Here is a 144179-nt window from a genome sequence, read left to right as displayed (position 1 = left end):
AATGTGAATTTTTGTAAATGCAAATGAAAATATTAAAGGTGCTCAATATATTCCCAGAGCAGATTGACATTTTTTCATGCAATAATGTTAATGTGCTATACCCTCTACAGCAGTACCATAATTAAACCTGTTGGCATTTCCATTTGAAACCTAGTCATAAAAATCCCTCTGAGCAATAATGTGCCATTCCAAGACTCAAACCAGTAGTTTCCACTGTTTAGGAACAATATTTGACAAAGTTTTAGCAGGGGGTCAAGTTCTAATGAGGTAAAACATTTAGCAGAATTCTTTTTTTAAATTTCACTCTTGATGCTTGTTTGCCTTCTGAAAACTAATTTCAATCTAATGTGTGATGTTTATAAATAGGACAGACACGTATCATGAAAACTGCATTCAATCTACAGTTCAATCAGAAAGTAGAGTTAATAATAAAGTGGTGCATCTAGTTTTGTTGGACTTAGAACTTAAATAATTTAGGAGGGTGATGTTTAAGAAAAAGACAAAACTACAAATACAAAATTAGATATGAAAGTGAATATTTAGAATGAGAAAAGTTTGAAAGGGTGTATAAATATTACAAATATAAATTATAAAATGATAACAAGTTATGCTTATGAAATTAGCTGTTTCAATACTGCCATATCCTTTGTCTTACATATTTTGGCTGACACTCATTAGTCACCTCTTTATATAACAAAGTGGTTTTTTTGGTGTGTTTTTGTTTGTTTGTTTGTTTTTGGAGACAGAGTCTTACTCTGTTGCCCAGGCTGCAGTGCAGTAGCCCGATCTCAGCTCACTGCAACCTCTGCCTCCTGGGTTCAAGTGCTTCTCGTGCCTCAGCCTCCCCAGTAACTGGGACTACAAGCATGCGCCACCACACCTGGCTAACTGTATTTTTAGTAGAGACAGGGTTTTGCCATATTGCCCAGGCTGGTCTCGAACTCCTGAACTCAGGCAACCCACCCACCTCAGCCTCCCAAAGAGCTAGGTTTACAGGCATGAGCCACCATGCCCGGTCTGCAACAAACATTTTGATAATACCATTTATTATGGAGAAAATTCAGTCTTTGCTCTACCATCAGAGTCTGGCCAACTTGTTCTATAAGGGGTTATACAGTCGCTGTTGTAGCTACTTAATCTCTGTCATCGCAACACAAAAGCAGCAATAGACAAAACGTAAATGAATGAGCATGGCTGTGTTCCAATAAAACTTATTTATGGAGCCTGAATTTTGAATTGTATATAATTTGCACATGTCATATATCTCTTTCCCCCCCAGTAATCTAAAAATGAAGATCATTCTTGGCACGTGAACCATACAAAAATGTAGACTATCGTTTCACGACATTTGTTCTACCTTGGTTGATAAAAGTTTTGTATTATCGACACTTTATAAAAGTTAACTTTAAACTTCTCAAATCATTGTTAATAAGTATATTTCATAATAGACATCACATTTGAAAAATAAATCTTTTTATTTTTAAGCATTGTGATTGTCTTTTTCACTGTGACTAAATGTTTTTACATTAATGATATTGGTTAACCAGTTTGTCATTGATAACCTCAATATAAAGGAATAATATGTATCTTATTATTGTAGCTATATTATTAGTATTTTACATTAAATCATCAAGAAATTTTAGTATTTGCCCAATGTGCTTATATCATTCAGTCATATGGTTCAATCCAGGAACTTATACACTACTTCCATTAGAAATTGATCACTCCCTCTCAACTATTGCTTGTGCGATGCTCTGAAAAATTCTGGTTATAATTATATGTCAATGTTAGCATAATTTCTGTTGATTTCATCACTTTGATGACTTGTTTCAGTTTTATGCATTTTTAATCTAAAATTTCTCTCAGTTCTTTAAAGAAGGGACCTATCATATACATCAAACTTGAGTCTAATAATTTTTTATTTTATTAAAACATTCCAAAACCCCTTTTCAAATCACCTGACACCTTTCGGTCAAGGTGCCCGGTCAGTTGGCACAAAGGACAGTGAGAGTATCCAGGAAGTCATTGCTGTGCCAGGAGAGTTAGCACTCGTGTACTTCTATATGGAAGTGACTAAAAACCATATAAATATGTCCCATCAAACCCAACACATGCATTCTCAGCTCAGTTATGCCTTAGCCAGATACCAAAAATAACTCATAACCACCCAATACCACCCAATGTGAGAAGAGGTCTTGGGAGGAAAGCCCAATTGGAAAGAGACAGGAAATTTCACTGACTCTGTAACTATGCTAAGCCCATGGTGGGACCCTCCCCCAGGATTGAAGGTGTTCGCACATCTTGAGTTTGCCTTCATTAATATCCTGATAAATCTATCCCTTATTATTCCCCAGGAAGCCTATCACACAGCTGAGCTGTCACTTGCAGTGCCATCCACCATATTCTTTTGACCATTCTACTCTACAAATGGCCAGAGCTGAACATTCACCATGTAGAATTCCAGAGGGAGCCAATGAGAACACATGCAACTCACTTACAAATTACATACAAGGTCATTTCTTTGAAACACAGGAAGTATAGCAATCATTCAATTGTTTTCAAAAAGAACAAATTGGAGAAGTCAGCTATTGAGATTTTGAACGTAATGTATATGCTTGGGACAACCCATTTGACAAAGCTTAATAGAAAGTTATGTGTCACAATAACATCATAATTGCAGATTCTAATTTAATTACATGATTGTACATATTTATTTACTTTAGGTTCTATAGCAAATACACAGTAATTAAACAGCATAGTAAACAGGCTAAAGTTGGGGAGGAAAACAAGAAATTCGTGAAGCCTCTCACACAGTAAAAGAATATTAAAAAGGTCAATTACAAGCTTAGGGAAGCAGAGTCTATTCTGATTTAAAAGATAATTACAGTCAGCTCATTGCCTTTTTCCGTCATACCAGGCATTCCTTTCAAGAGTGTCAAGTGAAGGAGAAAGTTACAGGAGGAGATTTTCAGGTTTGAGTATCTTCATAGCTTAGAAAGCAACCACCAAGTCCCTAATGATTTCCACAAAATTCCCTTTGTGTAAATAGAGTCATTCGAGAATTAATTAATCTGTAGCTCAAACTCTGTCCTATCCTCCTGTGCTTCTTTTAGCCTTCGGGTCCTCATAATACATTTCTGGTCCTAAACTCACAAGCTTTTGAGTATCTATTGTTTTCCTAATATAAGCTTAATAGCTTTTTTTTCAGTATAATGATTATCAATGTAAAGGATAATTAACTCCAAGAAATTACCATTTTTTAAAGACTTGGACACCATGGCAACAGTACAGGTATACTAAAGAGTATTTTGCATCCTATTAAGCTAAATACTATATTGAACTTTAAGATACATGCCCACAAATATGCTGGGCTTTGAAAAGAACTCAAATACAAGACGTAAGAATACCAAAAAATAAAAAAAAAATAGAAAATCACAGACAATTTAGAATAATAGAAATGGTAGTCATATTATACAGAAAAATATTTCACTATATTCTTTGATTTTTAGTTTCTTTAAATTATAAGCTAGTCTATGGCATTTAAAATATGGTTTACTGTTAAAACTTCAAAATACACACAGTATAATAATGAAACTATTGACCTTTCCCTTCCTCATGTGTTTATTCAGTATTCTTTTCAAGGTATACTTTTGCCTTGCAGCAGTTAATATTTGCATTAGGAACGCGACTTCATTGAGAAACTAAAATAATGATATTTTTATAATTATATCCCCCATATTTATTTATCATAATTATGTTAAAGGTTAATTTCTATGTGTTCTCCTATTAATATGTAACAGACAATTTACAAACACTGTAGAGCTTTGGGGAATATGTTTGGAGAAAATGCATAATTAGGCAATGGTGTGAATTTTGATATCTTTCTTCATGGTTCAGGGAATATTCTCTTGCTGACACATATCTTCAACAGTTTGATGAACAAAGTCTTATTTTTCCAATACGAAAAACAGTATTACAGGGTCACAATATGGTGAGAAATGAAAAAAAATGTGGTTTTTTTAAATAAATGACATATTGCTAAGTAAGCCAAAATTATCTAATAGCATTGAAAAACAAAATTTGCAATAAAATATACCATCCACAACATATGATAGATATAGGATAGATAAAATTGACTCTGAATCCAAGAAGTCCCCACTTTAGTTGGGAATAAGTTTGTGCGTAAACATCATGCTTCAAGAAGTCTGAAGTATTTTACCCATTGTTCCACTGATATTGTTAACATTGGCACTTGGGCTGTAACTTTTTTGGCCAGAGAATGTACTAAGATTCTTGAATCATTAGGTAGTTCCCCAAAAGGCCATCAAATATGACTTAAGCTAAATAACTGAATTCTTTTTTCTATACTTATATAAGCCACACAATTCTAACAATGAAGACATTAGTGGAAATCATTGATTTCCATTCATCTATTAATCTGATTTCCACTAATCTGATGTGGAAGCATCAGATTTCTCATTTCTAATTGGTAGGATACTAAATTCTAAAATGATACTAACTTAGAGTATTGACCCACTGTATACCCCAGTGGTTCAACTCTATAACAATTTTTAGGTCCTTCTTTATATTCTGCTATTCAATGATTTCACGTTTTCAGGCATGTACATACATGTGTGGTTCATTTCTGTGTTCTCAATACCACTACAACAGTGTAGTGAAAGCTCTGATTAGTGTTCTTAGACAACCATATTGGCCAAGAGATCTTGTTATCATCAGATCTAAACATAGTATGCTGCAAATCAATCTCAAAACTTACATTCTCACAAACAAATTCCTCACTAACAGACAATTATATGTTTGAAAAGGAGAGAGACTTCTGTGATTCATAAATTTAACTTTGTCTCAGAGAAAAAAAAAAAAAAAAAAAAAAAACTATTCAGGAATGAGTAAATCCCCGTGAAATAAAAATCCTCACTCCATGAAATGACTTAATCATTCCACTCAAAGGAGCAGATGGAACAGTTGCTTCTCTGAACATCCCACGGTGAGGGTCTTCTCAACAATTTCAAGAACCCCCATTGGCAGGACATTTTGTTAATACATACTCAAACCAAAAGATGTAGGAAACGTTGTGGAAACAAGACCCACGTGCCACATTGAGAAAGATATCAAATGATGGCTCTTTTTATTTTGCCTATAGTTCCCCAAACAAAGAAAGGTGAGGATCATACACTAGTCCCTATGCCAGACACCATCTCCTAGTTCCCTTCTGCCAATGACAGTATCTGGTTCTACCAGAAAGCACCAACCATTGGCATGTCAACTAATATTTACTAAGTTAAGTAATGTAGGTATGTTTTTGCTCTGATTTGTTTCAGTAGTTTTCAACAGGAATCACATAAACAAATTGTGATTTATAAGGTTCTAGCTCCCTGTAATCTCCATAGGCCAGCCTCCACCACCCTTGGTGATTTAGCTCTTTGATATGGATTGACAGTTCGTGTTTTCTCAATCTTATATAAGATGTGGATAACACCATCTTTGAAAAACTTTATACTTTTGATTGTCTATTAACATATATACTAAGTAAAAAACACGTATTTGCTATTTAAATGCAGTTTTAGGACAGTTCTCCCTCCTTTTCAATCATAGCACTGCTCCTTAACCCCTCCAGAAAGGAATACTGAAGCTATCCTTACTTGGGGGTCATAACCTTTTTAAAATTTTAATCATAGGGCATAGGAATAAAGAAAAGAAATCCACAAAATTCGTGGGTTCATTCTTATGTTCAGCTAACAAAACACCATACATATATCCATTCCTTTCAGATCAAATTATTAGAATTCATTGTCAGAGGATCCAAATACCTCAGGGAATTAGGTAGGGACTCCCACAAGACTGTGACAGATAAAAGAATTTATCAATCACTATCATATACAGCTGAGTTTGAATTGATGATGAAAAGAGAAAATGATAGGCTATATTTCATGAATTTGAAATAAGAAGGTTTTAAGTGCATGGTTTAGATTCCATTCTGGAAGCGTATAACAAGCACAGTGCTTCTGATATAGGTGAGTGGAAAGGACTGTGAAAATGTTACCCTGGCTTAATATATTTAGCAAAAGTGTAAAAGCAATTCAATCTTTCACTTCTCAGAATACATTCTTTTATTAGAAATTACTCAAATAACACATATGAACTTAAACTCATTCTTGGAAAAGCAGTTTATTGTTTTCAACAATCTTATTTTATTTCATCATCAAAAAACGGAATCCACGGTAGTTGTGACTATAAGTCTTGCTTGGAACTATGGATTTTAACGACCTTAGCTGAGGCCTTTACTCACCTAGGTAACTCCTGGTAAGTTTTAGTAAATTAAAATATCAAGTTGCAATTTGACAATACCCTTCCTTCTTATGTTTCATTCACACAATGAAAAGTTTTTGAACTCTAAGTCCTAGGGAAAAGTAGAAATTAATAATGTTAATTCTTTTCTATCATTAAAATGAAATGCATTTTACAAGTCAATCATGTTGGGTTCCAGGAGTCATAAGGAGTCAGACTCTATTATATTTTGTGAATTAAATAAAATTCTGCACATTTGGATAATTTATACATTTAAAACCATACTGTTCTGCATTCTTCTTTGAAATGAAGAACTTCACACGTGGATCTATGCTTATGAGATGAAACTAGAAGCATAATCAAGCTGAATTTGGCAAAAATAAAAGTTTCTAATCTTCCATCATGACCCTTTGCCTCTTTCATGCTAGACAAACCTAGTTAAAGGTCTACTATCTATTTTTTTTAACAGTGAACCAGAATACATACACACCCCACACCCCAACCATCTGAATCTGCTCAAAGTATTAAAATACCTGATCTCATGTTTAGGTGGAGGTTTAGCATTTTTATTTTGATTTAGCCAGTACCTGTGTGTTCAATCAATCTATGCATCTTAGATGATAGCTGGTACAACGATTTGTGATTTGTCTTGGTCCAACATCTGGCGCCCTGGACCATTTACTGGACACTCAGTAGATGCCTCTGACAGATGGTGACATGGGCTGCTGCTACTGTTGATGATGATGATGATGCAAATGCTCTAACAAGAGCAATTCACAAAGCATGGCTACAAAGTAGTTCTCCAACAGAGAATGAGGCTTGAATCCTGGGTATCTATACTTAAAAATGCATCCCAGATTATTCTGATGCTGGTGATTGGGAGCCAGGCATCCAGGACCATTGCTGTAGAGAAGCAACGTCATCATCATAACTTCATATGCAAGATTTGTACATTGTTTTTGATACTGTAAGCTTGATATTATTTTTTCCTTCTAAAAGGGATTTAGCAACTTGTCCTTTGGGAGATTCTCACAGAGTAATGTCCTGGAATCTCAAGTTGACTTGTGTAGCTGCTGAATGGCATCAAAAGAAAAGCTCCCTATGATTCAAAATGCATAAGGAGAAATACAAAGGTACTCTGCTAAATGATTTACATATATTTTCCGGCTTAATCGGAGGGCTAAATGCTTTACTTGACATATATCCTCACAATAACAATTTTGTGCTAAACAATGCACTAGTTGACAAGGATACAACAGTGAACAAAATACACAAAAGCCCTATTATCATGGAATTTATCATCTAGTGAGGGTGTGTGAGTCCATTCAGGCTGCTGTTTCAAAATATAATTAACTAAGTAGCCTGTAAACAACAACAGGAATTTATGCTAATAGTTCTAGAGGCTGAGAACTCCAAGATCAAGGTGCTGGCAGACTCAGTGTCTGGTGAGGACCTGCGTCCTTGACTGTCATCTTTCAACCCTAACCTCAGATGACAGAAGGTTGGACAATCTCCCGTGGACTTCTTTTATAAGGGCACTGATCTCATTCAAGAGGGCAGAGCCTCCTAATACCCAACCTCGCTTTGGGGGTTAAGATTTTTACCATATATATTTGGGGCCACACAAACATTCAGACTATAACAGGGAGACAGAAAACAGAAATATACATTACATTGAATGGAAAAAAAGTTCAATGAACAATACAACCTGGGAGAAAGGGAAAGACAGGTGGACATAATACACAGTGGCCAGAACAGGCCATACAGAAAAGACACCCTATGAACACAAGGACGTGAGGAACGTGGTTGGGTTTGGACTCTTCATTTATTTTGAAGGTAGAGTCAACAGGAGATGTTGATAGCCAGGTTGGAGTAGGACAGAAAAAAAGAAATTATGGGTGACACCAAAGCTTTTGGCCTAAGTAAAAGAAAAAGTGAAGCTGGACATTATTTATTGAGTTGAGCATTATTATGTGAGATGGTTATTCTTTGCATTCCATTTTAAAAATTAGACTACACAGGATCCCATTAATTATGGGCTTGCTGCAGGTAGCACAGCGTGTACATGGTGGAGAGTAGTTTTGAACGAAGTCAGTAGACTGAAGCCCCTACACTCAATCATAAAGGCAGCTAAGGGCCCCTCAGTACCTGCCAAACTTGCTTTGGACCTAGCCCTTAGAAGCCTGCACACCTCAGGATGAACATAGATGAGAAGAGAAGGACTGGAGCCCCTCCATCTGTGCTTAGGGATTTAAAAGCACTTCCATGCCAATCGATCGCTATCACTCTGCACACTCCCCAACAGAGCGAAGAGACCTGCCTGTTCCTTTGGCTTGACATTTCAGAGATTCCTACTGCACATTTCTATCTATATATAGGCAGGTCCGGCCCCAGGCAGGTGCAGGATGCAGAACAAATCTCAGTGCCTCTCCTCTATACCAACACCCTCCAGCATATGGTATGTGGGTGGAATGAGGTTAAAAAGAACATCAAGGACAACCTTGGAGGAGAAATGAAATCATTATCAAAAGGAAACATGTGGTGGAATAAAGGGGGGATGCCAGCTGAGAAAGGTGTTGGAGTGCTGAGTATTTGTACAAGGAATCTGCCACTGACCATCTGTCTATTGTTTTTCAAAAGTTTCTACATAGACTATCAAGTTTCAGTCTCAGCAGGGAGGAAGAGGAAAAGAAAAAGAAAACATTTACTGATTGTTTGCTATGAGCCAGGCACTGGACTAGATGCTTTTTATACATTTGTGCACCACCATGTGGCATTGTCATTATTGGGCCAGTTTTATATAGATTAAGTCACTAAAGCTGAGACTCCAGCTTAACTCTTCTGCACAAAAGCCATCTGTAAGCTCCCTGAGGGCAAGGACTGTCTTTGCCAAGTTTACTCTGTGTCCCCAGTGCTTGACACAGCACCTGGAACTCTGATGGGGGATGTCATTGACTCTTTTTCCTTTTTTTAGAGACAGGGTCTCACTCTGTCACCCAGGCTGGAGCGCAATGGCTAGACCATAGCTCACAGCAGCCTTGAACTCCTGAGTTCAAGCGGTCCTCCTGCCTCATGCCTGGCTAATCAAACAGTGACTATTTTGCACGTGTGTGCGTGCGTACGTGTGTGTGTATGTTTGAGACAGGGTCTCACTCTGTCACTTAAGCTGGTGTGCAACAGCTGGACCATAGCTCACAGTAGCCTTGAACTCCTGAGTTCAAGCGATCCTCCTGCCTGGCTAATCAAACAGTGACTATTTTGTGCATGCATGTGTGTGTGTGTGTGTGTGTGTGTGTGTGCGTGCTTGAGACAGGGTCTCACTCTGTCACCCAGGCTGGAGTGCAGTGGTACAATCACAGCTCAATGCAGCCTCGACCTCCTGGGCTCCAGGATCCTCCTTCCTCAGCCTCCTGGAACTACAGGTGTGCACCACCACCATGGCTAATGTTTTGTATTTTTTGAAGAGACAGGGTTTCACCCTGTTGCTCAGGCCAGTCCAAACTCCTGTGCTCAAGTAATCTGCCTGCGTCAGCCTCCCAGAGTGTTGAGATTACAGACATGAGCCACCACTCCTGGCCATCATTGACTCTTCAGTGAATCATGCTTCTCTCTGTCCAATTCTAGTTCCAGATCAAGAATCACATCTCTCTCCTCAACCCATCTCCCACCTCCCTCCCTCCCTCCCTTTCTCCTCACCATGACAGAGAAAGGTCTTAGATTCCCAGGGCTGCTTCTGCTATGCACAAAGCAATGGCAGTGACTGTGGACTGGGGACAGCAGGACAAGCTAACGGGGCATCCTCCAGCAGTATAATTACTACCAAAAAGGGAGCTAAGGTTGGAAAAAATAGAAGAGGCAGGCAGGCTTTCCTGGGTATCTGTAGCTTTCCCACTCTCAAAATTTGCACAAGACAAAGGAGCCTTCCTTTATAAGCACAGTTGTGTCTGCCTGCATAGAAGGAAGTCCTGCATGTCCGTCCCCTGTGGTTCTGCTTTGGAGTTTAGCTCTGGATAGACGCCTCCACCACCCACTTCTCATACAGCCAGTGAGGCTACTTCCTGTTCTCTGCCACCTGCTTCTCTGAGTCACTGGTCTTTAAGTTTCTCAAGTAAACCCAGACCACCTAACAGCCTTCATTCTTCATTCAATTACCATTTATTCTTAGCAGAAGCACTAAGAATGCAAAATGGTAGCAGGTACATGGCACTAGTTAAGGAATGTGCAAAAATCTATGCCTGTACATAATGCTTTAAGTAGAACAGGAATTTTTTTGTTTTTATGCTGTACTTATAATCTCAACCAAACAACTAAGATGAGATAGGATTTTATTTTAGTTTTTAACAAAAAAAAGTTAGAGGACCAACGTCAGCCTATATTAATGTGAACCTGTCCTTTATTGTTGACTAAAAATAAACACACACAAATCCAGCAGCAATTTTAACCAGGTGCTTCCTAGTTAGAATCAGTTCCTGTAATTTTCAGCTTTACAACAACAGTTCAGAACACCAAAACTTAGCATTTTCTGAGTATTCAAAACTCAGCAAAGCAATTACTTCTTTTTCCCTCTTTTGAACCTTCTATTAGGCAATCGAGTCTCTCTTTTACCTAAGAAAGAACTATGATCTAAAAAAAAAATTAATTTTGAATTAGGACTTAAAATAATCAAGTTTAAAACATGTCCTTTTATATTTGTGAGTTATTTCTCCTTGATATATTTGTGACTCTCCAGCGCAGCAAGAAGATACTTTCTATTCCAGAGCACCTTGCCAGTGTCTACTTTTCATAGCTCCTTCTCTCCTCATTGGATTGTGCCCTGGTTTTTATTTATTTGTTTTATTGGACCAGGGTGGGAGCAACATTTTCAAACCTCAAATATGAGAAAGCCGTAGAGGGCAATATGTTTAACATGTATATGATTAGACTGCAGGGAAGAGCAAAATGCACTTGGATGGGAGAAATTACCCTTACCATTTCCTTATTTTATTTCTCCATCCTTACAAAAGAGAGGTCTTGTTCTACACAACGGACTTCAATAGCCTTCACATTCCACATCGGGAGATGATAAAGTAGCAGTCACACTTACCTGCCAAGACTTGGTAGAAAATTAATCACCTCCCAATTATACCCAAAGCACTTGCATGTTGGAACCCTTAACCCCGTTTAGATCTGCTTGCATATTTATAATTTATAATGTTTGCAATTTGTATTGTTATTTTTTAATAAAAAATTACTTCTATGCATGCAAAGTAAAAAAAAAAACACATCTAATAATTAGATAATTCAACCAAATAAAGCCACTGTGTCTTCAGAAATATGCATAAAACTTAAGGCTTTTGGTTTCCTTTTGACTTTGTTTTGTTTGGGAGTTGAAATATTTTCTTTGCATTCGTAAACACAGAAAGGAAGTCCAGTGTTTGCAGGATTTCATAGAATCACCTCTGATGCTGTTTTTGGTATATGCCCAAGGAAAGGTTAGTAAACGGACCTTCTACAGAATGATGGGGAGAATTGGTACCTCTCAGGGCTGAGTCCCTTCCCTCTGGCATCCTGCTGCCATAGAGCGGAGTTTCTTTAACCTTACGTCCCATCAGAGTCCAGATGGGAAGAACTTTTCTAACTTTTATAAATACAAGTTCTTGAGCATCTACATAGACCCCCCCAAAATTTTGAGGTTTACAGCCCCCAAAATTTTAAAGCTCTCCTTCTTGGGTGATTGTGATATGCAGGCAGGTTTGAGAGTAACTGTCCTTATTTAGGACAGTGACCCCATGTTTCCTAATGAGTCTCCTCAGTTATATCCTTTATTCCTATGGTGGATAATAGCTATCATTTATTCATTTGTTAATACGCATATGATTTATTTAGTTAAGAGAAACTAGAGATCTCAGGCTTTTTGAGGATTTTCTTGCCATTATTCCTGATTTGCTTAATGCTGATCTCTTAGGGTTAATTCTTTATTATTTGAGAAAGTGATATCCTGCGTTGGTCAGCTCTGCTGTAGCTACTGTGATGTCCACATACCACCAACTCAAGAATATGTCAAGGCTGGCATCTCCAGGAGGAACTACCCTTCTTTCTTCCTGACAAGTTGTCCCTTGCTTCCCAATCTGAAATATTTCCACTAAATCTTGTATGTTATTTGACTCCTCCCTCATGAAAGAACAGAAGCCTCAAATGTCACATTTTCTTCTGTGCTATACAACAGAGAGAAGAGAAAGCAAGTGTTGTGTTGCATTTATTGTTAATCCTTTTATAATTATTCATTTTAGAATATGTCATATTATTTGACCAGGACTGGACTTTTTATAATTGTAGAAAATCATGGGAAACACGCCATGTTCAGAAGACTTTTCAGGAACCCGTTTTATTCATAGCCTTCTTTACTGCTGAGTGTATACATTACAACTCCCGTCAGAACTTCACAGGCACTAGCAGGAATACCAGAGAGTGCTACACAGCTACATTAGGTGACCCCGAATTTTCTCACTTTGGCAACATACCACACTGTCATACCACAAAAATGTAACACTGATGCCCCCAGTAAGTGTAACACTAACTGTTTCTGGATAAAAAGAAGGAAAAAAGTAACATGTTCAAAAGCACCTGCATGCAACAAATGCTTTCTGGGAGAAAATGTGAAAATTAGATATGGAGAATCCTTGAGCTACGTTTTCACAACAATTAAATGTGAGATGGTAAAGAAAAAGCATCAGTTCACATAGAAGAAACGTATAAAATAGTTTTATTTATCAGAAAAAAAGAATCATTTCCCTATTAGAATCATAGACTGTGACCATGAAGGGCTGGTGGCGCACCCTTCATTCAGAATGGTGCCAGGGATGTTACATTTTGGCAGCATGCAGAGACTGATGGCATGCAAGAAACACTCCTAACTACTCTTCCTTAACAGATGTGGATTGTTCCCTATTAAACTGGCCAAGGGCATCTCTTTTTACTTCTTGGGGAATTAAGCAGAATAACAAATAGCACATTGTGTTCACAGCCAGCTAAAGAGGAGAAAGTTCAACAACGTGTGTCTGTGTTAGAATAGGAAATGCTGTGGGCTTAATGCTAGGGCCCAAATTCTTCTCTCATTTTTCAGCATTTTTACCCGCCTTGGAGGAAATGTGGTCATAAAAAGTGCTTCAGAGTGGTCATGGTGGCGATAGCATGTGTATGCACCCACACCACATATAATGATGTTTGCATGTGCACCCACACTTGGAGAAGCCCAGTGCATGTTATTTCACACCAGAAACAAACATGTGTGTTGCACCTCTGCTTTTTAATATAATTTTATATATTCCCCATTCTTTTTTTAATGAAGAATAATAAAGAAAGAGACAACTTTCTCCCTTTACTTTACCTGTTCCTAGGAGTGAAAGCACAGATCTGAGTCTGTATGAACTTTGATTTGCATTCTAAACAATTAGTGGAGTTAACGCATTGATCAACTTATTTAATTAAATGTATTGCAATAACCTTTACATCTGTTTCAGTATCACTTGATCATCAGGAATCAGGTTCTGTGCTCAAGATTTATGAAACACCTGCAGATTACTTTTCAGTATCCAGACAGTATAGAAGTTGATTGATTTATTGGGACTAATAAGAAACAAGTATCCATAAACTGAGATGAAGATGGGATTGGATGAATATAATAAAGAAAAAGAGGAAATAAGTTTTAACATATCTCTCTCTTCTCCTCCATCCCCCTTTTTCACTCTCAAATAAGAATATAGCCTCTCACGATATTTAACTTCTCTATCTCATACCATTTCTTCATGCCTTGGCACAAATTATAAAAGTGAATATCTTTAGGAAATTTAATCTTAATATTTGTTCCATATCAGGAATAGCCTGCGTGGCAAATGATGTTTAAGCAAATATCCCATAAAATTGAGCAGGCTGAAAGAAAACATCATTGAAAGAAATACTCTTACCTTTCATGTCTGGGAGAGACACATACATGTTCTATGACTGTTTTTTCTTTCTAAGTCTCTAGATTAGAAGATTATATAAAGTTTCCCTGGAACTAATGTTGGTGGCAATTTCTGGATAAAGTTTCTGGCTAAAATGAGGTTATTTCAACTTAAAGAAGAAATCAACATCTAAAAAGGCGTTAGCACTAAGTCTTTCTTCAAAGATGTTCCTGAAATGTTACAAGGCTTAAAATCACATACTGTAAGTTGCTGTGATAAAATGCATTGTTTATTCAAACTGGGAAAAATGGAAGATTTAATAAACATCTTCTCACAAACAGTATTTGGCTACAAGAAACTCCATGTGGTATGATAAAAATTGTTCAATTTGGAAAATGACCTAGGACTGACTACCTAAGTTTTGGCCACTTTAAACATCCAGCAGAGTGTTGGCTCACATGGCAGAGAGGGGATATTAACTGATACATGGAATGTATTTCTAGAGTTCTTTAAAAATCCCAGGAAAAACTGATACAATTTTCTAACAGCTTATGTAAAAGTTACACATAAAATTGTTGCAAAATAGAAAAAGTAAATCTTAGCTCTGCTTAAATTACCACAAAGAACATGAAACTTTGCATTCAAGAGGAAGAACATTTTTTTTACAGTCATACAGTATCATAGCTGAAAGGAGCCTTAGAAATTATCTTTCTTACCTGTTATCTTTACTGCTGAGAGAACTGGGGAGACAATTTAAGTAACGTATTACGATCATCTTCATTCTTAAGCTTTCTATGAGCTATCTTAAACATTCAAATCTAATATTTGTATTGAAGATGTGCTTCACTCATACGAACCAAAAAGTAAGAAAGAGTATGCACTTTTGTGTAGTACTCACAACTAGAAAGTTAACAGTGATAGCAAAGTAGATTCTAGGGCCCGTGGTCACATTTCAGATAGACTCCATGGGTTTAGATGGCTCCCTTCTCCACCTCTTTGCTTCTGATTTTGAAAAGGCAATGCAGTATCTTTTCTCTCCTTTTTAATTTCTCTACATCATGGGCTCCTGTTGTCAGCAGAAGCAAACAAAGGGCTCTCTGCTGACAGTAGAATTAATTTATAAATTCTATTTGTTTAAGTAAAACATACCTGTCAAAAAATGCTAACTGCTATTTTAAAAAGGACTCTTGTTTGGTGTCATATGTTAGCCATGCTTAAAGCAAGGTATAGAGACAAAGGGTTGACCTGGGCATGGTAGCCCACCTATGGAGACACAAGAATTAAAGTTGCCAGGTGACAGAGAAGGAACAGAACCATGTAAGTGCTATTCTGCTATCCCCTTATTTATTAGGGAAAAGGGCCTCCACACTTAAGCCATAATGAACCAGAGCAAAGCCTGCTATACTTGTGGAGAGGAAAAAAGAACCTTGTTGCTGTAAACAAAGTAAATCATATTGCCTAATATTAAACCATCTTGTAAATTACCAGGAACCATTTATGATCATCTTTGTCCAATAAGGAAAAATGGAAAAAATTTAAGTAGATTGAAGACAGGGAAAATCTTGACCCAAATTTTAAAACCCTAAATTCTATAAATTATACATTGTTCAACTTGATTCTAATATCTGATACAATTCTACAATGGATCCATCAACATGAGGTCTAGAAAAACTGAACAAACAAGCTAACCCAGTTGCTTGTTTTGAATTTTGCAAAGGAAAAATATTCTTTATAGTAAACCAGAATTTTGCTAACATATCTGAAAGAGTGTCTCAATACATTCTTATAACAGCACGGTGAAATGTGGGTTGGATAATAGTACCGTTCGATGGCTTGTTTACTAACTGAAGAAAAGCTATTGGCAATCCAGAGAGTAAAAAGGAAACCTGATCTCTATGTGATGATCCACAGCCTCCTACATGATTTGCTCCACCTACTTCTCTCCTGTTCACCAAGCTCCACTCATGCCGATGACGCTATTCTTAACCAGGCCACACTCATTCTTTCCTGCTTGCATTTGCTGCTCCCTCTGTCTGGGATACTCTTCACCCAGCTCTTTGAATAGTTGGATCCTTATGAAACTGTAGGCATTAGTTTAAATGTCACCTATGCAGACATTGTCTTCAAATTACACAGCCACCTAATCAACCCTGTTACTCTATATCCTATCCCTCTGTTTATTACCTATTAGATTCTGTTTATTTTCCATCTCTCCCACTACAATATCAGCGCACCAAGGCTAAGACCTTCTTTGTTTATTCACTGAGTATCTTTAAGGCCTAACCCAATACCTGGCATGCACTAGGCTTCCATGAATTTTCAATAAATTAGTGAATGAATTAATAAAATACAACCCTAAGTAATGATATAATATCTTCTAGTTGGTCTTTTAAAATATAATATTTTTATCCATGTCTTATATGGAGATACAGAAGGTCTGGATGTTTGTTTTGTTTTAATCTTTCTCATGACGTTATACTGAATAAATACACTGCATGATGAAATAAGAATTCAACGGGGCCTTGAAGGAGTGAAAGACCAACCCTTACAACAAAATGTCATTAAACAAGGAGACATGAAAAGTTCTGCACTTAGAATCAAAGAGTGTTTTTGTGTTATCACAGAATGCAGAGACATCATTTGTCATCAGGATTTATAAAAAAACACTTTGGGTTTTATTTTATCATAATCTTGTTTTGAGCCAGTAGTCTGACATTGGCAATAAAAATCATCAGAGTTTTTAAATTAAAAGATAGTCCCTCCAGACCAAATCCATGGATTTGTTCAATTCTAGACATTAATATCTAAAAACACTGGAAAATATTAAAGTGGTAAGAGGAAGAGAACAATGATTATGAGAAGCATGGAAAACTGCTCTCATAATAAAAGAATCAAGCTTTTACCAATAATCTCAATAACAGTGAAGGACTTTCTGACAGTTTAGAGTCATTCTAACATACATTAGATTATTCCACGAAACGGTGAATTTCTTGTCAGTGTAGATTCCCATTGCGCCGTTAGCAGTTAGGATACATTGGAAATAATTTCCATAAAATGCAAGTTTATTTGATTATTGATTTGTGATCGATTTATATAATACCAGCTGGGCTTCTTTACTTACTCCTCAGTTTCCCTACAGTGAAGTATTTTCATTAAATACTAGCATTTTGTTTTGTTTTGTTTTCTAATGTACTATGCATGGAGAAGTTAGTTGAAAGGCACACACGCTTTGTCAGTTTGCAAATCATGAAAGTATCATGATAATAAGTATTTTACTACATGTTAGTGGCCACAGAGATGTCAAGAAAAGGTCAGCTACCCAACTAGGAATTGAGAATTAGTAAGTAAACTAGTAAAATCCATGCAAAATGGATGGAATTTTCCTTTGTAGGACTCAACCAGGAGGTTATCTTTAAATTTGTCTCTCTAGAAACTAGAAATACCTGAATATAATAGAAGAAAAGTACATTTGGAAGTTTTGTTTTATCATCTTGAAAGCAGGAACATAACTGTAACCAATTTGGAGAAAAATTGTGTGAAGACAAGGATAGTCAGCCTCAAAAATAGAGCATCAAGACCAGGAATGTGAAGCTGACCTTGTTTATCAAATTCCATAAAAGACATAAACTTCGTGGTTCACATAGTGATGTAATCTGTAGAGATGGATTCAACAAGTTCAAGACAGACTTAGTGAAATATCCCTCAAGGCTGCCTTCTCCACTGCACTCCCAAACAATTCAGATTAAGTCCACTTTCCAGATATTCTGGTACCTTATACTCATCTTCTTCATGGAAAAAACATAAAAATATAAAATATACAAAAATGTAACCCCAATCTAAACACTTATTTTGGTATATATACTTTGATAACATTTTGATTAGCATCGGTCAGCCTCTCCAAGTCTGTACAACATTGCACAACAAAATAGAGAGGCTGACCATGGGCTACAGTAATATCCCAACATAAAGGCATGTTGAGTAGCTCCTAAGTAGAGAGTGTTTTCTGGCCACACTGTCGCTCACTTTCATAGCTCCATCATTCTGTATTGACTACATACTTAAACATGAGCTAATTAGTTGTGGCAGAATTAATGTAAAGAGGTTTTGATTTTTTGGTATGAATAACAACTATTGAACTTAAGGATCATTAAGAAACCTTGAGGTTAGAAAGTAATTCAGAGTATTACAGAGCACATGAGATGATTTGGAAAGGAAGTAATCAAAGATCAAGAAAGAGGTGTGTTTTTTAAACAATTGGTTATTTTAAACCTTAGAAGTAAGCAAAGAAGCATAACTTTCACAGGAAAATGACTGTAAAAGCACAAGAAAGTTAGTGTGAACGTTGGCACTTGGAAGAAGCCTATGCAATGATCTGCAAACCTGAAATAAGTCTACCCTCACAGAGGATTCAGTGGGGAGGCCTTCAGACATACATCCCAAATGATACTGAGATATTTGAGAATATGCTGCTGAATCAGGTTCACACATTTAACCAGAAAGACAACAAAATAGTCTTTACTCATGTACACTTTTGGAAATACAAAATCCCCTGCTTGCCTTTTAATGTGAAAAGAGTAGAAGGAGAAACTATTCTGAATGGGGCTTTGGTGAAGACTGTGAAGCACACCAACTGCACAATGGAACATTCAAAAACCAAATGCTGAGTCATTCTCACCACTGCTGTGAGGGGCCCTTTTCTCTCTCTCCATCCAGATCCTATATGACTCTGAATGTCAGCAGGCAACAAGCAAAAAAAAAAAAAAAAAAAAAAGGAAACTTGTCTCCTTGCATTTCTTTTTGCTTAATTTCTGTTCGGAGGGACTTCATGACATCATAGCAGAGAGTTTACATATAATACGTGAAATAAAATGCCCTTGCCCAGTGCACAATGAAAGTATCATCACGGACTGCCATGTAATCCTTGTCACTGTGCATTCAGTTCTCACAAAGCTGTGAAAAACCCACACTCAGAGCTCTCAATCCATTATTGCTCCCGCACCTTCCCCTCAAAATTATTTGCTTGTATTCTAAATGAACATATTCTTTATATTGGTCCTACTTATTCTTTAGACATTCCTTCCAAGATGTTAGACCATAACCTTGAGGAACAAATTATATTCATATACACAAGTAGTAGTCTCGTACATTTTGTAAAAAAGGAAGCATTTTTCTGTCTTCCATTCAATACAAGTTTTTAAAATTTAGATGGGAAAATAATGAGACAAGGGGGAGAGAGCAAAGTAATGCCATTTGACATTTGGTGTTTGGTGGGTAAATTGGTGTTCTTCCTTGCTTAGTGGCTTAACGCCAACCATCCAGTGACTTCCCCAGGTTTAAATAACCTGCAAAGAGAGGGATATGTGCTTGAAATCCAGAGAGAGGGGTAGAGATTTGTGATCAATATCAGAAACTTCCACAAGTTGGTGCTAGAGGCAGAAAGTAAGCACTGTGATACCCAGTTCCTTCTCTCAGCCACTAGATTTAATTTTAGCCTTCAGACGACATAGCAGCTGACCAATGAGAGGCAATGCTAATTTTCCTGCTTATGTACACATACCCCAGAAGACAAGAAATACACAAATTTTTAAAATATTTTAGACAAATAAGCACATATTATTTTATACGTTGGAAAATATTTAAGCATCTGCAAATACCTAGAGCATGTTTTTGTATCATGAATAAAAATTATAAATTCTTAGTATAGGACATGGGCTGTCTGTAAGAGGTGGAATAAAAACAGAAAAAGAATCATGAATGGCCTCAATAGCCTATTCAAATTAATTTCAGAATGTGAGCTTTTTGTTGTTATTGTTTGTCATCAACTTACTTTTGAAAATAGCCATTGTAAAGCATCTGAAACCTAATCATTCAAGTAAACAAGGTTGGCTATTAGCTTCAGAAGAAAACACACTCTCCATTTATGCAGTGGCTAGTCTACTTCATTAGTTGCTAACACCTCTTTTCAGAAAGTTTGGCATTCCTTGGCTATCCTAAAGAGAAGAAGGTGTAAGTAGTAAGTAGTAAGAATTTGTTTTCACTACTACAAAAGAACCACCGCAAACACTAAAATATGCAAGTATTGCAACCTACTGTGTGAAGACTAATTCCCTGATAGAAGTAATGAGAAAGCAAAGCTAGGAAACCAATTTACAGAAACACTCTTCACCTGTTCCTGAAAAGGCACCCACTGAGAAGTCATCAGATTATCTCACTATCCCACCAAAAAAAAAAAAAAAAACCTGGGCAACCTTCCTCTATCTGTGAAAGATGCTAATTTTCACAGCCGTGTGGCTTGGTAATTGTTTCAAAGACAATGAGCAGCAGTCATGTGGCCCCAGGTCTCCATCTAGGCTCCTTATCTCAAGATTCATGGACTTTATGAATTTTGTTCAGTGACTCTGACTGCCACAGCTGATATGGAGCTGGACTGTTTTCAACCCACAGAAATAACTAAACTCATGTGCTGGATTCAGCCATCCACATGTAAGGAGACCATCTAGCATGTGCTAGATGTTGAAAGCATGGAAATTATAAATGGATCTAAGAGAACTTAGCTTTGAGGCTTAACAAAAAAAAATGAAGGCAAGCTCAGGGATACCTGAGGAAAAATATGTTTTTTTCTCTTTCTGAAACGAATCATTTTGACAAATGGAGGCGTATGGCAGTTTGGTAAACTTCACACACATGATTGGAGCTAAAATACATTTCTCCCTATTTCATCCCAATTCATAGTAAGCTAAGCAACCTAAAGATTTTACTTTCGGCACTCTCTAATTGGGCGATATTTTTGTGTGGTATGAGAACTGAAGAGATCAAGAATTCTCCCTTAGCACAAACACCCATTTTCCTCTGAATTCAAAAATGCTCTTCTACTCATTTTCCTTAGGTAAATTTGCAATGATATTTTAACATCTGAAACTGCCATCCATGAATTTAAATTTCTGCATCATTAAATGGGCAACAAGCTAGCTCTGGTTGATGAAAATATGAGCTGGAAGATAACAGCACCATATGGAATGATGATCACATAATGAACCAGGAAACCAAAAACTGAATGAGTCAGGCTGCTTAGAAACACAAAGCAAGGTTATAGTACTCTTTTGAAATTACTATACTCATAAATGGTAAAAAGTACTACCTCCCAAACTTGATCTTATCAGCTCCATCAGTAAGTCTTACAATGTCCCCATATTATCCCTAAGGATGTAGGTAGTTCTCATGAACTTCAAATAAAACTGCAAAAAAAATGTCTAACCTTTTCTTTTCAATAAAACTTCAGGCTATACTTTTGACTCACTCTATTACTTTCCCACCCACAGTAAAAATATGAAGACATGATGACGTACAACACTTTTAAGATGAAAGCTCTAGACTTTTAGTCATAGTCATGGTTGGGATTTATATAGCCAAATTGTTATTTTTCTAGCAGCAACTGCTTTCATGAGCCATGAGTCTTGGGAAGATGAGATAGAAGGTGGCAAATAACATTTTCTCCCACTTGGTTTATTTTTACTCAAGATACTTTGGTACTTTATGGTTTGATAAGCTACTACTTGACGATTATGGCTTGAATTACAATAACAAAGTAGTTGGATATATTTCAATATTACATATACTGCAATATTACATATGGAGTATATCAAGCAACATGTCAAACAAGTTGTAATGATCTAGATACTCCCAATGTCTAAATCATTTTCAGAAAATTATGGGTTTTAAGAGACTTTGAAGACATTAGTTGTTGTTTTGGTCACCAGGATGCCTTGAAAAATACACTAAGAAAGTGTATATATTTATATATATATATATATATATATATATATATATATATATATATGACCTGGCATAGTTGATAGAAATAAGCTACATGCACCATGGATTTCTATATAAAATATTTAGCGTAATCCCCATGAAAAGTCTGTGTGTTAGTTAGGTTTTATTATTCACATTTCACATAAGAAAGTTTAAGGGATTTGCTCAAAATCACAAAGCTAATAGTAACTTCAGGTTAGAGGAATAACAATTAAATTAGTATAGTGAGTATACACGTGTACAGAGGCAGAGTTCTAAGAATTTCACAGACCCAATGTAATTCTCAAGAGGGGAAACTGAGGCCCAAAGTCACGTGATTGGTGGTCAGCAGTATGGTTTCAGAGCCTGTGCTCTCAATCACCACCTCATGCTCCCTCTACTCTCTCTAGTAGCTGCTGGATGAATAAAAGAAATACGGAGGCTCAATGTCAGGATTCTGGCCCAATGTTGCATAGTACAAATAGCCATGGAGTGACAATAGTTAAAAAAAAAAAAAAAAACATTGAATTTCCAGTGGCTCTGCAAGTAATAAAATAATATAAAATCTTAGGATGCTAGAATTCTTATTTCTATGCCATTCTCTTGACTTCCTCTTCAGGAAATAGCAGTCTTGCTTCAAACCACTTAAAAGTATTTAAATGTCAATATCTTCATTTCCAGTGTTCCTAGAGATAATCTTGTAATGCACTATGATACTCCATTACCACATTAGGAGAAGATTTGGTTGAAACCAGGGAGAAGAGAATGGTCATAAAATTGGTTTGATGTAAAATAGCCTACATCTGCTTCCAATGATTTCAATGCTATAAGGGTGAGAAGGAGAATAAGCAGTACACACATAACAATAAAAAGCATTAGGTAATTATTATCTTAAAGTAGTTCCATCAATTAAATGTAACGCTTTAAAGATTTTATGCATCACTTTGGAAGAGTCATATTCACATATTGGGTTTTCTGTTAAACATACCAGATGAATTCTTAATAAACTTGAGTATAGTCTTCAGCAATATCTTTAGAAATGAGGGTTTGTAACTGGTTCTGTACAGAAATGGGAATAAGTAGTTAGGCATGGGAGGTATAAAATGTATAGCCGTGTGCAATGATCAAATATTCATTGAGAGTGACAGGTGAACCAAGTGTATTAGACACCATCCTGTCTAGTAAGCTGGAATTTCAAACTCAACATGGCAACTAGTCACATGGGATAGTTTATACAGTGTGTTTAGAGGAAAGCAGAATTTTGAAAGGCAATAACCAATAAACTTTCTTTTACACAGAGAATGCCATAACACGATTTGTGGGGGGGAAAAAAAAAACATGTTTAAGCTAGCATTGTGTCATAGAAAGTGGATTTAAATAAAATCTCAGCGGACAATCAAGAGATGTGATAAGAAGTTTCCATGTGAGTCTTCTCCCTCATATTCTCATTTAAAGAAAATTTTAAAAATGCTAAATTGGGTTAATGTGAATGTTGTAGAAAAATAAAGGAAAAGAACAGCAGACACAATTTACTAACTGCCAGTTTGAGCCTTCCTGATCAAGAATCCCAAAGTGTGCCCTCAAGAAAGATGATCCTTCTCAAAGAAAAAAGAAGAAGAAGAAAAAACAACAAAGCAGTGCAGAGGTATAAACAACAAACTGTGAGAACTACAGATTTTAATCCTTTCTTTGCCAGGAATTTGATTGTACCAGCTATAAATCATCATTTCTAAGAATATTGCTGAAGACTATACTGAAGTTTATTAAGAATTCATCTGATATGGTTAATAGAAAATCCAAGATATGAATATGACTCTTTCAAAGTGATACATAAAATCATAGGAGAATGGACTTGTCAAGTCAACTGTTGTGATATGGTTTGACTGTGTCTCCACCTAAATCTCATCTTGAATTGTAGCTCCCATAATGCCCATGTGTTGTGGGAGGGAGCCAGTGGGAGATAATTGAATCACGGGGGCAGTTCCCCCATACTGTTATGGTAGTGAATAAGTCTTAGGAGATCTGATGGTTTCATAAGGGGAAACCCCTTTCGCTTGGCTCTCATGCTCTCTTGCCTGCCGCCACATAAGACGCGCCTTTCACCTTCCACCATGATTGTGAGGCCTCCCCAGCCACATGGAACTGCGAGTCCATTAAACCTCTGTTTCTTTATAAATTACCCAGTCTTGTTTATATCTTTATCAGCAGCTTGAAAACAGACTAATACACATTGTTTCAATTATCAAGTTTGTACCAGAATGTGAACATTGTAATTCCTACTAGGACTCCTGTGGAAAAGCATTTTTACATATTAAAATTTGTTATTATTATTACTCTAAAATGGAGTACTCTAAAGAGAAAATGAGCCAAATTTGAGTGAAAGATGTATTTGGGGTAAGAATAATAATTACTTCCATCAAGTTATTGTCCTTATGTCTAATACAGCCCTAGTACACAAAAGGAACTATTATGTGTGGAATTCTGTCTCCACCCCCACCCCTCCACCCCCCCAAAAAAGCATATATTGAAGTTCTAATTGCTTGTATCTCAGAATGGACCATATTTAGAAATAGAGCTGTTGCACAAGTAATTAGCTGAATTAAAATGAAGTCATACTAGAGAAGGGTGGACCCCTACTCCAATATGACTGTGGCTCTTACATAAGAAACTGGCCATGTGAGGACAGGGAGTGTGTGTGTTTTGTCTTGTCACAACAAAAGCAGAGATTGGAATGAGCAACTGCCAGTCAAGGAATGCCAAAGATTAGCAACTAACCACCAGAAGCTGAAAGAAACAAGGAAAAATTCTCCTACAGCTTTCAGCGGGAATATGGCTCTGCCAACACTTTGATTTCAGACTTCTAGCCTCCAGAACTGAGAGGCAATACATTTCTGTTTTAAGCCACCCAGTTTACGGTACATTGTGATAGGAGCCCTAAGAAATTAATACAGGCATTCAAGAAGCACTTAAACAGGGACAAATCAAGGACTGGATTCCTGACAACTGCCTTATTAGATCCCTTTCTGTTTTTAGAGAGGGCATCGTGGAAGGAGTTTCATAAAACTGAGTTTGAATCCTGATGCCACCACTTACTAGTGGTCTTTAAGCGATTCACTTAACATCTCCAAGCTGTAGGTTACTCATCTGGAAAGTGAGAATAAACCTCCATAAAGTCCTGAGAGCATTAAATAAAATGATATATGTAAAGTGCCTGGTACACGCTTGGCCCGGAGTAAATGTTAGTTCCAGTATCTCTCCCTGCATCACAATGTTGTAATAACAATTACATGAGACTAGAAACAAACTACTTTTACCATAGAGACCACTCTACATTTTACTATTCTATGGTCACCAGCACCTTGGGCATGACATAAAAGGCGCAAAAGAGCCACACCTGAGAGGTTTTTGAGACCCCCCCCCAGGAGCCCAGGAAGAGAACTCGGGATGGGTTAGAGTTCTGTGGGATATGGGGGGTTATGTCTTAACTCTCACTGCTCTGTAATTCAGAGCCATTGCCCTAAACTGCAAAGACTCCGTGAAATATAATCCGCTTCTAAGCCCTAAAAGGTCCCATCAAGTGTCAGAGAGGCAGCCTCACATGCACTCTCTAGCCCAGTTCCTTGAGAACTTCCTCTCAGTCCTCGGGTCAAGGGAAGTGTTAAACTTGAAAGAGGAAAAATCACTTCCAGTTGCAAGGAAAACTACAGAAAGAAAAGGGATGAAAACACTTAATGGCTATAATACTTGCTCCTCCAATGAAGATAAGGCAGAACTAGCAGTTGGTAATAAGATGTTCCCAACTGGGACCAGTAGCAACTATCACTGAGCACAGTTAACGCTGAATTCAGAGGAAACCATGATCCAGCCCCAGAGAGATGACAGCACAGCGGGGCTTAGAGGGGCCCCAGAAGGGCACCAAGGCTACTTAATTGTACTCTACTGGGACCTTAGCCCACCTGGAGTTAACTTCAGTAATCAGCAAGATGTTGCAGGGTAGGTAGAAGGAAATTGTGTCCGTATAAGAAAAAGGCAAAGCTACCTTTTATTTTATTTTATTTTATTTTATTTTATTTTATTTTATTTTACTTTGTTTTATTTTACTTTGTTTTATTTTATTTTATTTTATTTTATTTTATTTTGAGACAAAGTTTTGCTCTTATTGCCCAGGCTGTAGTGCAATGGTGTAATCTTGGCTCACTGCAACCTCTGCCTCCCAGGTTCAAGTGATTCTCCTGCCTCAGCCTCCCCAGTAGCTGGGATTACAGGGGTGCATCACCACGCCCAGGTAATTTTTTGTATTTTTAGTAAGGACAGGGTTTCATCATGTTGGCCAGGCTGGTCTTGAATCCCTGACCTCAGGTGATCCATCCACCTCGGCCTCCCAAAGTGTTGGGATTACAGGCGTGAGCCACCATACCTAGCCCAAACTAGCTTTTAAAGAGCTTTTTCTCTTTAGAGTACTCCATTTTAGAGTAATAATAATAATAACTAATTTTAATAGGTAAAAATGCTTTTCCACAGGAGTCCTAGTAGGAATTACAATGCTCACATTCTAGCACAAACTTTATAATTGAAACAATGTGTATTAGTTTGTTTTTAAGCTGCTGACAAAGATATAAACAAGACTGGGTAATTTATAAAGAAAAAGAGGTTTAAAAACTAGCTTTTAAAGAGAGAAAGAGAATATTCATCTTTAAGATAAAAAAAAAATTTAGGAATTTGAGAAAATTCTTCTGAAATGTAAGAAGGCAGTCATCAGAAACCCAGTTCTTGATTTTCCCTGTTTGATGCTTTACAGCAGAAGAAAGGACCATTTTCTCGCTGGTAAAAAGACAGAGCTCCTACATGCGAAGTCACTCCCTTCTTTAGTCCTCTCAACTCACTTACCATAGCCGGAGATGAAGAAAAAAGCAGTCAAATGCATTGCTGGCTGTGTAGCCCAAAGCGTATCTCCAGAATCTATTCCTAAGTAAAGAAAATTCTTTTCTTGGTTGCTATGCCAAATAAAAAGATGATCCCAGTAAGCGTCCAATAATTTCAAGAATATACTTGGACTTCTGCCTGCCAATTAAGGTTCACTTCAAAGGTGAGTCTTTCCTCACACTTTCTGGAACATCTGGAAGGGACTTCCTCCCCTCCCCCTGCTCTCCCCCACCCCACCCAGGAATTATGCAGTGTGGAGGGCCTGCTGGAGGACTGCAGCATGGAATACCACCTCAAAAAGACCACACAGAGAACCATCCCTGCCATCGCTCCCCTCTTCTTTTCTCCTCCCAGTGTCTCCCACCCCAGTGAAGCTTAAGACCCTGAGGAAGGAAGGTGTGTAGGTGACAAAGCAGACCTCCCCCCGATTGCCGACAGCAGGTGAGGATACCTCAGGGCAGGGCTTAGCCCTGCACTGGCCAAGGAAGGCATGACACTTGAGGTCTCAGCCAGATTGATCCAGATTTTAATAACTGAAAGTGAATAGACTGCTGTTCCCGAGCTCAGGGGACAAAAGAGTGAGTCAACAGAACACAGTTTAAAGTGATGATTGAATAAAAATAAAACCTTTTCATGCTCGCACCCCACGGAGTGCAGAACCACTTCACTGAACACTAAAGTATACATCCTAAGAGGAGCTACTGAATAATGCAGTGGCCACGTCTCCGGTAACGAGCAGCAGGTGCCAGTGCAGTCCAGCTGGGCTGGCGAGGAACCGGGACAAGTGGGGGATGGGGCAGAAGAGTCAGAGAGGAGAGACAGGAAGTGTGGCCATTGTTCTGCATGTACTAAGCCGTTTCTGAAGCGATTGAAGTAGGTGCAGTGACTTGACGTTTTAAGAAGCTGTGTGTGCGCAGGACACACAGGCAAAGATGAGCACAAGGTAGGAAGGCTGCATCCAACTGAAGTTAACTGGTCCTTTGTTGCTTCTCCAGTCTAACCTCTGTGGAGGGATGTCAAGGCCAGAATGGGATCCAGAAGCGTGGAGGATGGGGTTGCCTTAGTAGCATGAAGGATTGGCGGGAGGCAAGAAAAGCCAAAAGTTACTTTTTAAATAATTTGGCTCATATTTGAATTTATCTGATTAGTAGAGCAATGTCTGGCATCCCTCCTGTTTGGAAGGCAAACTTCCCTTTTCCAGCCAAATTCAGTAAGGTTCTGGTAAGGAAAAGCTGGAACACGTGGTCGAAACGATATCTTCTCTCCTTCTCTCGGCGGTAAAGAGTATGGGAGTTGGAGAGAAAGTGGTTTCGAATCTCAAATACAGCCCAGGCCCCCTTCACTGGAGCAGAGCTGAAAGTGTTTTGAAACTCAAAACCTAATTAGTAATAAGGAAGACACTTTTGTCTGGGACACCCCCTCCCCATTGTGCAAAGATCTCTCTAGGACCTAATATGGTGGAAGGTGATAGGCAACTGTATGACAATGTAGGGATATGGAGTCCTGCCCAAATGTAATTCTTGAAGAAACAGCAAATAATACTGAGGAACTGAACATACAGAATTTGAAGAGGGATGATAGCAGTGAGGTACAAGAGGTAGAGTGGCAAGACTTGCAACCAGGTAGACAACAAGCATGAAAAGAGATAGAGACAGCAGTTTCAGGTATGAGAAGGAATGAATGGGGAAATGGCCATTGCATTAATACAGAGAAGAAGAGAGAAGATTCAGAGATAAGAGAAGAGAGGTGAGTGAGTCCCATTTTAAACATGCTGAAACAGGAGCATCTGCATGACATTCACCAGCACTTGGAAACGGAAGCCAGAGCTCCTGAGGGAGTTTGGCTTCTCGTCTCCACCCATCCCTACAGCGGCAGAGGTGGAGGTTTTCTGTGTTCCCATGCCAGAAAGAGGAACTAAGCCCCAGCTTTAACACACACAGTGGCTACAAGAAGTAAACAACAAATCTATTTTTCACATTGACTGATCTAACACCTCAACGGCTGGCAATGTCTCTGTGTGTTAGAGAGCAAAGACCGATCGTAAGTAAATGCTGAACTAAGAGATGAGGACTGCAACTGTAGATGCTGTGAGGTTTGTTACACGCAATAATGAAAATGTCAGATGCCACATGGATGAGGAACTTGGTACATAAGAAACACGTGTTATTTAACAATCTGCCACTGAGTGAACAAAAACCAGCTGAAATCAAGCTAGAGGCAGCCAAGAACACACCACTGAAGTCATTACAGAGCAATACTAGGATTGTCACGGGAGCAGCAGGGCTGTGATTCTTACTCTGACAGAAGTCCAGATCAGAGGAGATGGACAGAGCATGCAGGAAAACTGCTAATAAAGAGGCAAAAAAAAGTACTCACTTAAAGCTAGTGAATACAGCACATAGGATGGCAAGACAAAGAAAAAGAAGGGACGTCTCCCCTCGAAGATGTGCTTATCTCTGGGCTTACCCTTGTAATCCTTTCACTTGGTTAGCTACATTCTTTACATTTTCCACCAGCAGGGACAATAACCTCCTGAAACAGCAGTTTCCCAAGTGCCCCCAAAAGCTTAAACAGGCTCCTCTTAGAGAGGGGTGCACCTACTCCATGAGGGACAGAGCCAAGCACTCCAGACTTTAACAGGTGCAGAGTCCAAAGGTCTGAAATCACATGCCTTTAACAAAAGAAATGCAGGTTCAAGCAATTATACAAATTAAAACCAGGCAAAGCATGTGTAGGCACAGTAGAAAAGAATATGGGCTAATTCAGCAGAAAACGTTTCACAGCAAATGTTACATTGTGGGGATAAATTTAAATATTATGACAGTTTAGCCTCAGTTTTCTTATCTGCAAAATGGGAATAAGACCACCTCTCTTAAAGGACTGTTGTGAGAACTGCAGGAAAATAAAATTTTGATCAGAAGATCACCTGAGTAAATTGACTCTAATCTTAAAAGAGAACTATGTAAACAGTTGTAAGCTTTTATTTATTCGCTTTGGAAATGGAATTTTACTCTTGTTGCCCAGGCAGGAGGGCAGTGGTGCGATCTCGGCTCACTGCAACCTCCACATCCTGGGTTCAAGCAATCCTCCTGCCTCAGCCTCCTGAGTAGCTGGGATTACAGGCATGCGCCACCATGCCTGGCTAATTTTTTTTGGATTATTAGTAGAGACAGCGTTTCACCATGTTGGCCAGGCTGGTCTTGAACTCCTGACCTCATGTGATCCACTCACCTTGGCCTCCCAAAGTGCTGGAATTACAGGCATGAGCCACCGCACCCAGCCCGTTGTAAGCTTTTTAAACTCACATTTCATGATAAGCGATACAGGAGAACAGTTAGGAATGTCTGTGTTAGCATCCTGAGAATGCAACTAGCTATGTAATCTGAGCAAGTTAATAACTCTGTGCCCCATTTTTTTCATATAAAAAATGGATCTAATAGAAATATGTTGGTCTTAGGTCTGTTTAGGATTAAATTAGGGAATATGAGTAACATTCTTACAACGGTGCCAGGCATATGCATAGCACATGTTTATTAAATGTTGTTTATTAAATGTTAATTATTATTAATCAGAGAAGTAGCTCTAGGAAGTTTCTTAAAACTTCCTTACCTGAGCTACTAACTCTACATAAAAAAAAATGCGTTATTATTTTTGTGTTTTTATTCTAGAAATTGTCTGGAATTTTTGTGGAATCATGAGAAAATTTGAACACAAATATCTCCCATGAACTAACTGAGCAAGAACTCACTTATCACCAAGGGGATGGTACTAAGCCACCAGGCTCCACTTCCAACATTGGGAACCACATTTCAACATGAGATTTGGAGTTGACAAATATCCGAACCATGTCTCCATCCAACCATCTATACAGGTGTTTTTTTAAAATCTATGATTCAATGTGATGGTGGGGGTGGATGTGGCTTTTGGTGTGCCTGCTCCTGGTAGGTACTATGCAAATACTAGGACATGACCAGGCTAGTGTTCAGACAACATGAAGACAAACCAGTTCTTCAGGTGTTAAAATAATTTCACTAGTTTTAGTGGCTATCTTAAGCTCCCCAGTGACTCTCTTCCCCAAACTTCCAGGGATACTTTGTCATCCAGCAGTAGAAAGGTTTATACCTAGTTCAAGGAAATTTTTTTTCAAAATAAGGTATCATCACAGCTCTTATACAGATATAAACAAATGTCAACAATTTATTTAACTTATTAATTGATGAGATAACTGGAAAAGCTGTCACAAAAACCTCAGTGAGAATCCAAAGACCGGACAAATATATAAGCCCATCAGGAGGGAATGTTGAAACAAACTTGGTTCAGCAATGCAAAACTGGCTTCCTCCACAGCAGAGAGGGAAGTTAACTGAATCTCTACAGCACAACAACTCTTTGCATGTCTATAGGCAAGAATTATTTGCCTTATATCAGTGTTGTACAATTTACTTCTATAGAGTTAATTATATCTAGTTATCTCTATAGAATTATAAAATAACTCAGACAATTAAAAGCACAAACCCCATAGAATCAGCTAATCCTGAACTGAACGGTGGGCTTCTAACAAGGCACAGTCTTCCACTGATGACACCTGGCAATCTTTTGGCCCAATTAAAAACCTTTCAAATTTTTTGTTACTATCTCCCCCACCTTGATCAAGAATAAGGATAAGGAAAAATTATCTTAAGGCCAGTCTCATTAGAATTGGCCTCATCGTTTGCACAGCTGCAGTGAGAGGACTTCTAAGGTTTGCTTTGGAAATCTACAGCTCTGCAGTATTGAACAATCACAAAATTGACCTCTGTTGGGAAGTTTCCATAAAGAATTTCAGTCTGGGCTTTTCAAAGTTGCTGTTATTTGTTATCCCAAAGCTAGGAAACTAAGCCCAAAAAACTCTCTTGACCTAATTTTACCTGCAGTACCTACAAATGTGGGTGAATTCCTCTCTTCTCAATGTCCCTGATCTAGCGAAAGGTAGCTTTGCTCAGTATGTGTCAGGCAGGGCCCCCGTAAGCCAGGTTCCAGGTCAGTCTTTCTAAGAGGCCTTTATGGGCATTGGTTCCAGAAGAAAGTCATACGCAAAACATTCAATTTTATTGGCTTCACAGTGGCTGTCACATCTGATTAATGAGAATTATTCTCAAATATGACATTCCAGGCAAGAACTTAGTTGCATACCTGATTTTTCCAATTATATCATGGTATAAAGGAGGACAGATTCTTATTGAGCCTGTTGAAATAACTATTTTGCCATGAACAATAAGGAGATTTAGTAGGAATTTCTGATTTTGGGTTATGGGAGGCAGGAGGGGAAGGGAAAGGGAAACGGGTTAGTGAGAATTAGATATCATTTGAAAATGCTTCATTTTGGTTTCCAATAGCAGCATCTACTAAACTGTTATTGGTTACAGATAGGTTAAGAATAAAAAAGGAGGGCTTGTTTACAGATAAAGAAGAGAGTACATTAAAAGAACACCAAAAGTATCCTAAACAAAGATCCGTAATAAAAATTTCCTCATCAGTTCATTCAGTCCTATGAAATTAAACTATGTTCCACCAGATCTTAGATTAAAGAAGCCTTATGCCTCTTGGCTAAAAAGAGTTTGAAAATCCTGACTCGGCCCATTGGTAAGCAATGCCGTCTTTACACAAGAATTTATTCTTAGATGATTCTTATTGATCATTGGCAACACAAATGTTGATACAATTCTGCTTATTCAGGTGAGAATCAGAGTAAAGTAAAAGCTATCTGCACATGACAGAAATGTGAAATAGGTATGGTTATTTATTACTGATAATTTTCAAATATGAAAAATCTTATATTAGTTCAGAATAAAGCAACTGAAATTTGGTTTCTTCTGTGGGATACAAAATAAAATCATATTACCGTTCTGGAAAAAGTTTAGACAAAATGTCTCTAAGGATAATACTAAATCTATATACAAATGTTATATCTAACTTATAAATGCATGAATATAATTTTTATAGAGAAAAAACCTGAGATATAATATACAATATTTCTGAGATGTTGTATACATAATATATCAAGACTATACCAGGAATATCAAGTAAAGAAATTTGGTAACTCTGGAGTAGTGACTAGACGTTTGTATTTTTATAAAACTCTATGGGTAAGTCTGATGTGCCTCTCTAATTTAGAATCACTGGCCAGATGATGCTAGATTCAAATTATAAAAGTAGATTTCTTCCAAGTAGGCATTTAAAAAAAATAGCTGAAATTGACTGCTCACACTATACTATTTTGTGGAATATTATCAGGCAAACTACCCCCAGAATTCTGATCAATAGGAACATATTTTAGATAATGTGAGAATTGATAGACCTCTAAGAATTTCCCATGAAAACAACACACAATTTCTGAAATATTTATATTAATACATCTTATATATTGAAATTTAACCTTGGGAAATCTGAGCATGTCTTCTGCTGTGCCAATTCGTTAAACAAACCTAATTATTTCCAGCATCATTTAATACAAACTAATGGTTAATTTTCCAGAGATCTTCTGGGAAATCTCAAGGATCGTTTTTGGTATAAAAGATATTCTGAAAGTTTTATTTTTTCTTTTTTTAGAATTTGATTTCCTGAAGGCAAAATTCAAAAAGGATGTCAGAGGAAATTTAGACATGTGATTAAGATAGAACCTCCTGTGGGTGCCTGAGAGATAATGCATGATTGTTCATTTAATCAAAGAGACAACAAAGCATTTAAAAGTAAACATAAAGGTAACACAACTAAAAAGAACCTTAGCCTATCATGAAAGAGGAAGCTTTGTTCTTTGTTAGAGTTTTTTCCCCTAAAGAATCTCAGTAGAAAATCTCTACATCCCTTTAAGATAATTTTTATAAAGAAAAAAGGTAAAATCATGACTCTTATACAGACATAAAATGAACATGTGTCAAAGATTTTATTTAACTCATTAATCAATGAATAAAGGAAGTGGAAAAGTTGTTACAATCAGTTCAAAGGAGAATTCAAAGACCAGAAAAATACAGGCCCTTCAGATACGTTGAAATGAATTTACTTAATAGAGGTAACACTGGTTTCTTCCACAATAGGTGTGGATGGGGATGTTGCGGGGAGCTGGGTATTGGCAGGGCAGAATCAATTGAACATCTACCAGACAATATTTTTCACACGCCTATAGACAATAATTAATTACATTACTATCAGTTTTCTGTAAGCTAACTTCTCTGTCTACAGAGCAATAGGATAGCTCAAGATAATGAAAGGTCTAAACTCCATAAAATCAAATAGTCTAGGAGAAAGCACTCAATGTCATGTGCTATTTTTCTATTGAAGACACCTACTGAACTTTGGGTTCATTTAAAAGTCTTCCACATTGTCTTCTTATACCCTGACACAGCAGGGAGCCTTCGGAACCCCATTCTATCAGTTTTCCAGGCTTGTTAATATTTACCACTGCTTGTTAAATATGTTTACTATCCCTCCTGTACACAATAGAGAAAAAGTCTCTGTCCTTGATGAGCTCTTAGTACAATGAGAAAGACCAGTAAACAGAGCAGAGATAAGCACAAGATACTTGTAGAGGGAGGCACTAAATCTAACTTTTAAGGTCAGGACAGGCTTTCTGGAGCAACAGTAGCAATTAGCAAAGAGATTGGGATGGACAGATACGAAGGGAGTAAGAAAAAAGGGGCCCCAGTAGAAGAAATGGTATGAGCCATAACCTGGAGGCAAACTAAACCACGGTGAATTTAAGGAACTGCGAGTAGTTCACTTAGGCTTTTGGGGAGAAAAATATACTCTCCACCATCCTTAACTTGGCTCGGGAATACACCCCTCAGTAGCAGCGATATCCTCACTGCCTTGAAGGATTTTAAGAAAAATGCATAGTGAACATATGACAGGCAAAATGTGGGAGCAGGGTATTGTAAATAATTCTCAGCCAATTCTAAAAATGGCTTGCAGCCATTCTAAATATTGCCTAGGAATTATTTATAATGCCTGATATAACATTCTGTGATAACATAAGCACACACAATTGAGAGTTTGTTAAAATTTAATCCCAATTTAAAAGCTAGGCAGACAGGGTCAACACAAGAATAGGGAAAGGATTTTCATCAGTAGCATCTTATTCAAGTAAAAGTTAGAAAAGACCCTCAAACTCAAAACATTAAAATGACCGTTTCCCAAAATGGGTAAATTTTTAAGTGGACAGAAGGCAATCTCTTCTTGGGATTGGTTGCCATATTCAACAGAGGACTAGATTTTCATCAGTCTTGGTGAGATGGGTTGTTGTGAATAGATTCTACTTGTTGGCACATATGTCCCCAGCCTATCCTAATTCTAAAATTACATCTGAAAAAAATGAGATTGTAATCAGAGCTGCCAACAATGAAGAATTCTTCATAAACATGACAGCTACCATTCATTTACTACTTACTATGTATTAGGCACTTAAAAAAAACAAAACCTTATGTGACAGATAGTAAATTATCACATCTACTTTACAGATAAATAAATTAAGAATCAGGGAGACTAAGTAAATTGCCTAAATTGTCATATGTTGTAAGTAGAAGAATTTGGATTCAAATACATATTTATCAGTCCTAAAGCTTGTGGTCTAAAAAGTATACAACATCCAGAGAAAAATAGAGCTCCCTCCAAGGACTTTTAAATGATGACATTTATTAACAGTGTCTGAGATTATGAAAGGGGACTTGTTATCTGGGAAGTAGACTTCTGGACCATAACCAGGCCTGCCTGTAACATCATTTGTAAGGCTCGTACAAGAATACAAATGAAAATCCACATGCCATATGTCTCAATATTAAAAGTAATAAATCAATCTAAAATCTGTTAAATAAAATATATTCTATACCCTTGCCTTGATAAATACATTTTATAATGACTGGAAGGTCAGGTTCAAATTTAGCATCCCTTGGCTCAAAACACGGCACCTTGTCTCCCCAAGTCCACCCCCTCCAACTCCCACACACACACACACTTTCAAGTTCTGGCTCTGTCCCACACTACAAGGGACCTGGCATGCATGTATGCCGTCACCCCATCCCACATGGCCGAGCTCCATCCACAACCCCCACACAGCTGTCCCTTAGCCACTGGTTATGTGATCCACCTCCAGAGTATAGATTTAGGGAGAAGTCCCACACAAGTCCTAGAAGCAAGCTCAGGTTCCTCTGGACAGGAGATCCTGGGAACCCAAGTGTGGTCTATAAAGTGATATCCAAAGTACTGTCTTTAAACCTGTCTTGGTCCTTGAACTGTTTATTACTAGTCTGCATCAAGAAAAGTACAGAAAGTGAAAGTACGCATCTAGAGCTTTTCATAACAATCTAACATTTGCTGCAACATCCAAGGGCAGGGTTTTATATTTAAAAAATATATATTGGTGGGCCAAGGATAGGAAACTTTTAAAGCTGGGGTTGGAGTTTTACCCATAAATGGGTAGAAAAGCTCTGCCTAGAATGGGGAGGAGGAGAAAATCCGGAGGGACACAGCCCTTTGCCCACAGACCCACCCAGCATGGGGAAGGGCCCAGCCTCAGGAGGACCTGACCAAGGACTTCCAAAAGGGGCTTCCTCTTATCCAGGTCTAAGAGCAACCCTGACAATCACATGACCATTTCTGCTCTTTCAGTCTTATTTTAAAGATCTGCATGCCTGGGGCCTTGGGCTCTGATGAAGCTGAGAGAAACGGGAAAGCAAGCTTTGCTGTTACTGTGTGAGCTTTGGGGATCCCACGTGAGAATAAGCAGACGTATAGCTAATAATGGCTAACAGAAAACCACTAAGCCTTTAGAACTCTGGCTACCAACATTCTGCTGATTAGCTCCACCAGGCAAATCAGGTCAAAGCCAATAAAATTTAGCTCCTATTAATTCAGGACTATTCTGACAGTTCAATGAAAAGATTATAGATTCCCTGTATCTTTGCTTGCTCCAAATCCCAATTCCTGCTGAAAACACATTCCTCAGCCTTTTTTTCTATGTCTGTTGATAAAGGAATTTTAAAATAAAGCAAGGGAATTTGAGACATTTGAGATCTATTTCAAAGAAAATGAATTTTTTAAGGAGTAATACAAATGTAACTCAAACTACTACTTGCAGTCTTGATACTATTGCCTAAAGGTTTTGGCCAGGAAGAAATTGTTTTTAAAATGACTTAGGATAAGGAATAAGATTTGCTACTATGATTTTTTCCTTTTCATAATTCTATTTGTTCAAACCTTAACATGCATATCCTTCACTCTTTACCTACTCCCTCCCTTTTTCTATGCCCTTCAATACATATATATGCATACCAACACTAATAAACCAAGAGCTGATGAGAATTGTAATAGCTCCCTTTTGTTTAAACACTATATTTAACTATTAATAAATAACAAGCTTAGCAAATACATATTTTTGGTACAAATCATGTAAGAAATACATACACTTCTAAAGTAATAAATGCCCAGATACAATTAACTTACTTTTATTAAAATATTAAAATGTTATTCTAGTGTAGCTTCTAGAAATTCTTTATTAAAACACAAAATTCAATGGTCTGGATTTTATGTAGACAAGCAACACAGAAGGTAAAGTAAAAAGGGAAATCTGCCAGTACCTTCCTTAGAGAAAATGCCTCTCAGTTTCTCCCAGAGCACACGTGTATTTTATGACAAATTGACCTCCTTTACTTTGAGGCCAGGGTTTTATTCAGCAGCAAAGATCGCTATTAACCTTACATGAAGGTTAAATTAAAGATTGTAAACCAACAAGAGTTTTCAATATCACACTTAAAATTACGTAAATAGTGGTCAGTAGCACCGATACTTTACTGAAATACAAGTTCCTGTAAGTACATATAGGATTTTAACCCTGGAATAGTCTGTCAACAATATCCCTTTTTCCTCAAACAGTACTTGATCTCTGGAGGCCTAAAGGATTTAAATCTGTTTTTCCTGAGCATTTCTTGGTATTACCTTATCTTAGGCAGGCTTCTTTTCTTTCCCATAGACAAATAACTCTAAGCTTTAATATGTGTGAGAATCATTTAGAAACATTTATAAAATTTAGATTTCCAAGCCACATCCCTAAAGATTTCAAGTCAGTAGATCTGATATCTCACTAGGAATCTGTACTTTTAAGAAGTATCTTAGGTGATTTCAATGCAATTGTTTAATAGAACGGCTTTAAAGAGATGCCATATTGGAACCACGACTGTCTCTAAGTACTGAATTGGATCAACTCATGCTTACTGGCAGTATGAGCTCATTTTATTTTGATGACCATGGTATCACGGTGGGGAGAAGTAAAATTTCACAGAACATGTCACAAACCGTAAACATTATGGAAATTAGTTGAATAATTATATAATCAAGTTGCCAAAGTAAATACAGATCCATGTATGCTCTCTTGTCAGGGAACTTTTTGTTAATTAAAGCAAGCAAATGACTGCGTATTATTATATTTCAATCCTATTGTTTAACACTCTCAAATAATATTAATTAATAAGGGAGAGTATCTGCTATTTAATATTTAGTTTGGAGACCAGACATCGTGAAGTTACATGTAAACTTGTATCTAATCCCAAAAGTAAGAGTTGTGTTGCTCTATAAAACATTAATCAGGTTTGTATTGATGAGCAAATTTATTTCAGTGTTCTTTTGTGTGCCTGACTATATATGAATTTGTCAAATTCTCCTTTGAATCCATCTTACTCTTTCATTAAGCAATGGGTTGAATGAAAGAATTGACATGTATTCGTTTTATATTTGTATGAGAGTCATGTTTTTGAATTTTTTTGAGAATTGTGCTTTGACTGTTTTGGAGTACCACTGAGATCTCAGCTGCACTTACCTGCCAAGGCCAATTAATCCATGTTGGCCAAGAAGTATAAGTTCTTGCTTTGTTTAAACCCAGGCACATCTTTTCTTGGCTCTCTGAGTGAATCTCAAGCAGCAGTAGACTCTCTTGCTGACTCTCTGTTTCTCTTTTTAGTTTCCTGTCTGTGTTTTTGTTTTGTTTCTGGTTCTTGGCCACATTCAGTTCTGATTCTAGTTTGTGCACAGCCAATGCATTATTTCCCACTGGAGGTCGTGACGCGGACTTGTTTTCATGGCTTGACAGTGTGGCTATCTGTATCAGGATGATGGACATCTGCCCTCTATCAGGGGAGAGACCAAAGAGAATTTTTTTCTTTTCTGTATATCTGTTTATGTCCCCAAATCAATTAAGAATATATTTTGTACCCACTAAAAAGGAAAACAACTCTTTGAGATAGAAATTGGTGAGTTTTTTGTGTTTCTGTTGACTTTGCAAAACCTTTGGCTCAGATTATATAAGTGAAATGTGTCTGTGTGTCTATAATTGAGAAAAGCCTTAACCTCTCATTGTGTGAATTTGAGAATTTTCCTAATTCTGAGGAGTATTAATAAATCTGAAGATAAAGTCCCTCAAAATAAAGAAGCTTTGTATCATATTGATGTAATAAATGCTTATGTAAGTAGAACATTCTTTAAAATCCCCCAGAAAATAAACTGAAATTTAAATATGATAGCATTTTAAGACAAAACAAATTAACTTCTAGCCCAGAAACATGTTGTATATAATAATCTAAATTCACATAATCAAGATGAACCATTGGACAAATAAGATGGGTTGATAATTTTGATTGATAGTTACATCTTTCTTATAATTAGAGTTCAGTATAATAATTTTTTAAAATAAATTTGCAAAACTTCTTATACAGGTTTATTGATCAAATAAGCTAACCCTATTCCTACATTGTTTTTAAATTAAAAAAATGTAAAACTGTGTTCAACTAAAATTAATTATAAATTTGATAAGCTTTTGGATATAAACAGCAATTATGTTCTTATGTTCTGATGTTCTGTAGGGTTGAAACCTCAACATGATTTTCAAAATCCTTAGTTAACTATAAAAGGTTGGACTAATTTTAAATAGATTTAATTATTAGATAATCTTCAGACATCCAGATAATTTCTAAGTAAAAGAGAATACTGAAACCCAAGCACAGGTTTAATATATGTACTTTTGCTTCTTTAATATATTATAGAGTGGCTACAGTTTTAAGTAATATTATTTAATTTGCTCATTCTTGACATTTTAAGAACACATAAAACTGATGCATGTGGCTATAGGGACTGAGCTTTGCTGATTAGTTTGCTAAACTGCTTATGTGACAGAAAATTATTAATGACCTACCTCTTGCCAAAATCGAAGCTAGTTTATTTGGTGGAAGTTACATTTAGTATGGATAACTGAGATTATACCAGAAACAGAGCATCAGAGGAATACAATTCTGTATGTAGAGTAATGAGATATATTTTTGTTTTCCTAGGAAAATGAGAGCAGCGTTGACCTAAAGGAAAGTGTCATCTTGTTCTAAACTATAAAATATCATAGCAAAGAACAACATTTAAGTTTGTCTAGCAAGTTGTAGACATTTTGAGAGAACTGAACTTTATTTACCTTGCTTTATAATACCGAAGTCTGAAAAAAATGAATTACGTTAAAATTTTGAAAAAGTTTGCACAGTCTTGATAGACTTATTCTTGTTAATTTGTAAAGAAGTGTGAGAACGCTTTACTGCCAGCTAGAAATTAACACAAACAAGTATTCATGCAAACCAGAAAGTCAGTTTCCGTCTGTTGAAATGACAACTGATCTTGAAATATTTAGTCTGAACAATGGGTAATAAACGATTATTCTTTTTTTTTTTTTTTTTTTTTTTTTGAGATGGAGTCTCGCTCTGTTGCCCAGGCTCGAGTGCAGTGGTGCGATCTCGGCTCACTACAAGCTCCGCCTCCTGGGTTCATGCCATTCTCCTGCCTCAGCCTCCCAAGTAGCTGGGACTACAGGCACCCACCACCACTCCTGGCTAATTTTTTTGTATTTTTAGTTTTACGTCTGTGTAACCTGTCCAAATAGTATTCCATACACCAGAATAATTTTCTGTGGTTTGTGTTGCTTTACAATGTCTTTGATTATCATTAAAACAAATGAAAGTTTGTTCTCGTAACAGTGCTAAGGTCAGAGAACGGATTCTGCAATAGCAGATGCTGAAATAGTTTGGTGGGCAGGACTCAGCATCTCCAGGGACAGGGCAGGGCAGAAGCAAGGTAAAGAATTGGCGGAAGTCGAACAACGTTGCAGTCCCCAGCCCTAGGGCAGCTCGGGAACACAAATGGCTCATCAGAGTGTCCAGCATTGGACCAAAATGGCCAGGGGCTTTATACTCAAGACCTGATGTGTCACTGGTTATGGGCCACCCTGGGAGCTGTTAGCTGAGCACAGCCCTGAGGGAGTTGATAGTTTAAGGCAGCCTGCTGACAGCTGGTCACCAAGTGCTTTCATGAACTGGAATCTGGACAGTTCACTTTCATGCCCACCATGATCTCCTACAGTCACCTTACCTTCTGCTATGTTTATTTAAAAATATTGTACTGTTACCTGGATTCAATAAGTAGCCAACTATTCTATCTCAGGAATCCCTGGATCCTGTCTAATCAAGTAAGAAATCTCTTGTAAAAACTCTTGAGTTAACCTTCTCAAGATCAGAACTCAAATTTAGAAAAGGACAAATTTTTATGATACTTTTTATTGTTATCTAAAACTAACTTTGAGGTTTTATATTTGGCCCCTGGATAATCACAAATATGTCTTCTGTTGCCTCATAAAAAGAGGGATGCTAGAAAGCATAGGTATGCTCCGTATTTCTCAGTAAGCTCTATATTATTGGTGTCAAATCAAAGGATAAATGTATGTGGTTAATTATTATTAATAAAACAGTTTCAGGGATTATACTCTTTATAGCAGTGTTTCTCAAAATAAGGTTCTTAAACCTCATCACCCAGGACCTTGATAAAAATGCAAATTATAGAGCCCCATCCCAGGCTTACCAAATGAGAAATTATGAAGATGGGATCCAGCAATCTGTGTTTTGATAAGTCTTTCAAGTGATACTGATGCCTGATAAAGGGTAAAAACCTCTGCCTTACAGAATACATGGAAAGCCCTGGAAATTTGTTAATATCCTTAGTGTCCATTATGTTTTCTTATCCTCAGGAGAAACTTTGGTCAAATTCTCGTGAAAATGTTATGTATTTTACTGAAATAGAGAATTTATACTCTTGAATTTTTATATTATTGGTTACTGTGATAAATCTATTATAGCATTTAGATTCATTACCAATCAGGTTTTTCTGTCCTAACCTGGATGCTTGCCTGAAGACTCTTCTATCAACTACAGGCTTGAATTTGTATCTTTGACAAAAGACAGTCTCAATAACTCATTGGAAGGTCTATACCAGTGATTTTAAGGCAAAGACTCAAGGGTCAGGGTTTAGAACTTAAAGATGACGTTACTTAAGCAACTAACTTCTGAAGAAAAAGCCAGGATTTGCAAAACATGTTTTTTTAACTCCAGAAGCAGACAATTTCTTGAAAGTAAAACAAAAATTAATTACATCAAACTAAATGAAACAATGGAAAAAATTTAAAGGTAGTTATTTATTTTGGAATACATTTAGTATTATGTTTAAAGTTCTATTATTTAATCTGAAAGCTCTTTTTCTTTTTTTAGATCTATTTCTAACTCATAATTTAGTAGACTATGCTTTTGCCAGTTGAAATGAAACATTTGGTACATGACATCTGATTACCCTAGGAATTCAAATACTTTTACAGAGTCTTCTTATTTTTAATGAAAATGTGGTTATTTGCATATTTTCAATGAGAGTCTGTCCACCTTCTTACTAGAGTATCACTGTACAAATTAATTGTGCAACCAGGGACCATAACTGGAGTTTTGTATTTGAGAATGAGTCTTATTTGATATGGTTTCACAAGCTCACCATTAAAGAATAAAGATTGCACATGATGTGTGGAGCCAATACCTACAAGGCCCTCCTAGGAAAATTGGCCTGGAACTTGTTTCAATGTCTGGAAGGTTCCAGACTCAAAGGGGCGAGGAATGTTATTTATTGGTATTCAGAATCTTATACAACACTGGGAATATTTATGAGGTAAGATTTCACTCTGACTTGCAGGTACCACGTGTGAAATTTCACAGAAGGTGTTTCTTGATCTTGGTTTTCTACACTTGGGATAAAAGAACAAATAATAGAGGCTTTTAAAAGTCCAAGCCAAGATTTTTCTAGAAAACGTTCATGTAGAAGTTAATTTTCTTATCTTAGTTTATGAAATACAGTATGCTTGAAGAGCCTCATATTGTGAATTTATGCCTCTTGCTGTACCTACGTAAATAATCAGGTCAAAATTAAATGATGCTAGCCTTTTTATGTTGTTGTCAGGAATAATTTTAGAGGGGCAACTATATGTAGAAGAATGAAACTAGATGCCTATCTATTACCACACACAAAAGTCAGATAAAAATGGATTAAAGACTTGAATTTGGAACCTGAAACTATAAAACTACTAGAAGAAAACATTGGGGAAATACTCTAGGACATTGCTCTATGTGAAGATTTCCTGTGTAAGACCTCAAAAGCACAGGTAACCAAAGCAAAAATAAACAACTGGAATCACATCAAGCTAAACAGCTTCTGCACAGCAAACAAAACAATCAACAAAGTGAACAGATAACCCACAGAATGAGAGAAAATAATTGCAAACTGTTCATCACAAAAGATTAATAACCAGAATATATAAGGAGCTCAAGTAACTCAAAAGCAAAGAAAGAAATAATCTGGTTTAAAAGTGTGCAAAAGATTGAAACAGACATTTCTCAAAAGAAGACATACAGGCTGGCATAGTTGCTCATATCTGTAATCCCAGCACTTTGGGAGGCTGAGGTCAGAGGATCACTTGAGCTCAGGAGTTTGAGACCAGCCTGGGTAACATAGTGTGATCCTGTCTCTACAAAAAATTTTAAAAATTAACCAGGCCCAGTGATGCATGTGTGTTATCCTAGCTACTCAGGAAACTGAGGTGGGAGGATCGCTTGAGCCCAGGAGTTCAAGGCTGCAGTAAGCCATAATTGTACCACTGCACTCCAGCCTGGGTGACAGAGTGAGACTCTGTCTCAAAAAAAATAAAAATAAAAAAATAAAATTCAAGGAATGAAGCATCTCATACTCAAGTTGGCTAAGGTGATCTAGAAATCTCACTATTGGGTATATGCTAAAAGAAAGGAAATCAACATATCAAAAGTTATCTATAATCCCATGTTTATTGCAGCAGTATTCACAATAGCCAAAACATGAAATTAACTTAAGTTCCTACCAAAGGATGAATGGATAAAGAAAATGTGGTATTTATACACAATGAAATATTATTCAGCCATAAAAAAATGACATCCTACCATTTGCAGTAACATGGATGGAACTGGAGGTCATTATGTTACATAAATTAAGCCAACCACAGAAAGACAAATATCTATGTTCTCATTCATATGGAGGAGCTAAAAAAGTGGATCTCACAACAATAAAGAGCAGACTGATGGTTACCAGAGGCTATGAATGGAAGGGGAAAGGGAAGGGATGCAAGGGAAAAAAAGAATGTAAATATTTATTGCCACTGAACTGTGCACTTGAAAATGGTAAAGACAATAAATTGTATACATGTATTTTACCTCCATAAAAAAGAATAAACTTTTGAGCTTAGTTATGATCATGGTGGAGGTAGGGGTGCAGTTGAGAAACTTGTTCAAAATTAGAAATAAAGTCTAACGATAACTAATACGGTTTGGCTCTGTGTCCCCACTCAAATCTCACCTTGATTTATAATTCCCACATGTCGAGGGAGGGAGGTGATTGGATCATGAAGGTAGTTTCCCACATGCTCTTCTCATGATAGCGAGTGAGTTGTCATAGATCTGATGGTTTTATAAGTCTTCGAAAGTTCCTTCTTTGTTCTTCTCTCCTGCCACCTTGTGAAGAGGGTGCCTGCTTCCCCTTCTGCCATAATTGAGGTCTCATAATTTCTGAGACTTCCCCAGCCATGCAGAACTGTCAATTAAACCTCTTTCCTTTATAAAGTCTCAAGGAAGTTCTTTATAGCAGTGTGAAAATGGACTAATACAATAGTTACATGTTCTTTCAGTATCAGTGTTTAATTATAGATTATATAAATATCAAGGAGAATGCACCTATATTTGATTTTGCTATTTAATGTTTTTTAATTAGAGTCCAAAGACTCTGAAATTACACGATAATTTATAGATTCCTGTGGGGTAGAAAAGATAACCAAGTTCTTTACTTTGTATGTCATTAACCATTTTTAAAATCTATTCACAAAATTTTCTTACAGCATTTATTTGACTGCCTGACTCTATAAACTTATATACTTAAATTATCCTTCGAACCAGACTTGCCATCTAACTGGTTTCCTCATCAATTAATGAGTTGCATGTCGTTTTAGGTTTGGTTTTACCACATTATTCTGAACATATTCAGAATAGGTCAACATGCTACCAAATTAATTATGAAAAATTTGTCAGTTTTCAGCACTTGTTGGATTTTGGTGGGCAATTAGGGGATTGTGAACCTATAATTTCATTACCATCAAAAACTACATTTACTCAGCTGTAGGGGACTCAAGTCAAAGATAATAAGAAAAAAAGGAAGTGTGAATCCTCAGAAATGATTCATAATTTAGTATCTTAGAATGCAATCTAATGTGAGTCATTTCTTTGAGGAGAGTAACAGAGTTGCAAATGTAACGTCCCCAAAATAATGGCAAATACTCTGTGATTCATGTTTAGAAAGACTTCACACTCAAGATCCCTAATCATAAAATTTAAAAAACAGCAAACAAAACTGAAGAAAACATGAAAGTTATAAATAAAACTTTCTTAAATTCAAAATAGGTGAATTTTCCTATAGTAATACTTCATGACAAATATAAACCTCTGGGTAATATCACAAATCTTTTGCAGTCTTTAAATGAGTAAAATACTTAAAACCAACACATTCAGAGAAAATAAATGCCAATTTATTCATAGCAAGATTGAAAAAGGCTTATAAAGACATGAGAAATGTAACTTTTAATGAACAAGAATGATCTCAACATTAGGGATAATAATTGGAGTCTAAGCTGTTAAAATATGGCTATGTTTAGATAAAAAGAAGCAGATAAACACAAGTACAAGGGTTACTACAATGAAAATTCTATGGTACATTATTTCTTATGATTTTTCTAACTTTTATGCCATGTTTTGCATATTGAAGACTTTGATTTAAATTTTAAAACGTTAATTAAAGTGTCTTAACTTTCTCCCTAGCAAAAACTCACCATTTTTTTGCTTGTTTGTTTGTTTTTAGGATCGGACTAAGAGAAAGGCAGAGATTTGTGGCTTTTAAAATGGTGTTCATGGTTATTCCCTCCTCCCTAACTTACCGGAAGACAAAATGATACGGGAAGAAGAAGAAAGTTGATAGAAGGGAAGCTCTAGACAGACAGGAAAGCTGGAGTCATGAGTGGACAAGGAGACCCATGGAAGCGCCTCATGACAGAAATGGTTCTCCTTTGGTCATCTGCAAGCTTTACCCAACAATGGGATCTCCTGGTATCATATGGAATAAAACCAGAAGTCTGGTATTTTGGTCCCAGCTGTTAAAAACTTCTGCCTGGATTAAGCCTTCTTTTCCATCTCTCTGTGGGGCCACCCTGCTCAGATTTCTCACACTTGGGCCCTGCCTTGATATATGAACCTTACTTAGGAAAATAGACAATTTTCTCTGGTCACTATCTCAGCCCACAAGGGAGATTTAACATTTTTGGTGGACCCTCTTCTGCCACAATCCTAGACGCTTGCAAAGATGAATTTATATCTCTATATACGTATCATCTATCTATCCACCCATCCATCTATCTAAATGTATATTCTAACTATCACAAATACGTTTCCACTGTGTAATTTTCGCATAATAATCTACACACATAAATAAGATACACATAGTATCTCAGAACTCATTTGATTCACTGTGAAATCTAAAATTAGGGAAACCTTTACTGATTGAAGGTTGCTCTTAAAAGCCATCTCTCCCAAAACTAATCCCATCAAAAAATGTAACAGACTGTATCAATTTCAACAATAGTAATGAATATTTATGGATGCTTAATAAATTATTTATTATTGGAAAAACTGTTATACACAGAACCTTTTAACACGATGGGGAAAATTTTACAAATAAGCATTAGTCATCTTCCATATGCGTTGAGTAAGCTGTTTTGCATGTGTTGCAATTTGCCTTTCCTCTAAAAATAGAATAAGAAACCTTTCAGGCTAAAGATAACACTAACAAATAATTAAATATATAATAAGAAATCTGTGGTTTTAAAATACATTTTACATTTAATACATGTACACATTTAATGCATCATAAGAATATAATCAAAATACATTATTCTCATCAGTTTGTATAAATTGAGGATTTGTAGGGAAAGAGGACGGTTCGCCCTGACCGCCTCCCCCTCCTCAATTTTTCTACACACTGTGCATAGGTTGGTCTCCTCCAACTAGTATCACTCCCTTGATATCCCCGTTTCCTGTTTTCCATCAAGAAGACAAGCCTTGGCATTTAATTATTTTATTAGTTCATGTAAGTTAGTTACCGTGGACACATTGTCAGTGTGACCTCAAATGGACAACAGATTCTTAAATAAGCTGGGGAGAAGCAGCAGAGAAGAAAAGAAAGAGTAAAATAATGTTTGACAAAATAACATGAAAATTCAGTGATTTTCCACAGTGAGGGAGGCATTCAAGGCCTACAGACTTGGAAACTGCCTTCCAGATGTCAAACAATAAGATGAATCCCACAACTACTAAAACTGCCGTGCATACAGGAAAATCAGAATGGAGACCAGAGTGCAGTGACATTATTCTCATGTAGAAATAAAATCATTTGGAATATGCATTATAAAAGAATACAACTCCTTCAGGTCCAGAATTCCAAAAATCTATGCATCATCTTATAAGAATAGAGACCACTTGCCAGGTGTGGTGGCTCACACCTGTAATCCCAGCAATTTGGGAGGCCAAAGCAGGAGCATCACTTGAACCCATGAGTTCAAGACCAGGTTGGACAATGTAGTGAGACCCCATCTGTACAAAAAATTAAAAATTAACCAGGTGTGGTGGTGAATGCCTATAGTGCCAGCTACGTGGGAGGCGGAGGTGGGAGGATAGTTTGAACCCAGGGGGTCAAGACTGCAGTGAACTATGATGGCACCACTACACTCCAGCTTGGGTGACAGAGACCCTGTATCAAAAAAAAAAAAAAAAAAGAAAAAGAAAAAAGACAAAGAAAATAAAACACTGAAACTATCAAATGTTAACTTAGTAGCTGAATTTCAGAATCTTCAGGCCAAGGAGCCCGAGAAATCTACAGTCAGTACAAAGAATCTGATGCCGGGTAACTGTTGTTTCAAGGCAAATGAGGCTGTAACAGAGCAGACTCTCGATCTGGTATAAAACAGCAGACTCTTGATCTACCCAAAGAGAGTAACAACCTAGAGAGACCTAGGATGATGAAAAAGGCATGTCCAGGCAGGTCCTGGTCAGAAATGGTGGTCTTGGCTGCTTGTGGCTAATAAACTCATTTGATGAAGAACTAGACGTTAGCATTAGAACCATGCCGCATATATTCTATGAGCAATTACTCTGTCTTCTACAAGATAAATGACATGTGCAAATGTGACACATTAATACTGAAATTACTCTGGATCCCAGCCACCCAAACCCACCTCAACTCCATCACACCAGTCTTGGCACAGTCTCCTTTTGTTATTTCTGAAAATCACCAAGAGTGTTACATAACTCAAAAAGAAGTTCACTCATGTTCTCTCCTGACTTCTTGACAAGGTGTTTTATCCCGGGCTGCTTGCCCTACCTCTTGGAATGCAGCACTAACAGAAGCTTCTGCCCCTTCCCAGATGCTGTCGATGGTCAGAACTGACTCTGCTGTATGGTCAAGTGGGTGTTTACCTCTCATACAATTAGAGCTGTTTCCCATACATTTGCAACCCCTCTCCTCATTGCCTGATGCTTCAGATGGCTCTCTGTTCCATTTTCCACTGGGATATGTGTGGTAGATTGCTTGCAAAAATGGCACCAACTCTCCAACCCCCACTTCCTTTATCCATGACATTTTCCTCAAGAAGTGGAGTCAATTTCCCCCCTTGAATATGGGCTAGCTGTGCAATTAGCTTGGACAAACAGAATGTAGCAGAAGTGACATATGCCTTACCTACATAGGCTTCTCAGACTTCTACAACCATCAAGATATAAAAAACCCAGCTAGCCTGCAGGAGGGTAAGAGACCATATGGGTCAGTCACCCCCACCAGCCCAGGGGATAGCCAGCCAGCTCCCAGAAGCAAGGCTGCCTGTAGCTCCCCACAGATGCATGAAGCAACCTGGCCAATATCAGAACCACCCAGCTGGGCCCAGCCTAAATTGCTGACCCCCAGAGTCCTGAACCCAATAAATGATTGTTATTTTAAGCCATTAAAATTGGTAATGGTTTGTTATACAGCAGTACATTATTAATACAATATTCTATCCATGACCAATTGTCCACATAGTGGTTAGCTCTGTGATCAATTAACTCTCTACATAGCAGAAATATTTGGATCTCCTGTGATATGTAATAGTATATTAACATATTAAAATAATATATTATAATATAATACTGCATTGTATTACATTATATTATTATGCTATTGTACTGTATTATATCAAATTACATTGCATTACATTACATCATTTTATGTTCCTCCTCTTCTGAGTGCAGATAGTCCAGGGGAAGCTATGTCAGTGGTGGGGAGGAATGGGAAAGGGGGCATTAAAGCTAGTGGAAAACACTGTCCCTTCCCTTAGCTATAGTCTGCTTCTCAGTCTGACCTGCCCTGCTAAACTTCATTCCCTCTCATGATTTTCCCTAAGGAACACCTCAGTGTAGCTTTCACTGAGGCTCCAGTTCTTTCAGATACACCTGCCTATACTTCCATCACTTAGGATCCCTCAGATGCAAGTACTTACATTGGCTGTCATAAATAGTGAGAAAATATATTTTCTCACATACCATGAAATCCAGATGTAGACAGTTCCAGGGTTGCTTCATTAAGTGGCTCCGTGACATCGCCAATAATTCATCTTTCTGCCCGATTGTTTGCAATTCATCAGTTTTGCCCTCATCATTGCTCTCTCCTGGGCACAAAAGTGATGCTGCAATTACGTAGTCATCAGATCTAGACATGACAGAATCTCTTCCTAAATGTGCATGACAGTTCTCTCACTGTCTCTTTTTTTTTTTATAGAGAACTTCCTCCTAGAGTTTGAACTAGGGGTTCCCTTAGAAAACCTGCCTAGCAGTAGTGCTATATGGAACCGCCCAGCCACATTCTTCGGTTGTGTTGGATGCACTCTTGCCTGACCCTGAAGTTGTCTTTTTCTTGTCTTACCGGCTCATTCTGGTTGTGTATATGTGTATATCTTTCTGCAGTATCCTGAGAAAAGGTATGGGGGAGGTAAATGTTTTGAGTTCCTGCATGTTTGAAATGCCTTTCCTTTCATATTTGATATGATATGGTTTGGTTCTGTATCCCCACCAAAATCTCACGTCAAATTGTCATTCCCAGTGTTGGAACAGGGGACTGGTGGGAGGTGATTGAATCATGGGGACAGACTTCCCCCTTGTTGTTCTCAAGGTAGAGTTCTTAAGAGATCTAGTTGTTTAGCACGTCTAGATCTCTAGTGCATAGCACCTTTCCACTTTCCATTCACTCTCTCTCTCCCTCTCTCTCTCTCTCTCTCTCTCTCTCTCTCTCTCTCTCCTGCTGGCCATGTGAAGATTTGCTTGCTTCTCCTTCGCCTTCTGCCGTGATTGTAAGTTTCCTGAGGCCTCCCCAGGAGCAGAAGCTTGAACAGCCCATAAAACCATGAAGCTATTAAACCTCTTTTCTTTATAAATTACCCAGTCTTAGGTATGTCTTTATAGTAGTGTGAAAATGGACTAATATGTGATACCAGTTTGGTTGTGAATAGACTCTCAGGTTAAAAATAATTTTTCACCAGGATTTGAAGGTATCACTCATACTTTCTACCTCCAGGTTGATGCCATATTTTTCTCCACTTACTGTATTTGCCTTTTTGTAGTTTTCTTGCTGTAAGTTTTCATCCCTAATCTTTTAATATTATATAATGAAGTTCCTTAATATAAGTCTCTTTATATTCATTATAGCACATGCTCTGTGGGTCCTTCACTATTGGGAAATTTTCTTCAATTTTTTTTAGCTGATTTTCTCTCATTTTTTTTTTTCTGTTCTCTTTTAACCTATTAGTCAGATATTAGATGTCCTAGTCAATACCATAAATACCTTATGTTCCTGTTCTATGTTACAATTCTCTTTATGTTGTTTTCTATTTCAACTTTAATTTTGTTATTTCAGCTTTTTTTCTCTGATTTTTCCCCTTCTTATCACTGGAGCATCTTCACAGATTTCATATCTCTGATAATATTTTTATAATTTTTAAACTTTTAAAAATTATTCTCTTCATTGTCTCTGTTGCCTGCAATTTACTCCTGTATTTATTTTAGTGAGTTTTCATTTTGGAAGTTTTCTTTAGATATATCCTGGTTTTTTGGTATCTGTATATACCTTAGAATGAGGCACTGAAAACCTGGTTTGATGTCCTGGTTTCTTCTTTTCTTTTTTTTTTTTTTTTTTTTTGACCAATTTTTTGGAGTATGGATTATTTTACTTATAAGACACTCAGGATATGAACTGGATTTCTTTTGGAAGACCTCCAACTGTCCATATTTACTATTTCCTATAGATGATGAGTTTCTTATGAGAAAAACCTTCCAAATTTCTACCCAGGGGTATGAACTACAGAAACAGGAGATGAAGGAAGTTGGAGAAGCTGCCATTCAGTATAGAGATTTATACTTAATCTCAAACTGTTCCCTCAAGAGGGGGCATCAATAAAATAGTCCATCACACAGAAAAGTGACCAATATCTCTCTGTAGTGACCCGCATTACCCAAATTACTTTAAGATTTAGATAATCTTTGTTTTCCTTATGCATCCAATAGTACCTGTTGTGAACTGAGTTTTGTCCCCCCAAAATTTATATGTTGAAGGTCTGACCCCTAGCTTCTCAGAATATAATTGCATAGTCATGTGTTGCTTAATGATGGGCATGCTTTCTGAGAAATGCATTACTGAGCCATTTCATTATTCTGCAAACATCATAGAATGCACTTACACAAACCTAAGTGGTATGGTCTATCACACACCTGGGCTATATGGAATAGCCTATATGGAATGTTCCTAGGCTATAAACCTGTATGGTATGGGACTGTACTGAATACCTTAGGCAACTATAACACAAAAGTAAATACAGTCATCCCTGGATATCCATGGGAGATTGGTTTCAGGACCTCCCATGGATACCAAAATCTGCAGATGCTAGAGTCTTTAATATAAAATGGCATAGCAGTTGCATATAACCTATGCATATCCTCTTGTATACAGTACTTAAATCATCTCTAGATTACTTATAATACCTAACAAAATGTAAATGCTGTGTAAATACTTGTTATACTATGTTATTTAGGGAACAATGACAAGAAAAATGTTTGTACATGTTCAGTATAGATGAAATTTTATGTTTTTCAAACATTTGTGATCTCCAATTGGTTGAATACACAGATGCAGAACCCATGAATCCAGGGGACTGATGGTATTTGTATATCTAAACATATGTAAACATAGAAAAGGCACAGTAAAAATATGGTACAGAAGATTAAAAGTGGTACACCTATGATATGGTTTGGCTCTGCATCCTTACCCAAATCTCTTCTCGAATTGTGATCCCCACACGTTGAGGGAGGGACCTGTAATCCCCGTGTGTCAAGGAAGGAGGTGACTGGATCATGGGGGTGGTTTCCCTCAGGCTGTTCTCATGATAGTGAGTGAGTTCTCCTGAGATCTGATGGTTTTATAAATGGTAGTTTTTCCTGCACTCTCACATGCTCACTCTCATCTGCTGCCATATAAAATGTGCCTGCTTCCCCTTCCGCCATGATTAGGTTTCCTGAGGCCTTCCAAGTCATGCAGAACTGTGAGTCAATTAAGCCTCTTTCCTTTATATATGACCCAGTCTCAGATAGTATCTTTATAGCAGTGTGAGAATGGACTAATACAACCTACATAGGACATTTACCATGAATTGAGCTTGCAGGATTGGAGATTGTTCTGGGCATGTCAGTGAGTGAGCGGTGAGTGAATGCAGTGGATTAGAACATCACTGCACGCTAACATAGACTTTATAAACACTCTACACCTAGGCTACACTAAATTTATACACAAGTATTTTTCTTTCTTCAATAACGAAGTAACTTTACTGAAAATTTTTTATTTTATAAACTTTTAAATTTTTTAACTTGTTGACTTTTGTAATAATATTTAGCTTAAGCACAAACACATTAAACAGCTGTACAAAATAATTCCTTTATATCCTCATTCTGTAAACTTTCTTCTATTTAATTTTTTTTAACTTTTTAAACATTTTTGTTAAAAACTAAGACACACACACACATTAGCCTAGGCCTGCACAGGGTCAGGATTGTCAATATCACTGTCTTCCAACTCCATATCTTGTTCCACTGGAAGGTCTTCAGGGGAAATAGTATTCATGGAGCTGTCATCTCCTATGATCACAGTGCCTTCTTCTGAAGTATCTCCTGAAGGACATACCTGAGCCTGTTTTACAGTTAACTTTTTTCTTTAAGTAGAATGAGTACACTCTAAAATAACTAAAAAGTATGATAGAGTAAATATATAAGCCAGTAATAGTCATTTAATAATATTTTCAAGTATTATGTGCTGTAATTGTATTTGCTGTACTTTTATACAACCAGCAGTGCAGTCGGTTTGTTTCCACCAGCATCGCTACAATATATGAGTAATGCATTGCACTAAGACCTTATACCGATAGGAATTTTTTAGACCCATTATAATCTGATGTAATTGCTGTCATATAAGTGGTCCCTCATTGACCAAAAGGTCATTATGTGGTGCATGACTACGTGGAGAGAGGGCCTTTAAACAGGTAATTAAGTTAAAATGAGGCCATTAGCTGGGCCCTAATCCAATCTGATTGATTTCTTTATAAAAAGAGATTAGGACATAGAAACACAGAGACAGTAGACCATGGAAAACACAGAGAGAAGATGGTGATCTCTAAGCCAAGGAGAGGCCTCAGGAGAAATCAACCCTGCTGACACCTTGATCTTGGACTTCCATTCTCCAGAACTATGAGAAAATATTTCTGTGGTTTAGCCCACCCAGTCTGTGGCATTTTGTTATGCCAGGCCTTGCACACCAATACAGTACCTAAAATGTACACACAGGCTGTGTTGCAGAACTTCCTCCTTAGCTCAGCTAAAACTGGGCTCTTGTCACGCGACCAGGAACAATGAGGTTCTCAGACACATAGAAGGTTGAGGAAAATGAAATTTATTGGGAAAAAAGGAAAAAAGGAAGAATAACTCTCAGCAAAGCGAGAGAGTGTCCTGCTGGCAGGTTTCCTTCTCATAGATTGAATCCCAGATTACCCCAGGAACGGAGGAGGCCAGATTCCTCCCACCTGCAAACAGTACGAACTTTTCCAGGCTCCACCCCATCCTCCCGGTGCACAGGTGGGCACTGTTGAGAGAGAATCAGTCAGGAAATGGTGGGCTTCATCCAGGACAAGCAGTCCAGTTTTTCAGCCTTCAGGCTGTTTTAGGCTTGAAGTCGTGGTATCGCTGGGGACCTTGACTGTCTCCTGTCTCTATCAGTTGCTAATAAGTATTTGATTTTAGTGAATAATCAATTTGACTAGTTGACTGTCGGCGTCCTGCCTGTATGCTCTTGCCTACTACAAGGTCATCTACAGAGAGCTTCCACACGCTGATGGCTTCCCCCAGCCCTCTGCCTGAGGCCAAGGAATGAGCAGAGCAGGTCACAGTTCCTGATTTTGGGGCAACCCTCAACCAACAAGGAATCCAAATCAATAGGTAAGTACTCCACCTTTCTTACCCCTTAGTGGAACAATTCTGACATGTGTCTCTCACAGCGTACCTAGCACAGTCGAGCTTTTTTGCCGACTGCCATCCCATAACCAAGTCTTAAAGCTAAAGGGTTGCATGAGAGGAAAAAATCAAAAGGGAAAATGCAACAGCAATTACTTGAAAATAGAGGCCAGGCTCAGTGGCTTACACCTATAATCCCAGTGCTTTGGGAGGCTGAGGCAGGAAGATCCCTTAGGCCCAGGAGTTCAAAGTTACAGTGAGTTATAATCATACCACCGCACTCCAGCCTGGATGACAGAGCAAGAATCTGTCACTAAAATAAAATCGAATAAATAAAATAAAAACCGAAATACATTAACCTTTGTCGGTCTAAAAGGAAGAAGCTGAGGCAAAACTAACATAAATAGTTTCTCTGGGCCAGGCTTGATGATGGCTAGCCAGGAGCAGATTCCAGCTGCCCTGAATACAACCTCAATTAAGAGTTGCAAGAGGATCCTTAAAGGGAAAGAGGAGGCAGTTCCTGAGTTGTTTACCAAGAATTTAAATTGAAATTACATTAGCTATTGATTGGCTATATGTTGTTTCTTGTATCACAAATTCTAGGAACATGAAGATAATGGACCAGGCAGCTAGTTAGGAACAAAATGCCTTTAACCAATTGCCTTCAGTCATAGGTGGGGGGCGGGGTTTGGACCGAGCCAGGAGTGAAGTCCTATACTCAACTTCCTCTGAGCCTGCAAACCTCACGTATCTCAGGCTGCTCTGAACTTTTTTGTCTTTTCTCTCACCCTTATTCCTACTACACTAATAAAAATTCAATCTGTGGTTACTCCAGCCTTCTCTTAAACAAGCTTCAGCCTTCAATAGTGTTCACTGTGAAAAAGACTGTTTTCAAATCAGACCTAGGTCACTTAGAAAATGTTGCATCAGGACTTTAAAAATAGAAATAGAAAGACCTTTTCTTATTATACAATAAAATATTAAAATTTCTGTCATATGTTATTAGATTTAGACATTTACATTTTATCAGCATAAGTTATACTTGGGATTCCTGTCAAAGAGGTTGTGGACCACTGTTCCTCTGCAGTCATTCTGAGTGTCAGGTCTGTGTCACATTTCACTATGCTTTTCTTCTACAATTAGTGTGGATTTTGGCACAACTCCATAATACAGACAAGACACTATTAGGAAGATTTGGCAACAAAATGACATCAAGTTCAAAGACAATATATAACATTGTGATGAGGATTTAAATTCCATTTGGGCTAAATCTATGCTCTATGTGAATCTAGAATTTCTTGCCCCTAGTTATTCACTTTTCTCACACCTGGTGTGTTAGTTTTGTAGTGAAGTTTAAACTTTCCCTCTGAAGGTTCCAGTCTTAAGTTTGACGTGAATTAATGATAGACAGGTTAACAGGTAAAAGCCCTACAATTTTATTAACATGCATATACACAGGGAAATTACAGAAGAATGATTATCCTATAACCCAATGAGGTGCAGGTGTTTATATAACCTTCTTCATAGGAGAGGGGGGATATGGGAAGTGTAAAAAATGTTTTTGAGGGGTAGTAAACGATTATTAGGGAGAATGAATGGAGCCAGGAGACAGAAATTAATTTGCAAACAATTCTCTGTGGAGTTTGAATAAGCCCAAGAGTCAGACATTATCTTGTGGAAAAGTCCATCCAGGTATGGTGGCAGTCCTCAGCCTTCTTTTCTGCCATAGATAAAGAGATTTCAGGGAAGGAATGGAAGGCAGTTGTTTTTCTCTGGCAGGTCCAGTCTTAGGGTTGATGAGAGAATATCAGGGCAGAGCCTCTTTCAGCATCTGCTGACCTTCAAGATCCTTTATTTTCAAATAATCAGCATGGCAGGGTGCCATATTTTGGGGTGAAATTCCCTGGGCTCTTTCAGTTCCAGTTCTCCAAGAGCAGATTAGATGTAAGTAGCTATTTGGAAAGCTAGAAGTATCCCAGTAGAAGGATGAAAGGGGAGAAGACAGACTTGACTGAGCTTAAATCCACCAAAGACAGTTTTCTAAATGAGACCAAATTAAATCTAAAGAGTTTTAAACCAGAAGAGACCGAGATATTTCCAAATGATTAATAGAATGGATGACATTACATTTCACAGGTATGTCCACTGGAAGAAAAAATGATAGCCAAGAACAAACATTTCTTTACCACTAAATATGGTCTGAGAGTAGTAAACATTTAAAATGGTAGCAGAGAGGAAGGGAAGTTGAGCTCTACAAGGGCAAGCACAATTGTCTTCTGTTCACAGCTGAAACTCCATGCCCACAGCAGTGCCCGAGACGTGGGAGGCACACAGCAAACATTTACAGGAAGAAAGGAGCGGGATCAAGTAAGATAAGGAAGGGCTCAGAGTTCCCAAGAGGCTTACTTCATTAGGAAATTTTAAAATATTCAAAACTAAAATCCTTCTGAAACTCTAACAGACATGGCAAGAGCAAACTGGCAACATATTCAATAAGAGAAGCATTTATCATAAAAAGTTCAAGGATGGTGTGTATATAGTAAAATTTCTAAATAGAAAAAAAATAAAGTTGAGAGTTAAGTCTTACAGTGTTATATGTGAGAGTTAAGTTATTTTCATACTGAAATATGGCCAAGTATTTTTTTAATTTGTTTCTCTGCTGATGGCAAGACTGAAGCTTGGGATTAGAAACTACAAGTTGAGATAAATTCTCAAGATTCCTCTACATGATAGAGGTAGTGTGTTGATTGAGATGGGGCTGGTTAACAAGGATGAATAGCACAGATTTTCTTTCTGAACTTTTAAGTTCAGGGGTACATGTGCAGGATGTGCAGGTTTGTTACATAGGTAAACATGTGCCGTCATGCTTTACTGCACAGATCATCCCATCACCCAGGTATTAAGCCCAGTGTCCATTAGCTATTCTTCCTGAGGCTCTGCCTCCCCACCCCAAACAGGTGCCCAGTGTGTGTTGTTTACCCTCCTGTGTTTATGTGTTCTCATCAATCAGCTCCCACTTATAAGTGAGACTGTGTGGTGGTTGGTTTTCTGTTCCTGCATTAGTTTGCTGAGAATAATGGCTTCCAGCTCCATCCATGTACCTGCAAAGGACATGACCTCATTCGTTTTTATGATGGCTAAGTTTTTGAATATCAGGCCAAGTGTTATTGGATAAAAACTTATTGATAAATGATGAAAGCTTTGGAAACTAAGTCTTTTTTTTTTTTTTTTTTTGAGATGGAGTTTTGCTCTTGTTACCCAGGCAATCTCGGCTCACTGTAACTTCTGTCTCTTGGGTTCAAGCGATTCTCCTGCCTCAGCCTCCCAAGTAGTGGGGATTACAGGTGCCTGTCACCACACCCAGCTAATTTTTTTGTATTTTTAGTAGAGACGGAGTTTCACCATGTTGGCCAGGCTGGTCTCAAACTCCTGAACTCAGGTGATCTGCCCACCTTGGCCTTCCAAAGTACTAGGATTACAGGTTTGAGCCACTGTGCCTGGCCAGAAACTAAGTCTTTTTGTACATTGCAGTTCCATTCACTAAATTAGAACATTAAAATATTTTCATAATTATGTTAATTGTTGTTAGTAGTAGTGTAAGTAAACATGCATACGAATGAGATAGAAGCCATATTTGGTTAGAGTACATAACTTAGCAAAAAGAAATAAAAAATATCTGGAACCTCAGTATTCAAAATGACCCAAGTCTTAAAACTTTAAGGACCAACTAACCACTGAGGTCCAGATGCCCCGGTTTGAAACCCATGACTGCTGACTTACAGCTACATGACTTGGTACATGTTTTTTTTAAGAACTCTGAAGCTGTTTTCTCACCTGTAAAACGGGAATGCTAATGTCTCTTGTAATTAAGTTATTGTTAAGATAAAATTTAACACAAAAAGCATAGTAAATGTCCAGCACGTGGGAGCAGTGTCATGACATAGGAATTGGGAGAAAAGGAGTCAGGTATTATCTAAGGGCATTGGACAGTTACATGCACTCAGTAAGCCTCACTTTCTTCATGTGTAAAATGAACATTTTGGATCAGATTATGAGTCTTTCATATAATGCAGGGACTTCTGCTAATTAATGATAGGGTTCAAGAAAGCTACTTCAAAATATAGCACTTTGGCATTTGAGAAAACAGCTGAGGCAGGAAGGTCACCTTCACCTTCCCCTTGCCTTTCTCTCCTGAAGCAGATCATAAGGCCATCATTCCAGAGGCATAGGACTCTAATTTCAGAACTCCTATGCCCAGAAGAAAGAAGCATTCTTAACCCTGAGGCACAGGGAAACAGAAAAGAATCTGAACAAGAAGTCCTTGCTAAGTTTCCCACAATTTACTCCCATTAGATCATACTTTTTTGTCCTCCAATCATATGTCTCCATGACTGTCTCCTTTTCATCAAAGCTAAGCATAAAAATACACATGTTTTCATCTGTTTCTCTGGGTCTTCTTTGCCTTACGAAGTCTCCCGTGTCACATACAACCTATATTAAATAAATCTGTATTTTTTTTTCTTGTTAATTTGTCTTTTTTTATAGGGACCTCAGCCATGAATCTAATGATGGCTGAAGAAGAAAAATATTTTCCTCCCCTTATAAGAGTCAGTAATAATACTAATAACATTAGCTGACAATAATCTGCATTTACTTTGTACTAGTCACTTGCAAAGTGCTTTCATTGCATTTAATCTATTTTTAACATGCATTACACCTCAAAATTGCCTGAAATTCCATTTTTTTTTTTGACAGCCACATGATGGACAAGTGAGTCAAGCGATATTATTAGAATTCTTATAGTTTTTAAATACAAATTGTGCTTTCAGGTTCTCTCAGTTCTATCTTTAAAACAGTTGATTTTTAAAATATACATGTATGCAAATTATTTAAATAGGATTAATTTTATTTTCCTGGTCTGGAACCATCATTCCGGCTAACTCAAGTCTGTTCTTCATCTTAAGCCAGTTTTCCAAAATATTAAATACCATTAGCAACCTTGTGTTGAATCATACTAGAGCAAAAGTGAAGCTCAATTGTTTACTATCAACAACTTCCTTTCAGTTAGTTTACAAATCAACTCTGATTTCATATTGTCTGATAAACTTTCAACTTGCCCATCTGACCTCTCATTTAGTCTAATTTCAGAACTCAAAGACCTTGTCTGTAAAATGGGGAAAGTCTTACGTGTTATATGTGAGAGTTAAGTGAAGATATATTAATTATGCAGTACAGAAGGGTGAAACCATGATATACATGGCATCCAAATGTGTTGTATACAAGACCCACTCATGGAAATACTATTCCCCTCCTGACCCAGTGAAGTCGGCTGCCTAAATTACCATTCCCCCGACTTCTACTCAGTGAGCACTTACTTTGCCTGCAAGGGTGAAAATGGGGCTTGTTCATGACCCACTTTAGTGAATGAATCATCTCTTTCTTCTTCATCAGGTCCTTTGGCAAATGGGAAGTGGCATTTAAGTTTGCTTTTCCTCTTCCCATACCTTATGTCTTTGTCTCTCTGTGTGGCTATAACTAGACACTTTAGACTAGGTAATCTACAAATAACACAGATTTATTTCTCATAGTTCTGGAGGTTGGGAAGTTCAGGATCAAGGCACCAACAGGTTTGGTGTCTGGCGAGGGCTGCTCTCTGCTTCCAAGATGGTGGTTTCTTGTTGCATCCCCTGGAGGGGACAAACCCTGTGTCCTCACTTGGCAGAAGAGATGAAAGAGCAAAAGGCACTAGGGTGGTTCCTTCAACTTCTTTTACAAGAGGACTAATCCAACCATGAGGGCAGAGCCCTCATGACTTCATCACTTCCCCAAATGCCTCACCTCTTAATACCATTGCCTTGGGCTTTAAGTTCTATCATGCATTTTAGAGGAACAAATACTTTCACCTCAAGAAGCTGAATCTTCTCTTGTGTAAGGCCCATACATTTACGGTAGTGGTTCTCAAACTTAACTGCATATCGGAACCACTCAGGGAGTTTGAGAAAATAGCTGAGGCCTGGATCCATGCCTGAGAGATGGTGATTAACTGGTCTCAGGTATGGCCTGATCAACGTTTAAAAGGAGATTACAATGTGCAGCAAACATTGAGAACCACTAATTCAGATGGCTAAGAACCTTTGAATCCCACATCTGAAACTACAAGGTGGTTCCTCATTCAGATGAATGGACTCATGCTACTGCTACTGCTCCCTACCTTTTCTTCCTACTCATCCCTCAGACTCTTCTAACATACTGTCTGAGCAATGTGTTTTAAGCTATCTTTGTTGCTGGATGGGAGAGTCCACTGGGAGTTCTTTCAGTGAAACATACCCTATTAACCCCTCACCCAGGCTCAGACAACGAAATGCTAAAACAGGGGTTAATTTTATAAATTGAGCTAAACCATTTCTTTTCACAGAGACAAATCAGATCACTTCAGCTCCTTATTGGTATCTTATCTATATGGCAAAAATACAACAATTTTCTAAATGACTTAGTATTTTTTTTGACCACATATGTGCCCACATCCTATTACATAAACACCTTGATTTTTAAAAAATTATTTTTTAGAGGCAGGGTCTTGCTCTGTTGCCCAGGCTGGGGTACAGTGGAGTGATCATAGCTTATGGAAGGCTCGAACTTCTGGGTTCAAGCAGTCTTTCCACCTCAGCCTCCCAAGTACCTAGGACTACAGATGCATGCTACTACACCCAGCTATTTATTTTATTTTTGAAACAGGGTCTCACTATGTCGCCCAAACTGGTCTCAAAGTCCCGGCCTGAAGCAATCCTCTCACCACAACCTCTCAAAGTGCTGCAATTACAGGTATGCACCACCACACATGGCCCAATTTTTTTTTTTAACTAAAACATAACAACTGATCATATCATCCAAAGAATATTTCCCCAGGTTCTAGTTTTCACAGCCTAGGCCATATTTAAAATATATTATTGATAAATTTAGTAGTAGTAGTAGTAGATTAAATATCAGTGATAGATACTGTTGTGTATTCAAAATATATGTGTATATTTTCAAGCAATGTCTAAGAAATAAATTGGAATGTTACTATTTTTTTCAAAGAGAAATGATTTGGTAAACAGCATTATCTTGAAAGCAACTAGTTCTTTTTAATGCTTATCATGCTTTCTTTGTATTCAGTTTAAATGTCACACATCAGCATCAATAGGTGGGCTATTGTCAGTGACCTTTATATTATGTTGAAAAAGCACCAGGAATTTTTTCCCTGTATTGTCCAAGAAATAGGAAAAGACTTAAAGCCTTACTCTTTCATTGCCAGAAATGCCTGCAATCAGAGCTTATATTCCCCATTATATGACAGCATAATTACAGTCAATAAATATTAATAGCAAATTTCGGAGAATTCCCTGGATCGCTTTAGCTAACATGCAAATGCAATGGGGTTGGGGAGCACTTCTCAATGGATTTTGTTTGTGTCTTTACAGAAAATAGTAACCTTCATGCAGGGTCCCACGAATTCATAAATAATACACGAGAAACATTTATGCCTGAACGTAAACTTCATAAACTTGTTTTCTAAAGTGTTCCTTTAAAGTGTGTATGTGAAGCAGAGGTAAAAAAGACTCCCTATTTAATAAAGGGTGCTGGGATAAACTGGCTAGCCACATACAGAATGAAACTGAGCCCCTAACTTTCACTGTATACTCAAAAATGATTAAAGATTTAATCATGTACCCCTTAAATCTACTCTAAAATAAAAGTTAAAAAAAAGTAAAATGTCAATAAACTAAAAGTGTATATGTGTATAGATACATATACACTGTGTGTGTGTGTGTGTGTGTGTGTGTGTGTGTGTGTGTGTGTGTATGAGATTACCCTGTATTGTAAAGATGTAAGACCTCGAACTATAAGAATCCTAGAAGAAAACATAGGAAACCTCACTCTGGACATCAGCCTTGGGAAAGAATTTGTGACTAAGTCCTCAAAGCAAATGCAGCAAAAAGAAAAATTGACAAGTATGACCTAATTAAAGAGCATCTGCACATCGAAAGAAACTATGAACAGAATAAACAGACAACCTACAGAACCGGAGAAAGTATTCACAAACTATGCATCTGACAAAGGTCTAATATTAAGATTATATAAAGAACTTAAACAGTTGAACAAGCAAAAAATAAATTGCCCATTAAAAATGAACAAAAGACATGGTCAGATACTTCTCAAAAGTAGCCAAAAAAGTACGTAAAAATGCTTCACATCATCAATCATCAAGAAATGCAAATCAAAGCCACAATGAGATACTATCTCACAACAGTCAAAATGGCCATTATTAGAAAGTCAAAAAATGCCAGATGCTGGCAAGGTTGAAGAGAAAAGGGACTGCTTATCCACTCAGCCAGTGTGGAACGCAGTTTGGAGATTACTCAGAAACTTAAAACAGAACTACCACTCAACCCAGCAATTCCATTATTGGATATATATCCAGAAGAAAACAAATATTTCTAACCAAAAAGACACATGCACTTACATGTTCATTGCAACCGTATTTGTAATGGCAAAGACGTGGAATCAACCTAAGTATCCATCAACGACAGATTGGGTAAAGAAAATGTGTTACATATACACCATGGAATACCACACAGCCATAAAAAAGAACGAAATCATCTCCGCTGCAGCAACATGGATGCAGTTAGAGACCATTATCTTATGCGAATTAATGTGGAAACAGAAAACCAAATATCACATGTTTTCACCTATAAGTAGGAGCCCAACAGTGGACACTCGGAGACATGAAGATGGCAACAAAGAAACTGGGAACTACTAGAAGAGGGAGGGGCACAAAGATTGAAAAACTATTTGGTACTATGTTCAGTACCTGGGTGAAGGAATCATTTATACCCCAAACCTCAGCATCACACCATATATCCAGGTAACAAACCTACACATGTACCCCTTAAATCTACTCTAAAATAAAAGTTTAAAAAAAAAGTAAAATGTCAATAAACTAAAAGTGTATATGTGTATAGATACATATACACTGTGTGTGTGTGTGTGTGTGTGTGTATGAGATTACCCTGTATTGTAAATTAAAAACAAAATTAAAAATGTTAGATAATTAAATGTTACATGACTCGAACTGGGTGCTCGTGTAGGGATTACTTGCTTAATAGGGTTAGCATTTAAATGGTCAGCATTGAGGTTAACAAACAGCCATTGAGATGCATCAGAGGAGTTCTCTGCAGTTTTTTGCACTGTTTTAGTCTGGCTGGCTACAGCCTCAACAAAATGGCAGAGATGGGATTTACATAGTGAGGTCTATTTTTGTGAGTGGGAGGGATGAAACCTTTTCTCTAATATAAATAAATAAAATGGATGCTCTTGAGAGACTAGCATGTGGGAAAAACTAAAACTTCCACCCCCCTCTCGGCCAACCTTGCGATTTCCATTGTCATCCTCCCCTTTCCCTGGAAGGCTTCAATGCAAATTTTTTAGTTCCCAAGCATTTGCCTTGTGCGTTGCTCACAGCATCTCAGCCACCTCTCAAAGGACTCCTTGGTTACTGAGCCAACTGTCTACAAGATTCATTGTTCTGGGCTTTCTGGGGTTAACACCCAAATCCTCTCCCATGGCAGTACATGTCAGAGGAGGAATGGAGGGGAGAAATTACATGAAAATTCCTACGGGCATTGTCTATAGAAAAGAGGGCAATAATTAAGAGATAATGTGAAAGGGGAGAGAACATTCTCACAGGATAATGGTCTCCTGCTGTTAAAAGGATGCCAAGGCAGAGCCAGCACCATTACTGGAAAATAAATGTCATGGCGAGGGAGGTTAAGACATTTACTTTCACATCAGAATAGCCAGTCCCTTGGTAAAGTCCTGTTATTCCAGATCATCAAAGCTGATTAAATTCTTTTATCTAATAGATGTTCATGCAGAAAAGGGACACTCCCTATGTCAGTAGCAGCCTGCAGAGTTAGACGACCTGGCATAAATAAACAAAATGTAAAATAATGGTCACGTCTTTAGCTGGATAAGAGAGGTGTAAGTGAAGCATGGTTTTGTTTTGTTTTTTTCTTTAACAATTCCATGCTAGGCTGTGCTCTGCGAGATTCCAAGGGCTTAGCGCCAGTTGTGCATTCTATAGAAGCTTCCTAAGAGCAACACACTTACTTTTGTTAAGTAAGAGAAGAATTGCTCCAGAGGTGGAAACTAAAGGTTGAAGGTTCTGGGGAGGGGTGAGGGGAGGCAGCCTTTATAGTAGAAATTTTTTCAGGCAAATGGGGCTTTTCAATACCCTCAAATTACACTCGTAGGACTAATTCCAGTGCTATAGTTCACCGAATGAACTCCAAAGGAATTGCAGGATTGTTTCAAATGCCTATAAATAAAATCCCAACTGTGACATGGTTGATTGAGTGTTTCTGGCCATCCATGGAATGACACATCAATTTATTGCTTCAAAAAATCAAATGTAAATACAGACATAATTTTTCAAACAAATGATTCACAAGTTTCATTCAGTCATGTCAAAGATCATGGTTAATACCACTAGTTTTACACTTGTGTGACATTTCATAATTGGATTCATCATAAACAAGCTGAAAAGTCACATAAAGACAACACATATTTGGCTATTACCTACCTTGTACAGAGATCACACGTGATGTCACCAGACACATAAATATGAACAAGATAACCTCGAGATATTTATATCTTATCCCAATGGAAAAAGATGGAAAACTATAACTATTGTTATTGGGAAAAAAAAAAAAAGCAAGTGTGGTAATCCAATAGAAAGAAATAATATGAGAAACCAAGAGGGACCAATACATTATAGTTAATAAAATTTTGGACAGCTTCATTGCAAGGTATGTGACTGCCTTGAGCACAACCAAATCAGACCCTTAACTCTCCTCTATTCAAAAATCCCTAGTGGCTTCCATGTCATTCAGAGTAAAAGCCAAAATGCTTCCTTTGACATACAAGGTCCTCCATTAACCTCTATGAGCAGATTTCCTACCACCCTTTTTATTCATTCTGGATGCACTGGCCTTCTTACTGCTCCCAGACTGTGACGGGACCTTGATATGTGCTGTTTCCTCTCCCTGAAATGCTCTTCCCCCAGATAGCATCATGGCTTGCTCCATCACTGTTTTTAGGACTTGACTCAAATGTCTCCCTTCTCAGCAAGGTCTTACTTGGCCACCATTCTTGAAAGTAGAATTTCTCACCCTCCCTACCCTTACATTTTGCCATACTCTAAATTGCTATACATTTCTGCTTACGTTCTGCTGCCCCAGTTAGAAGGTAAACCCTATAGGGACAGAAACTTTTACATACTTTGTTTAACTAGAGCAGTGCCTAGTCCATAGTAGATATTCTTTATTGCATGAATGAGTGGATGAATGAATGGGTATGTTATTAATCCTCTCAGCCTCATTGTATTCACGTTTTAAAGGAAGGGCTTTATTTTGGAAGTTCTAATTCTCTGGCTGGCAATATATTACCATGTGTCTATAACATTTCTCTTTGGAACACTGTAGAATATCTTTAAACAGTATGGTTTTTCTATACTATTCATTCAGATTAGAATTAAAATGGCCTTATATATACAAATCATTGGATTTTTCCATCTGAAAAACAAAGGTATTCAACTATTGATTAGAATAATTACATCAACCATTTAATGAATGCATACTCTCAGTCAGGCACGTTTGTCAATCAACATTTAAACAAATATTTATGGAATCCATAATATATGCTAGGCACTGAACGTATATGGTGAACAAGAGATACAAATTATTTTGTTTGCCTCTGAAGTCCCTCTGTAATCTGGTCCACCTATGTATTCAGTCACAAATATGTATTGAGTACCTGCTATGTATCAGGCGTGGCAAAATGCATCTTTACTGTTCTACAATATTTTCTTGTACTTCTCAATGTCAGTAAGCTTAGTCTCCTTGTTTTCTTTTCTTTTCTTTATTTATTTATTTATTTATTTATTTTTGAAATGGAGTATCACTCTGTCGCCCAGGCTGGAGTACAGTGGCGCCATCTCCGCTCACTGCAAGCTCTGCCTCCTGAGTTCACGCCATTCTCCTGCCTCAACCCTTCAAGTAGCTGGGACTACAGGCGCCTGCCACCACGCCCGGCTAATTTTTTTTTTTTTTTTGTATTTTTAGTAGAGACGGGGTTTCACCGTGTTAGCCAGGATGGTCTTGATCTCCTGACCTCATGATCTGCCTGCCTCGGCCTCCCAAAGTGCTGGGATTACAGGCGTGAGCCACCGCGCCCGGCCCCTTCTTATTTTCTCTAATTCCTACAGCTTCTCATGCTGTCCTCTCTAGCAACTTCCTCTCTTCACTCGTTTAGACATTCTCCCCTTCCTGCGGGGTGTCTCTGCTTCATTCAGCCTGGCCTCCTTGCTGAATGAAGGTGGCTAACACCCTGGTCCTGATTTCATGGCAGCCCTGAACACGCTGTCTCACTTGTAATCTTGCCACTGTTCCACTAAACTTGACTTCACACCAAAATCACCAGGAATATTTAAAAAAAAAAAAAAAAAGTAACTAAATTTGAATTCCAGGAAACAACACACAAATCAGTGATTTAGACCCAAAGTGGAAAACAAATTCTCCAATTTGAATTAACAATGGAGTAGTCAACCTAAATTTAATATAGATGTTGGTATCATTTGCTTTATATTATGATGTTATTGGGCATAACAGGATTCAACAGAGTGTCTGTTTTCATCTTGAATGTTTCTTGCCCAACAATTTAGACAAAATCCTAGAAATATTACCCAAACAATATCACATGTCTGTTAAAATGTCTTCATTCCCTATTTGTAAATACAAAAGTATGAATTTCATGAAACATGAGTAGCAGTCATTGTAACTGTGACAGGCTCAATTGCCGGGTGCACAGCAAGCTACTATACCAACACACCATGAATTGCAGCAGAGAAACAGGCTTAAGACGGGTGGAGACTTCAAATCTGCTTCCCTAAGGAAGCTAGAGCTTTTAAGACACTTGGGATGAGTAGTGGGCTGGGGATCACTGATAGATCAAGAGTAAAAGGTGAGGTCATGAAATGGGACATGAGGAAACTACATTCTTGTGCTGACTTGGTTCCTTGGTGGGAGTCTTCAGACTAGCTGGCATCAGCCATTCTGCTGGAATTCAGGATCTGAAAACATTTTAGGGAGTCTTAAGCACAAAGGCCCTATAAATTCTATCTATAGAAAAAACAGGGAAGCAAATGGTCAGCATCTAGTGCTACTTGACTTTCAGGTAGTAGGTAGCTGTAGTAAAGTAGGCCAGAAGGCAGCCTGATTCATGCATAACTGCTGTGTAACACCTAGCATGAAATTCTCACTAACCCTGTGGGGACAGTTTCACTGACTGTCACTACCTGTTTACCTCACAATCCCATTATTTTAGGGACTGTAAAATTCTTTTTAATTAAAGACAAGTTGTGTAATAAGTAGAGGCGTTTAGATGTAACTTTCCACATTTCTTTCAATGAGGCAAGTTTTGGTGAAAATGATGATGGTTTGGGGAACTTATACTCTAGTCTTAATTTTTATATCTCTCATAAGAGTTTCTGGGTGAATGGGTTTTCTTTATGTTAATGATATTCTCAGACCAAGTAGAAGATAGATTATTTTTAAAGCAATCATCACATTTTTTAAATAAGTATTTTTCTTAGAACAGAATAAGTTCTAAGTTCCCTGGAGTCTCATTTCATTTTTATAAACCTTTGTGTAATGGACTGATTGAGAAGGAGGGAAGAGGAAGAGTCAGAGAGGGTGGCAAATCAAGGGAAGACATTGCTTCCTAAATGCTGGGTAGGAAATCTTGGGAGTTCCAACCAAACCTACTGCACATAATTACACTGTGAAGATTTAAAGTATGTGAGAATGTACATAACACTTAAATGTTACTGAAAATGCTTTATTCTTTCATTTTCTCTTCATTCATTCTTTACCTTACTCACTGTATTAATCTGTTCTTACACTGCTATAAAGAACTACTTGAGACTGGGTAATTTATAAGAAAAGAGGTTTAATCGACTTACAATTTCACAGGCCGTGCAGGAGGCATGGCTGAGGAAGCCTCAGGAAACTTACAATCATGGCAGAAGGGCAAAGGGGAAGCAAGCTCATCTTCACATGGAGACAGGAGAGGGAGAGAGAGTGAAGGGGGAAGTGCTATGCACTTTCAAACAACCAGGTCTCCTGATAACTCAGTATCATGAGAACCGCAAGAGAGAAATCTGCCCACATGATCAAATTGCCTCCCTCAACACTGGGGATTACCATTTAATGTGAGATCTGGGTGGGAACACAGACCCAAACCATATCACTAACAATCTTCTCTCTTACATTTTCCATTTATGAACCATAATTATCGCCTAGGAAATTTTGATATATGTGATACTCTTTGTATTTAGAATAAGTTAGGCAATCTGAAACTTTTTATTTTTTTATATTTTTTGAGATGGAGTCTCACTTTGTTGCCCAGGCTGGAGTGCAGTGGTGTGATCTGGGCTCACTGCAAGCTCTGCCTCCCGGGTTCACGCCATTCTCCTGCCTCAGCCTCCCGAGTAGCTGGGACTACAGGTGCCCGCCACCACACCTGGCTAATCTTTTGTATTTTTTGGTAGAGACAGGGTTTCACCATGTTAGCCAGGATGGTCTTGATCTCCTGACCTCGTGATCTGCCTGTCTTGGCCTCCCAAAGTGCTGGGATTACAGGTGTGAGCCACTGGGCCTGGCCGGTATTCTGAAACATTTTAAGTGATCTATTAATAAAAACAAACTTTGATAGAAAAATTTACTATTTGCCTCTGAGTTAGCATGAAATAAAACATACTTTCACTTCTTTCCTCTACTACACAGAGTCAGGGGTGTGCAACCAAAGTGTTCTATTATATAATTTTTATGCCTCAGTTCTTTCATGTTCCAGGGGCAGATTGTAGACCTATGTAATTTTTCTAAATGATGATATTCACTCTACCGTCTCCACATAACAGCATCTATGGAAAATTAGATCTAAACTGACATTCCCAGTTGGCAATCTATCTAAGGGTGTCGTCTATGCATTGATTCTTTCAGCAACCGAAAAAAATTACAAAACATTTATCTTAGGGAGTCTGACACATGCTCAATTTATTCCTGATATGTAGGAAAATGGGGGAAGATCTGACATTAAAAGCTGAAATTTCTCATATTAAGAAAGAATATATGAAAATAATACTGGGTTAAAGTGCGTACGAGGATGCCTGGCTGTCCTCCACAGTCTCTTATTGGAAATGATAGGACGATATACCCTCCTCTTATAAAAAGGCTATATTGTCCTATTGTTTCCAATGAAATGTAAATACATCCCTTTAGCCCCTTCTATTGAGTTTTAAATTCTTAATCCAAAAAATTTAATCACTCTCAAATATCTACATCAAAGTCTTGCCATACTACCTGACACGTCTAATACCAACATAATTTCTTGGAGAACGTATGGGAAGTCTTTAAAACCTGATTATTTTCACTTGTTTTAGGCATTGTTGTTCTTGGGTACTATGGTCTATCAAGCAAGAAATTTGCTGAAACTCTTGTCTAATTAAGCCAGTATCACTGACTCTTAAAGCATGATTTTGCATGAATATATCTAAAAGTCATGTAATTATATTTGGGAGAGAGGAGATGAGAGAGAGAAGTGAGGTTATGTGCAAAAGGCTCTTTCAGAATGGACAGGACACAGAATAGTCTGATGGGAGACCAGGAGAGCAGACCCAAGTTCCTGGAAGCAGCTCTGCACGGTTCTAGTGGAAGACAGATTTTGCCTAATTCTTAATTGTGTCCAGGCATCAATACCTCTGCTTCCCCAACAAGGATCTATTGAGCGCCAACTATATGCTGGGAGCTTATATTCGTTTTGCATTTTTTTCATGCTACTTTAGATTCTGTGAAGGCCAATGTTGACCTAACGCAGTACTGAGAAATTCTTCCATGGTAGAAAGACCTACATAGACAGCAGCTGCAATTCAAGAGCGTTGAAGTTTTTGTTGGTGGTTTGTTTTTGTTTTTGTTTTTTTTAAGCAATAGTTATTCTACTGTAAATCTCTCACCAACAAGATGGCCACTCATGATATCAAATTAGTTTTTGTAGTAAAATAACTCCTAGTCTTCGTGCCCGTTATTTTGTACTGCTGCTCTCCTACTACTGACCACTGCATATAACCCTACAAACATCTCAAGCTCACAGTCCTAGAGTTCATGTTGCGTCTCTGTGGTCTCTCATAGACCACATCTAAGCTAGTGTCAAGTTCAAGTGCTTTTTTTCTTTCCTTTTTTTTTTTCATTTACTCACTCAGCAAATAATTGTAGAGTGCCACGTGCCTCCATAATAATAATCACCACATGCCTGTCATTGTCCCAGGTATTGTGATATGGAAATGAGCAAAACAGATGAAATTAGTTTATACTCTAATTGGAGAAAAAGACAAACCAATAAGTAAAATACATAATATATTAATTTATGGTGAAGGGGATAGGTCCTACGGGGGTTGGAGCAAAGAGGTTAGAATTAGGGGAATGAGGACTGACTTGGTGTTCTCAGCTTCTTGTGGTAACTGATATGAACAGGGATATGAGACATAACAAGTTAATTACAGTCTCAAGGCCAACACTAGTGTAAAGTTGTGCATCTCTGGGAAAGGGAAGTATTAATCCAAGCAGGGTAGCTCACAGTTTTGGAGCACCTTCTTGCGAAGGTGACACAGAGACAAAGAAGGGGACTGGGAGAGTAGCTTTCTTATCTAGAGCTGAAGAGCTCTAGAGCTCATTCCTGCCTTCTTTGTTCATTGACAGAATCTTTGCCAAATTCCCCGGTGGATTCTTACCCAGATCACTGTCACCGAGATATATTAAAATAGAAAATGTCTTCTTTAAAATCCCTGAAGAAATTACCAAAAATATACATGCAACATTTTCACACAAAATAAGAAAGCACAAATGTTAAAAAAAAATTTTTTTGACATTTGATGTCTTGTGTCCTCCCAAGGATATTAAGTAATATCCATAACTATCTTTATTCTTAATTTTTTTCTTTTATTGCCAAGTGGGAAATAAAAAAAGAAAAAAATGTCAATTATTTTTGTTTCTAGCATACTGTGATTAAACTGTGTGTTTCTAATTTTAAGCTACCTACTCAAATAAAAAAAATGTTGCTTTCAAAACATAACACCACAAAATTGTCCCTATGGTCTGGTGAGCAGTGGCAGAATTAGAGCTGACTGGGAACATCAACAAAGAAAAAGTGTCCTTAATAATGTGATTATTGGCCACCACACACTTCAGCTGGGGACTTTTCTACACGGATGCTTCTGTGGACCCTGGGGAGGGAGTATTTGGAAAGAGCTCAACATTGGACATTGACTAACTGATTTTCTGGTTATAAATAAGAACAAGCATGTGTCCTGGGGAAAGTAATGAAAGTCGCTGAGCATAAAGAAGAAATCAAGGCAAATGTACATGGATAGTTTTTTTTCTAAGTGTGAATACAGTAAGTCATTTTTATAGAGTTTTGTCATGTATCATGGTATAGATTCCAAGTTGCATGTTGGAGCTGAAGGAAGCACCCATTTTTCTGTTCACCAAGCCATTCGTTCACTCTATTGAGGATCTCCATCCATCCAGGGGAGACCCACTTTTGTGTAGCTTGCACAAAAACATTGTGTGGCTTATTGGAGAATAAATATACACAAACACAAACATGTATCTCACGACAATTTCTACTCTGCTCTATGGATTCAAATTTTTCCTTTCTTTTGGATGTTTCCACTTAGCCAGAAAGCATTCTATAAAGTATATAAGCACTTAAGACTTAGCATACACTTATTATTAATCCCCCCAAGCCATCATTTCTGTCTCTCATTCTTCTTCATTTAGCCTTCAATACCTCACCACCTACCCCTGCTTTATATTCTATAATCTACATTCAACCACTGCTGAAACCCCACTTGCAAAAGACATCCGTCATTCTCTAGCTACCAAATTCACCCACCTTCTCAATTGTGTTTCTTTTCCATAGCCTTACCGTGGATCAGCACCTATTTCCCTAAATCACTCCTTCCTTGCACTGCTCATTTTCAGGGTGGTTGTGGTTTTTGTTTGTTTGTTTTTTTCTTCTCTAGAATTGCTTCTTCTGTGACTTTATCTCTGGTCTATCTTCCTGCCTCTAGGCCCTAATCATAGGTGTCCTGGAATTTTCTACTTAGCCCTCTTCTCCACCCTCTGTCTTCTAGAAAAATGTATTTACTCTCACTCTTTCAATTATCATCTCTAAGCAGGGAGCATCCAAGTAGCTATCTAGAGGCCTGACTTCTCTCTTGAGCTCCAGTGCCAAATATTTGTCTTCCAGACCAACAGGCAAAAACTAAACTGTAGCTTGTAGCTGCATCTGTTGTGAACAATCCCCAGGCATCCACACAAGTAGCTTAGTGTGTTGTGAATGACCCCCAGGCATGCATATGGGTAGCTGGGTCTGTTATGAATGATGCCCAGGCATGCACATGGGTTTGAGCTCAAATTGGAATATGAGCCAGAGCAGTCAGGCCTCTCCCCCTCTTTGAGGGCTCTCCAGAAAGGACTTCTGTCAAGGAGGGAGGTGTGAAAGGAAAAGAGAGAAGAAAGGGAGGAAGGTAGTTTAGGTGGGCTTCAGCCTCTGCTCATCCCTTAAAGCATGGTTTCCTGTGAGCATCTCAAAGTTCATCTAGATAATCTAATCTCTATCCTGTCCTTAAATTCATCTTTCTTCCTACCTTGTTTATGATAATGTCACTTTATCTTTCCTTTCATGTGGATTCAAAACATCAGCAAAACTTGATCCTCTCTCTAGCTGCTGGTTATTTTCCATTTTATTCTGTGCAATATATCTTTCTATTTTGTATCCTTTCTCCTTTCCCACTGCCTTTGCCTTGGTTCCAGTTTCCAGTGCTTCCCACCTGGACTGTTCCAATAGTGTCACTGACCACTATCCACTCAGGCAACTCATTCCCGTGTGCCTTTCACAGAGGTCTAACCTCACTTCCAACATTCCCTGGTTATATGGATTTTTTGTTGTTGTTTTTTGAGATGTGGTCTAATTCTGTCACCCCATGCTGGAGTGCAGTGGCTCAATCATAGCTCACTGCAGCCTTAAACTCCTGCGCTCAAGCGATCTTCCCACCTCCCAGAGTAGCTGGGACAATAGACAGGCACCAATACACTTGGCTAATTATTTTAATTTTTGTAGTGATGGATTCTCACTATGTTGCCAACGCTGGGAGATATGTGTTCAGAAAACATACACACAATCTGAAAAATCTCAAGAAATATTATAAATGTTCTTCTTTCCATTGGCTATAATAAATGGCTATAAACAAGGGCCATTTATTAACATTATATGTAATTTATGGTTTAAAAATGTGGTTGTAAATAATATTTGTGAGAAAAGATTGGGAAAATAGCAACCTGTGGGAGGAAGGCTTTGTATGTCGAGAAAGTGAAAGTGGACCAACTAAAGAAAGAGTCTCAACCAAGAGAGCATGTTTTTCTGTGGAGTTAGATAGGCAAGGCTCCATGTGAGAAAAGAAAATACAAAGGGGACATGTGTATGTGCATATCTTTGTATGTGTCTCCAACTGCACAGAAGAGCTCTGTTTCTTCAAAATGACCAACTTTGAGTTGAAAGAGACCAAACTCACAGCACTAAACAGGAATTTCAGAATATTCTCCCTAGTTGATAATTTTGGACTCCGTAAATATACGTCTTCACCATTTAACTTGGTTCAGTTATGATGGTTAATGACTATTGAAGAATGTCCTTAAAGAAAGAGGGGAATGTGGGTTAGTTTGCAAATTCAGGGACTTCTACCACATTCTCTCAGAGTAGTACATGAGGACCATAATCCCATTGACATAGAATATAATATAAATAGTGCTCCTCAAGTTGTGTAGAGTGACTCATTGATAGGGAGTCATTTTATGGGTCACTTCTCATTCTCACAACCTCTAACTCCCCAAAAGAACTAGGAGATGCTCCCAAAGTAAACACTTATTAAAACAGAAGCTTCCTGCTGGTGAGAGAGGGGCAGGGCAAGGATCCTCAATTTTGTTTGTATTTGCCATGAGAGGTTTTGATGATATCAGTGATCTAATCCCTTATGTTCCTCTCTCAACATCCCACCTCCTAAGTCTAACTGGTTCATAGTCCATCCCCTGTCTCCTACTCCCTGAAGACTACATCGCCTCCTTGAAGGCAGGGAGTGCCTTGTGTATCTTTGTATCTGGCATGTGTGTAATAGTAGGTATGTGAATCAACAAATCAATGAGCAAATGTACCCCATAGCAATGGCTCCCAAAATATTAGATTAAAATATCAAAACATCCTCATTAATTGGACACAAATAATGGTATTTGCATAAAAATATTGCTGTAAGTACTTTCCTTTTGGTAAATTCCAAGAATGTGTGTTTCAGAATGAATTAGGAAAGTAGCTGCACTGTATTCATTTTTGGTATTGAATTTAACTGTATTCATTTTTTCTACCACCTGGCCCTTGTCTACACTTCAGCTCCCCTCTCCCCAATTTCCTTTTTGCTTTGTAGGCTTGGCTTTTAAACATCTTCCAATTCCTCTGACAGGCCATCATCTCTCTGGTCTTTGTGACTTCACATGTGAGGTTTTCTGAGCACCCAGATTTATCTTCCTTACCTTCTTATCACTCAGGTCTCAACTCAAAGGAGATATTCTCAGAGAGACCACTTTGACACCTTACTTGGCTAGCTCCATCTGCATACGCTGAGTGCGTGAAGCCATCAGCACATTAATGATGACATCTTTTTATGCATGTCTTCCTGACTAGACCGTCAGCTCCTTGGAGGTTCAAGTTTGTCTTGTTCACTTGGTTTGTATTCACTGGTCTTAGTGCAGTGCCAAGCAAACTATAGGTGTTCCATAAATATTGTCTAGTAACATCCCAAAGTTAAACAAGCATCATTATCATTTTAGTATCTTTGGGGAGATTTCCTTCATTTATTCAACAAAAAATATATATATATTGAGCCCTTACTTTCTCAAGCTCTGCTAGAAGTATTCAAGCTCTTAACTCTTAAACAGATCTATTAGTTTTCTCCCTCAAGTATTTCCAGCCCAGAATTCATTTTATCATCTAAGAGATACACTTTAATAAATCTAGACTAGAATACCACCTCCAAGACTCCTGATGTCCTTCCTGTAGAAATATGCTATTTTCATATTCTACATTGTCTAAAGCTATTTAACTTCCTAATCACACACAGTGCCTTATGTAGTAACTATGTTCCCAAAAATGTTACTTAAAAATCAAATTATATATTTCAAGTGAATAACATAATCATTTTAAGTATTATGTACTCTTCATTTTTGTTAAACCTCAATTGACAGTAGTTTTTCACATTTTATGTTGCTCCAGAATTTTTATCTTGATGAATTAATAATACATAAACTAGGCTTAAAAGTATTGGAGAAGTATCTATTTAAATAAATATGTAAATGATTCCTTTTATTTTAGTGAATGACACATTATTTAACCTTTGTGTAGTAATTCTTTGCTCAACTGCCCACATATGTCTAAGATATAATGTGCCCTTTCTTTACGGGGGTTCAATTAACGTTCCATTTTTGCAATGATGAAATTTAAATTCAGTTTTCCCTTTTTAAAGTTTTTTTTTCACTCTTACATTGCCAATATTGGAATTGCCACTAACAGATTTTTCAGGAGTGAGGATGAAATGATGTGTGTGAGAAAAAAAATGTGATAGGGAAGTTTGACAAAGTGTTTTAACTAGGCAGAGGCTGAAATTAGAAGCTGGTTATGTGAGACATAGCTAAGAAGACATGACATTAAATATGCAGTGATAAGCTGAAACCCTGTTCAAGTAATAGAGCATCACACATAAAGGTATAGGTGGTTATGGTTGACTATTTTTACTATGAAAAATAAATAAATATTGAAACCTTGGAAGCTTTCCTAATTCAAACATGACTGGAGTAATACATTTATGACCGGAATAAGCAGGCGAATGGAGATTTGCATAGCCCAGTGTGAAATCTACCTATGCAATGGCAGTAGACAGACTCATAAAAAAGCAAGATGGACCATTAGAGAAACACTTGCATTTTTATAGCTGTTTTTATATCCAATGATCAAAGGCATTTTATTACCTATGTTAGGGGGAATTCATGTATTCATCTTCAAACTCTACCATCTTTTTGGAGAAACAAACAAACAAAAAGTCATGACACATCTTTGTAGCCATGACCAAGTAAAGAATTTAACCAAGTAATTTTTTTCACTTATAAATGATGGGAAAAAAAGGTTAATTTTATTTGGGGGAGAAATAACCAATTCATCTCAAAGTATGGATAAAAGCAGAAGTTATTTTTATGGACCATCTAGAAAAAAGCTCAGGAAAAGAGACAGGGCCCATTAAAAGGCAGGTACTGATTTATTATAGGCACAAAGGGGGAAGCGTTAACTTGGGTTCCATGCGTTACTTACTGCATCATCCCCAGGAGATTCGGCATCTGCCATCCAAGTGCTGGCTTGGTCTGCTCTCGTTTTATTTATAGACCCAGTGAGATTGTAGTCAAACTGGTATGACTGCAGGGTCCCTAAACCCCTTGGCACACAACACTTGGATGTGTCTTTTCTAGCAGATAAGATCAGCTTAACATCTGGTGGTTCCCCTCACTCTATCTTCATGCTCAGAGGCCAGAGTGAGCCAAGGTGATATGATTCTCTTAATGCTTATGTAAGTTTGTTTGAATTTAGAGGAGGACCAGAAACCAGAGCCCATTACTTTGCCTATATGATGATATAATTAAATGCAAATTGGAAAAATTAGTTGGCTTGCCTGTTGGTTGGCCCACAACCAACCAGTATGACTGATAACTGTTACTAAGAAAAATAATTTTGGTAATATCTCATCTCACCACCTGGCTGAATCACAAAGTTTAGAAAGCTTGAAACTAGCTGGTTGGTTGATGATTTGTACCAATGTGCTGTGCATCTACCACTGAGATACTTGGAGACCTCTAGTTTCGGATCAGTGCTAATGGCCTCAAGCCTAGGAATAAGCTGATTAAGGAGTTCCAAAGGTTAGAGCAGAAGAAAAACTATAATCACCCTCAGGAAGGTGGTAATGTGAAGAGCCAGTAACTACATATGAATGGTGCAAACATTGCTGTTTTTTTAGGACTCTTCAAAGCAGCAAATGACAGTTAAGCATAATTCCTATCTGGGCGGTATCACTCTGTTGGTCACAGCATGTCCTTGAAAAGGTAGAGAGATCTCAGTTCACTCTCTGAGCAATACATACATTCATTCCATGGCCAAGGCAAGATGTTAAATAGTAATTGTGTGCCCAACTCTCTAACACACACTGGATGCCTTTCTAATGATCTTGTAGATGGAAAGACTTTCCCCTTTGGCTTCATATACAAGGAAACAGCCCTGTGTTATGGACTGAATGTTTACATCCCTCCCAAAATTCATATGTTGACATCCAATCCATATAGTGATGGTATTTGGAGGTGAGGCCTTTGGGAGCTAATTAGATCATGAGTTTGAGGCCTTCATGAATGAGATCAGTGGTCTTATAAGAGGTTAGAGAGCTCACTCTCTCTCTCTTTCCACTATAACAGGATGCAACACAGATCAGCAGTCTGAATCTCGAAAGAGAGCCCTTACCAGAACTCATCCATGCTAGCACCTTGATCTCAGACTTCCAGCCTTCAGAACGGTGAGAAAAATTTCTGTTTGTTTTGATAAGACACCTAGTCTGTAGCACCTTGTTACAGCAGCCTGAGCTGACTAAGACATCCTGCATGCAGCTGCCCATTTGCTTTTTGAGTCACATAGGCCTATAAATAGGAGAAATAAGGGCTGCTGCTAGCTCCTGAGGATATACATGCATACCGTGTATCCCATTTTATTGTGCTTCACTTTATTGTGCCCCACAGATGTAGTTTTTAGAAATTGGCGTTTGTAGCAATACTGCATTGAGCATGTCTATCAAAGCATTTTCCCAATAGCATGTACTTGCTTCATGTGTCTGTGGCTTTGCCATTATTTATTATATCTGTTATGGTGATCTATGATCAGTGATCTTTGATGCTACTCTTGTAATTGTTTTGGGATATCATGAACCGCGCCCATGTAAGATGGCAAACTTGGCGGATAGTGGTTGTGTATATTCTGACAATTCTACCAACCAGCTAATCTCCCATCTTTCTCCCTCTCTTTGGGCCACCATGTTCTCTGAGACACAAAAATATTGAAATTAGGCCAATTAATAACCCTACAATGGCCTCTAAGTGTTCAGGAGACAGGTAAGGTCATACATCTCTCACTTTAAATTAAAAATTGAAAACATGACATGATTACATTTAGCGAGGAAGGCATGTTGGAAGCCAAGATAGGCTGAAATCTAGGCTTCTTGTGACAAACAGAAAGCCAAGTTGTGAATGCAAAGAAAAAGTTTTTGAAGATGGAATTTACTCCTTTTGAAGATGCTATTTTGAAGGGAATTAAAAGTGCTACCCTAATGAATACATGATTATAAGAAAGCAAAACAGCTTGTTGCTAATATGGAGAAAGTTTGTGTGGTCTGGGTAGAAGATCAAACCAGCCTCAACATTCCCTTAAGTCAAAGCCTAATCCAGAGCAAGGCCCTAATTATCTTCAATTCTATAAAGACTAACAGAGATGAGGAAGCTTCAGAAGAAAAGTTTGAAGCTAGCAGAAGTTGGTTCCTGACGTTTAAGGAAAGAAGCTGTCTTCATAACAAAAGTTCAAGGTGAAACAGCAAGTGTTGATGGAGAAGCTGCAGTAAGTTATCCAAGAAGATCTAGCTAGGATGATTGATGAAGGTGGCTATACTAAACAACAGATTTTCAATAGAGACAAAACAGCCTTGATCAAGAAGAACATGCCATCTAGGACTTTCATAGCTATAGAAGACAAGTCAATTCCTGGCTTGAAAGCTTCAAAGGACAGGCTGCTCTCTTGTTAGTGGCTAATGGAGCTGGTGATTTAGTTGAAGTCAATGCTTATGTACCATTCCAAAAACCCTAGGGTGCTTAAGAATTATACTAAATCTCTCTGCCTACACTTTAGAAATGGAACCACAAAGGCTGTTTACAGCACATCTGTTTACAGCATGGTTTACTGAACGTGTTAAACCCACTGTTGAGACCTACTGCTCAGGGAAAAAAAAAAAAAAATTCTTTCAAAATATTACTGATCATTGACAATGTATGTGGTTATCCCAGATCTCTGATAGAGATGCACAAGCAGATTGATGTTGTTTCCATGCCTGCTAACACATTCATTCTGAAGCCCATGAATCAAGGAGTAATTTTGACTTTTAAGTCTTATTATTTAAGAAATGTAAGGCCAGGTGCGATGGCTCATGCCTGTAATTCTAGTACTTTGGGAGGCTGAGGTTGATGGATTGCTTGAGCTCAGGGGTTCAAGACTAGCCTGGGCAAAATGGTGAAACCCCCTCTCTACAAAAAAAAATATATAAAAAAGTACCTGGGCATGGTAGTGTGCACCTGTAGGAAGCTGAAGTGGGAGGATCATCTGAGCACAGGAGTTGGATGCTCCAGTGAGCCATGATCTTGCCATGGCACTCCAGGCTGGGCAACAGATCAAGACCTTATCTCACACACACACACACAAAGAGAATAAATTTATTTTGTAAAGCTATAGCTGCCATAGTTAGTGATTCCTCTGATGGTGTGGGCTGCATATACTGAAAATCTTCTAGAAAGGCTTTGTCATTCTAGATGCCATTAAAAACATTCATGATTCATGGAAGGAGGTCAAAATATCAACATTAATAGTAGTTTGGCAAAAATTGACTTCAATCCCCATGGATGACTTTGAGGGGTTCAAGACCTCAGTGGAGGAAGGAACTGTAGATGTGGTGGAAAGAACAAGAGAACTAGAATTATTAAGTGGTGCCTGAAGATGTGACTGGCTTGCTGCAATCTCACAATAAAACTTCAGTATATGAGGAGTTGCTTTTTATGGATGAGCAAATTGGTTTCTTGGGATGGAATCTACTCCTTTTGAAGATGCTATGAACATTGTAGCAATGACATCAAAGGATTTAGAATATTCCACAAACTTAGTTAATAAAGCAGCAACAGGGTTTGAAAGGATTGACTGCACTTTTGAAAGAAGTTCTACTGTGGGTAAAATGCTATTAAACAGCATCGCATGCTACAGAGAAATCTTTTATGACAGGAAGAGCCAATTAATGTGTCAAAATTCACTGTTGTCTTAAGAAATTGCCACAATCACCCTAACTTTCATCAATCACTGAGATCAGTCAGCAGCCATCAAAATTGAGGCAAGGCCCTCCACCAGCAAAATGATTATGACTCTATGAAGGTTCAGATGATCATTAGCAATTTTTAGCAATAAAGTATTTTTAAATTAAGGTACATATATTTTTTACACCTAATGTTATTACACACTTAATATACTACAGTATAGTGTAAACATAACTTTTATATGCACTGGGAAACCAAAAGATTTGTGTGATTTGCTTTATTGTCATATAAGCTTTATTATGGTGGTCTGGATCTGAACCCACAATATCTCCAAAGAATGCTTGGATTGACAACCTGTGTCTCAGCTCTGAAATCTTTTCTAAAGCAGTATAAAAACCTTCAAGAATCAGAAGCCTTCGTAAGATGCAAAATATGTAAAGAGATTCTTTGTTCAAACTAAATACAAACCAGATTTAAGGGATCCAGATGTAGTATACAAAGTTATATAATCACATTCGGATCCCTAGTATATATGGTTATTGTTGGAATGCACATGGGGTAACTCCTATTATTGCCCAGTAAAGGAAGAGGCTCAGAAAAGTTCATCTCACCCAGTGAGAAAAGGTGAAAGATACAGAGCTGAGATGCCCACCCGAAACTGCCTCCAAAAATGTATCATTTTATTAAAAGCTGAAGTTTTTATCTATTTTAAAGACAAGTCATAAAAGAAGACTGACTTAATAGTAAAACATTAATGGTAACATTAATTACCATTCCCATCACCATTGCTCACACTTATTTTCCATCTCACCTCTGCAATAAATGCGCTTACATTTTTTGAAACAATCAGCATCCAAAAAAAAAAAAAATTTCGCCCCCAAAAGGGGAAATGATCTGACTGAGTCCCTGAGCAAGTCACTGACAATTTTGTCAATCTGATTCCATCACTAAATCTCTCCTTACCTTGATATTCTAATCAGTAAGAGTGAGAAAAATTATCTCCTATCCACTTATGTCAATGCCTAGAAAGGAGCCAAGAAAGAAACTCAGCATCCTCCACTCTCTGTCTAAATGTTTTATTGACAAAGCCATATTATATCCACATGCTCAAATGCAAGCAAGATGGGAATAACAACAACAAAAACCCTCAAGAATGGCAGGAGGAGCGTGGAAAAAAGCAGCTCATTCTCCCCTTCCTCAAGAAAAGGGAACAATGGCATCCATTCATTTGGAGGTAGAACTTTGAAAGTCCAAGAACTATGGCATGGACTGTTTAGCTCTGGTTCCCACTCGGACTTTTCTGCAACTGGCAATTTTGCCAGAAATTGCACTATAAAACATGAACCAGGGATGGAAGGGTGGGGTGCAGAACCGTGGGAGACCCACACAACCCCCAAAATTCAATTCCACTCTTTATTTCTGGTTCATGGAAAGAAATTGGCTTGGCACGCAGGCTACTCTGGGATTTGCTGACCCTTCTGCCGGAAGTGATAGGAATCTATTCCTAATTGACCCTTCTGGACAAATCTGGATACTTCTACTTTGTTTTCCCTGTCTTAGAAGAACTGAGTACATATTGTGCCCAGAGAAAAGTAATTCTAGCAAGTTTTCATCAGTAGGTATAACTAAACTGTGGGAGTAACAATCTGGAATTTAAGAAATGCAGTGCCAAGACTCACAATGAGTGGACACTATGTGATTTTTTAAAACTCCCAATTCACTCTTCTGTAATATGAGAGTATTAATATTGGTATCCTAAAATCATGGTGAGAATTTAATGATACTACATGTGTACATGTATATACAAAATCCAGCATGAAGTGAATGTTCATCTCCTTCCTGGAAGAGCCCAATCTAGTGGCATATCCAGAGCCTCCACACTCTAGGATGCTAACATTTGAGGTGTCCTCACTTGAATAGGTCCCATGGCAGGTGGATCCAGAGATAACCACAGAATCTCATTTTGTACAACTTTCTGCTCTCAGCGTCTTTCCTTCCTGCTCGAGGGACTCATCACTTTTTTTCTTCTCTTCCAATCCCTGCTATCAAATTCATTCTCAGACATTTTCTTAACCACTGCGTCAATCATGGAATCAAGAAATTTAAAAGCAGAAATGAATCTAACAATGTAATTGAGGTTATCCCTCCTCTGGGCAATTGATTCCCAGTGTGAATCTGAAGAATGGCATCCTTGCAAGCATAATTTTGGTATTAGTCACTGGAATGATAAAAAGCTTGTTGTTTTATGTTTGGGGGGTACGACAGTAAGAAAAGTCGGGGGGGGGCATATGAGGGGCCTTGAAATCTCTCTTATCACTCACATCATTTCCTTAAAGTTACCATTCATTCGTTTTATGTTATAACTAATAAACTCTTTAAATTAAAATCTATCAACCCTCTTAACAACCACAGATGTAGACAGGTCCTTATGCATCCTATCTCCCCTCACTCTCCATGACTCTGCCCAAACACCTCTCACTAGGGCCACCAGCGACATGGAGATGCTACTAAGAGCTCACTTTCTATTTTCTTCTCACCCGACTTCTCAGTATTTCCACTATTTTGAACATTCCCCTTTTCCTGGAACTCTCTGTTCTCTAAGTTTCCTTAATCCACACTCTCTAGTTTTCTCATGCCTCTGAGAAGACTCTGGAGAGTCTTTCTTCACCCAGCCATGAAATATCACAATTCTTCAAAACTTTGTCATAGGTCTTTCCTCTTTTTAAAATTATTTTCTGAGTAATATCATCCACATGGGCTTCTGTGACCACTTATATATAAATTATGCCTAGACCTCAGATCTCTCCCCTGATCTCCAGTTGCACATATTGAATCAGCCTGCCTCCTGTCCCTGCTTGGATGTCTTAAAGAACACAACCCCCAAATGTTTATTTGAACTCTCCACCTTCTTCAAGAAGTCTTGGAGTTTAACTGTCACAGCAACTCCCAGCATCCACCAAAACAGCATTTTTGATCCTTTGATCCCATCGCCTTTACCCTCCATATCCTTACTGTAGCCAAGCTCTATAGATTTTTCTTCCAAATATCTCTTGGATCTGTCCAGTATTTCTACCTTTGATGCCACTTTGGACTACAGCAGTCAATAGCCTTTTAACCAGTCTTATTGTAGCCATTCTTGTCTAGCTCCAATTCCTTCTCCATAATAGAGCCAAAGCAACGTGCTAAAAGGCAAATAGAATTTTTCCATTTCCCACTTAAAATATTTCAATGGTACCTGGTGTTCCTGGATTAAAGACCACAGTCCTTACCAAGACTTTCAGGGGCAAGAGTTCTCCACTCCTGTCGACAGCTATGGTTTCATCTTCACGTATTCCAGCAGACACCTTTCTGTTTCTAACAACAGCAAGCTCAATCCTACCATAGAACCTATGTTTATATTCTCTCCCTTTGCCTAGAAATCACTTATCATATCCCCAAACCCCCTCACCCACTCCATTAGTTTCCTAGGGATATCATAACAAATTGCAACAAACATGGTGGTTTCATAAAATAGACTTTTAATCTCAGGTTCTGGAGGTCAGAAATCTGAACTCAAGGTGATGGCAGGGCCATGCCCTCCTGATGGCTCGAGTGGAGAATCTGTCCTTTGCCTTGTCCAGCTCCTGATGGCTGCTTGGCGTTTCTTGACTTGTAGCTGCATAAGTCATCTTTGCATTCATCTCTACATAGCTTCTCTCCTCTTGTGCCTGTGTTCATCTTTTCTATGACATTTCCTATTCTTATAAGGTCGATTCTCATTGGACTTAAGGCTCACCCTGTTAATCTAGAGTGATCTCCACAAAATCCCTAACTTAAGTATATCTGTAAAGACTCTTTCCCTGCATAAAGTTAGAACTTAGACTTATCTTCTTGGGGGCCACATTTGAACCCTTTATATGTACCTAAACCCTATTTATTCTTCAGATTTCAGCCCAATAAGTATTTCCTCAGGGCAGCCATTCCTTCTCTGAATAAGCTCATGCTTCTGAGGAAGTGCATACTTCTTTGTGGTCTGCTGGCCACTTCATACAGCAGCAAAGCAAAGCTTCTTACTCCATGATCTCACATTGGTACACACATCATGTACACACACATAAAAGAGAACACACACATTAATTCACTGAAACACATGTGTACAGGCAGGTATGCCCAATCCCAACAGAATTTGGGGAAGTTTGATTCCCACACACCCCCTAACCCATACAACTCTAAGTCTGGCATGACTGCCTCACTGGAGGTCTCGAGTGCATTTAGGGTAAACATCTCTGGTGCCACGAAGTGAGTGACTGGGTATGATTGTGTTGCAGCCAGGGCTGGTGACCATCTGGACTATTAAAAAGTTAACTTGGATCCAAGAAAGTCCAAAAAGTGGTTCTTTTTGTAGAATAGTTGCCAAAATGTATTTTTACTTGAATAAGTTGTTCCCTTTTCTAATATAAACAGAGAAACAGTGTCTTAGTTCATTTATGTTGCTATAGTAAAATACGGCAGAGTGGGCAATTTATAAAGAAGAGGAATTTATTCTCACAGTTCTGGAGGTTGGGAAGTCCAAAATCAAGGTCCCACTATCTGCTGTGATCTTTCCTATTGTGTTCTCTCATAGTGGAAGGAGGAAAGGCTAGAGAGAGCAAACTCACTCCTACGGGCCCTTTTCAAAGCGGCATTAATTCATTCATGAGGGCAGAGACCTCATAACCTAAACACTTCCCAAAAGGTCCCCCCTCTCAACACTGTAACATTGGGTATTAAGTTTTCAACACACAAACTTGGGGGTCACATTCAGACCACAGCATATGATATAAGCAAGCTGTCAGTGGCACTACCCAAATATGCCCACTTCCATCCATCACCATTGCTACAACATAGATGCAAGATGCCATGAGCCCTTGCCTAAAATATTGCATCAGCCACCTAATTTTCTCTCTGCTTGTCCTCTATGCTTGCCTCCTTACAATCAGTTCTTCTGTATATGACTTTCAGAATTATATTTTCTGTAACAAATCACGTCACTTAAAACCCCTGTCATTCCCTTGCTTGAAACACTTCAATGACTTTCCACTAGACTTAGAATATTATCCAAGCTCCTCACTATAACCTATTAGCTTGTATATTATCAGGGAACCCCATCTCTTATCACTTGCCCCATCACTCACCCTGATCCCCACCACTTCAGTGATACTTCTACCTATTCCTTGAAGATATCAAGTCAGTTCTCAGCTTAGGGTCTTTCCACAGACTATTGCCTTTGTCTGGAATACTGCTTCCCTGGGACCTTGTATGTCTGGCTCCTTATTATGTAGGTCTCAGCTAAAGATGCCTCTTGTTTTATCTAAAATAAACCTCCTTGAATCTCTATCACATCAGTTTATTTTATTTCCTTTGCATCTATGATTACTATCTGAGTTAATCTTGTCTTATTATTATTTATTTCCTATACCTTTTCCGGGAAAGATAAGCTTCATGAGACAGAGTAGGCCCACAATAAATATTTAATGAATAAACAAATGTTTGGCTCCACCAACTCTGCTGTACACACATCTTGCAGAGTTAGGCAAACAGTGTGTCAGTGTTTATGATTGAACCGTAAAGATGTTAATCTAGCTCTTCTTTCAAAGGTTTTTCTTTCTGTTTTTCCCTTCTTTACCCAGCAGTAACAGACCTTCCTGACAACTCAAGTTGTTTGGCATCTTGGGCTCTTGTCTTTATTCCATTCTCCAGTGCCTTGGAGTCATTTTATTTTCGTGGCTCTAAACTACATTTGCAAGGTCCAGAACAATGAGATAAGCTCTCCCTTCTCCTCTGGCAAAAGCATAAAGGAATGTGTGGTATTAGACCCTCTCTACTGGAAAAAGTCTTTTTGTAGTCTACTTTGAGCCCAAGTGACTTACCTCCAAACACTTTAATTTGCAACCAATGCACTAATTTAATGTCATGCCTATTTTCCAGTACAGGAAACCTGTCTGCTGATCTCTGTGTACCCCAATGTACCATAGAAATTAGCACATAGTAGGTGTTCTGCAGTGTTTACTGAGAAAACAGAATACACTTATGTCTCGAAAAGTTATTAAACTAGGCAGAGAGTAAAAAGAAAATCAAGTCCCTTCCCATAGGGGGAAAAATAACTCTTTTAGATGGAATGAGATTTACTGTGTCAAAATATATAAAAACCAGTTAGACAGAAAAAGCCCTCCACAAGATCAAAATCATCTCCCAAAAGATGTAATGAATGTTTCCATATTTGAATCACTTCAAACTATACTGAGCACTCTAAAATATGTAATTATAAAGCCCTATAAAAATAAAAATCTATGTTCCAAGGAAAAGACACTGAACTCCTGATTCGAATTCAAGATGGACCAGCATTCACAACATGTTAATCTCCTTCAGCCACAGTTTCCACATGTGAGAGCACTTACCTGTGTCCCAAGGCTGTCAGGAAGCTAACAGGCTCTTGTCTGCGATGCACATGAAGACCTTTACATGAAAGGTGTTACAGAAGGCCAAGACATTCATCCTGGCATTTGTTTTGACTGGAAAATTCCTTCAAATATTATAAGAAGAAATCCTGTAAATGACTCATCAGGTTTTGGCCCTTCCTAAATTTTAAAATCAAATGACCTTTCAGCTTTAAAATTGTAGATAAAGGTTACAGAAGATTCTGCAATACTATGTAAGGCCAACAGCTCTGATAATGGCCAGTCTTAGACATATACATGTATTGCCTCTGATGACTGTGAAAGGGAGATTACCTGTTTATTTTCTGCAGTGGTTTTCAGGGACAGGGACCAGGGTTTACCTTATGGCGTAATAGTCACCAGCCAACATGCAGTCTGATATTCCCAAGCAGATGAACTTGATTAACTCTGTCATTTATATTCCCTAATTGAGAATGTTTGCATAAAAGTTTCATTAATTATAAAAAGAGGTAATGTAAAGGAAAAAGCCAGAATCACATCAAAAGGATTTGGGGATTGTGATTCTCTCCCTGCCACACCCAAGTCATATGATTTTGGCCAAGTTATAACATCCTCCAGTTTTCTCATCTGTTAAAAGAAAGAATATATTTGAGCTACCCATTTAACAGAATTGTTGTGAAGATTAAATCATGTAATGCATTTGGAAAAATATAATGAAAATATTAAATAAAACATTACAGATATCATTAATACTAATAACATTTAGATTGCATTGTTGAAAAATATTAAGTCTTAGTATATTAGTCAGAAAAATTTTATCCGTTTTTTTTTTCTTTTTTTTTTTTTAAATAGAGACAAGACCTCACTATGTTGCCTAGGCAGGTCCCAAACTGCTGAGCTTAAGCAGTTCTCATGCCTTGGCCTCTCAAAGTGCTGGCATTTCAGGCACGAGCCCCCTCACCTGGCCATATTTTATCTAATTTCTCTCCTTCCTAAAGAAGGGGACATTTTAACTGCATTCACACCCATCATATCTTACTTTTTGTGTTGTTCAATAATTTACCTCTATCTTATTTTTATCCCTGAGTTTGATATTACTATTTTTTTACTCAGTCAACATTGGTTTAGGTTAACCTAAAGTTTACTAATAATTTAGTCAGGATCCCATTTTACATCTCAGACCTTCCCTCTGAAACCATTTGTCTTCTGCCTCATGTATTTTGTGTAGAGCTACAGTTCTTCAACAGGAGCAGCACTGGAAGCTCTGGAGAGCTTGACGTAGCACAGCTTCCTGGGCTTGCCACAGTGTCTGGTGCAGGGTGGGCCTGAAGATCTGCATTTCTTACATATTCCCGAGAGGTGCTGCTGCTGGGGACCACACTTTGAGAATCACTAGAAGACCCTTGCCTAGGTTGTCTGTTTACTCTATTGATAGTTTCTTTTGCTGTGCAACACCTCTTTAGTTTAATTAGATCCCTTTTGTCAATTTTTGCTTTTGTTGCAATTGCTTTTGGCATCTTTTTCATGAAATTTCTGCCCATTCCTATGTCCAGAATGGTATTGCCTAGGTTGTCTTCCAGAGTTTTTATAGTTTTGGGTTTTACATTTATGTCTTTAATCCATCTTTGTGTTGGTCACAAAATCTCAGTCTTTGCTTGTCTGAAAAATGACTTAATTTGTCTTTCTTTCTGAAGGATAGTTTAGATAGACACACAAATCTAGGTTGATTTGTTTCTTAAGCTTCTCAACAGTACAAATGCATGTGGAATAATATTTTCTTCTAAGACAGACAAAGAGGGAAAGAAAACAAACCCAGATTTTACTAAATTATCAATATTAATATTCCACATTTATTTGTACTGTTGAGAAGTATAGTATCAATGTAATTTTTTTTGTGTGTGGGTAAACTTTTTTTCTCTGGTCAATTTTATCATCTTCCTTTTCTTGAAAACACAATTGTCTGAGGTGAAAATCTCTCTCTCTCTCTCCACCCCTGCCCTCCACTTCTTTTCTTTCATTTTTCCTTCCTTGAGTGTGGTTTCCTTAATCTGCAGCCTCATGTCTCTCATTGGTCCAAAAAATTCTTTGCCATTATCTCTTTAAATATAGCCTCAACCCTATTCTTTCTGTTCTTATTCTTTCTTATTCAAAGAGATATTTTCTATCTTAGTGTCCCTGGGACATAATTTTGAAATGTACCTTCTAGTTCCTTTCACTTCAGACTGTGGATCTCACTTGACAGCTTATTAGAAATGGCAACTTTTGGACCTCACACCAAACCTACAGAATCAGAATCTGCATTTTAACACACTCCCTAGTGATTGCTGAGATATGTTCAAGGCTGAGAAGGATGGCTTCCTAATTCATTTATTAGTATTTCATTGTAATGATTATACTTTTAATTTCTAAAATTTCTGTTTGATCTTTTTCAAAATTTCCTGATTATAGTATTTTTTCTCTTATCTCCTTTTTTTACTTCATTTTTTGTTTTTATACAGTTTTTAAATTCTAAATTATCTGTGCAAATATTCTAGTATCTAAAGTCCTTGGCAGTCACCAGGGCTCATTTCCTTGTGTTCTCAATGACTTTGGATTGTGCATTTATGTTTAACTGATGTGAATCTGTGGGATTAGAGAACACAAGCTTGTTCCTCTATGTGAATTTGGGTTTTGCTGAGTGCTCCCCAGCATATCAACTGAGGTTCTCTTGAAATTTGTTTTCCTGTCTTGAGATTTTTATGACACCAAAGAGGATGACTTAATCTCTAAATTTGTGTGAGGAGCTCGTACCTGATTGTAAGTCCTTTGGGAAAGACAAGTGTCATCTTCCTTTGTAAGGAGGTAAATTTTCCTAACTAGCCCCTCAACGAGGATGTGCCCTGTGAGTTTTCTAGCTTTGTGCAAATGTCTATTTTCTAACTTCCTGTCTTGCAAAAGCCCAAAACCTTATCTCCTGGCCTCACCAGGTGGCAATAACTTTTAAGTTTCTCATGCAGACAAATGTGCTCACAGCATCTGTAGCTTTGCTTGTCATTTTGGTCTTCAGTTCATTCCATTTTTGTCCTGGGATTTATCTTGCCTTCTTCTGAACTCAGCTTTATTGGGAGAGGAAAGAAAAGACAAAGAAGAGAGAGACAGAGGGAGAGAGAAGAAAAGAGAGAAGAGGAAGAAGAAGAAGAAGAGGGAAGAAGATAAGAAAAATAAGTGGGGAAAAAGGTAGAAAAGAGAGAAAGAAGAAGAAGGAAAGAAGAGGATATTCATCCAGTATCAATTTTTTTTTTAACTTCTAATTTTAAGTTCAGGTACATGTGCAGGTTTGTTGCATAGGTAAACTTGTGTCAAGGGGTTTGTTGTTCAGATTACTTTGTCTCCCAGGTATTAAGCCTAGTGCCCATTAGTTATTTTTCCCAATCCTCTCCCTCTTCCCACCCCCTACTCTCCAGTAGACCCCAATGTGTGTTGTTGTCTCCTATGTGATCATGTGTTCTCATCATTTAGCTATCACTTATAAGTGAGAACGTGTGGTACTTGGTTTTCTTTTTCTCCATTATTTTGCTAAGGGCAATGGCTTTCAGTTCCATTCATGCACCTGCAAAGGACATTATCTCATTCTTTTTTATGGCTGCATAGTATTCCATGGTGTATATGTACCACATTTTCTTTATCTAGTCTACCATTGATGGGCATTTAGGTTGATTCCATGTCTTTACTATTGTGAATAGTGCTATGATGATAGAATGATTTATATTCCTTAGGGTATATACCCAGTAATGGGATTGCTGGGTCAAATGGTAGTTCTGTTTTTAGCTCTTTGAAGAATTGTCACACTGCTTTCCACAATTGTTGAATTAATTTACAATCCCACCAACAGTGTATAAGCATTTCTTTTTCTCTGCAACCTTACCAGTATCTGCTACTTTTTGACTTTTCAATAATAGCCATGACTGGTGTGATAGGGTATTTCCTTGTGGTTTTGATTTGCATTTCTCTAATGATCAGTGATGTTGGGCTTGTTTTCAAATGTTTGTTCACCACATGTATGTCTTCTTCTTAAAAGTGTCTGTTCATGTCGTTTGTCTACTTTTTAATGGGATTGCTTGTTTCCTTCTTCTAAATTTATTTAAGTTCCTTATAGATGCTAGATATTAGTCCCTTATCAGCTGTATAGATTGCAAAAATTTTCTCCCATTCTATAGATTGTCTGTTTACCTGTTGATAGTTTCTTTTGCCGTGCAGAAGCTTTTTAGTTTAATAAGATCCCATTTGTCAATTTTTGCTTTTGTTGTGATTGTTTTTAGTGTCTTCATCATGAATTTTTTTGCTCATTCCTATGTCCATAATTACTGGTATTGCCTAAATTATCTTCCATGGTTTTTATAGTTTTGGGTTTTACATTTGGGTCTTTAATTCATCTAAAGTTGATTTTTGTATATGGTATAAGGAAGGGGTCCAGTTTCAGTCTTCTGTATATGACTAGCCAGTTATCCCAGCACCATTTATTGAATGGGGAGTCCTGTCACCATTACTTGTTTTTGTCAGCTTTTTCGAAGATCAGATAGTTGTAGGTGTGTGATCTTATTTCTGGGCTCTCTAGTTTGTTCCATTGGTCTATGTGCATGTTTTTATACCAGTAACATGCTGTTTTGGTTACAGCAGCCCTGTAGTATAGTTTGAAGTTGGGTAGCAAGATGCCTCCAGCTTTATTTGTTTTGCTTAGGATTGCCTTGGCCATTCAGGCTCATTTTTTGGTTCTATATGAATTTTAAAATAGATTTTTCTAAGTTTTTGTGAAGAATGTCTTTGGTAGTTTGATAGGAATAGCATTGAATCTATAAATTGCTTTGGGCAGTATGGTCTTTTTAATGATGTCGATTCTTCCTATCCATGAGCAGGAAATGTTTTTCCATTTGTTTGTATCATCTATGATTTCTTTGAGCATTGTTTTGTAGTTCTCATTGCAGAGACCTTTCACTCCCATAGTTAGCTGTCTTCCCAGGTATTATATTCTTTTTGTGGCAATTGTGAATGGGATTGCATTCTTGATTGGGCTCTCAGCTTGACTGTTGCTGGTGTATAGGAATGATTCTTCTTTTTTTACATTGATTTTGTATCCTGAGACTTCGCTGAAGTTGTTTATCTGCTTAAGGAACTTTTGGGCTGAGACTATGGGGTTTTCTAGATAAAGAATTATGTTGTCTACAAACAGATAGTTTGACTATCTCATTTCCTATTTGGATGCCCTTTATTTGTTTCTCCTACCTGATTGCTCTGGCCAGGACTTCCAATAATATGTTGAATAGGAGTGGTAAGAGAGAGCATTCTTGTCTTTTGCCAGTTTTCGAGGGGAATGCTTCTAGCTTTTGCCCATTCAGTATGCATTAATTATTTTGAAGCAGGCAGGATTTTCAATTTTTACATATAGCGAGATACTCTCCAGACTCCCTGTAGGATATAGATTTTACTTCTATGGTTAGACTACATGCTCTTTCACCTGTTGGCATTTGTTCATGTCTGCTTGGAACTGTCTCTCCCTGTTTAATTACCTCCACTTCTTTTACCTGTTTTTATAAATGCTTTCAAGCACAAATAAGAAAGGACCAAAACAACGGTGGCTTTATGAACAAATATATTTTATTAGTTCACCTGACAGGCTCCTTATCTAGAGATAAAGCATCCAGCATTCCAGTAATGGCAGGAAATGTGGCCCTTCCTGGCCACTGGCCACTGGAGCAGTGCCTGTCACAAGACCTCACACCAGTGTCCCAAGCAAGAAGGACAGACAGGCAAACACTGCTCTTTTATATTTGTCCCCACCAGCAGATTTCTCTTTCTATCTTATCAATCAGAATCTTTTTACTATCATATCCCTGGCTTTGGGGAAATGATGATGTGGCCTAGAGAGTGTGGGTCACCATGACTGACTTACACTAAGTATGCAAAGCTTTACATCAAGGTATCTCCATCTACCACTTAAGCAAATGCAGAAAGAATCATGTAGAAATGTATGTTGTCAAGCACAAAACAGTGTCTTTCTCACCGAGGAAGTTCATCTAGGTCTTAGCTAAAATATTATTATCCTCAAATATGCCAGGCCTCCTGTAACACTCTCTATTCATAGCACTAATTGGGCTCCCTTGGGACTTCCTTATGGGACCTTATACTCACCCTATTGTAATATTTCCCATACTTCACATCATTTGTGTGATGTCTACCTTTCTTACTATAATGTTAAGTCTACGAGGGCAAAGATCATGACTGTTTTTGTTCAGTACTTAATCCATATAATAAATACTAACATATATTTACAGAAAAAAAGGAGTAACAACAATAAAAGCAAACTATAATATGTCCTGACCTATACTTTTCTTCCCAAACTCTCCTCTGAGAATCATACGCACATGTACGATAGTCTACTAGTTATCTCCATTTAGATATTTTAATATAGTCCTAAAATAAAGCTCTTACCGTGGATTACCACTCTGTGATGAGGTTAGCATCTCACGTAAGCACAAAAGCCACAATCAAATATAATCACAAGTATCCTTAGGAATACATAAAGCACAGCAATATTCAGAAACACGTTGCTCGAGTAGGAACAGCATGATACCTAGGACCTACTGTGATACTTTTCACGTAGCAGATATCATAAATAATCATTGTTTATTGAATATATGAAGTTACTGGTTTGGATGTGGTCAGGTCAGCAGAGCAAACCAGCAAAAATTATTGTATTGTCCAAAGGAAGCACTCTAAACTCCTCATGCCTTCTAATTATGCCGGTCTAGAAAAAGCTGTCATCAGATCTGAAATACCTATTTAAATCCTAATTATGTATTTACTAAACCCAACAACACAACATGGGTATTTCTTGTTTTTTATTTGGACATAAGCAATACATTCCCCATTAAACAATTAGAAATGCAAACCACTGCAGTGAAACTGCTTCCAGGCAAACAAATACCCAGAGACAACCCGTCAATTTTGGAGACTTGTATTTAACTGTGAATGTTGCCTTCTATTGCTGGAAACCACATAAGGATTATCTAAAGTGGTCACTTAAGAAGAGGGTACTTCCTCTTAGAGACACTCTGTGATTCCTAACTTCTCAAGGTTGTCTTGAAAGGATTTGACCAGATATCTAGTATTTTACTAGATTTTACTAGATTTAATATTTTACTAGATTAGAAGGGTAGGAGATACTGGCAATGCATTTTTCACCTGGCCTTAGAAGTAGAAACATCAGGAAGAGTACATGGTATTTATTCAAAAGGACTAATTTAACCTCGTTTTCTTTGTACCATAGATTTATGGGTCTTTTATTTAATCAATTTTTGCACCAGTACTCTTCCAGGCATTGAGCCTATGGAGGTAAAAAAAAAAAAAAGGAGACATGAATACGAGGGGCTATTATTCTCTAGTGGGGAAGAAAAAATTACCTTATTTTATAACAGAGTACAAGGGTTATGTGCAGAGCTATGCACATTAGAATGTGGTAGCAAAAAGGAGAGGCAAATATGGCATAACATTTGTTTTAAGACTTTTATTCCACACACACACACAAAAATCTATTCTGGATCATAGCTAAGAGATGAATGGGGACCATTTTCAGGCCTGCTATGTACCAATGCTGAGATTGCATATTGCACTGGAGAGACCATTCTCCTTGTGGACATGTCCTAACACACCAGGTACGGAGGCTGAGTTGCAACTGTATTCAGATGTGCCCTGAGTCACTTATTTCCTGTGCCTTTGCTTGACAAGTCTAATCCCTCTCATCAGTCAGACTCAAAACCTAATATGATTTTTCACCTAGAGTAAGCCTGCCCCACTTCCTCAGTGCCGCGCCCCAGGAGTGTCTTTCTCCTGCTCTTGACCTTATAGAGCATTTGGCTGTGTGTAAGCAGGCAAGCATATAGGCATGTGTGTGCCCAACTAATGTCATTGTCTGCTAGGGCACAGGAAAATTCCCGCAGGGCACAGGTATTCAGGTTATGCCAACTTTTTTTTTCTTTTTTCTTAGAGACAGAGTCTTGCTCTGTCACCCAGGCTGGAGTGCAGTGGCACCATCTCAACTCACTGCAGCCTCCACCTCCCAGGTTCAAGCGATTCTCCTGCCTCAGACTCTCGAGTAAGTGGGATTACATGTGCATGCCACCATGCCTGGCTAATTTTTTTTTTTTTCCAGTAGAAACGGGGTTTTGCCATGTTGGCCAGGCTAGCCTCAAACTCCTGACCTCAAGTGATCTGCCCGCCTCAGCCTCCCAAACTGCTGGGATTACAGACCTGAGCCACCAGTCCCAGCCTAACTTTTTTTTTTTTCCAATCTTGTGGACCAGACAACTTCTTATTATTCTCAAAAAGGCATTAGCTGCAGCCATCATACACTTTCACTTTCACACACAAAACTAAAACAAAAACCACACAAATATTTTTTCTTGTTCTTTGCATATGCTCATTGAAAGAAGACAATGACATGATGGCAAAGGATTCCCACACCTAAGCAGCAATGCTTTTTTGCTGTACACATGTAAAACTCCTTTGATCTGCAGCTGCAGCTGCTGTTTGCAGAGCCTGGCACTGTACTAAGAAATTCCTGGTCAGCCCACAACGTTCACTCTTGGGAAGCCATGTCCTTGCTGACTGCAGCCGACCAGGCTGGCTCAGCAGCTTCTGTGGCTTCCTGGCTGCCCACAACTGTATTTGAAGCTGGGCTGCCCTGGGCCTTCTCAGGATTCATCTTTCCTTCCTGCTTGCTGCTGCTTTGGTGCAATTCACCAGAAAGCTCTTTCTTGCTTTTTAGCCCGCTAAGGGTGAGTTAAACTAGCACAGGTAAAAATGTGAGTTTTGTTTTACAAGCACCTTTCTGGAATACGCAATCTTCTGTCTCTCAGATGACCTCCCTGAACTCAGTAAAACTCTAAAAACACCAAGAAAAAAAAAAAAGGAAACGGTGGGGTTCAATTTTATTAACCCCCTAAAAATCACATAATAAAAAGATCAGAAACAGATGACCTTTGTCACCTGAAGCGAGAATAATTTTAATGGCTCCGGTGACTCCCTCATCCTGGATCCTGACTGGATCCAGAGTTAGAAATCCCAAAGCCACATGCATTACACAGCGCTGGGAGACGAGAAAGGAATCAATTATCCACAACCTGGATTTGGAAGACCTTAAACCACCTTGCTTCTCTGATTTCAGGATAGCTACGGCTGCATGATCCCTCCTGCAAGAGCAAAACCATTTGAAAAACTATCCCTTTAAGGTGCAATTGATTTAGCCATAAATAAATCCTGGAGGAAACAGCCTGCTCTTTGCCAGGAGGGCCAGCGTGCACGATGTGCATGTTCACACAGCGATATTTGATAGGACCCAGCGTTGGCTGGAAAAAGTAATTTGCTCAGTGAAGCATGCCCATCCCTGGCCCCTGATTACTCACTGCTCCTTTTACAAATGCCCCAGCCCCTTGCCACTCGGTACTCATCAAGGTTTCTCTTACGCTGATAGCAAATATTTATCAGATAGGTGATTATTCTTATTATAAAGAAAATGCACCGGCCAAACAGCCAGGTTGGTTCAATTATCAAAATTATGTCTTCCCCCTAGGTAATTTCTAATTGAGTAATTATGAGGATTACAAGGCTCATTGAGACTTTACTGGATACCAATGATGCATTAGTCTTTTCTTCAGTGAACCTTTTCTCTTGATATTTCTGCTACGAGAAAAGGTTAGTCTATATCAGCAAGGTTTCAACTGAAAGGACATTTGTGCTCATCAGCGTTATCACTTCTGGTGGGCCTTGTTTTCATCAAGAGCTTTAAAATGAGCAGCCTCTGGGTTTTCTATAAACATCCAAAAGGCACTAACACGAAAAGTCTTTTGGTGCGGCCTCTGAGTGGGTCGGAGATAGAAGCGGGTTTCCATTTCTGCCATCTACCACTGTTCTTTCAATTACTGCTCCTACCCCAGGTTCAAGTTCTCAGGTCTGTGCCCTGTAGGCAAAGGGAATGGCTATTCTTATCTCCATGGGAGTGCAGTGCAGCTTGGCTCCTTCAAATAGATAACGAAAGCAAATGATTATAATTTCTCTAGATTCAAATTTAATCTTGGCTATGCATCTAAGTACATGATGAACACAATTCTTTATTGCTCAACCAGAGAAAACAGTATCTTGATAAAGCCCTTGCAAAATGTGAATAATAAATAATGATCTATAAGGGGTATCTGTTTGTGAAAAGAAGAGAGGTAAAAAAAGATACACACTGGGACATAAATTGCCTCCTTATAATCCTCAGAAATTAAGTGCATCATAGTCGTCGATCTTTATTACTGTCTTCTGCTAGGAAATATAGTTGTCCTTCAATATTCCCTGGGGACTGGTTCCAGGAACCCCAGTGGTACCAAATTCACAGACGTTCAAGTCCCTGACACAAATCGACATAGTATTTTTATAGAACCCACACACATCCTCTGTATCCTTAAAATCATCTCTAGATTACTCATGATACCTAATTAAAATATAAATACTACGTTAAAAGTTGCTATACTATATATTGTTTAGGGAATGACGGTAAGAATAAAGTCTGCACGTGCTCTGCACACACGCAGGCATCCATTTTTTTCCCCAAATGGTTTCCAGCCATGGTTTGTTGAATCCAGGGGCCTGTGAATAAGAAGTGCCAACTGCATTAATAAAAACAAGTTTGGATGGTGCCTGAGTAGCAAACAAAGGGATTGTGTGGGAGGCAGCATGTTGTGGAAAGGACGTGATGTAAATTCCTGGATACAAACTCGATGACAAGGTCTCCTTGGCCATTCCCTCTATTTCCGTAGTAGTTTCTTCAACTATTTTTTTTTTTAAAAAAAAGATGGTACCTTCATTTACTAGGGCTACTTTAACAAAGAACCATAAACAGGGTGACTTAAACAGCACAAATGTATTTTCTTCCTTCCTGGAAGATGGAAGGTAAGTCAAGCTGTCAGCAGGCTGGCTCTTCCTGAGGGCTACGAGGAAAGAATGTGTTCCAGGCCTCTCTCTTTGGCTATCCAATGGCCATCTTTTCCTGGGTCTCTTCACATTATCTTCCCTCTGTGGATGTCTGTCTCTCTGTCCAAATATCCGCTTTTTATAAGACACTAGTCCTTTCGGATGAAGGCCTGCCTTACAGACCTCATTTTAACTAATTACATCTGTAATGACCCTATTTTCAAATAAGGTATTTAGGTTGGTGCAAAAGTAATTGCAGTTTTTGCCATTACTTCCAATGACAAAAACCACAAATTACTTTTGCACCAACCCAATACTAGGGTTTAGGACTTCAACAGATGAATTTGACACAATTCGATACATAACACGTGGACTGGCAAAAATCTCTAAGTTCCCACTTGGCTCCAAAACTATGTGAGTTTTTCTCTTAATCGTTCAGAAAAAACAACTCACAATTTTTTTAAAAGTCAAAAATAAGGGTGGGTTTGTCTAAATTCCATTAATTATTCTCAATCATGAAATTATCCAGCTAATTCCTTACTCTTTGCTGTTCTCTTTAAGACAGATGAAGTACTGGCAGATTCCCCCTCTGGCCTGAGTTGCTACTTTTGGCTGTTGCAGGAGCAGTTGTTACATGTGGCTGCAGCGCTGACCTTTCTCTGTCACCCATGCCCGAAGTCAGATCCTGCCACTGCAGCTCTGAAAGACCAGAGACTTCATTTTATTTCATTTATTTTTTATTAGCCCTAAATCACTTTCCTAGGTGTTTTTATTGTGTGTGCACTTTTTTTCTTGAAATCCAGGAACTGAAGCAGGCTTCCAAAGCACACAGGGGATGGTCTAACACCATATGGTGCTGACATTAAGCTTTATATTGTGCGACTAATGGCTTAACTCGGGGCTTCAGTGCAGTTTGACGTTTTTAATATTCATGCATTGCACTAGTGTGTGTGAAGTATTATATATCTAATATATAGAAATATGCACTAAATATTCTCAGTTGTTGACATAGACAGGGCGGGGTGGAAGGCGCTTTGCTCTGTAGATAGAGGTCCTGGCGAGGGAGAGCTGTTGTAATTATCTTAGAACTCACCTTTGGTTCATCTCACTTAAAACCAAAAATGTGGCTGCCCTAAAGTGGTGAAGTGTTTTTTTTTGTTTGTTTGTTTGTTTGTTTGTTTTGAGACAAGAGTTTCACTCTTCTCACCCAGGCTGGAGTGCAATGGTGCGTTCTCCGCTCACTGCAACCTCTGCCTCCCGGGTTCAAGTGATTCTCCTGCCTCAGCCTCCCCAAGTTGCTGTAACTATAGGTGCCAGCCACCAAGCTCGGCTAATTATTTTTGTATTTTTAGTAGAGACGGGGTTTCACCATGTTGGCCAGGCTGATCTTGAGCTCCTGACCTCAGGGGATCCGCCCACCTTGGCCTCCCAAAGTACTGGGATTACAGGCATGAGGCACCGAGCCTGGCCTCAAAGTGTCCTTTTTTTTAAGAGAGACTTTTGGTATTCTTAAAAGGATTTTTTTTCTTTATTATTATTATTATTATTATTTTCCAAGATGGAGTCTTGCTCTGTCGCCAAGACTGGAGTGCAGTGGCCTGATCTCGGCTCACTGCAACCTCCGCCTTCTGGGTTCAAGAGATTCTCCTGCTTCCGCCTCCCGAGTCTCGCTGGGACTACAGGCACAGACCACCATGCTTGGCTAATTTTTATATTCTTAGTAGAGACGGGGTTTCACCATGTTAGCCAGGCTGGTCTCAAACACTCAACCTCATGATCCGCCCGCCTTGGCCTCCCAAAGTGCTGGGATTACAGGCGTCAGCCACCGTGCCCAGCCCAAGGATTTATTTTTAAATGGAATTTGGTAGTGTATGTAAGTCCCTCAACAAGAAAAATAAGGCTTCCTTATATAAGCTAAGCCAAAGACTCCACATCTCCAACATATATTCATTTTGTTCAGAGTCTACAGCAAAAAAGATTTAAGGAAGGAAATGATATACAAAACCAGTGTTGGAAATGTTCACTTTTTTTAACTTTGGGAAATAGCTTTTACTCAATCAGATACAACAGTTACAGTGACCCAGCAAGAACTGGATATTCATTTTATTTTTGGATGAAAACTGAAGTACCGAGACATTTCATTATGGCCATGGGTCCTACACTCATTCTTAACCTGCACGCTCTGGTTTCTCTGCACGCACAAGGCCCTGGTGCCCTCCTCAGCACACACCTGATAGATAGGCTCTGTTCCTTCCCAGAGAAAATTCCTCAAGTTGTCCTTGGTGACTCCTGGTCTGGGGATGGTTATTACCGAGTCATACCTTTAAAGTGTCATGAAAGTGTCAATTTGTGGTCATGAAAAATTGGGGGCCAACTTTTAAATCTACAGATATTGCTAATTTGGAGTGGAGCTGAACAGATTGGTAAATAAATCCTGTAGTGACGAGAAGAGTCAAAGTATAGGAAAGGGGATGATGGGATTGTCTTCCCCTCCTAAACAAGGAAGTATAATTATGTGAACACTGCCTGTCACGCCTTCTTTGAAAGGGGCTATGTAGAGTTACATTTAGTATGTTTAGCATGAAAGCCTATGAATGTTGAAGATGGGTGAGCTAAAAGTGGAAAGAAAATAAATGACATATTAATATATAATGCAGTAAATTCCGAATGTGGGTAAATTTATTTTTTAATTAGCCCACCTAAAGCTCCAGAAAAATAATTTTCCAGGTACTCATTAAAAATTAAAATATAATGGTGAAAAATAAAATCCTACCCAATTGTCACATTTGTTTATGAAATGATGAAAAAATAATGCTTTTCAGAATTTAATAAATATGTAGAGAAGCATCAAATTTTTATTTAAAAAGGCCTTAGCAGTCCTACTCTGTTATTTTCTAGGTAACCAAGAGTTCATTAATTTACATTTTTAACTTAAGTAGTACATGAATGCACAAAAGCATTTAGCAAAATAAATTATGAACTTTTTTGAACATGTAATTAATCTTTAAATAAGGATGAATTAAACTAAATGAATCTTAGTTTTATCTTCAAGTCAACCATCTTGTTATTTCAATAAGTTTCTTGTTTAAAAGAAATTAAAGAGTAAACAGGCAACCTACAGAATGGGAGAAAATATTTGCAAACTATGACTCCAACCGAAAGACTAATATCCAGAATCCATAAGAAGCTTAAATCAATGAGAAAAAAAAAACATTAAAAAGTGAGCATAGTACATGAAGAGACACTTCTCAAAAGAAGATATACAAGCAGTCAAAACAATATGAAAAAATGCTCCACATCACTAATCATCAGAAAAATGTAAATTAAAACCGCAATGAGACACCAACTCATACCAATCAGAGTGGCTATTATTAAAAAGTCAAAAAATAACAGATGTTGGTGAGGACGTAGAGTAAAGGGAATACTTATCCACCATTGGTGGGAATGTAAATTTGTTCAACCCCTATGGAAAACAGTAGGAAGATTTCTCAAAGAACTAAAAATAGAACCACCATTTGACTCAGTAATGTCACTGCTGGGTATCTACCAAAAAAAAAAGAAACTATCAAAAAGACACCTACACTTGTATGATTATTACATCACTATACACTATTCCATAGCAAAGCCATGGAATCAACCTGTGTCCATCAATGGTGGATTGGATTTTTTTTTAATGTGGTACTCATATACCATGGAATACATACCACCATAAAAAAGAATGAAATCATGACCTTTACAGTAACATGGATGAAGCTAGAGGCCATTATCCTAAGTGAATTAAGAGCAGGAACATAAAATCCAATACCGCATATTCTCACTTATAAGTGGGAGCTGAACAATGGGTACATATGGACGTAAAGATGGAAGCAATAGACACCGGGGACTCCAAAAGAGGGGGAGGCAGGAAGAAGGGGAAGCGTTGAAAAACTACTTATTGGGTACTATGTTCACTATTTGAGTGATGGGTTCACTAGAATCTCAAACCCCAGCGTTACCCAATATACCCATGTAACAAACCTGCATATGCACCCCCGTATCTATAATTTAAAAAAAAATAAAGAAATAGAAGACATGATAATGATTATCTTGGCACATGAGGCAAAGATAGTGATTTTTAAATAATATTAGAGATTAATTTTGTATGTTTTTGAATTTTATATAGATTGATATTATATATCCTTTTTGTCTACATTTTTCATTCAACATTTATATAATTTACTTACATTGTCATATTTAGCATTAATTTATTCTGACTTTATGTAGTATTCTATTGCAGAATTTATCATTCATTTTTCTATTCTACAATTGACAGATTGTTTTCTATTTATGACTATTAAAAATAATTCCAAAAATTAAATATGTATTATTGTGAATGTATTTTTGCACATATGTATATATTTCTGCTGTGTATGTACCTAGGATTGGAAGCGCTGATTTGTGAAGAATACATCCATTCAATTTTGATAGAAAATGCTAGTTTTCCATTATTAATGTATGAGAGTTCCACTGGCTTTAGGTCTTCAGCAGACTTCGGGAATGCAGCAAAAGTCATATTTACAGGCAAATTTGTAGTTCCTTATACATTAATTAGAAAAAAATGGTTGAAAATTAATTAAGCATTCATTTTATGCAGTAAGAAAATTAAACTCACATGTTTAAAAATTAAACTCTCCTTGTTAATCCTAAAGAAAATGAAATGAAAGAAATAATAAGAGGAGAAAGTTGTGAAACAGAAAAACAAAATGCAACATGGAGAATCAGGATAATAAAAAGTTTGCAAAATCAATCAAGAAAGAAGAGAGGGGTCCAACATCAGAAATGGAAAGGGAGTCCTCATTACAGAACCTGTTGTACCTTCATTAAAAATATCATAGGAGTGGGAGCTAAGCTATGAGGACGGAAAGGCATAAGAATGATAAAATGGACTTTGGGGATTTGGGGAAAGGGTGGGAGGGAGTGAGGGATAAAAGACTACGCATTAGAAACAGTGTACACTGCTCGGGTGATGGGTGTACCAAAATCTCAGAAATCATCACTAACGAACTATTCATGTAACCAAACACAACCTCTTCCCCAAAACCTATTGAAATAAGTAAATAAAAATAAAAAGACCTAAGAGACATGACAACCACATTTTATACATGATTGGTGATTCAACCCAGGATCGTGGAAAATTATTATAAAGAATATTGTTGAAACAATTAATAAAATTTGAGGATGAATTGCATTTTAAATAATAGCATATAAGTGTATCAATGCTTAGTTTCCCACATTTGATAATCAAATAATGGTTATGTAATGGAATGTCTGTTCTTAGGAAATACATCTTGAAGCATTTCAGAGTAATTGATTATGATAGATGCAACTTTTACCCAAGTGAATTAGAAAAAACATATGTATACATGCTTATGTGTGTGTATTTTTTCTGAATCATTTACATGTATACATAAGTATATATGATGTGTGTATATACAAAATAAATATGTTTGTATGTATGCATAAAATAACTAAATATATAAAAAATGAAGTAAAAATAATAAATAGGCCAGGTGCAGTGGCTCATACCTGTAATCCCAGCACTTTGGGAGGCCAAGCTGAGTGGAGCACAAGGCCAGGAGTTCAAGACCAGTCCGGCCAACATAGTGAAACCCCATCTCTACTAAAAAAAAAAAAAAAAAAAAATACAAAAAAATTAGCTGGCATGGTGGTGTATACCTGTAATCCCATCTACTCTGGAGGCTGAGGCAGGAGAATTGCGTGAACCCGTGAGGTGGAGGTTGCAGTGAGCAGAGACTGTGCCACTGCCCTCCAGTCTGGGTGACAGAACGAGACTCTGTCTCAAAAAATAATAATAATAATAATAAATATATATACATATAAAGTATATACAGGTAGAATATTGAATATATGAATCTGAATGAGGGGTCTATGGGAGTTCTCTGTATTATTCTTACAGCCTTCCTATAAATATGAAATTATTTTACAATAAAACATTTTTGAAAATGTTAAAAAAATAAGAGGATAGCATGAATAACTTTATGCCAATACATTAAAAATTATCAAAATATTAGCAATTATTTTTGTTGTTATTTAAGAACAATTAAGGAAAATCATATGACCTATCTCTTACCCTGAGTCAGTTTTAAATAAAGTCGTGCCTTCTGTAGTCCCTCAGTGTCGTTGCTCTTCGGCTGTGTGACATGTCAAGAAGGGTGAGAAGTTTCTGTTAGGACAGTAGAGTTCATATGACATGGTATACTGCAGTTTTGTTCTCGAATTCAGTTCAGTCTCTGACAATTGTAATTGCAGTTTCATTAAATGAATGGTTTTCTGTGGCTCTATAGTAAAATGGTGAGACAGCGTATTGTAGTGAAAAAGACAGGGTTGCTGATGGTAGTCAAATCTATATTCAAATGCAAGTCCTCTGTATCCCAGTTGTATAATGTCTTGGATGAGTTATTAACACTCCGAACCTCAGATTTTTCATGAGTGAAATGAGGATAATACAACCAACCTCACATGCTTGTCCAGAGGTATAAAAACAGTTCCGATATTTATATTTTACTCTGTTTCACTAACATCTATTTTTCTATTAAAACTAACCTAGAAAAGGCCTAAAACAAAAAAGGAAAATTTATAAAACTATCATTTGGAAACTGTATTTTTCTTGACGGTTATACAGAGTGGGACTTTTCTTATTTCTTTTATGAACACCAAACTGCTATTCTTTCAAAATATGTAGATAATAAGAACGGTCTTCCTTACCTAATTTTATTTCCGAGTTTTTGGCAATACTGATTACTTTTTCTAGAGTAGGCTTTGTAAGGGAATATAATGTGCCTCTGTGTTTTGTGGGGTTTTGCTTTGTTTTGGTTTGTCTTTAGTTACTAGCACAGTGCCTGAGTGAAAGGCCCTCAAATAAACTCTCCTTGGAAAAAACTGAATTAAAGGAAACGTGTTCAAAGCAGTTGTATGTTATGGAAATTGTTCATAAGAATTTCTATCACTCTAGAAATTATATATTACACTTCAGAATTCCAGAATCTTCGAAAACCAAATTTATTAGTAAATATTGTATTTTCTAAAAATATATTGTAATAAAGACAAGTCCCTAAAATAGAGATTCCACATGCATTATTCATATAGAAGATAGTAGCCCATAATTCTAGGGTTTTTAAGATTTCTTCTTGATCTAAAATCCTTACCTTGACCAATAAATTTTAGATGTCTAAGCTGATGTCTTAAAAATGTAGGTCTTTTTTTATTAGATTTCACTGTGATTTACTTAGGTATCTATAAAGGCATTAAGCAAATACTGGGTCACATGTCTCTGTATCCAGAATTTCCCATAAATTGGGGTGCGGGCACCCTGGTAATCAAGTGGTGGCATTAAAAACTTTGTCAATTTTCTACTTTCCTTTTGTTTGGTTTTTGAAGGGACTTATTTCTATGAGTAAATATGCCAAATTTGTTTTAGTCAAGGTAGCATAAGAGGGATGGTCAACTGAGAATGAAAAAATCATTGTAAATAGTAGCCCAGACCATATAAATTCGTACGTCAACTATTTTGTGCTATTCTCTTAACCCTTGAAAATGACTACATCTATAGATGAAGTAGTCTTTTACCACATTCATGATATATATTTAATTCCTGAAGTCTGTGCTCTTCCATAGGAACTGTGAGAATGCTCAAAGGAGGATTCTAATGGGGGGCGGGAAGGCATTGGACTAAAAAATGCAAATACAATCTGTGATCTTGCAATAATCAGCAAATCATTTTTAATGCAGTAAAGACCTTTAAATTTTATAGAGGCTTTTAAATTAACATATAATTAGAATGAAAAACTACATATGTTAGCTTATTCATTATTGATGGGATATATAAAAATCATAGTCACAAAATGATGTCTATGTATACTGTCACTAGAAAAATTAGCAGTTTGGTGTTTCTAAAGAAATACTGTCAGTGCCAATCTCTATGGCAGGAAAGAAAAATTTAGTATTCGTTTTCAAATGATCACTTTATTATTTTTCTCTATCAAGAAAAGTCTCTAGGAATTACAGTATTATTTTTAATGTACATGGTGAGTGACCACAACTTTTCTTTCGGATAGTCATAGTTCTGTTTCATGATGCTCTTAACATAATGTTGGCAGCAGAAAAGTCTTCCAGGTGCACCTGCAGAGACCAGATGGCTTTCTGCTCCTCTTCTTGGGAGTGGGTCTCGGTTCCCAGCATGTTATCACCCTTTCCTGGGAGCAAAGCACCAGGTGTTTCCCAGGCTTCGTTTGCATTCCATACACACTTCATGCTCTTTTGCTTCCAAACGTGCACAGAACTATTCCTTACTCCTTTTGTATTGCTAATGTTCGTTTATTCTTCTTCAGATTAATTTTGTGACCCTGAGAAAAATTAGTGGGCAAGGGTGAATGAAAGGGTGTGAGATTGCTCAAAGGACAGCACTAGCTGGAAGGGGAATGGAGAAATTTCCACCAGTTTACACTGTAGCTGAGAGAGTTATGGGAGAAGTTTTAAAGTGAAAACATATCAAAGAAAAAAAGGTTTATTATTTCTGTTATTCTTCTTCTCAGTGGTCTTTCTATAAGCTAAGTTCATACAAACTTTCAAACATACAATCTAACCATAATCCATTTTATTCAGTCAACATCCTCCTGACCATCACTGAAATTAAATAGTATAGGGGTGGGTAATGACTAACCCTTAACCAAACAACATGATGAGGAGTGCTGTTCTTTGGAGGAAACTTTACCTCTCTGAGTACCATGATTTCAGGAATCATTTCATGTAAGGATGCTATCCTTGGTAGTTAAGCTGAAATAAAGTAACTCAGGCAATATGCATGACTTAAAACTCAACTTGGCTTAGCTTCTTGGGAAGCTTCACTATGGCCTTTCTTATTGATTCTGGCAACTCTCCAGATTTCAAAGTATCATTAAAAACTCTAAGAAAAAAAACTATGCATGTCAGGCATAACTTTGTCAAAATTAAGCTGAAAGCCCATCTGGCTCCAGTGTCTTATTGAATTTGTCACATTTTATAGGTAGTTGAGTTTCTTTCCTAATAATCAATCTCTCCAAGGGATGACAAGAGTTACTTCATTGTATAAGCAAATTGCTACAGTTGGTTAGCTCGACATGACATTCTCTCTCCCAGAACTTCATTGCTTACATAAATTTCTAAATTTTTATTTAGAAGATCCAAATTTTAACTCTCCAGTGGCCCTCAAGTGGATCCATCCTATGTTTACCATCACCCAATTCCAAGCAGCATGTATTAAACAACCTCCTAACTCACCGCCTCACATAAACTGTACCCACTTCAATCCATTCTCATACTGGAGCCACAGTGATACTTTCAGAACACAATTTGGATCACACTTTCCTCACCGTAACCTCTACTTTCTACCCTTCCCTACCTATTTCCTCTTAAAACACCTCTGTGACCTCCTGTTAGTGTGGCTTCCGAGTTATTGCCTGGTCTCACTTCCACCTGTCTCTCCCTTCGTCTCATCCTGCCCTCACTGTTCTTGGTGCTTTGCTCATACTGACCTTTCATTTTCTCTAGTGATCATTAGGTATCCTCCCTACTTGACAACCCACCCAATATCATGGATTTTGCTGCTGCTACTCATCCTTTGCCAGAATGTTTACCCTCCTACAACCCCTCACTGAGTTAACTCTGCTTACCCTTCCAATCTCAGCTCAAGGAAGCCTTTCCCATCCCTTCGGAATATGTCAGATCTACTATACTACTTTCAGTCAACATCCTCTACTTTTCCTTGTGCTTATCACCAGTTTATATATTTGTGTACTTATTTGAATAATGTCTTCTTCCCCCCTAACTTCTAAGCCTCAACTGCAAGAGACCATATTCTATCTTCTCATCATTATATCCTCAGCAATCAGTAGAGTTCTGCTCATAGACTGGGCACTCAAGACATGAATGAATGAATGAATGAATGAATGAATGAATGCCAAGAAAGGATTATATTTTCTCTGTTCCTTTACCTTTCTGGTTTTTACCCCTAAAAGTAAAATATTCTTATTCACCTGACAGATTTTAAAATTTGCCATGCTCATACTTAAAGTGATGGATATTGGCATTGTTTGCAAAATTAAAATGCTTGACTACATGGTAGGCATGAAAAAAACCTTTGATGAGTAACAGAAACTTCTCTATGTATCTAGCTAGCAAACCATTTGCCTACATTTGTGGGTAGGGGTAAAATATAAACATATTAATTCCCTTTATATCATGAGAGACAAGGTCTAGTAAACCAGAAAATGTCCCTTTGCTTTTTACCTTACAAGCGTTCTTTTAAGCCGAATTTGTCCCAGACAATACATGACTAAGATACACAGGTGAAATAAGCACCATCCCTGCTCTCAAGAAGTACCCTCTCTTACGAAGTTCCCTCTCTTACGAAGTTCCCTCTCTTACCTAGCTCTACAACACCTCTATAGGACTGAAGCAACCTTCCAAAATTTGAAGTTTCACACCAAAATTTCAAACGTGAAGCTCTTTATCTGCCAATATATTGTATCATAAATATATTCAGGTTCTACAAACAGAAAATGTTTGTTTCCATGTTGGGAAGTTTTAAATATATATTTAATAGTTGCTCAATCAACATGAGCTGAACGGACTGATTGATTAGGTCTTATGGTGACTTTAAAGTGAAATTTTACCACCATTTTCCTTTATCTTCCTCAGCTCACACAAATATTCTTTTAAAAGTAATGGCATGCAACTGTAGTGGATATCATTCAACTACATGCGAGTCCACTTAACAGTTACGAGAAACATATTGCACAGATCAGAATATCTTGGTTGAACATTCCCACTCCCCTCATTGCATACATAACCTTCAGAAAATTCAAGATTTCTTTGTATTCCTTTTAAATATTTCAAAATTTCTTTTTCAGAAAAGAGATTGGCAACTTCAGATTGGAAGTGAATCATAGCAGGAATCCAAGCCTATAAATCAGGTATGGAATAGATCAAGGTATTCAGAAGTCCAAGAATGAGCAACTCTATTGAGAGATGGTTTTTCAGCTATAAAATGGAGTAATAATGATTGTGCTTTCTTCAAGTGTCTTTGTTAATATTTGGAAAGTGTTTTAATATGATATTAAAAAGGTGTTTTAGGACCTGGCATGTGGCTCACGCCTGTAATCCCAGCACTTTGGGAGGCTGAGGCTGAGGTGGGTGGATCACTTGAGGTAAGGAGTTCAAGACCAGCCTGGCCAACATAGTGAAATCCTGTCTCTACTGAAAACACAAAAATTGGCCAGGTGTGGTGGTGCACACCTATAGTCCCAGCTACTTGGGAGGCTGAGGCAGGGGGATTGCTTGAACCCAGGAGGCAGAGGTTGCAATGAGCTGAGATCATGCCACTGCACTCCAGCCTGGGTGACAGAGTGAAACTCTGTCTCAAAAAAAACAAACGAAAACAAAAACCTGTTTTGGAAGAAAAAATGTGATGGGTGTTGTCGGTGTGGGAGTAGGAGAATGCAGTTTATTCTCAACAAACATCCAATCACAGCTTTTCAAGAAAGTGGAAATTCAAAGGGATTTTATTTTCAAAGCTTATTTAAAAAGTGAAAAGAGGCTTGCATGATTATGTCTTTTATATAGCATTCCTAAGCTATTTATCAAGGCACATAATTGAAGAAACATGATAACAGCTGGTACTGGATAGGAATTACTGTACTTAATTAAAAAGTAGATGTAGATACTGGCAGCTTTGGTTTCACAAGATACCTGTTCTACCCACTGAGGGGAATTTAAATTCCACTTAGTACGATCAGTACATCAATGTACAAAAGCATGTTGTAAGCAGATACTCCCCAGGAAGGTAGAAGACCATCTACAGTTGAAGGAAAAATGGACAAAGAACAGTCATCATTTTTATTCAAATTAGTTTTTTAAATTATTTAAGTTGTGTTTTGACTATCAAAATATATGTTCATTTTTATATTTAGAGAATTAGTAAATGCCTAGGAAATAAATGATATTTACCTATGGAGCTACAACAGTACAACAAACCACTGTTAAAATATTATTGCATTTCCTTCCATTTTTGTATCTGCATATATGCATTTTAATTCTTGAAAAACTGTGATGATGTTATATATTCAGTTTTTGGGTAAGAGTTAAGTTTTGGTTTGGGTTTATACACCAATTCAAAGTCAAGGTCATATCTATAAAAACTTTATCATATTTCCTGAACTATTTTTATAAAACATGCTTTTAAAAGCTATATAACATTTAATTATAGATTTTTTTTTTTTTTTTTTTGAGACGGAGTCTCACTCTGTTGCCCAGGCTGGAGTGCAATGGTGCAATGTCAGCTCACTGCAACTTCCACCTCCCAGGTTCAAGCAATTCTCTGCCTCAGCCTCCCAAGTAGCTGAAATTGCAGGCGCCCACCACCACGCCTGACTAATTTTTTGTATTTTTAGTAGAGATGGGATTTCACCATCTTGGCCAGGCAGGTCTTGAACTCCTGACCTCATGATATGCCCGCCTTAGCCTCCCAAAGTGCTGGGATTACAGGTGTGAGCCACTGTGCCCAGCCGAGTTATGTTTTTTTAACCCTTTTCTTCATTGTAAATACTTAGGTGACTTTTAAGATTTTTTTCTTTTTATACATTGCTAGGTCTCTCTAATTATTAAAAGAAATCTCTAAAAGTAGACCTTAGGGGTTAAAACATTTATATATCACTAAAGCATTTTTACATTATTACAAAATTGTTTTCCAGACCATTAGTACTCCCATCAATAATGCTTAAAACTGTCTGTTTCACTAAAAATTAACATAATTTAATATTAAAATTTTTCTCTCTATCCGTTTTTTGAAAAATTATAAAATTTTATTATTTTAATGTGTATTTTTAATACTAATGAGATTGCACAGTTTTGTACATGTACCTTCTTTTTGCAAATTATTTTTATATTCAATTTGCTTATTTTTCAATAGGGGATGTTAGTTTTTTTCATATTAATCTATAAACACACAAGATATGAAACATATTAAGTGATAATTTTTGAAATATCTCAATTTTTATTCCTACTTTAATTTTATTCAGAGTGCTTTTTGACATTAGTTCATGCAATACAGTCATGCAATGAGAACATATTCTGGGCAATGCTTCATTAGATGACTTTGTCTTTGTGTGAACATCAACAGAGTATACTTACACACACCTGAATGGTCTAGCCAACTACACACCTAGGCTATTGGGTATAGCCTATTACTCCTGTGCTGCAAACCTGTCATGGTATATGACTGTACTGAATAGTGTAGACAATTTTAGAACAACGGTACGTATTTTTCTAACTGAACATATCTAAACATAGAAAAGGTCAAGTAAAAATATCATATTATAACCTTAAAGGGCCACCATTGTGTATGTGGTCTGTTGTTGACTAAAATGTTGTTATGGAGCAAATGACTGTAGCAACTGAAAGCTTGCTATGGACTTCACACTATTCTGAGCCCTGATAGTCTAGAAATGAACAAAAAGTCAAAACTCTGGACTTTGTAAAACTTGAACAAAATAGTAAAAAATCCTGGCCTTCAGGAAGTTTTAATTTTAGTTCAGAGGAAAGACAATAAATTTTAAAAATTGATATATTAGGAGGTGATGAATGCTATGGATAAAAGTGATAACAGCAAAGAGAAAGAAAAGATGCTAGGGATGGAGGTTGAGATTTTCAGCAGTACTATCAGGGAGGATGACATTTGAGCAAACACTTGAAGGAGGTTGGAGGCGAACCAGGCAGAAGAAATAGTGAGTAAAAAAGCCTACAGGTTAGATGCCACCCAAACTTAAGGAACAGGAAAAATGCTAGCATGGCTGAAATAAATTGAGGTTGGGATTTCATTGAAGAGTTATGGGCCCCAGAACACAAAGGGCCTGGTGTACATTTTTTGGCATTCACTTTGAGTGAGAAATGGACCACTGGAGAATTTTACATATGTAAGTGCTATGATCTGACTTACAAGCTCATTCTGGGTGCTGGATTGGGAACAGGTGGAAGCTATTGCAATAATCTAAACAAAAGCTTGAACAGGGTGATAGTAATCTAGAATAATCACAACCTCTATATACACTGAGAAACAAGCGACAGAAGTTACTCAAAGCAAGGTTTGGAAGGTGAATATGAAGCAATGCCAACTCTGGACTTTTTTATGTTTAAGTTCAGGGATAATGTGCTGGTTTGTAATATGGGTAAACTTGTGTGGTGGGGGGTTGTTGTACAGATTATTTCATCACCCAGGTATTAAACCTAGTACCCATTTGTTACTTTTCCTGATCCTCTTACTCCTCCTCCCACCCCCCAATCCTCTGATAGGCCCCAGTGTGTGTTGTTCCCCTCTATGTGTCCATGTGTTCTCATCATTTGGCTCCCACTTATAAATGAGAACATGCGGTATTTGATTTTCTGTTCCTGAATTAGTTTGATAAAGATAATGGTCTCCAGAGCCATCCATGTTCCTGCAGAGGACATGATCTTATTCCTTTTTTTTTGACTGCATAGTATTCTATGGTATATATGTACCACATTTTCCTTTTCCAGTCTACCATTGGTGGATATTTAGGTTGATTCTATGTCTTTGCTATTGTGAATAGTGCTGCAACGAACATAAAACTCTAGAGTTTTTAACCTGCAACTAGAAGGATGGAGTTGTCACTAACATAGATGAGAATGAATTCAGGAGGAACAGATTCAGGGAGAGAAACATGAGGAGCTGAGTTTTAGATGTGTCGAATTTGTGTCTTATTAGACATCCATGAAGATGACCAGTAGTCATTTGGAAAAAAGTGACTCTAGGAGAGAAGGCAGAGCTAGAGATACTCATGTGAGAACTATCAGCAAATGGGTAGTATATAAAGCCAGGAAATTAGGTGAGATTACTAATGGAGTAATCATAGATATAAAAAGAAAAGATAAACAAAGGCTGAGCTCTGGGGAACTTCAACCAGCAGAAAAATGAGAAGTAGCCATTCAGGAGGAGGAAAGATAGGAGACTTCTGAAATACAAAGAAAGAAATATTGCAAGAGAGTAGAGAATAATCACCAGGGTCAAATACTGGTGAGAGATTGGATAAGAGGGAGACTGACATTCAGGTGTGATGTGATTATGACAACATGGAAGTCTTCAGTGACTTTGACAAGAGAAGTTTGGAATGAGAGCCTCTTAGAACAAATGTGAAGGAAAATAGGAGGAAACAATTTGGAGACAACCGCTAAAAACACTAGGGAAGAGTTTCGTTGGAAATGGAAACAGTGGTAGGTAGAGGAGAAGTGACTTGAGAGAAGGATTTTAGATCGGAGTAACATAGCATATTTTTCTGTTGATGAGGAAGATCTAGAGAGAATAAAAAAAGATTCAAAATAGAATAATAATGGAGCAACGTACCGAGTTGGAGAGAGACCCTAGGGTCTACTGTAAAATAGATATTTGGCTTTAGAAAGGAGCATGAACAGTTTATTGACAGTAACATAAGTGGAGAAAGAAGATGTGAAAATAAATGCTAACAGACGAGGAGAACATGGTAGACACTTGTAAGTCTTCTGATTGCTTCTGTTTTCTCAGCAAAATAAAAGGCAATTTCATCAGCTGAGAGTGACACATGCTTTAGTTTTAAATGGGGCAGATCTGTTGGGTCTGGTTTTTTTGTTTTGTTTTGTTTTGTTTTTGTGATTTCTTCCATAACTTTTCAGCTTAGGAATCCTCTTCCATATTGAGGTCGGTTTTTAAAATCCCTATATTTTCTCTAAGGTTTTGAATGTTATATATATTTTTTAATTTTTGAGGGATAATCAGATAACCAAGTCTAAGCAAGACACTAAACCCAGAATCTACAAATAAGCAATTGATAAAAGTTACTATTTAATAATATTTATGCCTGGCAAGAATATACTATAAAGAAGGTTAAAATATCAACCTAAGACTAAAACTGCGTCAGCTGGACTGTACTTGTGACTTGCTCTGCCTAACACAATGTGACAGCATGCCAGTTGTAATCCTAGGTCTCAAGAGTCTATGCTTCCACGTTATCTCTTGGAAACCTGTAACCACCACGTGAACAAGCCCAGGTTGGGTTCCTGGAGGGTAAAAGACCACATAGAAGAGAAATCAGTTGCCCTAGCTGCGTTTCCAGACATGTGAGAGCACATATCCTCTACACAGCCACATTTGAATAAAACCGTAGAGTCAGCCCAGCAAAGACCAGAAAACTCACACAGCTGAGTCCAGTCTAAGTCATTAGCTTGCAGGCTTGTAAGCTAAATAGTGGTTGTTACTATTTTAAGCCAACTAAAGTTTAGTGGGCTTGTTCTGCAAACATGGCTAACTCATACATTTGTATGAGTATTTCTAAATACTGGAGAGAGAATAGAACAAGCTGACTCAGGGTCCTCAACGGTCTACAGAAAGAGTTAATTCTATAATGATAAATAGTCAACTTAAAGCTGATGTTAATTGTAAGGCTAAGTGTGAACTTAAGACACCATTCCCCAAATTGTCCTCCATCAATAATAGTCCTACCAGATCGTCATGACAAGGGGGGTCGCTATGATAAAATAATTTTTTAAAAGGGTGCACACTACATTATACTACTGGAGCTTCTCAATATACATTAATATATAAAGCCTCTAACAAGTGGTTAGTTCATGGTCTGAAATCTAGTGATCATTCAACAAATGCTCAAGTACTTATCATTTTTATCATCATCATCATCATCATTACATACTGGTTACAAATTAAATCTCAATTCAGAAACTTGAAACTTTATAGTTAATTGATTAGTCTCTCAGATTCTTGCAGTCAGTTGACTTTAAGATTTAGTCTAGATTTATAAAGTTACAAAACATTTTATTTCATAATTTTGGACATTTAAAGAAAAGTGAACTTGTATTGCTATGATGCTAGTAATTATACAGCACATATTTCTCTCAAAAGTAGGTCATAAGTAAGTAGATGCAATTTCTATTAATAGCATATAAAACTAGAGTTTTGTGAAACTCTGGAATTCTTTACTCTGAGGTGATGATGGCTAAATGGAAAATGTCACCGGTGAAATATTCTGCTCTTTTAAAGACTGCACAAGGAAAAGGCAGATAAAAGTTAATTATCTTACTTCCCACCAAAGACATGAAGAACCATGAAACAAAGTTTTAAAGTAACCTGAAAGTCCCCTTAAAAATCCAGTTGTGATAAATGTTAGTGATCATGCATTGAAACAAAGAATCTTTACTGGGGAAGAAAGGAAGAGAGTTTTCTCAGAGTTCAATTTAGTCTACAAAAGCACTCACCGTTTTTGGAACACATGATCATAAACACAGGTTTCATCTCATTTCTTCTCATTTAAGCATTCCCATTCTTTAAATTCTTCCTTTTGGCATTTGATTCTCATTGATTATTCTGTATTTATGTGTTTTTTTCTGCTTTTAGTTGGTAATCAAATTGTTACAAATCTATTAATTTATTTTACCTTATAGCCATTCTTAAATTTAAAACACTTGGTAGTCCTTACTGGTCAACAGAAATAAGAAATGCCCTAGATTTTGATGTTTACAGTAGTCCCCCTTTCTCCACATGTCCATGGACATGAATCATTCCTTCTCCCAGCATCTACATGCTGGGTGTGTCCACCTGTTACTCACATAGTAGCCATCTTGGTTAACAGATCCACTGTTGTGGTGTGCAGTGCTTGCGTTCAAGTCACCCCAACCGTGGACACCCTCTTCTCCTAACATCCAACCATGGAAAATGTCATGGCTACATGATCCAAGATCACCTGAAGCAGATGCTCTTCCTGAGATATTATCAAAAGGTTCACAGTAGCATAACACTGTGTCATGATGCCTGTGTCATGTTATGCTATCTCATTCATCTCAGTACACAGGCATTTTATCATCTCACAAGAAGAAACGTGCATTCAGTAAAATAAAATATTTTAAGAGAGAGAGGCCACATTCAATTCACTCACTTGTATTACAGTATATTGTAATTATTGCATTTTATTTTTAGTTATTGTGGTTAATCTCTTACTGTGCCTAATTTATAAATTAAACTTCAGCATAGGTATGTATGTACAGGAAAAAACATAATATATATAGGGTTTGGTATCCATGGTTTTAGGCATCCACTGGGGGTCTTAAGAACTTGGAACACAGAAGATGTAACATATCTGGGGATAATAACAATTCAGCTTATGGCATTTAGATATAAGGTCCAATTAACACTAGTCATAGGGACTATGGAATAAGCTTATTCCACAGGTCACCCAAGCCCCCTATTCTTGCAAATGTCTTTTTATCAGCTTCTGTACTCATTTGCTAGGGCTACCATAACAAAATACCAAAAACCGGGTGGCTTACACAACAGAAATGTATTTTCTCACAACTATGGAGGCTATAAGTCAGCAATACAGCTGGTTGGTTTCTTCTGAGGCCTCTCTCCTTGGCTTGTAGATGGTAACCTTCTCCATGTTTTGACACGGTCTTCCCTCTGTCTGTTTCTGTGTTCAGATTTCCTCTTCTTTGAAGAACATCCGTCAAATTGGATTACGGCCCACTCTAATGACCTCAATGTAACTTAGCTACCTCTTCAAAGACCTTATCTTTATTTATTTATCTATTTATTTTAGAGACAAGGTTTTGCTCTGTCACCCAGGCTGGAGTGCAGTGGTACAATCATGGCTTACTGTGGCCTCAAACTCCTGGGCTCGAGAAACCCTCCTGCCTCAGCCTCCTGAGTAGCCAAGAATACAGGCTACACACTACCATGCCCCGCTAATTTAAAACAAAAAATGTGTAGAGATAGGATCTGTCTGTGTTGCCTGGTCTCAAACTCTTGGCCTCAAGTGATCCTCTCACCTTGGCTTCCTTCCCAAAGTGCTGGAATTACAAGCATGAGCCACTGTACCTGGCAAGGCTAATCTTCAAATACAATCACATTCTGAGGTATTGAGGGTAGGACTTCAACATACAGATTTTGAGGGAACACAATTTAGCCCATAACAACTTCCTTCTCATTTTTCTCCTTAGCCGTATTATGTAACCTCTTTGTTCTCCATCGGTTAAATAAGAATAACAAAACCCTTTGAAACAATGCTAGGAGCACAGTAAACTTAATGAATATTAGCTGACACTATGTTAGACCATCTATTATAGTCTGTGTCTGGGAAATGAAGAGAATTATCAAGGATGGAGAATAAACTGGAAAAAATAAAGCAAATGCTGCCCAACACAAACTAGTCTATAGTCTAGCAGTTAAGAGAACAGGCTCTAGAGTCAGATTCAAATGCAGCCCTCTTGTTGCAGGACGGGCAAGCCGCCAAATTGGGGCATCACCTAGATGGTTCTTGGCTTCACCCCGGAAAGAATTCAAGGGTGAGTCAGTGGTGTTCGACAGCAACTTTGACAGAAGTGGCAGGGTACAGCAGCAGCAGTACCACTCCTTGCGGAGCTGGGCTACCCCATAGGCAGCGTGCCCAGAGCAGCAGCAGCTCAGAGGCAGGTCTGCAGTCATATTTATACTTACTTTTAAGTGCATGCAAATGAAGGGGCAGGTTATTCAGAATTTTCTAGAAAAGGAGTGTACTTCTGGACAGCTGTCATGGAAAAGGGCAGTAACCTCTGGACTTTGCCATGGCAGTGGAGAACTGACATAGCCCTGGTAGAAATGTCTTATGGAAAGGTACTTTCACCGCCTCCTGTTTCAGCTAGTCTTCAATCTGGTCCGGAGTCGAGTCCCTGCCTCTTAACCTCATCGTCACTTATAAACCACATGACTTTAGTAACTGCTTTATCATCTCACATTTTAAGTTTTATATTCCTCATAAGATCATAATCCTCATAAGGTGGTGGTAAGGATCAAGAGAGATAATGCAGAAAGAGCACCATGAAGGTACTTGACACATGGTGGTATTGGACAACCAGCAGCCACTCTCAGTATTAATCATTTTCAGGATCATAAATAATCCGTTGCATTTGCACTTAGTTCTCTCATGCTTTGTTTTTCATCCAAAGAAGTAAATAAATATTTATTAAACCAAACATGATTTTATTTCATTAAAAATGATTAGCCAAAGAAATGTATCCTTTTTGATTAGAAAAAGAAAATAATGACTCTATAAATATACTGTGAACTCTAAGAGTGACCCCTGACTCAGACTGTGGAGTTTGGGTGAGAATGATGGGTCAAGGCAGGATCATAGATTGTAACAAATGTACCACTCTAGTGTGGGATGTTGCTAGTGGGGGAAGTCTGTGGATATACAGGGGGAGGAGGTACATGAGATAACTCTGTGCCTTCTGTTCAATTTTGCTGTGAAATTAAAATGGCTCTAAAAAATAAAGCTTACCACAAAAAAAGTATTTTGGAATCCCTTTTTATATATTTTATAATGTAAAGGGACAAAAGGAAAAAGATATTTCTGAATTGCTATAAAGAAATCTACTACCAAGTTTATCTTCTATCAAAATGGAGAGAATGACATCTAAGTATATATTTTGGATGTTTTATTTGCTTCCAGATTTCTAAACACAACGATGTCATTTGCCTTTACCTAACTTTCTTAGAATTGAAATTCTATTTATGATTAAATAAAACTCACTCTAGAACCAATACAATAGTTCTCAGAAAAATAAAATTATTCCTTTTCTTTGTGCTGTAGATGCCTTTAACAAGCTTCGATCTGCAGTTCACTCGTCTTTCTAATAGCAGAGACTTTGGGGGATGAATGAAAACAATTGTATATCCAGTGGAAGAAAAATGGAGTAGGAGTCACTGGACAACCATACTTTATTTATTCAGTTAAATCCATAGTTCCCTTTACCAAAAATTCACCAGAAAAAAAAAAAAAACAAACAAAGGGGAATTAGGATGGCTATTCAGCAAATTTGTTTTATGAGCTTCTTTTGACTATACTTGCCATTAAGTAGAGATTTTTTAGAAATATATATATATAGTCTGGGTGCTGTGACTCACAGCACTTTGGGAGGCCGAAGTGGGTGTCACATGAGCTCAGGAGTTCGAGACTAGCCTGGGCAACATGATGAAACTCCGTCTCTACGAAAAAATAAAAAATAAAAAATTAGCCAGGCATGGTGCAATACACCCATAGTCCCAGGTATTTGGGAGGCTAAAGTGGGACGCTTGCTTGAGCCCAGGAGAGGTGGAAGTTGCAGTGAACTAGGCCACTGTACTCCAGCCTGGGCGACAGAGCCAGAACCTGGCTCAGAAAGAAAGAAATATATTTATGGACATCTTCAGTGTTCTACAAAGTAACCAGCATAAAATGAACTTAATACCTCTAAAGTTATATGTTTTACTTTATATCTCTATCAGAATCTTTGTTATTTCCATTATCAGAAATATCATTCTTTGTAAGGGGGAAAGAAAGAATTCCATGTATCTTTTCTGAAGGTAAAAAGACATAATAACAGTCCCTTAAATTCACACTCTAATTGTACCTGTTTTAATGAGCCTTCCTGAATACAGCAATGTCAGCATGCCATTTTATAAAGGATAAAATTATACTTTCTACTTGCTGAATTATTAATGATATTTAATTTCTCCAGCATTCACCTTTGATTTAAGGGTCATAATCAGAAATACATTTGCTAATTCACAGTAACAGAAATGGAAGAATTAGCCAACCACGTTCTTCAATATGTATACCCAACCTCTGCACTCCCCTAAGGACCTGTTTCAAACCAAGCATATTATTCAGAAAAATGCGGGGAAATGAGAAGAGTAGCCTTGAAGTTTAACTTCAGAGCAGTAAAGAAGCAATGTTGTTTTGAGGATACCGAAGAAGTGAGGCAAAACCCTTTCAAGTGCAGACAATCCTGTTTTAAGCATATATTTGTCACTCTAGAGTTCACCGGAAAGGATAATCAGGATTTTATACCAGATATCAATGTATACACTTAAAATGAGTATCAGAGTATTTTCTCAAGGCAGCCAAAGGCAATCCTTCCGTTTCTGGCACTGGAGTTGGTTTAACTAAAGGAATAAAAGGATAGAGTGACCACATTTTTAAAAAACAAAAATAACTGGAGACATCTCTGAACAATAGAATGATCTCTTTAAAGGTAATTTCTATAAAAATTTCAGTGGTTGTGTGACTTTATATAACCTCTCTAATCCTGCAAGATTCCATATGCAAAATTGTTCTTCTCTTTAAAAGAATAGGATCTGACTAATTTATGCCAGAAAAAGGGGATTTATTGTAATCTACAGGGACTCAGAGGGTCAAAAGAAAAGAAAGCAATCAGACCTTGAGAAGGCCAAGTGCGAGGGTAGCTTTGGAGAGCTCAACAAGCAGGAAGCACGGACCACCCTTTAGCTTCCTAGTTGAGATCATTTAGCTTTAGTTCTTCATTCCCTTGGGGATCACTGCTCAAAATTCATATTATTGGAAGGTAATTCATCAGCACTAGCTTGGGACATGAGTATTTCCCTGTGGTAAGCTTGGAGAGCTGGGATTTAGGGGTGGGGACAGGAATGGAAAGGGCTAGTAGAAGGGAGGAGAGTAGTTGTATTCAGAATACAAGTGAGAGTCACACCAGATCCCAGGCATGGAGGCAGGGTGGGACATCAAATGAGAGGCGAATGCTTGCATCAGCAGAAGGAAGGGGATACCTGTGTGTATGTCTGGGGACCCTGCCATCCCCTAACACACCCACAAAAAAGGACAAAATTCAAATAAGTTACTTTGCAGAATGACAAAAACATTGTCCTCAATAAACGTTAATCATAATGATGTATCCGTATAGGACTAGAATACATAAACTCAAGAACACATTTCATTTGGAAAGTATGTCTTATTCATGCCCTTAAAAAATTGTTTCAAGTATTTTCACCTAAACTATTTTTCAGTTTCTCTATACTTTTCGGAAAAAGAATCATCTTCTACCTTAGCAGGAAATACAAGGCGAGAATTCCCTCAGAGCAGGTTCAAAGTCAGGCAGAAATGTCTTACATGTCACATTCCTCTTCAGTGCACAAGCTCCACAAAATTCTCCACAAAATTTCCACCTTCAGAGGGAAGGTGTCTTAGTAATTCCACCCCCAAGCCAGGAGCCACTGATCTCATTCAGCTTCTATCAAAACCTCTCTTGGGTGCTTTCTCTGTACTGTTTACATTTGAACAGAAATAAGAATATAAGGGGGCGGGGGAAAGCTGTGACCTTGGTATTCCAACAGTTCTGAAGGGACAGGATTTGACAGGTGAAGAGTCTTCCTGGTCCTCTATTGGGTTGTTGCCACTTGGGAGAAAGAATTCCTAGGGAACAAACACATTGCCACAAATAACAACCTGCTCTAACAGAAGCCATTCTTCTTGCCTGCAAAGTCAGTGTGGAATTAAAATTCTCCCAAGTCATTCTGTTTTGAGTTGCTCATCCACCAGCTCCTCCAGTCTTTGTTTTCAGGGCCCAGTCATTGCATGACAGCACTGAAATACGTTATGCAACCTGCATTCTGCTACCAGCCTACTCTGGGTCATGCCCTCTGTGTTTGTTCCCTTGTATTTTGGTGATTGTGTTTCCTTCCTTCCCTCCTTCCTTCCTTTTCTCCCTCCCTTCCTTTCCTCCCTCTCTACCTCCCTCCCTCCCTCCCTCCCCTCTTCCCTCTCTCCCCTCTTCCCTCTCTCCCTCCCTCCCTCCCCTCTTCCCTCTCTCCCTCACTCCTTCCTTCCTTCCTTCCTTCCTTCCTTCCTGCCTGCCTGCCTGCCTTCCTGCCTGCCTGCCTGCCTTCCTGCCTTCCTCCCTCCCTCCCTCCCTTCCCTCCCTGCCTCCCTCCCTCCCTCCCTTTCTTCCCTCTCTCCCTCCCTCCCTTCTTATCCTCCCTTCCTGCTTCCTTCCATCCCTTCTTGTTTTTCTACCCTCCTTTCTTCTTGCTTTCTTTCTCATTTTTAACTAGGCACAGACAAATTCTATACAAAATCTGGATTTGAGGAAGATGTAGTAGAGTGTAATAAAATTATTTAAGGAGGTAAGATTTACAGTGTCTGAGGCTGAGTCAGTCACTAACTGTCTGGGGGATGAGAAGAAAAATCTCTTAAGTTTTCTGAGCCTTAGTTTTCTCATAACTAAATGAAGATGGTTGTTTAAAAACATTAATTCACCAATGTCCTCCCACCCCAGCCAGTTCTGTGCCAGGCAATAATAGAATTTCCTGTTTCACATTGGTGGTAGGTGGTCTTTTAAAATTACAAGCCCCCTGTTTTCCTGCCAAGATGCTATAAGGTCCCTCTCTGTGCTCTGCTGTGAAGAATTCCTTCACTAGTGTCACTGCATGTTACCGATGGAGTGAACTGTTCCTTTCTTCAGGGGCTTCTGGGCAAAATCAAGGTTGGGAACCACTGGTCTAGACAAGCTCCAAAGTCCTTTCCAGCTCTGACATGGATTCTCATTAGGTTTGAGCTGGTCACATTCTTTCAGGATTAATCAAAGACTCCTCTCATTCTAAGAGAAGATTATATGTCAAGAACATCCACTTGGGTTATCACAGCTTTTAGAGGAGGAAATAAATAATAAATAGCACAGGACTAGGATAACTCATGCAAAACTGCTTTCTTCATATGGCTCTCTTCTCTTCTCTCTCTGGTCTCCCATGTGTAACTACTACAGTAGAACCTCTCTCTGCTTTTAAAAAGCAGAGTGGGACTAGGGAAGGCTTCAGAGAAATGAAGGCACGGGCTAGTCTACTCATGGACCCTTGTACCACAGCCATGGAATAACACAGCTCAGTAGCATAGGATGAGGAGAAGACAACCAGGGATTCAGGGCTGAAACCCAGGTGAGTATGAAGATCATGCATCTAAGGACAGGCATGATGGCTCTCACCTGTAATCCTAGCACTTTGGGAGGCTGAGGCAGGTGGATCACCTGAGTTCGAGACCAGCATGGCCAACATGGCAAAACCCTGTCTCTACTAAAACTACAAAAATTAGCCAGGCTATTTTTTCCTAGCTGCACAGGATATTATAGCCGGACTATATTATCCCAGCTACTCAGGAGGCTGAGGCAGGAGAATTGCTTGAACCCGGGGAGCAGAGGTTGCGGTGAGCCAAGATCACGCCACTTCACTTCAACCTGGGCAAAAGAGTGAAACTCTCTCTCTAAATAAATAAATAAATAGATCATGGATCTCTATCATGTGCATTTGCTGCATTTATTCCCTGGGAATCTAAGAAGTGGCCCAACAGCTAAACTAGTGTCTGGGTCAAGATTTGAGCATCCCAGATTACCTAAGGGATTCAACTTAAAATAGATTGTCTGGGCCTGATTTTTAACGGCTTGAATCATGACTGATTCAAAATAAGAGTTTTCAAATCATAAAGGAGGGAGCTGCATCATTTAAAGTGTCTGAAAACATTTAGGTATTAGAATTCTTTATTAAAAAGCCTCTAGCGGATAAAAGAATTTAGGGTGGTTTTATCCCTAGATGATATATAAACATGCCACCAAACATTCCATTGAAAAGGAAACGAATAATAGCAAACTATTAATTTTTATTACTTATGCTAATTGTTATTCACTAGTAGGATTATAGGGAATGCTTATTCTTGCAATTAAAGTTGTATCTGCAGCAACAATTTGTTTCGAGAAAAAAACATGTCTGAGTATGGCAAATACCTACTTATTTTGAAAACAACTGCTTCAGAAGTAGTTGGCCGCATTAAATATATGTTTTCCTCCAAAATAATTTGTGTTAATAAACACTTAAGTTTAAAGATGCCTTTACTGAACAACCACAATGAACAAAGTATGGAAAGATACATGGATTACCTCAAAGGAACTTAGAATATAACAAAAGAAACTGAGTTAGAAAGTTAGAACACATCTTATGTAATATCCATCTTATACAGGCGTATGGATGAATATTCTGGAGTCACTCTAATGCTAGCAATGATCTACCTTACAGAAAAAAACAGAATAATTTAATGATAAAGTCCATGTCCTTTGCACGACATTCAAGGTTCTCGCTCATCTGGCCCATACATACGTTTCCAATCACTTCCTCTTGTTTCTTGGGAGAGATGGCATAATTTAAAGTTTCTGAAAACGTTTAAGTATTAGAATTCCTTATAAAAATTGTAAATTAAATGTAGTTTCTAAAGATGGTCCATGATGTCTCGTGCCCCATTTATGACTATTCACTTGTTTATCTGTCCATTTCCTATTTGACTCTGAGCACCTTGCTGGAGGCTCTATTGACCCTCACAGTCCAACAGTTGGCACAGAGTCTGGCACACAATTGCGTACGTAAAGATTTATGAAATTAGAGTTAATAGTTTATTTTCGAAGACAGCTTGCAAGCAGAAAGTATTGCTTCTCTTTAGTGTTCTCACAGTTTCACTATTTTATTCTTTCTTCTCTTTATCACCTAACTGTGGAGACTAAGGTGGATGTTCTTTACTTTTTTTTCCTTTCATTATCTTCTTGCACAAGTGCCACCACATACTGGTGTCAAATATATTAATTGCGTTAATGACAAGCAAACTAGGGGCAGATCAAACACCTAGGCCAGTGATATCCATAGATGGCATTCTAATCATTTTTCTTAATTATTATTTTTTAGTGCTTCCAAGATTTTAGACACTACATTTGACATCATAATACGGTCTCATGTCCAGGATTGCTAAAGGCTACTCTGGTGAGAAAAGCAGCAAAGGTTAAAGCAGTTAAATATATAAAGGGTTAAGTAATAAAATGAAACTGTACAATAAGTATTCGGGTGAAAAAAAAACATGTCTTAACCAAGTGATGTCTCAGAAATATGCCCCTTAGGGTTTTCATTTTCTAGAATGTACTTGTTGCTATGAGACGATTCCAGGCATGGGGATCAGTGATACATAAGCACCATCACCAGATTTCTCCCTTAAGTCTGGCAGCCTGTCTTCCTATGCTGTAGCTCCTCTTCCCTGTGTCAGCCTTTCCTCATGGAGCCAGACTCCATTTAAGCTTATCAACCAGCAGTAATAGCAGACTGGCAATGCCTCCCCGGCCCTTGGTCTAAGCTAAGCTTTAAAGGACTCCAGATGACAACAATGGGTTAAGATTTTCTTCAGCAGTTCCACAGAAATAACACCAAAATGACTCCATTCTAGATCAATCCTTTGCAACTGAGAAACTAATGTGTAATTTATGATAGAAATAAATATATTTAACATTCTAGAGTTTTGTAAAGTTATAAACAAAACAGTCAAACATGGAAAGCTCAAAGTATAAACTAATCTAATTCTAACATGATCTATTGGAATCCTTTACGTAGGTTACTATGGAACCAGTCTTCCCTGGTATTGAATAGTTAAAGGAAAGGGGAAATGGAGGCTAAAGACAAAAAAGCATTGGAGTGGAGGATTGGAGTTACTGGGGGCAGAAGGAGCAACAAGGCAAACTGGGAGATAGGAAGGCAAAGAAGCTCTTTCCATTTTTTATTTGTTACAGAAAATAACTTTTGCTTTAAAGAAGTTACTGCATATTCTCTTCCCTTTGCCACCTCCATTTTCACTACCAGCATAATCACTACCAAATTTATAAAGATCTAAAAATGAACAATGGACAAAAACATTGTAATGTGACCTACTACTTTGTACTGTTTTAAAAAGCAAACCATCTTCTTGGTTAAATTAATTAGTAAGTATTTTATTCTTTTTGATGCTATCATAAATGGGATATTTTTCTTGATTTGTTTTTTGGACAGATTATTATTGGTACACAGAAATGTAACTTTTTTCATGTTGATTTTGTATACTATAAATTTGTATCCTATGAATGGTTGAATTCATTTATTAGTTCTAAGTTTTTTGGTAGAGTCTTTAAGGTTTTCTACACATAAGATCATGTTGTCTGCAAATAGGAATAATTTTAGTTTTTCATTTCCGGTGTCAGTGCTTTTTCTTTTCCTTGTCTGATTGCTTTTGATAGTACTTCCAGTACTATGTTGAATAGAAGTGGTGAGAGTAGGCAACCTTTCCTTGTAGCAGATCTTAGAAGAAAAGCTATTGGTTTTCCCCCATCAATTATGATGTTATGTGTGAACTTTTCATAAATGACCGTTATCATGTAGTCAAAATTTCATTCTATACTCAAATTGGGGAGAGGTTTTTTAATGAAGAAAGAATGTTGAACTTTGTCAAATGCTTTTTCTGCATCAGTTGAGATGATGATGTGGTTTTTATTTTTCACTTTGTTAATGTAATGTATCACATGAGTTTGTGTATGTTAAATCAACTTTGCATCTCAGAGGTAAATTCACCTTAGTCACAATGCATAATCTTTTTGATGTGTCGTTGAATTCAGTTTGCAGGTATTCCACTGAAGAATTTTGCATCTATGTTCATCAGAGACGTTGGCCTACAGGTTTCTTTTCTTGTGATATCTTTGTCAGGCTTTGCAACCAGGGTGATACTGACATCATAAACTAGGTTTGAAAGTGTTTCTTCTGGTTCTGTTATTTGGAAGAGTTTAAGAGGGATTTGTTTGATTCTTGTGTGAATGTTTGGTAGAATTTAGCCATGAAGCCCTCTGGTCCTGGCCTTTTTTGTTGTTGTTGGAGATTTTTAGTTACTACTTCACAGAAAACTATAGAATATTGGTGAAAGAAGTTGAAGAAGATACCAATAAAAAAATATATCCCATATTCATGGACTGGGTTAATTAATATTATTAAAATTTTTATACTACCTAAAGCAATATTCAGATTCAACATTATCTCTATAAAAATTCCAAAGGTATGCTTCACAAAAATAGGAAAAAAATTTCTAAAATTTGCATTGAACCACGAACAACCCCAAATAGAGAAATCTTGAAAAAGAAAAACACAACTGGAGGCACCACACTTCTTGATTTAAAAATATACTACAAACCTGTAGTAACCAAAACATTATGGTATTTGTATAGTAACAGACAAATAGATGCATGGAACAGAATAGAGAACCCAAAAATAAAACCAAGCATATGCAGTCAACTAATTTTCAACAAGCCCATCAAGAAGACACAGTTGGGAAAGAATAGTCTCTTCAATAAATGATGAATGGAAAACCAGATATCCACATGTAAAGAATAAAATTGGAATCTTCTTTTACACCGTATACAAAAATCAACTCAAAATGGATTAAAGACCTAAATGCAAGACCTGAAACCATAAAAATCCTAGAAGAAAACATGGGAAAAGCTCTTCAACATTGTTCTGGACAACAATTTTTTAGCTATCACACCAAAAACTGGAGCAACAAAAGCAAAACTAAACAAGTAGGAGTACAAACTGAAAAAGTTTCTGTGCAGCGAAGGAAACAATCAAAAAAATGAAAAGGCAGCCTAAAGATGCTTGCAAATCCTACATCTGATAAGGGGTGGGTATCCAAAATATATAAGGAATACACACAACTCAATAGCAAAAAATTAAAAAAATTTAATATTCTAAAAATTAGATAAAAATGGGCAAAAGATATGAATAGACATTTCTCCAAAGAAGACATAAAAATGGCCAATATGTATCTGAAAAGGTACTCAACCTCACTAATCATCAGGGAAATGCAAATCAAAACCATTATGTCACCTCACATCTGTCAATATGACTATTATAAAAAATAAAGAGATAAGTGTTGGTAACAGTGTGGAGAAAAGAGAACCTTTATATACTGTTGGTGGAAATATAAATTGGTTTAACTGTTGTGGAAAGCAGTAGAGAGGTTCTTCAAAAAAGTTCTATTGAAAATAGAACTACCTTAAGATCTATCAAGTCCTCTACTGGGTATATACCCAAAGAAGATGAAATTAGCATCTTGTAGAGATACTTGCATTGTCGTGTTCACCACAGCTTTATTGACAATAGCCGAGATAGAGAAACAACCTAGGTGTACATGAACAGATGAATGGATTAAAAAATATGGTGAATGTGCATGTATGTATATGTATATACATATATGAATATTATTCAGACTAAAAACAAGATCCTGACGTTTGTGACAATATGGATGACTCTATATTACATTATGCTAAGTAAAATGAACCAGACATAGAAAGAAAAATATTGCATGATCTCACCTTTATGTGAAATTTAAAAAACAAAACTGTCAAATATTTAGAAACAGAATAGTCAGTGGTTACCAGGGGTGGAGGGGTGGAGAGAAAATAAGGAGATGTAAGTCAAAGGATACAAAGTTGCAGTTATGTAGGATGAATAAGTCTAGAGATCTAATGTACAACATGAAGACTAGAGTAATAATATTGTATACTGAAAATTTGCTCCCAGAATAGATTTTAGGTGCTCTTACTACACACATACACACACACAAATGAACTATGTGAGGTACTGGACATGTCCATTTGCTAGGCTATGGTAACCATTACACTGTCTATAAGCAAAGCATTATGTTATACATCTTATTGACATACAGTTACAAAAAAACACTGGTAAAGGGAGCTTCCTGCTACATAGAAAATCTAGAATTTCTACATCTTTGGCTTATTCCTTTTTTCCTATATATTTTAAAAGACAGTGCTTAAAACAATAATTACAAGTCATAATTTGCACAAAAAGAGTAAAAAATAAAATAAACACAGGAAATGTAATTATCTGGCTGTCTGTGATAGGCTTCTTGAAAGGTGGTTTTTAACTGCCATTTAATAGACATGACATATTTGAAGCTTTGCTGATTGGTGAAAACTTCACAATATTTCCTTCCACATTCTAACTTGGTATTTTACTCCAGTGATTATCAACGTTTTTAAGGAAACCTAAGAATGTTTTTAAGGGAACCTAAGAATTACAAAGAATCTTCCTTTTTGGAACAGAGTTGATAATGGCAAGCCAAGGGTCTATCTCATTTTGTCGTTGTTTATTTGTTTGTGTTGTCTTCGTGTGTGAAGTTTTATCTGGTATCTGACAGTATGACAGGTACTTGGGCACAAAGACTTGCATCTTGCCTCTGAGTAGCTCACAAGCTATTCAACCCTAAAGCCCAAGTTGTGATTCTGTGACAAAAATACATTTTTAAAGTCTGCCGTCTTTCCTATTTGGAAAATTCCAAGCTGAAATACTGGGCTTTACAATGATTATATTGTGCTCTTCAGTATATTACTTGTATTGAAGACATCATGATTAAATTAAGCAGAGAACATTCACTATTCATCCACTTTTCAGTGTAGAGGGAAAGATTCATTAGATCATATCTATATCATGCTTTAAACAATTCAGTAGCCAAGAAATATATTGTTACAATTTCATTAATCATTCATCTCTGTTCACATTGCAATGTCCACACAAACTTGACATCCAAATGTAACTTGATGTCAACACCATTCTGGTCTCATTCTGGTACAAACATCAAGTCACATACACTGTCATGTACATTTATTCTGAGGCAAATTCTGTTGGATATTCTGAAGCAAAGTAACTTCTGCTGATCACAGCAGCATAACTTAAAATATACAGAATTTCACTACAGTTTTTCCTCTCTCAAGTTCGTTTTTGAGCCCAAACTAAGCAAGATAAATTATATAACCAAATCTATTTTTCTGGAGAAATGATTAGAGAATGAAAAATAGAGGTTAGTTCACCGTGGCCTCAACAACCTTAGCTGGAGCATCGCTATTGCTGTCCTATAAATTAGATTTTCAGTGAGATCTGCTACTGCTATTCAGGGCTTAGCCTTGGTCTATTCCATGTCCCAGAACTGCAGACAACAGAACAAGCAATTAGGTTAGCTCAGGTCGACGCATGATTCGGCTCTAAATTTGTTAAGGGTTCGCGCTGCAAATAATATTAAATAGTAGATCATAGCTTGATCCTAAATTTGGCTTCTTTAAGGTACTCTTTTCCTGTGATTGCAAGGGAATATCACATCTAAGGAGAGCCTTCTGGGAGATTGGGAATTGGGTCAAATAAAAATCACCTAGGGAGTTTTTAAAGTATATTAATACTCATATTTTTGAGTCAGTCCCCCAGTCCAATTCTTTAACTTCCTCTACTGTTAGGTGTTTATAATTGGAAAAATGATCTAATATTCTTGGCATGCAGCATCTTCTAATATCACAGATTACAGAGATGGTTGGGTGGGGTTTTATGTTGCCAAGCTTGGAGCTAAAATAATAGGGGCTTTCTCACTCAGCCAAAACAAACAAACAAGAAAGGAAAATGTTTTTGCTCCCGACTATAGAAGAGAACATCAAAGGGATATCAGGCACCAAGAGTCCTAGCAATTAGGGTTGCTCTCCATAGCAGAATTCACACTCCAGATATTAGCCTGGAGATGAATATACTTTCAAGGGTGGAAGGTATCATTGGCTTCCCATATATGCAGTTCTGTCTTGATATCCGTGGAGGATCAGTTCCAGGAACGCCCGAGGATATGAACATCCAGGGATGCTCAAGTTCTTGATATAAAATGATGTGGTATATTTGCATATAACCTACACACATCCTCCTAAGTACTTTAAATCATCTCTGGATTACTTATTATACCTAATACAATATAAATGCTATGTAAATTGTTATACTCATGTATATGCTATGTAAATATGTTGTTTAGGGAATAATGCCAAGAAAAAAAGTTTGTACATGTTCAGTCCAGACACAATTTTTTTTCTGAATATTTTCAATTCAAGTTAGTTGAATCCATGGATGCGGAATCTGTGGCTACCAAGGGCCTACTGTGTCAATCATCACTGTTCTCTCAAACTACATCCAAGAAAAACTAGCACAGTAAATGTTACCTACAAACGTTTTTCTTTATGTTATTTTATCATTGGATTCCAGGAAAATGCGAGCCACTATGGATATATTCTCGTGTTCTTAAAAGATTGTTTACTAAAATAGAGAAAGACCTAGAAAATGATCAGACCTGAAATGCTAATCTAAAACTGAGATGCAGCCATCTAGTTACCAGCATCTGGCCTTGGGTTTTATTTATTTAACTTTATGAATACATGATGATCATTCTTTCACTGATGTTTTGTATTACACCTGCATATTTAGGATACAGTTTAGTGATGGAAAGTGGAGAAGACACAAGGAGAATATTGAACATTGAGGACAAGAAATACAAGAGAAAGAAGGTGCTGATGGAAGGTTCTATCAATGCCCTCCAGCCAAAGACCACCAGGAATACTCCTGTAGTTGAACATATTAAGTTTATGGTGTGTTGCAGGAAAGAATTATAGGGTATGATGGACATTATGGGGGTGAGGAGCAGGGGGATGTGGTCAAGGACATCTCAGTAAAATGGCATTAGAAAGGATTAGAGTTCAGCCGGGAGTGGTGGCTCACACCTGTACTCCCAGCACTTTGGGAGGCCAAGGCAGGCAGATCATGAGGTCAAGAGATTGAGAGCATCCTGGCCAACACGGTTTTCACCCCGTCTCTACTAAAAATACAAAAATTAGCTAGGCGTGGTGGCGCACACCTGTAGTCCCAGCTACTCAGGAGGCTGAGGCAGGAGAATCGCTTGAACCTGGGAGGTGGAGGTTGCAGTGAGCCTAGATCTTGCCACTGCACTTCAGCCTGGCAACAGAGTGAGACTCTGTCTCAAAGAAAAGAAAAAAGGATTAGGGTTCATGTTTGGGGGAGATATCAAGGACTCAGATCTTTGCTCCGAATTGGAGACTATTAGAAACTGGGGTTGATATGCTTGGCCAACTTAATGTCTTCCCCAGAAAGAGGGGAAACTGGAGTGAGGTTGTAATTTGTAAGAAAGGAATGAACACTCATTCATATGAACCAGGATAGAATGGCGTTTGGTCATTTCTAATGTTTTTTAATATTCGTGTTTTGGTCTGCATTCAGGTATGGTTATGGGGCAGTCTTATTTTTGTCTTGATTCATCATGGTCACAGAGTGGCTGTGTCTGATCTTGGTGCTCTGTCAAATTGTTTATACTCAGCAGGGGAAGGTCTAGATGTGAGTGCCAAGCTAGCTTCTAGATGCCAGGAACTGCTTTTCTCTTAAGACAAAATCATACATGATTATTGCACCTCAACAGTAGTATTTGATAAGGGTAAATCTATAATACAGAGAGCACTTGCTATATAGCAAGCACTGCTAATCACTTTATGAGTATTATTCCATTTAATCTTTCAAACAACTCTAGACAGTATTACTCTACTTGTCCTCATTTGTCACATAAGAAACTGAGTCATCAAGAGCTTGAGATCCTTGTCCAGAGTCATAGTGCCCCTAAGTTGTAGAACTGACCTGTCTGACTTCAAATCCCAGGTTCTCAAAGTTGTCACTCTCCCCCAAACAAACAAGTGAATAAATACTTCCGATCTCATATTGTGAACAGATAATTTGTTGTGGTTAATTATTATTCAAGGGCACCTGATTCTCCTCCCTCATGCTTTTCTGAGATTTTACCTATTTATCTCCATGTCTAAAGCATTTTAAAACTTGTCCCATCTTCACAGTGTGCAAGGTGCGAAATGGGAAACCAATTTGAACAATTCTGCTATGTAAAAAGTGGCCTAAAAAGTAGGGTTGCCAAATTTAGTGAGCACACAAAACACAAATACAGGATGACTAGTTCAATTTGAAATTCAGATAGACAATTCATACCATATTTGGGATAGGTATGCTCCAAATACTGCATGGGATATACTTATCTTTAAAAATTACTTATTGCTTATCTGAAATTCAAATTTAAATAAGTGTCCTGCATTTTACCTGGCAAACCTACTCTAAAAGTTTTGTGAAACTTTTAAAGTTTTCAACAATGAAATTAATTTCTTTTTGCTATCTTCCTGGCCACTAGAAGAAAGAGATCAGTTACCTACTCTTTGAAAACTGAATATTCTACCATATTTATTTCTGTATCCCACAGAGTTAGCATAGGCAGTTGGTAGATATTTTGGAACTAAAGGAATGGCTATATTTAGTCTTCATACACATACACATCAACATACCTATTTCACAGCTAAAGATGGGCACATGAGTATAATAAATTACAAAAAAACCCCAGCTTTATATTTTTTATGAGTAAGGATGTGCTGTCCCTCATTAACTCAATGGTCCTTTATGGAGCCTCTACTATTGTCCTATACTCTACTAAACACAGGGAATACAAGGAGATTCTCACAACTTAATGAAAACTAAAGTAAAGAGAAAAATGATAAGATAATCTGGTGAATATTTTCCAATCCTCGTATCTTTATTTATCTTAAATAGTCTTAGAACATTTATTCTTTGGTTTCGTGAAATAAATACACTTTAGCAGTTTGTTATAGACAACCTGTGATTAATTTTCTCCTTGACCTCTGCTAAACTCATCAGATGTCTGGACTATTGACTGATGCCTGTTGTGAGAGTTGAGTACTAATTTAGCAAGCGAGCTTTTCCTAATTATTACTGCATCTCACACAGACCTGAGTCACAGTTTGGATTTATAAAGCTTTTGACTTTTCTCTATCACCAGAACCATTTACTATAACAAATAATACTTTAAGGTTTGGTCATCGCAGAATAGACTAAGAACCTTAATGTTGAGAAAGTAGATGATTTGAAATCATTGATCAACAAAGAGAATAGATGCGTTCTGTAAGGAATAGTTTCATTGGCAACCTTATGCTTAAAATAAAAGCTGGAATCTACTGTTAAAAAGAAACAAAACAAAAATAATCCTACATATAACCCACTAATTATTTTCCCAGAAAGCACTAACTGCATGTAATAAAGTCTGTAACTAAGATTTATTTTCCTAGTTTATGGCACATATGTGCAATATCATTCTATGAATCCTGAATACTGTTTGATTCCCTGGAACGTCTTTGATTAAATAAGGAACAAAAACTTCTAACAATTGCTTTTTGTGGAGTTTAAGGAATACCTAAAAGATTATCCTGAGCAACAAAAGCACATGAGGTAATGATCTGAAATTTGAGGGAAATTGCAGCCCATGGTGAGAAACTCAGATGGAACTATCTAGTACCCCACACTCTTTCTAGCAGGTGGGAAAAGAACAATAAACACGGACTGAACAATATAATTATATAAGAACCCATAGATATTCCGCAGTGTTTGACAGGAAGGAATGCAACAAGAGGAAAAAGTTAGAGTCGGTATGCTCAAATATCTGCAGGCTGATTCCAAGATCTGCTATACCATTTGGTGATGGGCAATCTGCTCATAGTGACTTCACTGGGAAAGGAAAGACCTATCCAAGGACACACAACAGTTTTGCTGTCCTCAAAACTTGCACAGTCAGTTTTATATCTTCATTTTGTAATCTCGTTTGCTCATCTTCCTCGCCTGGAATTGTTGTATGGGCCCTCCTAATGATGTTTACAAACACAGTCACCCCCTGTGACTCGCTTGAAAGGCTATCTCACTTGAAAGACTCATAATGACTGTATGTCTTTGACTTTGTGCCCTTTGGTAAATAAACTAAACCAGGATTTTGAAATATGGTCAGCTTAAAAAGCCAGTGCTTGTCCATATGGTCAAATCACATTGGGGGAACTAGAAATACTAGTGTCACCATTTGTTGTGGCTCTTTTACCAACAGGTTCGTGAAATAACTTGGCCAAATGTTTTCTTGTCTATTCACCATCTTCTTATGGCAGAACTTTTAAGGTCTCCCCAGGCTCAAACACTACTAGAATTCAAAGTATACAAGCAATCTATTAATACTCAATATGTCCTGTAATGATTTTGTCAATATTTTTCCATTATTTATCATGACTTCCCCTCACAATAATTTTAAGGCAGGGTGTATGAACAATTCCAGTTTGCAATATAATAAAGTACAGAAAATAGAAGTGAAGATTATAATTTATATGCTAGGCACCATGCTTTGCATTTAAATATATTCAATAATTTAATATTCCTAACAGTCAAGAAAGTTAGGAATTATTATGCCCACTTTAAAGGTGAAGAAACTCAGTCTCCGAAAGATGATACAACTTGCCCCAATAACACAGTTAGGAGTTGTAATTTGAAATTATTATTATTATTTTTATAATACTTTATGTTCTAGGGTACATGTGCACAACGTGCAGGTTTGTTACATATGTATACATGTGCCATGTTGTTGTGCTGCACCCATTAACTTGTCATTTACATTAGGTATATCTCCTAATGCTATCCCTTCTCCCCTCCCCACACACAACAGGCCCCGGTGTGTGATGTTCCTCTTACTGTGTCCAAGTTTTCTCATTGTTCAATTCCCACCTATGAGTGAGAACATGTGGCGTTTAGTTTTCTGTTCTTGCGATAGTTTGCTGAGAATGATGGTTTCCAGCTGCATCCATGTCCCTACAAAGGACATGAACTCATCCTTTTTTATGGCTGCATAGTATTCCATGGTGTATATGTGCCAGATTTTCTTAATCCAGTCTGTCATTGATGGACATTTGGGTTGGTTCCAAGTCTTTGCTATTGTGAATAGTGCCACAATAAACATACATGTGCATTGTCTTTATAGCAGCATGATTTATAATCCTTTGGGTATATACCCAGTAATGGGATGGCTGGGTCAAATGGTATTTCTAGTTCTAGATCCTTGAGGAATCACCACACTGTCTTCCACAATGGATGAACTAGTTTACAGTCCCACCAACAGTGGAAAACAAACTCCAGCATCTGTTGTTTCCTGACTTTTTAATGATAGCCATTCTAACTGGTGTGAGATGGTATCTCGTTGTGGTTTTGATTTGCATTTCTCTGATGACTAGTGATGATGAGCATTTTTTCATGTGTCTATTGGCTGCATAAGTGTCTTCTTTTGAGAAGTATCTGTTCATATCCTTTGCCCACTTTTTGATGGGGTTGTTTGTTTTTTTCTTGTAAACTTGTTTGAGTTATTTGTAAGTTCTTGGTATTAGCCCTTTGTCAGATGAGTAGATTGCAAAAATTTTCTCCCATTCTGTAGGTTGCCTGTGCAGAAGCTCTTTAGTTTAATTAGATCCCATTTGTCAATTTTGGCTTTCCTTGCCATTGCTTTTGGTGTTTTAGACATGAAGTCCTTGCCCATGCCTATGTCCTGAATGGTATTGCCTAGGTTTTCTTCTAGGGTTTTAATGGTTTTAGGTCTAACATTTAAGTCTCTAATCTATCTTGAATTAATTTTTGTATAAGGTATAAGGAAGGGATCCAGTTTCAGCTTTCTACCTGTGGCTAGTCAGTTTTCCCAGCACCATTTATTAAATAGTGAATCTTTTCCTCATTTCTTGTTTTTGTCAGTTTTTGTCAAAGATCAGATGGTTGTAGCTGTGTGGTATTCTTTCTGAGAGCTCTGTTCTGTTCCATTGGTCTATATCTCTGTTTTGGTACAAGTACCATGCTGTTTTGGTTACTGTAGCCTTGTAGTTTAGTTTGAAGTCAGGTAGCATGATGCCTCCAGCTTTGTTCTTTTTGCTTAGGATTGTCTTGGCAATGCAGGCTCTTTTTTGGTTCCATATGAACTTTAAAGTAGTTTTTTCCAATTCTGTGAAGAAAGTCTTTGGTAGCTTAATGGGGATGGCATTGAATCTATAAATTACCTTGGGCAGTATGGCCATTTTCACGATATTGATTCTTCCTATCCATGAGCATGGAATGTTCTTCCATTTGTTTGTGTTCTCTTTTATTTCATTGAGCAGTGGTTTGTAGTTCTTCTTGAAGAGGTCCTTCACATCCCTTGTAAGTTGGATTCCTAGGTATTTTACTCTCTTTGAAGCAATTGTGTATGGGAGTTCACTAATGATTTGGCTCTCTGTTTGTCTGTTACTGGTGTATAAGAATGCTTGTGGTTTTTGCACATCAATTTTGTATCCTGAGACTTTGCTGAAGTTGCTTATCAGCTTAAGGAGATTTTGGGCTGAGACAATGGGGTTTTCTAAATATACAATCATGTCATCTGCAAACAGGGATAATTTGTCTTCCTCTTTTCCTAATTTATTTCTTTCTCTTGCTTGATTGCCCAGGCCAGAACTTCCAACACTATGTTGAATAGGAGTGGTGAGAGAGGGCATCCCTGTCTTGTGCCAGCTTTCAAGGGGAATGCCAGTTTTTGTCCATTCAGTATGATATTGGCTGTGGGTTTGTCATAAATAGCTCTTACTAATTTGAGATACTTTCCATCAATACCAAATTTATTGAGAGTTTTTAGCATGAAGGGCTGTTGAACTTTGTCAAAGGCCTTTTCTGCATCTATTGAGATAATCATGTGTTTTTTGTCTTTGGTTCTGTTTATATGCTGGATTACATTTATTGATTTGCATATATTGAACCAGCCTTGCATCCCAGGGATGAAGCCCACTTGATCATGGTGGATAAGTTTTTTGATGTGCTGCTGGATTCGGTTTGCCAGTATTTTATTGAGGATTTTTGCATCGATGTTCATCAGGGATATTGGTCTAAAATTCTCTTTTTTTGTTGTGTCTCTGCCAGGCTTTGGTATCAGGATGATGTTGGCCTCATAAAATGAGTTAGGGAGGATTCTGTCTTTTTCTATTGATTGGAATCGTTTCAGAAGGAATGGTACCAGCTCCTCCTTGTACCTCTGGTAGAATTCGCCTGTGAATTCATCTGGTCCTGGACTTTTTTTGTTTGGTAGGCTATTAATTATTGCCTCGATTTCAGAGCCTGTTATTGGTCTACTCAGGGATTCAACTTCTTCCTGGTTTAGTCTTGGGAGGGTGTATGTGTCCAGGAATTTATCCATTTCTTCTAGGTTTTCTAGTTTATTTGCATAGAGGTGTTTATAGTATTCTCTGATGGTAGTTTGTATTTCTGTGGGGTCAGTAGTAATATCCCCTTTGTCATTTTTTATTGCGTCTATTTGATTCTTCTCTCTTTTCTTCTTTATTAGTCTTGCTAGCAGTCTATCAATTTTGTTGATCTTTTCAAAAAACCAGCTCCTGGATTCATTGATTTTTTGAAGGGTTTTTTGTGTCTCTATCTCCTTCAGTATTGCTCTGATCTTAGTTATTTCTTGCCTTCCGTTAGCTTTTGAATGTGTTTGCTCTCGCTTCTCTAGTTCTTTTAATTACGATGTTAGGGAGTCAATTTTATATCTTTCCTGCTTTCTGTTGTGGGCATTTAGTGTTATAAATTTCCCTCTACACACTGCTTTAAATGTGTCCCAGAGATTCTGGTATGTTGTGTCTTTGTTCTCATTGGTTTCAAAGAACATCTTTATTTCTGCCTTCATTTCGTTATGTACCCAGTAGTCATTCAGGAGCAGGCTGTTTAGTTTCCATGTAGTTGAGGGGTTTTGAGTGAGTTTCTTAGTCCTGAGTTCTAGTTTGATTGCACTGTGGTCTGAGGGACATTCTGTTATAATTTCTGTTATTTTGCATTTGCAGAGGAGTGCTTTACTTCCAACTATGTGGTCAGTTTTAGAATAAGTGTGATGTGGCACTGAGAAGAATGTATATTCTGTTGATTTTGGGTGGAGAGTTCTGTAGATGTCTATTAGATCTGCTTGGTGCAGAGCTGAGTTCAATTCCTTGATATCCTTGTTAACTTTCTGTCTCATGGATGTGTCTAATGTGGACAGTGGGGTGTTAAAGTCTCCGATTATTATTGTGTGGGATTCTAAGCTCTTTGTAAGTCTCTAAGGACTTGCTTTATGAATCTGGGTGCTCCTGTATTGGGTGCATATATATTTAGGATAGTTAGCTCTTCTTGTTGATTTGATCCCTTTACCATTATATAATGGCCTTCTTTGTCTCTTTTGATCTTTGTTGGTTTAAAGTCTGTGTTATCAGAGACTAGGATTGCAAACCCTGCCTTTTTTTGCTTTCCATTTGTTTGGTAGATCTTCCTCCATCCCTTTATTTTGAACCTGTATGTGTCTCCGCACGTGAGATGGGTCTCCTGACTGATGGGTCTTGACTCTTTATCCAATTTGCCAGTCTGTGTCTTTTAAGTGGAGCATTTAGTCCTTTTACTTTTAAGGTTAATACTGTTATGTGTGAACGTGATCCTGTCATTATGATTTTAGCTGGTTATTTTGCTCATTAGTTGATTCAGTTTCTTCCTAGCATTGATGGTCTTTACATTTTGGCATGTTTTTGCAGTGGCTGGTACCGGTTGTTCCTTTCCATGTTTAGTGCTTCCTTCAGGAGCTCTTTAAGGCAGGCCTGGTGGTGACAAAATCTCTCAGCATTTGCTTGTCTGTAAAGGATTTTATTTCTCCTTCACTTATGAAACTTCGTTTGGCTGTATATGAAATTCTGGGTTGAAAATTCTTTTCTTGGCCGGGCGCGGTGGCTCAAGCCTGTGATCCCAGCACTTTGGGAGGCCGAGATGGGTGGATCACGAGGTCAGGAGATCGAGACCATCCTGGCTAACACGGTGAAACCCCGTCTCTACTAAAAAAAATACAAAAAACTAGCCGGGCGTGGTGGCGGGCGCCTGTAGTCCCAGCTACTCGGGAGGCTGACGCAGGAGAATGGCATAAACCCGGGAGGCGGAGCTTGCAGTGAGCTGAGATCCAGCCACTGCACTCCAGCCTGGGTGACAGAGCGAGACTCTGTCTCAAAAAAAAAAAAAAAAAAAAAAAAAGAAAATTCTTTTCTTTAAGAATGTTGAATATTGGCCCCCACTCTCTTCTGGCTTTTAGAGTTTCTGCCAAGAGATCTGCTGTTAGTCTGATGGGCTTCCCTTTGTGGGTAACCCGACCTTTCTCTCTGGCTACCCTTAACATTTTTTCCTTCATTTCAACTTTGGTGAATGTGACAGTTATGTGTTGTGTAGTTGCTCCTCTAGAGGAGTATCTTTGTGGTGTTCTCTGTATTTCCTGAATTTGAATGTTAGCCTGCCTTGCTAGGTTGAGGAAGTTCTCATGGGTAAACTCCTGCAGAGTGTTTTCCAACTTGGTTCCATTCTCCCTGTCACTTTCAGGTACACCAATCTGACGTAGATTTGGTCTTTTCACATAGTTCCATGTTTCTTGGAGGCTTTGTTCATTTCTTTTTACTCTTTTTTCTCTAAACTTCTCTTTTTGCTTCATTTCATCTATTTGATCTTCAATCACTGATACCCTTTCTTCCAGTTGATTGAGTCGGTTACTGAAGCTAGTGCATTTGTCACGTAGTTCTCGTGTCACGGTTTTCAGCTCTATCAGGTCATTTAAGGACTTCTCTACATTGGTTATTCTAGTTAGCCATTCATCTAATCTTTTTTCTAGGTTTTTAGCTTATTTGCAATGGGTTCGAACTTCCTCCTTTCGCTCGGAGAAGTTTGATCATCTGACGCCTTCTTCTCTCAACTGGTCAAAGTCATTCTCCATCTAGCTTTGTTCCGTTGCTGGTGAGGGGCTGTGTTCCTTTGGAGGGGGAGAGGCACTCTGATTTTTAGAATTTTCGGCTCTTCTGCACTGCTTTTTCCCCATCTTTGTGGTTTTATCTACCTTTGGTCTTTGATGATGGTGATGTACAGATGGGGTTTTGGTGTGGATGTCCTTTCTGTTTGTTAGTTTTCCTTCTAACAGTCAGGACTCTCAGCTGCAGGTCTTTTGGAGTTTGCTCAAGGTCCGCTCCAGACCCTGTTTGCCTGAGTATCAGCAGCCGAGGCTGCAGAAGAGTGAATATTGCTGAGCAGAAATTGTTGCTGCCTGATCATTCCTCTGGAAACTTTGTCTCAGAGGGGGTACCTGGCCATGTGAGGCGTGAGGTGTCTGTCTGCCCCTAGTGGGGAATGTCTCCCAGTTATGCTACTCGGGGGTCATGGACCCACTTGAGCAGGCAGTCTGTCCATTCTCAGATCTCAAACTCCGTGCTGGGAGAACCACTACTCTCTTCAAAGCTGTCAGACAGGGACATTTAAATCTGCAGAGGTTTCTGCTGCCTTTTATTTGGCTATGCCCTTGTCCCCAGAGGTGGAGTCTACAGAGGCAGGCAGGCCTCCTTGAGCTGCGGTGAGCTCCACCCGGTTCAAGCTTCCCAGCAGCTTTGTTTACCTACTCAAGCCTCAGCAATGGCGGGTGCCCCTCCCCCAGCCTCGCTGTCACCTTGCAGTTGGATCACAGACTGCTGTGCTAGCAATGAATGAGGCTCTGTGGGCGTGGGACCCTCCAAGTCAGGCAAGGGATATAATCTCCTGGTGTTCCATTTGCTAAGACCCTTGGTAAAGCACAGTATTAGGGTGGGAGTGACCTGATTTTCCGGTGTTGTGTCACGGCTTCCCTTGGCTAGGAAAGGGAATTCCCCTCCCTCTTATGCTTCCTGGGTGAGGCGATGCCTTGCCCTGCTTCGGCTCTCACTCGATGGGCTGCACCCCCTGTCAGCCATTGTCCGACACACCCCAGTAAGATGAACCCAGTACCTCAGTTGGATTTGCAGAAATCACCCATCTTCTGTGTCGCTCATGCTGGGAGCTGGAGGCTGGAGCTGTTGTAATTTGGCCATCTTGGAACTGCCTCCTGAAATTGTTAAAAATTAGGGCCCAAATAATATTGCTCTATGCAATTCTCTTTGAAATTGTGACATTTTGTGTTTTGTTGTTCATTTTGTTTGGCATCGACTTCATGCTACATAATTTACCTACCTTACATTTTTTAAGTACATTTCACTAAAATTGTCTGTCTTCAAAAATCCCATGAAAGCAAATCTAAGGATTATATCACAAATCAATTTGTTTTAAAAATGCAAGAGAAGTGTATTTTCTGGATAAAGTACAAGATTTTGGCTTCACCTCTGTAGGTCCAGGGGCATGGCCAGGATGTTTAATCTTAGGTTTTAAGGTCTGCACTATTGGTAAGATTTACACATTAGCTCTAAAGGGGGAGATAAAATGAATGAATCAAGCTGCTTGCAGCCTGAGGACAGTCTTTTTATCTACATATCAATGCTACTGAATCCCTTAAGGAAGTTTACAGTTCTTCCTTTTTTTCTTGTAGGAACTGCTCTCCTAAGTGTAACTCCTTGATTGAACCCAGTACTCTGTCCATGCCATTTCTTTTTTCTACTGTTAGAAGATGAAAATCCATTCCCGTTCTTCTGTGAACATAACAGAACCTAACAGGGTTTATCTGTGCAGGCCATTAGAAGTATGGCAAGCAGTCCTATGCATTAGCCATTTGGACAGTGGCTCACTGTCCCCTTAGGAAAAAATTACCAATACCATAAGAATCTCTTTGCCCTTTGCCCCTTTTGTCTGAATGAAATAAATCAATTTGAATGTAATCATTTCAGTTAATCTTTCTTGCATAACTTGCTTTTTTGGATGGTTGTAAACCATATCAGGTCAACCCCAAATGCTTCATGGGTACTTGTACTGTAATGCCAAACTGCCAGAAATGATTTGCTCAGCCAGGGTTACACAAAGTAGGACAGTAAACCTGGAATGAGAGTCCTCATTCCTAAAGCAGTATTCTCTCTCACTGTCTTTCTTTTTTTCCTTAATAAAATTGTTCTAGCTAATTACTGGATTAGAGAACATAAATCCACATGAAAACTGCTCCAATGGCAACAAAGGTTAAAGCAACAGTGCATTTGTGTGCTGATTACCAGTGGAGGAAAAAAGTCTTTTTGAAAATCATGTCCTTTTCAAGCAATAAACCCTTAACAATAGATACCCACCCTTGGAGAGTAAAAGGCTCAGGGCTGTACAAATGACAATAATCAGATGAGAAACTGTTGAAAGCATAAGACAAATAAACCCAATGAGAAACCTTCAGAGGGGAGTAGATAAGCATTGCATCAAAGGGAAATTGTCAGTGAAGCTATTTCAGTCTGGAAGCTATGTTTTTTTTCTCCTGAGAGGAAAAAGCACTGATTAGAAACAGAAAATGTGTGTGCATTTTAAACAGAGAGATGAGTCCCGTCGAACACCTATCTTCCTGGTAGCCTCTTGTCTTCTTTGCGTCTAACTCTGTGCTGTGATGGTTTGCCCATATCTTTTTTTAAAAAAGTTGGGCCAAAATATATTTGTCAGTCAGGTAGAAACGTAAATGTTAAATGCACATGCAAATTGAAAATGAGAGAAAATGCATGGTTGAAACACACTCATTCAAAGTTGGGCTGTTAAATGCAACAGATACAATGCTGATTTATTCACATTGCCTCATGCAGATGAAAGAAGTTACCAAATAGAAAATGCATAGTGATGTCAAGAATTTCTACTCAGTGAGCCACCTGTCCCAGAACCTCGCAAGGACTTGGCCTCTGTTTTTAATTCACCTCTTGAGAGTCATGATTGCTTAGGAAAATATGAACGATTCCTTGATGTAGATAAATATTTTTCTACCTGATACCAGCACTTACTTTTAATGCTTCTCGGAGTCACTGACTCATTTGTTAAGCAGCTTTATTGAGGTAGAATTTACATAACATAAATGCACTCATTTTAATTAGACAATTCAATGATATCTAGTAAATTAATAGAGTTGTACAACAATCACCACCATATTTTCTCTTTCTCTTTGACTTTCTGCAAAGATATTTCTTATTTATCCTG

The sequence above is a fragment of the Macaca fascicularis genome, chromosome 18 (assembly GCF_037993035.2).
Source record: "Macaca fascicularis isolate 582-1 chromosome 18, T2T-MFA8v1.1".
Classification (NCBI taxonomy): Eukaryota; Metazoa; Chordata; class Mammalia; order Primates; family Cercopithecidae; genus Macaca; species Macaca fascicularis.
The sequence above is the reverse complement of the archived record's forward strand: the minus strand, read 5'-3'. Positions refer to the sequence as shown.